A 109,194-nucleotide genomic window follows, 5' to 3' on the forward strand; every position below is an offset into this window, starting at 1 on the left:
ATCTTCAAGCTGCAAAGAAAAGGTTATCACTTCAATTCATTCGTGGGCAAATTGCTCAAACTCAGCTGTCAATCAATGGTCCACTCCAGCATCCATGCCGATTTGTATCTACCATGGGTGTTTACTCGACAGATTCTCACAAGCAAGCTGGAGCAGAGAAAATGTGTTTAATGACAGCATCATGCCGATGACACATTTTCTGCAGATAACATTTGCATTATGTGTTTACTGTTTGCAGAGCATCTGGAAGACATCAAATGAAAAGGAAGACATATTCCTTTTTCCGAGCACACATTCCAACAAAAATGAGAACACGAGTCCATAGGAAAGCACTTCAGATGGGGAAGCCTGGGTGTAACCTTGCCTTTTCTTCTTGCTCCCTTTCTACCTTGTCCATTTCTTTCCATCCTAATCCATTACCTTTCTGTCTCTTGCACTTTTTTTATCCCTGTTTTTCTCTTACTTTGGAAAAAATATATCTAAATGAAGAGAAAAGCAGGTGGGGTCATATCTCACTCCCATAGTTTCAGTGATTTATGAATTTTGAATGTGAATAAAGATTTAAACTAATCAACAGATGGTTGGAAACATGAATATTCATGAATTGTGAATCCTTGTATTACTCTACCAGGTATTGTTTAGATGTAAAGAATAGACGTGTTGTCTAATCACCACTTTTGGAGAAGAAAGCTAGCAGTCTCTTTAACTGTCCCGTGTCTTATGAAGTGCACATTTTGGACAATAAACTGTGGTACATGTGTGTATCCTTTGAAAAAGGGAAGAAGAACTAAAACCTGACAAACGTCTTTATGGATCTCTAATGCCCTCTGCTTGAAAATCAAAGCATCCCAAAATTTCACTTTGATGATAGACAGGAATAAAATATCTTAAGGATTACTATAAACTAAATATTAATTTAGATTTGCAACTCCATCCTAAAGAAAATCGAAGGCACTCATAGCAATGAACCAGTAAAGAAATGCAAAATTAAGTATAAGTATTTACACTCAGGCAGACGTTAACATCCAGCAGCAATCTCTTTTATTGTAGTAAGTAGTAAGTAGTAAGCTGCTGCCACCTTCTGAAAAAAACTCAGCATGACTACAAATGTCATCTTTCTCACAACACCAAAGTAACAAGATAGGCGTTCTGAGCCAAGAGAATTAGCTGACAAGTTCTGCGCCAGCATAAATGCGAAAATAATCCCTGCGCTTGCACGATCTAGCTCAAGAGGCTACACTGAGGGTGGCCTCAACACTTGCAAGCACAAAGGTAAGCATGTCATGCTTATCCCAACTCAGCAAAACGCTCTGACATCTGCTAACCGTCAAACAGGCAAAAGTGCCACTGGAGCAAACCAGCAGGACAGTGACCTCTTTAGCTGTACCCTTCTTTACCTCTCAGTGCCCACCTGCTTGAAGAGGAGTCTACTCTCCTTGGGGACACCTTCCAACCACAGCTTCCCCATTATAAAGCAAGGGAAAGTCAACATTTCTCTCAGTGGTTTCTGCAAGAACAACCTGCCTGTCCAGGGGCACCAATTGCTGACAGCCAGGGGCCACCTTTCTGGTAGAACTGGATACACCAAGGGTTGGGGCATGAGCGACCCTCTAAACCCCATAAATGGGTCCCCGCTAATGAACACTGGCTGTGTGCTGATCCCGAACTGGGAGCTTCTGCTCAAGCAGAGGAGACCCAAATCTTTGGTGACTATGAGAAAGAGATGACCTGGTGCATATGCTCCCCTGCCAACTTCAGCCATCATAGTGGTGGTATGAGCTTTATTTATGGTCTACATTCTGGTGGCACAAGCAGTATCAGCAGGTACAACGGCAGAGCAGTAGCAAACCAGTGTTACTGCTGGCAAATCAGTGCTTCACAGTCAGCACCTTTGATCACCTTTCCAAAAATTTCCTAAAAGATAAAATCATGGCATTTTAGCCTGATTTTCAAAGCAAATGAAGATTATATCATCTTACTGTCTAGCTGCTCCATCCTCCTATAACCTTTGAATGCATTGACCAGTTTTAACTAAATTTGATAGGAAATTGTAAGTCTCAAAAATATAATTTCTAGAAATTTAGAGAACCCATAGAGCACATAGCCTGAGAAAAGCAATCTTCGAAAGCTGCAATGCTGATGGACCAACCTGCTTCAAAGAATCACTGGGCTACAGTCCCATGATTCGGGGGAGGAGGAGAAAAAAAATCATAATCCGAGCCATAAGCTACACATGCATTTCCTGGGCAACAACTAAGGACCCACAATGGCAGAACACTAAACCACATTTGTCTTAGAAGCAATTCTGAGTTTTGCTGGGAACATGGCCTAAACCAACCCCAAAATATGAAGGATATTCAAAATACCCTGCCATAATGATGATTTTTTGGATGCAGCTATTAAGACTTTTCCAGTAACTCAAGAAATGTATGAGTCTATGCTTAAAGATGCTTGCAAGAATGAAACAAACCAACAAGGAAACATGGACTTACCGCTTGACCTCTCATTACTAAAGAAAAAATAGATACACCACCCCTTTGTACGCAGTGCAAAGCCCATCACCATCTCTACGCATTTGCTAGCTCATTTATGTTTCTTACTGCTAGCATAGAGTTCTCAGCGTGCCATTCGAGTGCCTTGAGGCTCCATTCAGCTGGGAAACAACAAAAAAAAAGGCAGCTGTTTCGAGGGTTGCTGATTTTCAGGGAGGTCTTACTGTTATTAATTTGTGTCACAGAATCAGCAAGGCCTTAATGTCATGATAAAATTAAAACAAAAGTCATGACTGATGTAAGACTGATTGGTTTTAATTCGAAGCATTTGTCTAAAACTTGTTTAACTTCTACTTCATAAACTTGCACGAGCAGCTCTTTCCCACCATCTTGGCAGGTTAAGATCCCATCTGGGATTTTTTTTGCTAAAACTGAAGAAGCCACAACCTTGCTCATTACATTTTCGACGACTGGGCTTTTTTTTTTTTTTTCCCCCTAGATTTCTGTGCAGAAATGTCACGCCTGGGATGGAGCCCTCCACGATTTCTTTATTTTTTTTTGGTTTTGTTTCGTTTCCTCGTGTTCACACAACCACCAGCGGTTTCAGCGACCCCAATTATTTGTAGGCGTCGCCTCGCTGCACGGAGTCCCTTCCAAACATTTACGCCCGGCGCCTTGCGCAAGTGGCGAACGACGTGCGCGGAAGTTTCCGTGACGCGTTTGCCAAGGGAGCAACGGGCGTTTTTTAGAGAAACCTGCTTATTTACAGCACGGGGAGCGGCGGCGAAGCCAGTCAGGCCGCCCGCCTGCCCGCCCCTTGCCGAGGGGCTCCGCTCCGGGGCGGGGGCGGGGCCGGGGGCGGGGCCGGGCGCGGGGCGGGGCGGCCCCGCCCGGCGGAGCTGTTCACGGCAGTGGGTGCTGAGCGCCGCCGCGCCGCCTCGTGCAGCCGGGCGGGGCCGGCGCCTCCCCGCGCCGCGCTCGCGGGTGCCGGCGGGGGGAGCCGCTCCCGCCGCACCCGCCCGCCGCCGCCGCTCCCGCCTGCGCGCCGCCGCCGCCGCCGCCTGGGGCCATGGCGGCGCTGGTGCTGGTGCTGCTGGCGACGCTGGGCGGGAGGGCCGTGCTGCCGGGCGGGCGGTGCGCGGCGCCGCTGGCCGACCTGCGCTCGCAGATCTCGGGCGTGGAGTCGCTGCTGGAGGAGTTTCGCCGGCAGCTGCAGCAGGAGGAACCGGGACCCCCGGCGGCGGCGGCGGCGGGCGGCGGCGGGGGGGAGCGGTGCGGCGGCAGCAGCAGCTTCTCCGCCAGGCCCGACTCCATCATCCGCACTAAGGACTCCATCGCGGCCGGCGCCACCTTCCTGCGGGCCCCCGCCGCCGCGGCGGGCTGGCGGCAGTGCTTGGACGCCTGCTGCGCCGAGCCGCGCTGCACGCTGGCCGTGGTGCAGGGGCCCGGCCGGCCGCGGGGAGCGGCGGCGGCGGCGGCGGAGCTGGGCTGCTACCTCTTCAACTGCACGCACCGCGGCCGCCCCGTCTGCCGCTTCGCCCCGCACCGCGGCTACAGCACCTACAGCCGCCGGCCCGCCGGCCTCGCCCCGCCGCCCCCCGCCGCGCCGCCAGGTGAGGGCCGCCGCGGGCGTTGGGGCGCGGGGCCCGGCCCAAGATGGCTTCGCGCGGGGAGGGCGGCGCCGGACGGGGCCGCGGCGGGCCCGGGGAGCGGCGGCCCCACGGCGGGAGGGAAATGGCGGCGGCCGGCCCTCGGCTCGGGAGCGGGCAGGGCCGGCGGCCGGGCCCTTTCGCCGCGGCGCCGCCGCCATTCACCGCCCCGCGCCGTGGGGGCGCTAGCGAGGAGGGGGAATCGTCCGGGAGGTTTCCCCGGTGCCGGGAACGGGCGCCCGGGTCGTGAGGCATCGCCTGCGGGAGGCGGGGACCAGGAGTGCCGGGCAGCGCCGTGCCTTGCGGCGGGGCCCACCGGAGCCGGGACAGACGGCTCAGCCGTGCCCGAGGCTGCGAGGGCTTTGCGGGGTGTGCGAGTTTGGAAAGACCCGGCCCTGACACCTCTGTCCCTGCAGAACCCTTGTGCGTGGCCGTGGGAGGTGGCCGGTAGTTGGGAGCGGCCGTGAGATGAGCATCTTCACGGCCCCGCAGCCCCGGGGGGACCAGGCAGGCCCCGGCCACACGGATGGGGTTCCCCAGGGGAGCTGTAGGTGCTGGGCACCCAGGGGAGCGTGGGGTGCTGGTGCCAGCTACGCCAGAACCTGGTGGAGTTGTGTCAGAGCAAGCACATACCCTTGTTCTTGGGGGTGCTGTCCAAATGGTATCACCTAAGTGGGTTACTTACTTAATTTAGAGTTTTTCCTCCTTAAGAACTTGAGAGATAGACTGAAGAAGAGAAGGATATCTCACAGGTAGTCCAGAAACAGCACGGAGACTCCATATAACCACCTCTGGAGTCTGGGACGCATCAAAAGCAGCAGTTTGTTCAGCCCCAAAGCATATTTAAGAACAACATAATCCAGAGCAAGAGTCTGTTTCCTAGCGTCTGATCCAAAGAACTTACTCACACTCCCCCAGCTCCTGTTGTTAAACAGTTGCATCTTAATTCATTTTGTCTTAATTTCATTACCTTTTGTTGATAGTACTTTCCTAAATGTCCTCTTCTTCATCCTCTTCAGCGATATATCTCAACTTAAGTAAATTAGTCACTCTGTGCAACCTGGAGAAAACTCAGTGCTGGTGTGAATGAAAGTAGTGTGTCCAGATGGCGCCTGCTATTACTGCTCCCTTGGCGGAGGACACCTCAGGCTTCATCCTCCGACCAGTCCTACCTGTTTTACGATAATGCCAATGGGAACCCCCTGGAGACAAGAGAGGACAGGGGCTCAATTTTTAGAGGAGTTATGATACCTAAATATTTTTTGCAAAATGCAAGGGCAGGTAAACTATAGAGAGCTGTAGAGAGGAGCTTGTGGCAGTGAAGATGATCTTAAGATGCCAGAAAAAAAACAGGGTATAGTTTTGAAATTTTGAATGGGGAAAGTATTAGGTCCACAGTACTGTTTATGTAGCAACTTTTGGGTAATTATGTTTTGTAACCCTGTATGCACTTGCAAGATAGTGGCTTAGGACTAGATTTTGCATCAAAGTCACAGGCTTCTTTGGAAACCTTTGAAAATATCTTCAAATGTCCTTCATCATTTTGAACTGCCTTAATTCCATTTAAACCTAGCCCTAATGTAGAGTGCAGTTACAGCACGTTATAAATAATACTATTGTTCAAATGATACTCTAACTATTAGAAACCTTGAATTTCTTTAATTCCTTGAGTTCTTGAATTCATGAATTCTTGAATGCTTTGCCTTTGTGGCAGCTTTCATGACTATTAGCACTGGGCTTGCAAGGCAATTTCAATTCCTAATCTGCAAATTGCTCTGTGTCCTGTTGGGTTTATTTAAAAGTCTGCCTTGTGGGTGATGGTGGTATCGGAAACAGGGGATTATGACTTCTTAATGCAATTACACTGGAGCTGAAGCAGAGTCACAAAGGAGAAAGAACTTTTATTCAAACATCTGTCAGCCGTGACATAGACCAGGAGAGATAAAATTAAGATTTAATTATTTTGCTGTCTGATGTTATGTTACCACTGCATTCTTGAATTACATTGAAAAATTAATCTGGACAACAGTGCATCATCAAAGGACGATGAAGTCACTTCTCTCTTATGTCACCCCATGATTGAATTTAGGAAATTTCATAGAATCATAGAATAGTTTGGGTTGGAAGGGACCTCAAAGACCATCTAGTTCCAACCCCCCTGCTGCCATGGGCAGAGACACCCTCCACTAGACCAGGTTGCCCAAAGCCCCATCCAACCTGGCCTTGAACACTGCCAGGGATGGGGCATCCACAGCCTCTCTGGGCAACCTGTTCCAGTGCCTCACCACCCTCACAGTGAAGAATTTCTTCTTAACATCTAGTCTAAATCGACCCTCCTTCAGCTTAAAGCCATTACCCCTAGTCCTGTCACTGCACGCCCTTGTAAACAGTTCCTCTCCAGCTCTCTTGTAGGCCTCCGTTAGGTACTGGAAGGCTGCTATAAGGTGTCCCCAGAGCCTTCCTTCTCCAGGCTGAACAATCCCAACTCTCTCAGCCTGTCCTCATAGGAGAGGTGCTCCAGCCCTCTGATCAGCTTTGTGGCCCTCCTCTGGACTCGCTCCAACAGGTCCGTGTCTTTCTTGTACTGGGGACCCCAGAGCTGGACGCAGTACTTCGAGTGGGGTCTCATGAGAGCAGAGTAGAGGGGCAGAATCACCTCCCTCAACCTTCATTTGATGCAGCCCAGGACATGGTTGGATTTTTGGGCTGCAAGCACGCATTGCTGGGTCATGTTGAGCCTCTCATCCACCAACACTCCCAAGTCCTTCTCCTCAGGGCTGCTCTCAATCCATTCCCTGCCCAACCTACAGTTGTGCTTGGGACTGCGCCGACCCACGTGCAGGACCTTGCACTTGGCCTTGTTGAACTTCATGCAGTTCACACAGGCCCACCTCTCAAGCCTGTCAAGGTCCCTCTGGATGGCACCCCTTCCCTCCAGCATGTCGACCACACCACACAGCTTGGTGTGATCTGCAAACTTGCTGAGGGTGCGCTTGATCTCACTGTCCATGTTGCCGACAAAGAAAAATCTACCTGCACTCCAGAGGCCCTTACCACCACTCCCAGGGCTCTGTAATCCTTCTTGATACTCCTCAGACTGCTCCTGGCTGTATCACTGGTGCTCACATGAAACACCAGCAGTGGGTAAGTCAGTGGACTGTACGATGCCTGGTAGTGTGTTGGTGACATCCCTGTTAGGAGCCCCTGGTAAGCAGCACACCTCTCTAGAGAGTGCATCAGGTCAGCACATGGGTGCTTCTCTGCCTCTCAGAAGAGAGTCACCTACCGCTATCACCCATCACCTTTTCTTAGTTGTGCTGGTTGTTACACGAGGAGCAGACCAGGATGCCTTGCTCAGCTCCAGCATCTCTCCTGATGTGATGGGTCTTTCCTCTTCAGTCTGCAGAGTGGTGAAGTAGTTCTGCAAGGGCACCTCGAGCTTTGGGGGAAGTCTCTTCCTCCTGCTGGTCCTTGCCATCGCAAGCTTCTGTTCTTCTGCATTATCGGCCCCCTCCCTTCTGTGCATGCAGGTGGGGGAGTTTTTGGCTGTTTGGCCATGGGTGCACTGCAGACTGTGCTTGGAACCAGCTATCTAACTCCTCCTCAGTCTCCCTGATGTTACACAGCCTTCTCACCACCTCCTGCAGCTCAAGCACCTGTTGCAGGAGGTCCTCCACCTGGGCACACCTTTTGCAAGCAGGAAAATTTAGGAAAGAGCTTTTCATTTCAATATTTTCTTTCATGAGGGGATCAGATTTTATCTGTTGGAGTTTTTTTGGGGTTTTTTTGTTTGTTTTTTCCAGAGTACTGTTGTGTTGAGTTTTCTGCTGTTTTCTTTTTGGTAATCCCAAACCAACATTTATCCATAAATGTGATGTGCTTGTAATTCTAAAACATTTCTGCGCATTAGTATACAGTGATCTCTAGGGTGTTGTGGTTTCATTTATGTTAAGGATCTTCAGTGAGCCAAAACCAATTGCTTATTTAATTCTGGGACCAATTAATGACAGATACGTATTCTTCCGATGAAGTGTATCTCTGTGTACTTCCAGAGCAGTCAGTGGTGGGATGAATTTTTGAGACTGAACATTCCAGTGTAAATCCAAGTCCTTCACTTTACCCCCAGTTTTTGCTGGTTTGGCTGTGGATTTACTTTGCACTTCTGGGCGGTTTGTGCTGTGTTAACAATGAAACCCCATATGCCTGTACTGAAAGAAGACAATTGTTTCTGTCTTTGTTAGGCAAATTTTAAAATTTTTGACATAGAAAGAAAGAGGACTTGAGTGCCTCACCAGAAATGTCTGACTTTCCTTCGGTGCTACTCACTAGCAGTGAGCAATGGGAGGATTCAATATTAAGGTAAACTAGTATCAAAGATGTTCCGGAATCAGTAGTGAAATAACCTTTTATAACAAAGCCTTCATTCAGACAACTAGCTGGCAGCTTCAATATTGGCAGGCCAAGTCTGTATAAAGGATGGAGGAGGCAGAATAAATTAAGCCTGGCAATGCCCCTAAGAAAAAAGTGTTGCTCATAAAGTTGCAGCCCCCTTTCTAGAAAGAAGCCAGCTCCAGCATCTCAGAGAGTTGATCTGGTGTATCAGTTTCATATTGCTTACTGATGTTCAACCTAAATAAAAATTAGAAACAGAAGTTAAAAAATGCTTTCTGAGCCTGCTTTTCTGCTAACCTGTGGCCAATACTCTTTTACTTCCATGAGCAGTGGTTGTAAGTGGCTCCTGAGTATGCCTTCTTGCTTTTTTTATGCTGACTTCTTAGAAGCATATATTCCCCATATCTGGAGGTGTTTCACTCACTAAGGATGATGTATTCCATTGCTTAAAATTTTGCCTTGGAAAAAGAGTCTTTAGCTCAGTAGGCTGTCTCCCCCTATGCCAGATGTCTCTCTCAGGCCAGTTTTTTTTCGCTAGAGCAAAAGACGAGCTGATTTGCCATTGATTTACCTTTCTGAAGATGTTCTGATGGCTTACAAGCAAAGGCACGGTGCCTCCGTCCTTTGGGATGAGAGGCCTGAGTGTGGTCCCTCACTCATCTTTAGCAAAGAGCTGGCATGAATTTCTCTGACCTGCCCCAACGTGAAGTTGTCCTGCCATTGCAACTCAGGCTGCTTATGAAGTTAGTCTGGGAAGAGAATATCCTTATTGCTTAGGGCCCAGGGGAAGTGGGGCTTGTCTCTGCCCCTGCAGGGCATTGACCGAGCCATTTAAACCAGGCTGGTGACGTGAAACCACTTTCCAAGGTAGAAGTGGAAGAATGGGCTGTGCTGTTTCAAACCCAGGTCAGTCTCTTTTTGACAGTGATCAGTAAAGTAAATAATTGTGTGAAGACTGTATGTAACATATATACCAAATAAAAGTTGCCCTGGCACCATAATGATGGTGTTTATTAACAATGACTATTTTTTTTTCACCTAAAAAATGTTACTTTTTAAACATAGTTGGTTTTGAGATCTGAGTGTATACAAATTAGGCAAAACTTCCTGTGCCAGCTGGATGAGCAAGAATTGCTTCATACTTTCTATTATAGGTCTGTTTTCAGTTATTTGTACATTTTCCTAACTTACGGCATTTGTCTCGAAATTTTCCATGCCTTACCTACTTCTGAGAAAAACAAGAAATAAAAAGTTTGCTGTTTAGTCAGTGGTAAAAAATTGCCCCACTGCTCCGATGAGCTCCAGTGCCTTTGAGCCAGTTCTTGAAACTGGTGAGGAGCACATGTGAGGGACAATCCCCTCACTGATGGGGAAACGCCTTTTCTTTCCTTCTGCAGCTCTGCCCACACTAAGTGAAGTTACAGCCTTGTGTTCAGTAGATGCTTTTCTGAGCTTAACATCAGTATCCTTTACAGGATATCCTTTGCCGAAGTCAAAGAGCAGAAAGCACCCTGGCAGTTCAGAGTGCGAGACATCTCATGGCCAGAGAAGGAATGAACCTTGAGCAAGGGAACTGCAGAAAGATGCAGTCTTGTGGCTAAAGCAGTCAAATGCTGACTTGTAGAACTAGATTTTGGACTGTTCCTCTTTCTTCCCTGCACTGCCTGAAGGTTGAAGAGCAAATGACTTAAAGCACTTCTCACAGGCCATGTCACTTAATATACCATGGGTTTTGTTAATCTAGCCTGAAAAACTTGTGGTCTGATTGGCAAAAGTACTTAGTACTCACAATTTTAATCAATAAGAATTGTACTTTGGATATAGAAAAATGTTACAAATCCTAAATAGTCTGAAAATCAAGCTTTGAATGTCTCAAATTAGGCACTTGAAATCGGCAGTCATTTCTGATCATTTTTAATCATTATGTTATTGTGCGCTGCTTCACCAGGATGCCAACTTATGTTAAATAAGTCTTTCACTCCTGTAATGACATATTATAAAAAGAGACTAAAAGCATATTAAGTTATGCAGAGTGCTAAAAAGGTGTGCAGTAACTGCCATCTGAATATATATGTAATTCATATTTAAATCAATTTTCCTTAGTTCAGATTGAAAAAACACACTGGTGCTAACAACCTTGTTGTATTAATGAATCATCCGTGTGCACAGAGAGGTTTTCTGTGCAATGCGCTTCTAATGTAGCAGTTATTTCCTGAAGACATCACTGAATATGGAACAGTAAACTAAAATTTGAGTAGATACTACTTTGCTTAACAAAATGTGCACTAATGAACATGCCCTGTCTTTCAGGAAGTTGCATAGTGCTGAATCAGTCCCTTAACCAAGAAAAAATATGTTTTATGTAAACAATCACTCAGCTTCCCCTGATTAATAACTGAGCTTCTCTTCTTTACTGACTAAGAAGAAGAATACGATGAGCCTCCACGGTGCAAGGCGGGACACGATATTGTGCTGCAGTCACCTGTCGACTGGGTGCTTTTGGATGGCCGAGAAAGTTCAGATGACCATGGAATTGTGCAGTACGAGTGGATGTTGCTGCAAGGTGACTCTTCGGTTGAAATGAAGGTACGCGTGCAATCTCACACATGGCCAGTTACTTGCAGATTGTTGTGTTTTAAATGTAGAGCTAAAAATATTAAAGGTATTCAGATGGATGTGGCTACCAGGCACCAAAATTAGGATGACTGTGCAACTTGAGCATTTATTTCATAGAAATATAGAGCAGCCAGGTTGGAAGGGACCTCAAAAGATCATCTGGTCCAACCTTTCGTGGGACAAGGAGCTTAGATGAGATTATCTTACCTGTCTAATCACATCTTGAAAACTTCCAGTGATGAGGACTGTACCATGTCCCTGGGGAGTTTGTTCCAGTGATTATTTCTAGTGGTTTATACAGTTCATCTCTATCCAGGATGGCATGAGACAGCCAACAGCAAACAAGTAGATGCTGACACTCTACTGTATTTCAGCTCTGCTCTCTTTCACCATTGTTTGTACTCACTGCACTTGGGTTTTGGCTTCTGTGATCCAGGTTAGAGACACTTTAATTATTCAGTTACTAAAAAGAATAAGATCTTTTCACCAACAGTCTTCTGTCAATGAAACTGCAAATAAATGTGTGATGTAGACCTTATATCTTGAGATACTCTGCTATTGCAGCTGTACAATTTCTGTGCATCTGTGCAATTTGGTTTCAACTTAAAATTAACTGTCAAGAGATGGATTCTGCATCCTACTCTTCTTTGTGAATGCTTTAGGAGCAGCAGACAAGGAAAGGAAAAATATCTCAAACACATAGAGTCTACTCACAGTCTGTTCACAGCCCACAATATTCAGGGCTCAGCAGGGACTCCACCTGGAGCAGGAGGGGCATGTTAAAGGGGAGAGTGTGTGGACCATAGACCTTGCTGTTGCTGAGATGCTGCTGGTCGATAGGAAGGATTTAAACAGCACGGGATCAGCAATGGGAACAGTCCAAATCCCAAGAGGCCACATGTGCCAGTGCCACCATGAGCAGTACCTGACAGTTGCTGTTTATGTCCACTCAGCTCAGTAATGTCAAAGACAAGTTGGACAAACTACCAATATCCGCAAAGTTACTCAAGATTTGTAATGATGGAGCAAACCAGAGCTTTGCCTAATTTAAAGAGCTAGCTAAACATACTGAAACCTAAAATTGTCATCCATGGAAAAACCCAATGGAGCAATTGGTTATTCCTTAGTCTCCTGGAGGGCAGTGTAGGTAATGTGTAGGTAATTGAAGATCACCATGTCATGGTTAGGAAACATGCTGCTGGATGAACCCTAAGAAAACAGTTGGGTTTCTCTGGTGAATAGTTATGAAATTTATGCACAAGTAATTTTTTTATAACCATACTCCTTGCAGAAAACACAGCAGGGGTATTCAAAAGTATTAGTTAAGCCAGTGCTATGTACTTTTGCAAGTTTTATCTTCTACTGCAAGATCCACACCTGTGGAAGGGTGACTACAGTCAGCCAGTTCTGAATTACTTGAGGCTGTACTGCAATTTGAAACTATGTCAAAGACCACTAGGAGTTTGTTTCTCTTCATTTATTATTTTATTGGCTTGAAAATTAAAAATGTCAAAAGGTTTTCATAAGCAGTGCAAACAGCATAATACATAGAAAAGACCTGAACGAAGCTTTAAGAATAGTTGCTAGATATCATCTGGATAAAATGAACATTTTATTGTCAAGAATTGTTAATCTGACCCTTTGCGGCATTATTTTCTGTAAAGAGAAATCAAATACTCTTTAAATTTATCTATGATGTAGTAAGATATCTAGAGTAACACAAAAATTAGAAGTTAATTAAAAAATTTAAAGTTCATGGTTTTACTTTTACTGAGTCACTCCATAAAATAGAGAGCAGTCTTATATTTATTTAAACCTGCAAAATTAACATTAATCTTGGTAATTTCTTTATATTTGATAAATGAAAACAATCTTGACACAGGTTTATGTTTAGATAGATACTTTTCCATTGTGTTCAAATGGGCAAGCTTTTCTTCCACAGATATGTACCCTGATGATTATCCATGATAATTTGTTGGAGTTGAATTAATAATTGTGATTATTTGTACAATCTTCAGTTGCTATCTTCAGTGCTTTAGTTGCTATCCTGAAGTTACTGGATTTTTTGCCATCTATTCTTAGAAAACAATATATGAATCCATAGCTACGAGGGAGAATGGGACTGTTTAAACAAGATAAAAGGCAGCTGTTGTTGCACTGTAGTTAGGTACCAAAGAATAAATAGAAGGTGCAGGAGGGGGAGGGACTGTTATAAAGAGATCTTATCATATTGTAGAAGGAAGCCAGTGGAAAGGGTTTTTTTTCCTGTTGCAACTGATTATTGCTTTTTAGATAATTTGCTTTTCAGATTGCTACCCAGGTGCTGTAGCTGCTCAGCTCTGTAAAACTTGTGGGCAATTCTTGGGTTTTTTTGAAATGCTGGTTATCTGGAAATTTACTGTCTAGTTTGAGCCAAAGTTTGCAGGAAAGCAGGTACAGTCGGGCATTCGTCAGGGGAGGATGGAGATAAAAAGGAAAGCACAGAGGTCGCCAGGAGGCGTGGCAGCGTATTCAGATGTCAGTGGTGTTTCGCTGGCGCTGCGCTAAGAGAGAACTCACAGCTTGTGAGTTTTTAAATACTCTATTTTCCCTCCCAGCAGTCACGGTGAACAGCAACATATGTTTTTTAGAACACATTTATTTCTGCAATACAATAAAGAATAAAATTCTAAGGTGTCAGGTACTCCATCAGGAGGTAATCAACAGCAAGATCAAATAACTGAGTGCATTCACGTAAATAGAAAAGTAAAGAAATTTCAGTTAGGAAATTCACTTACCAGATGAGAAAAATGAATTTATCAATACACCCTGCTATAAAGCTAGGTCTAGGACTCTATTATCATATTTATTGAAAATTCTTGTTCTCTTTTAGGCATGAAAACCAACTTTAAATAAGCAAAACCAACGGTCTTCACTGAATTTTGGTGTTAATGTACCTTTCAGTTACTTGTAAAGATAGGCCTGTGCCCTTCATTTGTAAAAATGCACTACTTGTCCAAAAAACCTGCAGCACTTCTTTTTTTGTAGTTGCTGGGGTATGTGTTACTGAATTTGCAGACAGCTGGAGTTATTTGTGACTGGTAATTGTCACAAGGTTAAAAAAAGTTCAGCATTTAATACAAATACCATGCTCATTTTATACAAACTTACTTCTAAATGGCTGTTGTACTAGTAATGACAATTCGGCACTTGTTTTAAATTATCATGAAATAAGTTCTTTTAATATTTTTTAATGATCTACTCCAATTTAAATTGTTCAAATATATATCGCATGACTTTCTGAAACCTAACATTTAGGTCACTCGTTATAGATGACCTTATTTCGGGTTCAGAGCAAGGCATGGCAATTCGGTGTGGGGCATGGAAAAATTCAGTCTGGCAATTTGTAAAAGTTGCAAGTGACAACATCACATGTCATACTGGACAGAGGTGGGCAGTCTTATTAATAATGCAATGCTACCAATCACCTTATCATAAGTCAAATAGCAAAAGTAACTTCTGTGAATACATATATATTGTCTACAGACCAACTTGAGAGAGAGCAAAATGTTCTAATATTTTACTGTCTACCCTCTAAAATTACATTTCTAACTACCGAAAAATTGGGTTAAATTTATGGTTCCATTTATTCTCCAGTGCCAAATCCACAGCTCCAGGTAATTGAACGAACCACAAAAACCAGTATGTAAATGTTTCGCATGTTTATTTTTACAAATGGATGCAAAAAAAAAAAAAAAGATCAAAAAGTTACATGTCGACACACATGCTTAAATGGTCTGGCTAGACTTAAGAGACGTATTTAATCTGCATGAAAAGCATTGTACAGAAATGACCTCCCTGTTCCTAGAAGTTTTCGGATGGATCCTTGATACCAACTTTTTTTTTTCCGCTGTGTTTCTTGAATCAGGTACCACAACCAGGAACACTGAAACTATCTCACGTCCAGGAAGGCGGGTATATTTTCCAGCTAACTGTGACAGACACTGCAGGTCAGCGGAGCTCTGACAATGTCTCTGTGACTGTTCTTCCCATGGTTCATTCTGCAGTAGGTGAGTGTCGTGGTTTAACCCCAGCCGGCAACTAAGGTAAAGCAAAAGCCGCGCACACGAGCGAGGGAGAACAAGGGATTAATTCACCACTTCCCATGGGCAGGCAGGTGTTCAGCCATCTTCAGGACAGCAGGGGTCTGTCACGTGTAACAGATACTTGGGAAGACAAACGCCATCACTCCGAACATCCCCCTCTTCTTCCTTCTTCCTCCAGCTTTTTATGCTGAGCATGACGTCATATGTTATGGAATATCCCTTTGGTCAGTTGGGGTCAGCTGTCCTGGCTGTGTCCCCTCCCAACTCCTTGTGCACCCCCAGCCTCCTCGCTGGTGGGGTGGGGTGAGAAGCAGCAAAGGCCTTGGCTCTGTGTGAGCACTGCTCAGCAGTAACGAAAACATCTTTACATTATCAACACTGTTTTCAGCAGAAATCCGAAAGATAGCCTCCTACTAGCTACTATAAAGAACATTAACTCTATCCCAGCCAAGAGCAGCACGTTGAGAAAATGACTGGAGCCGTTGCCTGTGTGGCACCCAGGGTATGTTATTCAGAGCAAGGGTCTTGATGGAAGCAGAAATCTTATTCTCCATTTCTAGTGCGTTATTTTGCCCTTATTCATTACATAATGGCGTCTCTTTCAGCTTTGAATGGCTGTTTCAAATTGAGGAAGCAAGTAAACATCACTTGTTTGTGAGCACAATAATATTTTCAAGCATTTAAATGTTTAAATGTTCATCCTTGTAGTGCTAATAAGCACGCAGGGTTGGAAAAATCAAATACTGCCATATGTATCAGGCACATTGTAACAGTTCATTGTGTAGTCAGTGCGTGCAACATGACAGGGCTTGTGCTATAGGGAAGAGCCAGTTCAAAGCAGTTAGTAGTATGTGTGAGGCACAGACTAATAATAATATTGGCCTGCATCTGCAGGCTAAAAGATGGGATGGTTTCTTGTTTTTGTGCATTTAAGCTTTTCTATGTAATGGTTGTTATTGAAGCCTTATGTTACTGGGGAAGCTGAAACTGGAATTGACCCATCATTTTTAAACTGTGAGCTGAGTAAGCGTGAGAAACGTAAAAAGCATAAAAGGTACAAAGTAAGTTAAATTTCAGTGGCTGGTAATTCTGCAATTTTTAATGTAGTAACTTCTAGTTACATTGTAATTAGTAAGTTGCTAATATAGAGCTGCTGCTTTGGCACAAAGTAAAGGTTAAATAGCATGGTCTCTATGTTCAGCTGAACCAGGGAAAACTTAGCTCTGCACCGGTGCAGTATCTCTATGTGATAGAGTAGTCCCAGTGCCAATAAATTGGTATTGCAAAAAACCAGTTATGAGTCTGTTTAATAACGCCTGTATTCCAGTAATGGAAGATAGAGTTGTATTCATTAATGTTTAATTCAGCTAAAGCAGCCAGAGAGGTTTGCTGATTTATTTATTTGCTACTGTGGGTATCTGCTGTATCTTTTGGGTGGAGCACGTAGAGGATTTGCTGCCTTTTTTCTTCTTCTAATTCCCCAAGTGCTTTTGCAAGTCAAGCGCTACTGCTGTAGTTAAACCAGTCCACGGTGCCTCATGCATGCAAGACCGGTGCTATTGTTAGTGCTGAAGTTTAGGAGATGCATTTTCTAAGTATGATTTTAGGGGTTTAAGCAGGCACCTGTGTTCCTGCCATACTTTCCTTAGCATTGCTCAGCTTTTTGGTACCTAGCAGGATAACAACCAAAGGCTATGACTTGCTTATGTAAATCGATTTGCTGTTACAACATTAACCAAACACTGAATTTGATAGTGCTTTACAAAGCAATGAACTACCACGCTGTTGGAAAGACAAAAGCACGGATGTAAACACTTGATAATTACAAGGTCAGAATGGGTTTCAGGAAAGCTTTGAGTATGCAAAATGAAATGTTGAGGGACACTCTCCATTTCCAGGGGAATCTAAATTTTAAAGCAGGTAGCAATCAGGTTTTTTTGATGAAGGTCATTTGTGACACCTTGTGCGTAGTCCTGTTCTGGCATGTGCTGTATTGGAGTCAATGGATTGCTGATGTAAATAGATGACGAGCATTCTTTTAGTATTTTAACTAGGTTACAGAAAACATGCCATAAAAGATCCCATATAGTCCACACACGTGCATGTAAAATAACACATTGTCAGAAATACAGAATGGGTATGTAGCAGGAATTATGTGTTGGAGAGATGCAGTTACAGCCATAGAGATTTCATTTATTTATTTTCAGGACTGTCCTGGGTCTTTTAAGCCTGGGAAGATCTCCTTTCAGCCTAGGCCAGCAGAGTGCTGTAGGGCTGCTGCACAAGGTGTAAGGTGCAACAGCCTCCAGGTTGAGTATTCCTGTAGTAAAGAGATTGCCAGAATAGTGATGAGGGTGCCAGGAACAGCTGTTAGCTATATTAGCTTCTGTGTCAATGTAGCATCATATAGCTGAGCCTGTCCTTTCTTCAACTTTCCGCCTTTTTCGTGGTCCTTCTTGACGTAGTATGGTTTTGCTTTTTCCTTGGTGCTGCAGATTTTAGTCATTGACTCAGTATCTACTGCTTGGATTTCTCTTTTGGTAATACGGGAATTGTTCCTCAACAGCCTGTGTCGGGGTTTGCTCTCGCTACCAGTTTATCTGCGATGACGGCTGCTGTATTGACATCACATTTGCTTGCGATGGCTTAAGACAGTGCCCTGATGGATCGGATGAAACTTTCTGCCAGAACTGTAAGTGCGCCAGGTCACAGTGTAGATTGTGAAAGTAACCGCAGCCGAATGAGCAAAGGGGAATGATGCCCCTCCTGTGGCCTCTCTCCCCGTGAGCAAGCAGTTTGTTCCCCCCATAGAGCCTTTCATTGGAAATAGCACATGGCAAGGTTTAATGTCCGCATACAGATGCTCAGATATTAACTCCCTTGCCTTCAAAGCATATCAAAACTGTCAAAGGTCCCCAAACGACAGATTTTGTCTTAAGAGTTCTCAACATTTAAAAGATGAGTTCTTTACTTGCATGATGATTCTGGAAACAAGGACCCTAGTCTCGATCTAGAAGGGTGTCTCAGAGGTACGCTTCAAAGTGCAGTTACACACCTTGCAAGAATCTGAAACACTGGAAATGTGAGCAGTAGGGGAACCAGTTGATTCACCATCGCTCTGTTCACTTTCATTAGTCATCCTCAATATGTGCCCATGCTCAGCTAAGTGAACGAGAATCGTCAGAGGATGAATTGGCATGATGGCTGACTACTCTTTCATTGCTATTTCCATCTCTGGATTTCACTGTAGAGTTCATGAGTATGCTTTTGCTTAACAGCTGACATCAGGCAATTGGTACCTTGCTATGTAGCTGGAACTCATATTTCATCATATGTCTGGACCTGAGGAAGTTGTTTAGCCTACCTCAAGGCCCATATCAAAGGGTCTTCCATCAGAACACTCCCATTCCCTTCAATTCGGTACAAAAATAAGGATTTTTGTTTCTGTTAACACAGTCAGCCCAGGTCGGAAGACGGTGACACATGCAGCTGTTGGCACTACCCAGCAAAGGACTGCAGGACTGACAGAAAACACAGGTGAAAACTTCTCTGCAGAAAACACCCTGAAAGCCACTGCCAGAAATCAACCGCTTCTCTCAGTGGATGCAGACATGTCTAACCAATCGCTTTCTCAGGGACCAAAGAAACAAATCAGTGGATTTGTGCCAGGTAAGAATTGAAATGAATCAGTTTCAATAAATCATTCTCTGTAGAGAAAGAAAATGTCTTGCACCTTAAATTTATTCAAATTGTCTTTTCGTGCCTGGCTAAGAGTAAAAATTTGCAGATGTAAAAAATACAGAAGAAGTTTACAATATTTAAGTTACAAGTAGGTATTGCTTTATAATTGTCCAGTCTGGTTCTCACCAGGTGCAAAAAGAAAGTTAAAATGTAGGAATGCTAGGAAAAGAATACAGTCTAAGGAACAAAACATGCAGTGAGCTAAATACAAATTCTGCCACAGGTTCAGCTGTGTGAGTTGATGTATAAGGTTCTTTAAATCTGTAGGGGAATACCTTCAGGAGAACATAACAAAGTACTATTCAACTTGGGTGAGAGTAATTGCTTTTCTCCTGGTGCTGATTACTTCTTTTTCTTTTTCTTTTTTTTCTTTTTCCCTCCAAAGTAATAGCTTGATTATTATGGGCACTTTTTTCTGAAGTGTGTCTCCAAGGCAGGAGAAATCTCTCATCACTATAGAGAAGGCTCAGTCTTTGGTAACAAGCAACCCCAGGTTCCCAGCAGTATTCTCCATAGCGGCTGCAAGCCTGCTGTGAGTCAGCGTGTAGTGATGTTACAACCCTTGCCTTGGGAAAGTTCCAGAAGCTGCAATGAAGTTGGTGTGTCTTTTAAGGATCCTGTTGGTGAATTAAAATGATCTGAAATGGCAATTGAATGAAAGCAAAACTGTGTGCACAGAGCGTAAAATGAGTATGAGACCACCCACTTTTATTTCTTCATGGTTTAGACTGGTTCTTGCTCCCCAGGATGTAGCTATTTATAAACAGCTTTATTTTCTTGTTACAACAGAGCAGTGCTCAGTGCCCTCTGCTGCTAACTCTTGTAAAGGGCACTTCCCTGGTTGGCACTTTGATGTTTCTTCAGACGCTTGTACTTCATCTGCACAGGATGGAAAAAACAACATCTTCAAGAATTTGACTGCCTCGGCGAATGTGTAGGAACTGATAGCAAAATCCTCTCTCAAATGTTTCTCCCTTTTCTAGCAGTGTAGATGACCTCGGTTCTCCTTATTGGAATGACTTAAAATTTCAAAGTCTGCCCCAAACCCTTCTCGCTCACATGGTCCCAAGTGACACCTGATACAGGGGCACCCAGACTAAACATCGAATTGCTGAAGGGCATTACAGGCTCCAGTGGAAAGTCTAAGTAGGTCTCAAAACCCATTGGGCTTGTGAAACCAGAAGTAAAACCAGAATCAAGGTCACCAACTTTGGCAACCTATAATCAGAGGTTATAATTGGAAGTGCATGAAAAAGCATGGCACTTTTGCATAGTCACTTTCCGTTTACCTATTGCACAGTGACTTAACTGGCACCGTTTTTGCTCTCAAGATAGCCTTTTGCACTGCAGCAGATGATAAAAGAAAAAAATTATTATAAAACTGAAAAAATGTGGTGGGGCTTCAGTGATTAGTGTACTACCAGAAGCTGTTGTAATCTTTTTCATTTTAAACAGGCAAAATTTCCAGCTGACCATATCTGGTTTTAATGCTTGTGGTTTTAATATTGCTCTTTTGACAAGGCTCAGTCAGAATTCAGTTTTCCTTGTATGATACTTAAGGATTTCCTTGTAGAATAGAAGGACCCAGTCCTTACTGACCCAGGAGCCCAATACTTTTAACCAAAAAAGCAGCAAACAGCTCAACGAGTTTTTAAATTGCCTACGGAGCAGTTCCAAAGAGGGTGCATGTGGTGGGACATGAAGAGGTGCTAGGTCCCTGGGTCCAAAGGGCAACTGCCAAAATCTGCTCTGAGTTGCTGTCTGCTCATGCAGACACTTAAACTGCATAGGAGTCACATGCTGTATGTTAATGATTCCCAGAGGTCCAGAGAGGTTCAAGTCCTGCACCACAGTCTTTACAGAGTTGAAGAGACAGGCATCTAACCTATTCCTAAAAGTCTACCCAGATCCGTCAATTAGATTTCTCCCCATCACTGCCATCTCAAGGAGGTCACAGACCAAATCTAATGATTAGGTGCTACAAAAATGAGAGACATAGAAACACTGGAGCAGCTCCATGAAGCACATCTGGAAAAGTGTTCAGGCGACCAATAATTGCTAGACGCATTTCTGAGGAGAGGTGAGCTGCAGTGAACAGAAATCATACCAACTGCCTCAAAAATTCAGCAATTCCACTGGCAGAAATCCTGTTCTGGGATGGACTGTCTCCTGAGACAGTGCTGGACCAGCTGCCGGTGCCAAGGCAGAACCTGTGCCTCCAAGTCACACTGTGAAAGTCTTTGTTGGAACAAGACAATAATGTTGTTTGTTGGCCTAGAGTTGACTTTGCAAGCATCCAGGCTCCTGATATACTATTATAAATAAATTTCAAAAATAAGCTTTAATGATTATAATGTCAACATGGTGAAAAGCTGTCTACTTAAGGTACATATTAAGGGATATGGCTTTACAGTGGCAGCACAGGTTCCAGTTTTTCACTTGAGAGTGCTCGGTTCAGGGCTACGTTTGTCTTATTTCTTAGTTGGCATTTGCAGATTGTCATGGAAATACAAGCCAGGAAGGAAAACGTAATGCACTTAGTTCCAGTGACTGCAAGGCAGAGCAAGAGAAAGTGTTAAGGGTAATTTGTCTACTGGAGACAGTATGTGGCACATTCTCGGTGGCTGCTAGACACGATGCTTAATACAGAAGCATTCAGCTGACTTTTAAAGAACACAAGTTTTTCCCAAGAAGATGCAGGACTGGGGAGTTGCTTTGTTTTCTTTTTTCCATTTGTTCTTATTACAGTGGTGGTTACAGTACCAATAAAGACGGGTCCCTTCTGCTACTTACCTCCCCAGAAGTGGCTTTCATCTCTGAGAATCCAATAAAGATGTCCAATAAAGGGATCTTGTCAAGGACCACCATATTTATCTTTTCTCCATTTTAAAAGGAGCTGGGCTAAACTGTGATGTTTTAGTTCCTCACAGCAGAAATATGAACTTTCTGCTTATGAGGGTAATACTAGGGGACATTTGTCCCAGAAGCTATTTTCTCCTAGTAGTTTCTCTGCTCCAAATTTCCCTTGACCCGCTTTCTTTACTCCAGTAGCCCCTCATGTTTGGCTCTGACTTGATACAAGCTTTTTAAGGATTTATGTTTAAATATGAAAGTGTGAAAATATGCAAGTCCAAGGTAAGGACTGTTTAAAACTTCTACCTGACCTAACAGAGGATCTATTCACAGCAAAAGGGAAAAAAAAAAAACCCCAACACAAACAAACAAACCCCCCCCCCAAACCTCAGAGTAACTCATTATTGACAATGGATGAACCTTGTTCTGCACTCCTGCCTTTCCAGTGGGATTCCTCTACCGCAGGGTGACTCCAGGGGAACACCAAGTCCAAGTTAGAGATAACCTCCTCAGGCACTCAGGGCACGGAGTCTTCTGCAACAGACTCATGGTTTACTTTTGCCCAAGCTGGAAGGCCAAACATTTTCTTCCATAGTTGGGAGTGGATGCAGGAAGAGGCATTTAACGTCAATAAAGGAGTCCTTTCCCTTTGCGTACATATCTCCATAGTGAAGTAACCCAGACTGCATCTCCTCCAAAGGCCAGCACAGCATTTCTGCATGGCTTCCTCCAAAGTGCCCCAGCATCCTTTTCCAGGGAAGCTCTCAAGCCCAGCTGTGTATTCTGGCACTGCTACACTTGTAAATGAATATAGCAAAATTTAGTTGTAGCAAAGCACACTGGAGTGAGCAATGGCCCGGTCTCTAAGCAGCAACAGCCAGTCTAGCAAACATGGTCACGCAGACGGGTTGAATTCACAAGCAGCCTGAAGATTTGCACTCCGCAGCATAGCCAAGTCAAGTGTATAAATCACCATTAACGGCTTTGCATTCCCCTGGCACGGGGTCTCTGCCTCTCCCCAGGCTGCCCGCGCCAGCTGTTGTGCAGTACTGTTCAGGGCTGGGATTACAACATTTGACTGACTGCCCAAGTCTTAGTCATGGTTTTGCTGCAGAGGCATCGACAACAGTAGCCATAACCTACCCTCTAATTTAGGGTAACTGGAAAGGGCTATAAATTGCAATTTCCTAGGCACAGACTAGAAAATGAAGAGAAAGTGAAAACAAAACAAAACCCACTTAACATGCTTTATGTCAGGCTCCTAAACCTGTATGGGGAAATCTCTCTTTGATTTCTAGTTGATAACAGATAAGATGTTGAGCAGTATTGACTCTGATAGCCCCTCCAGTCCTGTAAGAACAGCCACAAGTCTTAACAAAATCCTACCAACATTATTGAAAAAAAATTCTACTCTTCCAAAATTTTCCTGTTAAACTTCTCTCCAGATATACTTGCCAAATATCTGTACAAGCAGTTGACATAAATATTCCCTTTACTCAAATGGCAGGGAAACAAATTTATAAAACAGGCATTCACATCTAGCCTTGTCATACAGGCTGGAGCAGCTCTAAGAAGAGCTGATGTCTTTTGGGTATTTCCAAAATAAAGACAAATATTCATTTAATTTCATTTAGGGAAGACAGAAGCAGAAAATAACTGCTGTTTTTGTCTCAATTACATTCAAGTCATTTCAGAATCATAGAATCATTTAGGTTGGAAAAGACCTTTAAGATCAAGTGCAACCATTAACCTAGCACTGCCAAGTCCACCACTAAACCATGTCCCTAAGCACCACATCCACAGGTCTTTAAAATACCTCCAGGGGTGGTGACTCAACCACTTCCTTGGGCAGCCTGTTCCAGTGCTTGACAACCCTTTCAGTGAAGAAGTTTTTCCTAATATCTAATCTAAACCTCCTGTGGTGCAACTTGAGGCCATTTCCTCTCATCCTATGGCTTGTTACTTGGGAGAAGAGACCAACACCCACCTGGCTACAACCTCCTTTCAGGTAGTTGTAGGGAGCAATAAGGTCTCCCCTCAGCCTCCTTTTCTCCAGGCTAAACAGCCTCAGTTCTCTCAGCCGCTCCTCACAAGACTTGTGCTCTAGACCCTTCACCAGCTTTGTTGCCCTTCTCTGGACACACTCCAGCACCTCAGTGTCTGTCTTGTAGAGACGGGCCCAAAACTGAACACAGGACTCAAGGTGCGGCCTCACCAGTGCCGAGTACAGGGGAACAATCACTTCCCTAGTGCTGCTGGCCACACTATTGCTGATACAAGCCAGGATGCTGTTGGCCGCCTTGGCCACCTGGGCACACTGCTGGCTCATATTTAGCCAGCTGTCGACCAACACCCCCAGGTCCTTTTCTGCCAAGCAGCTTTCCAGCCACCCTTCCCCAAGCCTGTAGAGTTGCACGGGGTTGCTGTGACCCAAGTGCAGGACCCGGCACGGAGCCTTGTTGAACCTCTTACAGTTGGCCTCGGCCCATCGATCCACCTTGTCCTGATCGCTCTGTGGAGCCTTCCTACCCTCAAGCAGATCAACACTCCCGCACAACCTGGTGTCATCTGCAAACTTCCTGAAGGTGCACTCAATCCCCTCGTCCAGATCATTGGTGTATATATATATATAAATATATATATATATATATATAAAAGAGAACTGGCCCCAGTACTGAGCCCTGGGGAACACCACTTGTGACCAGGGCTGGATGTAACTCCATTCACCACAACTCTTTGGGCCCGGCCATCCATTTTGCCCAGCTGATACCATACAGGTACCTTAAAGCCATTACAGTTTACACTTAGGATTTCCTTAAGTCCCCTTTACATGCCAGAACAACTTACAGAGCCTGAACAAGAAGGAGGGCCGCCGCTTGTTTCTGAGGCATTTCCTAGCAGGTGAAGTTAGTGTTTATGCATCACTAGCTGTAATGGCAGGGCAATAGAGCAAGAGCCTGGGAGGCTGTGTTGTGCCTTAGAGTGGGGACATTAGCACTAATCTCATGCCTGTATCAATGAAACAATTAAAACTTTAATTAATGGTCCTGTGTATTTGCTGCTGCCACTGACAGGGATGTGTTCTGCAGCACTTTGGAGCGGTTGGTGGTGGGCGGGAATTACATTCATTTTTGTGAATGTTCCAGGCTAATTCACTTAAACACTTCCTTAACACCCACCATTCTATGTAATTCCAATTACAATGTTTCACGTTCGTATTTTACAGATCTTGTAGCATGGTATGTTTCTCTGGCATTGTCACATTTTCGAGGGCTGCCAGCAAATATATCACAGCGCAGTCAAAGTGCCCTTCAATATTTATCAGTAAAAAACAAATACAGACATTACATTTAAAAACATAGGCGTATTTCTGGTTTTTTGCAAGGGTGTGTTGGTGGATTAAGCTGTCGCTCTTGCACGAAGTGTCCCCATAGCTATTGGCATAGGACCCCAGCAGGAGGGCAGGAGGAGGGAGTCCCAGCTGAGTTACCCTTTGCTCCTGCGAAGTGAAACTGCAGCTGCCTGCACTCCCAAGATTAATGCTTCTTGGCAGCAAACTATGCATTGTCTTTTCTTCTGTAGTTACAGTGCACTGCTATGTCTTCTGTAAAGCTTCACAAAGCTGAAGTGACTCAAGTCACCCTCTTTGAAGTGTTTTCCCCACTTACTGTTATGCCTTGCGAGTACGTAAGTTCTGCACCTGTACGCGTCAGGTAACAGGCAAAATTAAGGTAATTTGTGTAGCCAACCTATGCATTTCCCACTTTACAAGTTCCAAGGGTGGAGATCAACATAACCTGAAATGGCCTCATTTTCACCTATATATAACTGCTTTAGTAATGTTTTAGATCAGATTAGTCTGTACCCTGTTACGTAAGTTTGTAAAAGAGAATTTACATCCATCTTTTTTTAAGTGGAAAATGAACCCGCTGGTGTTTGGTTGAGATGCACTATGGTTTGTGATGCAAAATTGAATTTACATTTTAGCTTTAGTTTCACATTATTTCAAAAAGTCAAGTTATACAATAGGAGTCAGAACTTCTTAATCTTTTTTTTTTTTTCTAAATTTCAGTGCTTTCACAGATTTAATTCTAGTGTCCTGTGGATAAAACTTCTTGAGTCACTGAACTGCAATATTCATTTATCTTGCTTGACTTTGTGCAGATAACAGTTCCTCAGGGAAAAGAACAGATGATAAAAATGGGAATGGCATAATTGTGCCAAAGAGAGATCAGTTTGGAGGTGGTCGTCCAGTCCCAGAAACAGGTAAGACTGATCATGTGAATTCATTTTGAATTATGTTGGGTTTTCATTCAGATGCTATAGATCCAGATACTATAGTCAAGAATCAAATAATGTACTTCCTTATTCTGAACAGTGCCCAACTTGTATCATCATACAGTTTAGTTTCTCAGTATGAGTTGCTCCAAATATTAGCACCTGACTGATAGACTACCTGTATTTTTAAAGAAAATTATCAGGTTTTCTCTACCATTTCTCACTGTATTAAATAAAGCATAATTTCTCTTAACCTCGTTGTAGGTGCTGTGTTACCCTTAGCCTTAGGCTTGGCCATCACTGCTTTACTGCTGCTTATGGTTGCTTGCAGACTGCGTTTAGTGAGACAGAAGCTTAAAAAAGCTCGACCCATTACATCTGAAGAGTCTGATTACCTCATCAATGGGATGTATCTCTAAAAATTGGATTTAGGTCAGTTGTTTTCTCCCCTTTCTGCTGTGTCCATGAACCTCTGCCTCTATAAAAGGACCAAAACCTTTAGTTACATTTCAAGTGTAGAAGAAGCCTACAAGATGAGGCACACGTTCTTCCCCTTTGGTGATAAGATAAAAAAGTGGGCAGATGCCCGTGCTCAGAAAATAAGCAGCGTTCAGGCTCCAGAGAGTAGCTCCAGTTGGCTCTTCTGCAGAAGACACTGCAAGGTGGGGGTACCCCAAACCGGATGCAGGGTGCCCTTGCCGTCCCTGCGGCAGTCGGGGTCCCGGCTGTGGCAGCGCGTGCCCCTGAGCCATGGCAGGAGAGCAGCCGAGGCCCAGCAGCCCCAGCCGCACTGGCCAAGGCATGGCGGGGAGCCCACGCCACCCCGCTCTTCTCAGTGCTGCCACCACTGTGCTCCGCTCTGGGGACCGGGATGCTCCAGACCGACGTGTTACTGCACTGTCCAGCAGAGACTGATTTGTGTACTTTCCACCTGATGCACTGGGAGTATTTTCATTAAAGAATTTGTCTTGCTTTGTTAAGGAAAAGCAATCGCTTTCTAAGCACCAGCTTTTGTAAAGAAATTTGGGGTTTAAGGAACAAAGCATCTTTTTTTCATTTGTAGTTCAAAACTCTGTGCAGCTAACAGAGAGTCATGCTTACTAAATGCTAAAATGAAAAAAAATGCAAGTCCTCAGCAGATGAGTTTGGACTTATCAGTGCTTGACAGCAGTCATGTGCAATCCCAGAGCTATGTCTCTCCCCAGCCGGAGCTCAGGGCTTGTTCAGCCTTTTCCACCCCTAGCTCGACACCCTCCAAGGCATGAGAGTGCCGCATGCAGCGGCTTTTACCAGAGATGCCCGAGTGTAGGATTCCTGCTGGTTTTCCCATAGCTCCCTGCAAAGCTTGAAAGCTTTGGCGACCTGCCCTCACCCCGGCAAAATTCTCATAGAATTAGATCAAGTAATTGATATGTGCGAGTGAACTTCAGATGTGTTAACAGTAAAATGTGTACAGTACATGTTATATATACATATATATATACACACCGTGCTGTCTATCTTGTTTGACTGTCCAAGGATGTCACATTCATCACAGGTCCCAATAAAAACAGAGGCAAATGAGGCATGCATCTTTTTGTATGTCGTCTTTTGTACTTCATTCACTTCAAGTCAGCAAGAATATTGCCATGGTATACAAATAGTTCTTCAAGTTGCTTGGTCTTGATTACTTTATGTAAAATAGCTCTAATAAACCTATTTTATTCTTATATTTCTTGCCTTGCCTTTATTTTCAGCTACTGGCTAAATTTAGTGCTACGAGACTGTAGCATGAGAGCAGACAAGTACATTTCTCCTCTCTGTGAAACAGCCTTAAAAGAAGCTGGAACGTGTATGGTGGGGGGAGTTGTTGAGATATTTTGTTGTAGGAAGCCTGAGAACAGAGCGTTTGCCTCCACGACCTGCCTGTCTCTCGAGCAGTACTTGAGCTGAGCAGGACAGCAGTCGCAGAGCTGGCTGTGCCAACCGCTCAGGGAACCCAGTTGCTGGTGCTCCTTGCTCAGAGCCCTCCTGCCACATTAGGCAAAGGCTGGTCGGTTGTGCTTCAGCTTTACATCGGGTCCAGGAGACCTTCTGCTCATGCTGCCCATTTCTAACTTGGGAGCACGGCCTCTCTTCCATCCTGTCCTACAGCAGACATGGCAAATAGCGCAAGAACCAGAAGACCACATTTTAAATACAGCCTTCTAGGAAAGACACACTGCCCATCTGATTGGAGTATTATTTCCCATCATTGACATTTGTTTGGGGTTTTAATTAAGTATCTAATTCTCCTTCACCATCTTACTATAGCAGTGAGAAAAGTAGTCCTTTCTCACTGTGCCCACAGCGCTCCTATTACCAAAACCCATTGCTCCATCACGCAGCCAGCAGGAGAATGAAAAGGTTTGTCTTTGCTCTTCCGGGCAGGACAACAGCGAGATCCCGCATGGAGCGCAAGCCAGCCAGTACCGCTGCGGTGCGAGACACTGCTCAGCTTTCCAGTCACTTTCCCCAAGAGCAGGCTTTGTTGCTGTGCTGCTGCCGGTGGAATTGACCTTCATGGATTTTGCGTATGGCAGACAAGAATAAACACCTCCAAGCAGAGCTGGAGCGAGAGCAGCAGCCAGGAAGCGTAGCATAGGAGTCTAGCTATCGCTATGTTACAGTTGCCACAGTCTTCCCAGGAACTCTTCTTTCTAGGAGGGGAGATGGTAGCGGTTGGGGCTGTGCAAACCACCAGCCTGAGGCCTGTTACTCCACAGCTGGACTGAAATAAAAAAAGTTTGCCCCTTACCAGGAAGCCTGGGCGTTGTCAGCCAGATGAAGAGCAAGACAAAGTTAGCAAAATAACATTGGCTTGGCAGCTCCCACAATTACTGCACACTGGTCTTAATAACATGTGTTTTCATTTAATAGTTTTCATACTATTTGACTTTTAAGTGATACTAAACTACTGAGCCAGAGCACATCTAGCAGAAAAAGCTGTGGCAAGACACCCTTGTCGACATGTCGTGGGTGCTGCCCCTTCTCCCTGGGCTGCTCCCAGCCATTGCCTCCTGCTGACACCACTTCCGTAGCCCTTTCCCAGCCGCTCCGAAGGTTTGGGGCTCACTCGCTCTCCCCAGTCCCAAAGAAGTGCTCAGAGCGGGCGCTGCTTCTACCCCACCTGCATGGCCGCATTGCTAACTGCTTTCACGGCTTCTCACACAAACTTTGGGAGCTGGGGAGCTTTATACTGTAGCACAAGTCAGACAGTCTGTGTGAAAATCATCACTATTTGGGGCCTGTCAGATCTGTTTTTCCTATCCTAAACACTGACAAGCGTCTATCCGCACATCTGGGAATATGCTTAGCCCACCCATTTTTACTACCAGCTTGCTTTAGACAGAGAAGCAGAGAATATTGATTGCGCTGACAGCAGATACCTGTGGATATTACTCCTCTGCGCATTAGGAGAGGTCATTACAATTTGTTTTGTCGGTGTATTTTAATGTTGATCACGATACATATTTCGGTTAGATCACTTTTTATATTTTCAATTGTTTTGCCCTTCAGACCAACTTACATACACTTAAGGGTACAGATTATTTCAAAATAACAAGCAATATTTACCTGAGTTTTATCCATAACTAGAAGTCAGGTTTTTTTCCGTAACGAGGGTTGTTTGCTGCCCACTTTTGCAGGGGATCCTAGCCTGAACATCCCCACTGCAGGATTATAGCAGGGACAGTTCCAAAAGCACATTCGCAAAACAAAAAGGCTGAAATAGGTCAGTGTGATGCTCCATTTGCTTTTAAAATCCGAGATAAAGCATAAGAGTTTCAATCCCAAACTCTACAGAGCGAGTCGGAGGCAGGAACCAATAGCGACACAAACACGCCACCCCGAAACAAAGAGAGCGCCTTTCTAGTAAGCCCCAACAGAATTCAGAGTCATGCATCACTGAGGTTTGTGCTTGCTGCTTTCATGACCGTCAGGAATTGAGATTTTTTTCATTTCTGATGGCAAAAGCTAAAAGAGTAAAAGCAAAGGGAAAAGCTAGAAAAGATTCAGAGAGTGCTGATGGATGTAAAGGCCAAAGTTATTAGCATGAAATAAAAGAGCCCATGAAACAATCAGCTTGACCTGAGTAAAAGGGAAACATGCTGTAAATTGAATATTTAGAGGGAAAAAAATGTGTAGAAGTATAACTTTGCTATATATTTTTCAACTAATAGTTACTTCAAACAAGTCAGAAAGGGAGAACGTAAGGCTACAAATACATTTGTACTAGAACAGAAACGCTGCACGCTGCACTCTGCACTGGAGCTCTGAAACACAGAGACATCTAGGAGGACTGAGTCAGCACAAGAAGCCAGTTCAGAAACATGTTTTTAAAGATACCTGCTAGAATTTTAATTTTTGCATTCATAAGGCTCCTGGCTGACAGTTATAAACCACTCATAAATCATAAAATCATAGAATGGTTTGGGTTGGAAGGGACCTTAAAGACCATCTAGTTCCAACCCCCCTGCCATGGCACCAGGTACCCTCCACTAGACCAGGTTGCCCAAAGCCCCATCCAACTTGGCCTTGAACACTGCCAGGGATGGGGCAGCCACAGCTTCTCTGGGCAACCTGTTCCAGTGCCTCACCACCCTCACAGTGAAGAGTTTCTTTCTAACATCTAATCTAAATCGACCCTCTTTCAGCTTAAACCCATTACCCCTTGTCCTGTCACTACACTCCCTGATAAACAGACCCTGACGAGCTTTCCTGTAGGCCCCCTTCAGAAACTGGTAAGCCACAATTAGATCTCCCCAGAGCCGCCTTTTCTCCAGGCTGAACAACCCCAACTCTCTCAGCCTGTCCTCATAGGAGAGGTGCTCCAGCCCTCTGATCAGCTTCGTGGCCCTCCTCTGGACTCGCTCCAACAGCTCCATGTCTCTCCTGTACTGGGGCCCCCAGAGCTGGACGCAGTACTCCAGGTGGGGTAAATCAATGACAAGTGTATTTTGAGCAGGCTGAGAAAAACCAGACAAGGCAGAAAGGTTCAGTGCTGTGAAGGATTGAGAGTCACAGCTTGCGAGGACGTCGTCAGCTGCTCGGCCAACGGAAATGTTTCATCCTGTTTTAAAGAGGGCAGAGCAAGACATTTCAATGCTGTTCTTCACAGCTACCAGATCCTAATGCACAAGAGGCATGTTTAAGATATCTACATTCAAACCAAATGACTGAACAACATAGCTATAGAGGGAGCTGAAAACTCGAATGGGTGCAGGACTGGAAAGGACTGGAAAGCAGGCAGCACAATGGGAATTTGAGACGATGGGGAAAGCAAGCATCCCTGAAAGCTGATTCCATGCACAAGAGACCACTTTCCTGAGGCTGCCTCTATAGCCAGAGACAAGCTTCTCCAGAGCCCTGACCAGAGCATTAGTCTAAGCAGATGCTCTGAATCACTCATCTCCCTAAGCGGAGGCCTTTGAGAGTGTCCTCCTTGTCCATAAGGCACCTAAAGCAAAAGTTCTCAATTAACCTCAGATGCCCTTTCGCCATTATAGCAAAAAAGAAAGGATTTGGCAGAACATGGTAAACAAGATACTTCATCTGTTCGTCATAAAGACACCTAAGATGCAAACATATGCCTAAACATGGCTGAAAGTAAGACTTGAGCTTCTCAGTAGCTTCAGGGAACGTTTCCAAGAATATGTGGCAGGTCAGTTCCTCAGAAGCATATGATGAAAATGGCTGGACTGCAAAGAATGATGAAGAGATCAAAGTGAGATCTCGGAGAAACTCCATCAACAATCTTTATGAAAATGATCTGTTGTTGCTAAAACACAGTTTTGTTAAAAAGGCACGGGATTAAATCTTTCCAGTTTTCAAGCATGGTGTGATGAGACATGAGGCGACTTCTTTCCATTTCTCCTTCCTGAAGCTTTCAGGCAATTTTCAATGGGCAGCTGGAGCTCCCCCATACCTATTTCAGCAGTGACTACGTCCATTCAATTCAGCATTTAAAGAAAGATGATTATTAGTTCCTGAGCACATTCTGCTGAGCATCTCATTAGCACCCTGCCAAGAGCATGAGAGAACAATAACAGCCTTTCACAGGAAAGTTCCAAAACCATCAGCTGTGTTATGGATTTGTGCTGCGTATAAAACTACTACCTGAAACAGAAAGCAGCCCTGTATGTCAAGGAGGAAATGTGGGAGGTAAACAGGACACAGTTTATAGCATCTCTGCCCGCAGAAGGCCAAGTTTTGGTCCAAGCCGATTTCCTCAGACCTGGCCGAGGGATGGAAACCCAAACCTTGCAGCTGGGTGCTCTGAGCACACAAGTGCACATTGATTATAGGAAAGGCAAAAGGATTCATGATACCTTATGGCGTCTGTGCTCTTCCCACAACTGGGAAGATCTTCAACCTTTCACAGTTATAAGCAGATGGACAAAAAACTCAAATAGAGCCAACATAGGCAAACTGTATGATCCCACAAAACCAACTCAAACCCCATGCTTGAATCCATCTATTGTATACCATGGCATTCAAACTCTAATTTATGCTTCCTGATGTATAAATGCAAAAGACCAATTTCAGACCTCATCGTCTCCTGCACCCCCCTGCATGCATGCTGCCTTCTGGGTTTTTGTTTGGGCATTGTTTTGTTCTGTACAATGTGCTCGCATGACCTCATCGTGCCTTTTTGCTGAACCAGGACCACTGCTCATTCACTTCAGCAGAATACCTCTTCCACATTGTTTGGGACAAAGAACTGTTCCACAACGGTAATTAGTATTATTGACCTTTCTAACTGCATCATAATGTGTTCCACCTCAAAAATCAGCTAAAGGGAACCAAAGATACAAATCGTGACCTTGGTTTGCATTACTCACCCTTTCCAACATGTCAAAATTGGGAAGGAATTGCAATTGTATCCTCTTTCTGTGACCTGCATTTAAATCAAAAGCAGCACGTCCTAGGGCACATTAATGAGTAAGAGGGAGAAAACACTGTGGGGGTAAGAATGGGTTAACACCCATCTTTCTGGCAGGAATGGCAGTACTGGTTCAGAGTTTTCCTCTGGGCATTTTAATTTACCTCTTTGTGCTGACAGTTAATTCCACAGCCCCTCCACACTGGAAAACCCTGGAGCTTGTCACCCTGTCACAAAAACACTGCACAGGCGGAGAAAACTGCTGCCAGCTGGATGCTCCAGAGCCTACCACATAGAGCCCCCTGCTCCAGGCAATAGGGCCCATTTCATGCTCCCCGAATACAAAACATTTCGGGAATCATCTGGGTGGCCTCGACCAGCAGTGCTGGTGCACACCCTCTGTGCGCTAGTTTCTCTCCAAAAAAGATAAAAGATGTCATGCCCTCAAGTTTAAATGGAAATCGTAAATCAACAACTAATTCCTGCTACATAAACAGAAAGCATCCCTACAGCACTCCAAACTGCTCTTCTCTGTGGAGCACCAACAGCTGTTTGGGGGTTTCAAGGTGCAGCTGTGGGCTCCTGGTTCCTCTGCTCAGACTCTGGAGGTCTTCTACTGCCTGTTCCCTGGAGACAACCGGACAAGTGACTGTCACAGGTTCAGCCAATCTGTTCTCCCAAGTTGTTCCGGCTTAGAAGGGACCACAACAATCCAGTGAAACATCAGAGTGCGTCAGTGCGTCAGAGAAGGGCAAACTTTGATCCTTGCAAGAGACAGATCATACACTCCTAGCAAGCCGGAGTCAACCACAGATGGCAGGCAGAATTGACACGCTGCGCACACCGCCTGTTCCCCAACACACACAGGTGTGAACGGAAAGAAATTCTAAACAGCCAAGGAAAACTCCACTTCTGTTCCGTAGGGTATTACCAGGCTTGGTAACTGCTGTGATAGGCTGCACCACATTAATGAAGTGAAAACATATACATAGTTCTGGTCATTTAGTAAACCAGTATTTTTATACACGCTTGCTTTCTTTTTGGACATGTGAAGATTAAAAAAAATCCCAAATGACAAAACACAAAAGCAAACAGACACCTAGATACAGCTTCCTCTCAATTTGTTTTATTTGGCAAAGTAGCAATCCAGACAGTTCACACAGCATTTATTCAAGCTCTTCAAATCTCCTGCATTTCAACTTGTCCTCTTCTCCAAGAAGTTTTTACTTCAGAACCATTGCTCCATCATGGAGGGGTTTTCATTTTCCAATTCCTAAATGCTACTCCTGGATACTCCTTGCTGCCTGAGCAACCCCTTTCCTGTCTATTAGCAACCCCTTCAGCAGCACGGGTGCGCTAATCCCAACAGCCTTGGTCCCTGAAGTCTGACACCTCCTGAAGTGGTTCTCCCCAAAAGAAGTTGTTGCTGGGTCTCAGCTTTATCACCTCTTCCAAGTTAGGCTAGCTTATTACACTGTGTCCAGACACAAGAATTTGGATACAGTTGAGCTCATATCTTTCATTTAACTGATTAAATTAGTAAGAAGATGTAAATAAAGCTGAACTCAAATTGAATGATACAGTGACCAAAAGGTTGAACATTAGCATGCATCATTTAAGATATTTCACTTCAACACCAAGAACTAGATTCACAGTTGATTGTGGGTTAGTACAAATTTGTCAGACGCAAGTGGGTTTTTCTGAATTGTATTTTCTAGAATACACGCTATATTAATTCCTTTGTAAGTTTAATCTTTGTGTATGTGCTCACAGGCTGCAGTCGGATCAGGAGGTGGTACATTAACTTCCAAACACCTACATAAATTGATACATATCTTGTACACAGGAATAGGATGGGGCTGACCTTCAGAAGGAAGGTTATTTAAAATGTTGCTCTTTTATATTCAGAGACCTTTGAATTTTAACCTTTATGCTTTCAGGGATTAATCCCATCACAAAATTATTGCTGTCCCACCACAAAAACTCAAATGTATTTTTGCAGTGATCACTATGGGTAAAATGTTTTACACAAGTTATTTTATTCCATAATCCTTTCTTACCACAAAAAGAAAATAGTGATAACATGCTGTTTAATTTAATTCCCGGCTGCTCAACTCTGAGCAAGAGGACTCAAGACATACTTCCCCCCTTTCCTAAAGCAGTTCACCTTACTGTACTGCTTTGCAACTTGCTGTTGACATTTTACAGTACCAAAACAGAAAACTTGGGGCAGAAAAAAGGTTTATAGCCTTCTGACTACTCATCTATATGAAACAATTGCATCTCTATCTGTACTTAGGAGTCCAGGATTCCTTTTGCATGTATCATGTTTTCCTGGTATAGCAAATAAAAAAAACATAAGCCAGATTTTTTCCTGGGTGCCCACAGTTAGAAAAATGAGAATGTTAATAGAGCAAATTGCTTTGCCAAAAGCAACTTTCTTTCAGAACCAAACTGGATTTTTTAAAATAAAGAATCTAGCAATCCATATCTCAGTGGTCTACTACATACCAATCCTAATCTTCCACACAAGCACACAACTCCCCTTTTGCTTTTAACTTTATTTGGCAAAGCAGCATTGCATAAACTGTTCAGTGATTGGGACACAGCCTACATTGTATTTACGGAGTCAAATCCATGTGCATCACATCAGTAGTGAGCTATAAACCAAAACAGAATTTCAAGACTCCATTAATTAATTTCAGAAGGGAAGGGAAAAACCACATCTGTTATACCCAACTTGAACAGCAATGTTTGATAAGAGCAGCCACCCACCTCTGATGTCTTGAAGTTTAATATATACAAACGCCTGGTTTTAAGGTAATAAAGCAGCTGATTGTATCTACTACATGCTAGTCTATGACACCATGTCAAAAGCTTAAAAAGGAAGTTCATCTCCTTTTAGTAGCATCTAGCAGACATTGGAACACAGAAAACCTGGTATTACCTATGTAGTGTCATAAGGTGCACAGAAGCAGTTTTACCAAGGGACACAGGAGCCGAGAGAAGTGAGTGTTCAAGTACCCCCATCAAAATTAGAGTTCACAAGCTAGAGGTCTTTATCTGCAGTTTTGCAGAAATTCACTTTGAACAGATGAAAGTAAAATAAAGGCATGTTAAATAAAACAGTGCCCACATAAAATTTTCCACCATTTCTTTATCTGATTTGCCTTGAGCATCTAAAAAAATAAAACAAACACCACGCTTTTCCATGCTGATAACAACAGTATAACAAAGTCCAAAACAAGCTGCAATGCTGTTGGTTTTCAAAAAGCTTTTAGAACTGGAGATGAGCAGTCCACTGTAACACTATGTTTGGGTCAAGATGATGTAGCTTTTACAATTCATCCCTGTAGAAAGAAAACACATGCAGTTATGTTTCTCCTCCCCTTGGAAATCATATTTGAAAAGTTTTGATACTGAATCAGATTACATTTAAGTGCTCAGCACTTAATCAGCAAAACCTCAGAAGTCTCTTAAAGCATTTAAGAAAAAAAAACCAAAAGGAAAGGCAACAACGATCCCATATCACCTCATACTGTTATGTGATGTATCATGAAATATGGGTCCTTCTATTTTACATTTAATGGATCATTTGCTTTAATGAATGTCCTCCGCACCACACAGCTAGTTACACAGCTACCTGTCATCCAAACTATTGGCTGCGTGCTGGCAAGAAACTGAGCCAACTTACTAGACAGGGCATTGGCAAAAAATCTTCTCTGTAGCTGCCAAAAAGGCAAGTTTCGCTTTAGCTGCAGCCTCTCAAGAAAGCTAGGAACACAATCTTACATCAAATGTCATGCAGTTTGTACCACCTATTTTGTTTATTTCGCAGAGGAGCTCAATTAGCTCCTGAAGGAGCTATGCTAAATCAGGACCAGGTTATGGAAGGGGTGGGGGCAGAGCAGGGTGTGTGTGCGTGTTGAAAGGAGATTCGGGTAGGAGAAAGGATGCATCAAGAAGTCTCTCTAAATCACTACGAGGAATCTAGAAAATGCAGGCTTTTGTTCCTGCAGGACATTTAAAACACATTGAAACAGGAAATCCATAGAACCCATATTGCAACAGTGAAATATATTAGTGATTTGTTTAAATATTTCTAAAGCATTAACTTTAATGCAAAATGTCCATCAAATCTGAAAGCCATGCACTGCACCATTATGAATGTTGGAAAATTCAAACAGAAGTGTTTGCTTCCCCCACCCCCCCCCAGGCACAAACGATCTATAAACTCACACTGAGTTTGCTGCAATTTTTCTTTTAGTAGGTGCATCACCCTCATTAGCCAAAGCAAACACCGTCTGAATTAAGAAAAACGTCACTAATGTGATTGCTGGCTCAATACACAATAGTATTTCCAGCTATCGTGCAAACTAACCCACAACAATTTAGTGCTACGTGCACACAAGCAAAAGCTTTCAAGTTACAAAGGCATTATCCTTCAGGAATCACGCAGCATGGAATGAGCATGCAAAACATTTTAAAAGCAACTGAAAAGGCTTTTGCAACTAGTGCTTAAATGACTCATGTTCTATCTAATGCAGCTGGGATACAAACCTTGTGATTTGTTAGTGATAAATATTTGCATTCTTTGCACTTTGCACTGCCTTCTAATAGTGAGGTATTAATCATACAACTTCAGAGTGCTGCAGTAATTACAGAAAGCAAAAAAAGCAGAAGGGAGAAGAACATATCTTGGCAGGGCTAAAAAAAATCTGTTTATAGCCACAGGTTTGGAAGTTCTCCATATTTGTCTATTTCACAGAATGGGTATTTGCTTACTTTAAACAGATAAAAATAAATTAACATCTGATACTCAGCTTAAAATGCAGTGCTGGTGAATTTAGGACAAGTACTTCATTCATCCTTAATGCTTCCAGGAGCTGCATCATCAGTTAATATTTACGACTTCAAAAAGCAGATGTAAGTAATAACTACTGCTATTGCTGGTTTAGTCTCACATGCCTAATGGCTGATGTGACTTTCATCCTGATTCCTACCATATACTCTCATAATTTTGTAAAAGCCTGACCTTTTACTGTGACAAATAATTCTTAGTCTTTTAAACCCAAGCAAGATCCTCAAGAAATTGTAAGCCTAAGAAAAATTCTGTATTTACTCTGAAACTATTAAACACGATAATTTTACCCAGCCACAGATGTTAGCAAGGTTTTTGCATAACATTGCTGACGTACTTCATGTATTGAAGTGTGGGGTTTTTTTTTTTCTTTTACAAAATAGTATTTGTATTTAGAATTCAAATAAGTGATACTAATACGTCATTTTAATTGTTGGTATTTTGCATTGCTTTAAGCTAATTCTGACCACATAATAATGTTCCTGTAAGTTATGTATATCCTAGGTGTCACTTTCAAAATAAAGATTTTAATATTCTGTTTATTAGAACATTTACTGTATTAAGGGGATCAGCCTCCCTCAAGAGATTTTTCACTTGCTCTTCACTACTTACTAATCTAACAACAGCATGCCAGCCCAAAACAATCCATGATATGTGTGTGTGAAAATCACGCAGCATTTATTTTCTACTGTTATGAGAAGCTGGGCTTATATGTGCACTATTGTACTATATATATTAGAAAGTTACAGAAAAGTCCTAGATCATCAGGAAGGTAACACTTCTCAGCTTTCCAACTAATGTGAACAGCTCGCAGACTTAAATACACATTGCAAAACAGCATCTGTTGATCTGAACTTCAGTTGGATGGAACAGAAGCTGCCAAGCCATGAAATCTACCAGGTTTCAACTACTGGTGAAAACCAGAATACTTGCCTATCCTCCCAGCAGTAAAAGAGCTATCTTGCTACGAAGTTTAAAAGAAGACTCAAAAGACTGCTATTTCCTTGGTAAAAATACCCTGTTGTCCTCTAGAGCCATAGGAAAGATCTACTAAGTAATTTGTGGTTTTGTCCCTTTTTCTGGCCATGACTATTTGCTGTCATTCTTACACAACTCATGTAATTTCCCTCCACCTTCATATATGCACTCCTTCCAATCTGCTTACTAAGCAGGAGCTAGTAAGTAATATATATATTTGGGTTTTAAGTCATCACAATAGTCCTTCTCAGGCCCTTAGAATTCTAGCAAGGGAATCACTCATCTAATATTGTCAATTGAGGCATCAAAGCAACTTCAGAAGCCCAAATTAAAGCAAATTTCAGAAGTCATTAGCTCAAAATTACTATTCTAAAAATAAATTTAAGAAAGTTTGAAACACTTTGGCCTACTAGTAGGGAAAACATATACAGGAATATTCCACATTTCCCATTGGCAGTATCTGACAACAAACTAAGAAACATTCTCAGAAAAATCTAATAAGTAACATTTCAGGTAAGTGTCAGAGTTCATTATGGAAAGAAAAAAACCCAATCACAAATCTTATTAACAGTAAGAAATAACAGAAGTTTGGGGTACAGGTAAGTCATGAAGTTTTGTGGTCTGTCTCCACCTCTTTGGTGGAAGGCATTCAAATTATATATTTGAACAAGCATTTATAAATTTATCTGAAATCTGTAACTCTTTTTGATCCACTTCAATTTTCTTATCATTAGGCAGCATTTGACTTTCCCTTTTTGATACATCATTCATCTATGAAAAATATGCTGTCATTACTGATACTGTACTTCTCATTCATATTAGGCTACACTCTGACTTGCAGTATCTACTCAGTGTTTCAGCAGCAAATTATTTCTCCCTCTGTAATTTTAAAGGTAACTAGATGCAATATTTGTGCTTGTAGCATTTTAATCTGGAAAGGCACTGCTATAAAGTATTATTATTGTTATAAAGTATTTATTATTTGCTATGATCAATCATCAAATTGAGAGAGTAGGTTAAAGTGACAAAGAAAAGGAATTTTCTCTGCAACCTATCAGTTACATCACATGTATTTTTGCATAATATATTCATTTTAAATTTAACCTAAAATATTTCCTGCAGAGCTGCTTTTTGCCAAGGTAAAATAAAAAACTTTAACCTAATCATTAATCGGCATAGCCATAGGAATTCTGGGCAAACAATTCCTGCTAATTTCAATTGAAATTAGACAACTAGCTTGCTAGGGACATTTGAAACACTGAATAAGAGTTTCTAAGTAGCACCATGTTAAAATATTTCTTAATAAATACATTTTTCCAAAAGGGTGCTTAATCATGTTGTATGTACTGACAAGTAGGATACAGTAACAGACCCAGTCTAGTCACTGCATTTTTTTGCTCAGAAAGGGTATACTGTCATTATAATTTTGTATTTTATTAGCAAATATGAATTTAGCATGACATTTATAAATTTCTACTAAGGTAATATTTCAAGTTAAAAGTAATTTGTTAACTTTTTAAAACAGTTGCCTATTTGGAAATAAAATCCATGATTGCAACAGAGACTCATTGCTAAGCATTCCTTCATTGTTATTCTCTTTAAATTGTTTCTCCATATAAGTAGAAAGTGAACTCTCACAGAGATGTAAAGCCAGCGAGATCCTATTTTACACAAGAACTGCCAATAAGGTACCAATACGCTGTGCTCTCCACTGTGTGGCACAAGAGGTCTTCTCTCCTCCCTACTTAACAGTAAGGAAAAAACCAATTAATAATTGGGAAGTTTTATGTGAAAGGATAAGAGGCATGACCAGCAGGTCGAGGGAGGTGATTCTCCCCTCTATTCTGCTCTCAGGAGACCCCACCTGGAGTACTGCATCCAGCTCTGGGGTCTCCAAAATAAGGACATGGAGCTGTTGGAACAAGTCCAGAGAAGGGCCACAAATATGATCAGAGGGCTGGAGCACCCCTCCTATGAAGACAGGCTGAGAGAGTCGGGCTTCTTCAGCCTGGAGAAGAGAAGGCTCCAGGGAGACTTTATTGTGGTCTTCCAGTACCTAAAGGGGCCTACAAGAGAGCTGGAGAGGGACTGTTTACAAGGGCATGGAATGATAGGACAAGGAATAATGGCTTTAAGCTGAAGGAGAGGAGATTTAGATTAGATGTTAGGAAGAAATTCTGTACTGTGAGGGTGATGAGGCACTGGAACAGGCTGCCCAGAGAGGTTGTGGAGGCCCCATCCCTGGAAGTGTTCAAGGCCAGGTTGGATGGGGCTTTGGGCAATGTGGTCTAGTGGAGGGTGTCCCTGCCCATGGCAGGGGGGTTGGAACTAGATGATCTTTAAGGTCCCTTCCAACCCAAACCATTCCATGATTCTGTGTTAACCACATAAGTGGACACCTACTGCTGGATCTCCGGTACACTAATGGATTTCATTTCATACCAGACATAGGGTTCCTGTGTATATTCTACTTCCAAATGTGTCATGGAGTCACGTTTGAAAAGATTCCCACTAATGCTTGGAGCTTAAAAATACTACTGCAGCTGAACCCAAACTAGAAAATTATGGACTAAATTTAAAGAACTCAAACAATATCCACAAAATAACAGTATTTAGCACCACAACACCAATTTATCAAAATCCAAGGAGTCTTTTCCTTCCAGCTAGTCCAGATTTTCTTGTGCTAGAAATTCCAGTTTTACATAATGAGGAATGATGCAAAGCATTTGAAGGTAGGTTTGACCTCAAACACCACTTAGAGATCAAGTCACTGTTGTGCTGCTTTGTAAAAAGCACCTTGCAGCCCGAGTAAGGAACTTTACTAACCTCTCCAACATGTGAATGGCTGAGCAAAAATTCAAGTGGCTCCTTTCTTGCAAACCGGAAGGTCTGCTAGCCTAGGAAAATGCTGCTGGCCTACCAATTGCATTTTGTGAAGGGACACCAATTCTTAATGTGATAAAACAGTTACCTGCATTAAGAATGAAATTGCATAACAACGTAAACTAAGAGAATGACAAGCTAAACACACAGAATTCTTGAACTACTCTAAAAAAGATGATTGTTCAATGAATTTTAGATTTACAGCAACTAGAGTGTCTCAAACACTACAGCTTCTCTTTCATAGGACCCTCAAATTGATCTCTGCTCACAGGTCTTCAACAATTTGGAAGAGATAAATTGAAATCTAGGAAGTGCAAAAAAAAATACCTCTTTCATCTCTGATGCTAGCATAGATAACAAACAATGATTTATAATTAGGAGTTTCCTTAGCAGCAGCTGGCTGACCATGCACCTTGGACCCATCAATAAGAAAAAACAACAACAGAGATAGATGTGACCTTGAGTAAGGTCAGCAGTGCCCTGGCAGTTATCCTTGAGAAGGGAATGGGAATTTTCTTCAGATCACAAAAAGGACAATTAAAGAAAAAACAAACATTACAAGAAGTGGACTTCTGAGATTTCCTTTAACAGAGATTTCCAAGTCTGAACCAAATTTAAATGTGCATAGCAATAAAAAGCCTCTATGCCACTGTAGTGATCAAGGCAACCCTTCAGGCTAAGCACTTAGCTTTTCTGATAACACTAATGTATATTCTTAACACTTAAAAATAAATACATAAAATCAAGACGTATTTCTGAAAAAGAACCGAAATTGGTAAGAAAATCTGGGGAAAAGAACCCCACAATACTCATAACCAAAGAAAGCCCAAAGACAACCTATTACTTCTTCCTAGGCTAGCAGAGAAAACAGAGTACAATACTGCACAGAAGAGATGCAAAGACCTTAGAATTCTAGTCCTTAATATACACCACCTTCACCACCAGCAAAGGATAACCACTGTCATTCCAGAAAGCCTTCAATAAACACTATTTGTAAGAACACACATTGCTGCTATGAAAAAACACAATTGCTACTGTAATCAGATCAGGTGGAAATGCAGAAAAATCTAGAAAACCTCTTGTAAAAAGGAAGGCTTAAGAAGAATGCTTCTCTTTTCTGGAGTAAGCAGAACATGGACTCCAAACTTGAATAAAAGTCCACCACATTTCCCAGAGGAGGAAACCAACAACAAAGCAAGACATCCAAAGCCTTACAAGAGGCAGGAAACCCCTGAGTACCATGCTGGGGGAATATTGGCAATATTCAAGGACAAAAGTATAAATTTGCATAACAAATACAAAACATCTGAATAGCGAGCATGCTTCACAAGCTTTGAACTACGCAGCGACTCATTAAAGTTGTTCTAGGAGTAATTTGTACGTGGTGGGTATACAGTAATCCAAGAAACACTGAAATGAGGTTTCAGTAAGCGACAGTAATGCAGACTGCTTTATTGGTACTTTTTATGGACATTTTGATAGCTTAAACTCTAAGTATTCCTGTATCTAAATCACAAGCTATATTCCAGAATATCAAGGGAAAACAAAAAAAAAAATCTAAATTTAGGAGTTATAAAGCTCAAAAGTTGTTTTCAGAACTCAATACACATCTATGCACTTCATTAACACAGATAATACATTCACAAGTGTTTTCTGCCAGGAAGCGAAACAGGACTGCTGCTTTGTTCATTCGCATACTAACGCCTAGCATGGTTTAAGCTGACAGCTGTGTTATGTCTATGCTACTGGCCATTCAATTCAGCAAATTGGAAGGTTTACTACCTCTGGAAAGGCCTTTAGAGTTTGCTGTGCTGGCAAACACAAACATGTCCCCATCAGAGACAGATGACAGACTTTTAATAACATGTCTGAGAAAATTTCTGAACACTACTCAGCTACATTTATACTTCAGGGAAGAAGGGATTACCTTCTCCACTTCCTGCTACTTGGAGGCTGAGGGAAAAGTGCTCACAAGATTATCTACAGTTCCCACAAAGGATTTTACAAAGATTTTTCCTCATTGGTGACATTTCAGAAAAATAAAAAATGAACACCCAATTACCACTAACTTACAGAACAAAATAATATTTATTCTTAAATAGTATTTTACACTTTACCCTAATTACTGGGCAAGCTGGTCATAAGTAGTTCATTAGAAGGGAAGTTTAAATTTAGAAAATACTGTGTTCAAAACAACAAATAAGAAACTTCAACACACCAAAGACTAAAGAAAACATGTCCTAAGGAGACAAAGTGCAACCCATGCAATATTTTTCTTCTGCTTTTAAATTAACTCAAACTTAGCATAACCTCCTTTTGGTGATGTAGTAATGCAGATTGAGTCACTTTTCATGGTATGGAGGAGCAGAAAGCAATGACAGCAGCAAAGGCAGGCCTTGCAGTCTATCTGCTTAAAATTCACACCCTTTCACCTTGCATGTGTGTGGAAGAAGTAAGTGGAACAGAAAATCACTTCCACCTGGACCACTGCTTCTCTTTATCTGTTAAAGGCACATATATCACTCCCATCAGAGGCTTCATTTTGACACTGCCATCTTCTAGTTTGTCATATTGTTCGAGCATCTGGTTTCCCCCTGCGGGACCAACTGGTAATATCAATCTTCCGCCAGGTTTTAACTGATCTATAAGCTAGAACACAACACAGAAATTAGAATGTAACCAGCTGCTTCAGAGAAGCTGGATCCAAAGTTTGTTACCTTAGATTAACAGCTTTACCAGAATTTATCTATCTACTATTATGCAGTAGATAACTACTTCAATTAGGAAAAATAAAAAAATGCACTGAAAACGAGAGTATCGCAACAACATGGTACAACAACTGGTATTACAGAAACATTCACAATAATTTCATATAATTCCAAAAGAAAGTAAAATAGTAACTGGATTAACTGGGTTGGTGGCAGTTTTAGTTTCTACACAAGAGGGGGGAAAATACATAAATCACAAATTATTTTTACAGTAGATACAATCTTTTACAGTTTTAACTGTTTGGTACTTATTATGCATCAGTACAGGCTCATTGTCTAACATTTTTGGGGTAACTGATCTCCCCTTAAGCCCTCAAAATAATATTTTTGTGACTTTTTTTTTTTTTAATTTATCTTCCTGGAATAATTTTAAGTTGTCTATAATACACTCACTATCCAACAGCTCCTCTTTCATTCTGTGAATTGAACAGCATTTTATGAAACTAGTCTAAAATATATGAAAGTGAGTAAGATAAGAGACAAGTAACAGAGTATGAGAGAGAAATGGTTGGAATTTTTTTTTGCTTTCATAATTAAAGAAGGAGGCTAATCACAGTAGTCTCAAGGAAAATTCAGTACTTCCCAGACACCATGAAAAAAAAATCTTAATCCTTGTTACTAACAAAAATTGTAATTAAGAACTGTTTCATTCACTAATAAGCTTTACCATTGTAACTCATCTGTCAACACTTTGCTGGGAACAATCCCCAAAAAAAACCAAACAAAACACAACTGCCAATGCCTGGAAATGTCTAATCTGTCTATAGCACGTCAAACCTCCAGTCCTTCACTATCCCTCATTAAAATTCAGATTTAAAAAAACTTAACTGATATCTAGCACATCAAAATCATGCTATATATTCCCATTCACCAGATGAAAGGAAGAGGAAAGAGGAAAAAGGAAAAAAAAATCCTATCTGCAAGAATGGACTTCATGTATGCACACTCTGAAGTCCCTAGTTACTCTTCAGCTTCTCTAGTAAGAACTGCCCTGAATCCACTCTGAAAGCTACAAACACATGGCATTGTCTGTATTTCCAGCTGAGTATGTTACTTTTCCAACAGGCTCAACACCTTGGAATCTGGGAAACACTTTTTGATAAAACCAAATTAATTTATTAAATAAAATGCTCCAGTTTGTTGTAATAGAGGGTTGTACACAAGTTGTTTTAAAATATATTTAGAAGAGAGTTGTTAGAACATACAGCTTTTGCAAACCCAACAGGAAACCCAATTATAATAGAAAAAAACCCCACACCATACAGTAACACCACCCTGCCCACTGATACTCCCAGCAGTGCAAGTCTACCAAGTATTTTACATATATATGTATGTAAAGTGTTCTTTACAGCTAAGAAATTACTGAATCACAGACATAAAACATAATGGCTTACTGCTTGGGGCACAACTGGTGCTGCAGCTCCTACGTGAATCGCATCATAGGGAGCTTCTTCTGCGTATCCCATTCTTCCATCTCCCACTGCAAGAAAACACTTTTTTTTTTTTAACATTTCCAAAAGAAGTGGAGAAAACAGCTGATGGGTAGATAAAAGGCTACGCTCAGATTTCAACTAAAATTCTGCTGAGCAGTAATAATGTGATGAAATCAGTTTAAAAATATTAACAGAGTTGTAAAATAGATGCAACAAAACACCCTCAAACATACTTGCACACACTTATAAAAGATGTGACATATTACTGAAGCACCTGAAATACACTTTGTTTTCCCTTGCCTTCACACATACCATCCCTAAATATAATGCAAATCATGTCTCAAGCATTAAGTCTCATAAGCACGTTATCAGAAGACTCCAAAGGTGAGGAAAAGACAAAGCAAGTATTCATATGGACTATATGCCTATCACTGCACTACCGGTTGGAATGAAGTCCACATGTACACTCATACCTTAATGCAGTACCACACTAATCCCCACGCATCCCCCTTTGCCAGCAGATGGGTCTCACTATCCTTCCTGCAGACAACTGTTGGACTAACACAGATATCCAGGTCAGACCTGTCGCTAAAGATCCCTGGTAGCTGCTTGGAGGATGTTAGGAGTATTTAAGTTATTAAGAGGGCTACCAATGCAGCTTCAGCTTTGGGGGAGAACTCAGGGAGAAGCACCCTCTCACCAGTGTCTCATACCATCCCAGTTATTCAGGATGAAAGGGGAACAGATTGGGTCTTTTTTAAGTCACTGAAATGTAGCAAACTAAACTAGACCCTGAGTTAAGTTCTGAAAGAAGATGATGTGAATGTGGTATCCACAGTATTTACAGGAAACCAACAGGAAATTCAGAGCAAGTTAGGCAAGCTCTCTCTGGAGTTATTTAGGAACAAAAGTAGTAAATGAGGCTAAACCACCCATAAATTCACACTCAGTGAGTGCAGAAGTCCCAGTAATCAGGCAGGAAGAAAAAACAAGGAGGCTTAATGAACATAGTTCTCTGCTCAGCACAAATAGTTGTTTGGGGTTTCCTGTCTTCAGACTGAGCTTTGACTTCTGTGCAATCACTATTATCACAGGTTAATTAAAAGGCTGAACAAGTCAAAAGAAGTTGTAAGCCCCTGCCAGAGCCTGAAAATTTGTGAACTTTTTGCCTTCAAACAACTCACAAGGCAAGAAAAATACATGGTGGCCACAGCAGATTTAATTTTGACCTTAGTGATACAGAGGGCCACCTGGACAATAACAACACCCTTAAGAATGCAAGAGCGTACAGGAAGATCTGGACTGTTCCTTGAAACAATTAAAATTGGGGAGTTCGTCATCTTTGCTATCTGAAACAAGACCCTGCAAGGACCTTCTACACCCAAAACGTAAGGACCATAAGAAGAGAGCATATTTCCCTAGTAACCGAGAAGCCCCTTAAAGCTCAGTGACTTCTTTTCTCATATCATCAATTCTGACCAGCACAAGCTCCAACCAAGGGCCACAGGCAGGAGGTGCCAAGCAAGAATTTCCAATGCTTCAAAAGAAGTCATGCCTATCAATCACCAATTCCACTAAGTCAGCTTTTATTACTGTTGCCAGTAACGAAGATGAAAGTTCCAGTATTTTTAGGGCTTAATCTCTCTGACTCTGCCAAAGTGGGTTCTACTGGAACAACCACTTCAATGTAGTCAAGTATATAGTTTATATTTGCTTAGTAGCACTGTACACCTCTGAAGGGGAAGCAGTGACGTGTTACTGTATCAAGCTGCTGTTCCATCAGAGAAGGCAATGGAGAAAGACTTCTTTAGCTTAAACACAGATACTGCTTTGAATGATGTTGGTTACACAGGGAGACAAACCCTCATTCGCTAAGATGCAGCAGTAGGCATTAGAAGCAGTGATCTCCTGTATTGCTGGCAAAAGAAGAGACTGGTAAGTTGAAGAAACAGCTGTAAAAGAAATTGCTAAGTTGCTTTCTGGAGAACGCATGTATTCTTAAATGCTCCTTCTGCGCTGCACAGAGAAGTCTGAAAGTGACTTCTGCACATCTTATTACCTCACTGACAGTGGTAAAAAGAACCCAAAACATCTAAACCCTCTGCTCTTAGAATCAGTAGTCCAAAACAAAGCTACTACCTTCAGAATCAGCATACACACACACATGAAGAAAAAAGCTCATTTATGTGCATCAAGCACAGCATGGCTCTTCCCTTTTAACATCCACATAAATTCTCCTGGCTACAGCAGTCAGGTATATATCCACCCACAATGGGAACACACTTTTAGATAACCAGAGGATTTAAAAAAAACCCCAAAAAACAACAACACTAACCCCCCCCAGTTAAGTCAGCATTCATAAATTCAATATGATACAAATTACTACATTATTCAATGTCCAAGGGGAAACAGCAACCCAAATTTTGACCTTGTGCTTACATCCTGAATAACATCTTCCATCCTACTGATATCTCCAATTACATGCAGCCTGTTAATGAAGTAATCATGATGGTGGGTGGCAATGAGGGGGGCAAGTAGTGTCAGGACTTTCTGACATGAAGGGGTTTTGCAGCTTGTTTTTGAAGCTAGACCTGATCTGCTGATCATGGTACTCAAGCCTTCAGTGTCTCTATGCAGACCTATTTCACACAGAGTTGTGGCATGAGCACAGAAACAGAAGAAAGCTACTTCACCGTGGTTAGAATACCCTCATCCCCCCGGCTATGTCTGCATCAGCACATAGTGCAGTACAATAGAAGCAGATCTGTACAGCAAACCAGTTTTTGCTGAGAACCTGACGTCCCTGCAACATATGCATTTCAGAATGATTGCTCTGGTCTAGTTCTAGTCTTATTGACTTAATACCATTAAAATATCAAACATATTTGGTTACTTCGCAGAGCACATAATCCAGTCTAGTTTCATTCAAAAGGAATCAAAGTTTGTGCTCTCCAGGAATACTCTCATGTGAGTCAAAGTGTAGTAAGTTGAGAGATTTACCTCAAAGGCAACCTCCTGATTTTAAGGAAAAAAAAAACCAAACCCAAAACCACAAAACCCCCACAAACCACAAAACCAAGCCACACCAAAAAACACCCCCGAAAACAAACAAACAAAACAAACCCACAAAAACCCCAAACCCCACAAGCTAATATAGACATTCTGTAAGTATACCTATTCCTGAGTTCTCAGTGCAGTTCTGTCACTGAGATAACCCAAATAATGTTGATGCTTCTGAAATGCAGTTATGGCATATTTGAGCTGTGATAAAGCAATGGAGAATGTTTGAAGCATACTTGTCAAAAGCCAGCAACTGACTTAACTAGGCTTAATGCATACAGTTCCCATCAACAATCAACCCTGGGTTTTCAGAGGGTATTTTTTATTCGTGTGGTTGGGAGGATAGGATGTGTTTGGGTTTTTTTGGTTTGCTTTAAAAACAGCTTTGTCTGGATTCCAGCTCCAGATTAAAGAACTCCCAGGAATCCAGTACAGTTGAAACATCCTTCTCCACCTAATTCACAGAAGTGCTACTCGTCCATCTATTTTTTTAAATGTACCTCACAACAGAACTACTCAGAAGTCTCTTAGGCACCCTGCTACACAGTCAAACATAATACAGATGATGATGTTTACTTAGAATTCTAGGCTCCCAAGAACATCAGAGTTTGTTTCAGGTACAAACAAAACCATAAGTCCAAATTGCTCTTGTACAGCAACAACAGAAATTATCCCCCCATTCTCCCTCTCCAGCCCCAGTCTCAGTGTAACTTCTTTTCCAGGAAAGTTTAAGGCATAAGTGTCCTCAGTGAGGGACACTGCATTTTATACACATGTACAAGTACTTGTGCTGATTGGCTTATCTAAAAAAAAAAAAAAAATAAAGATTTAGAAAAGTCTCTCATTTAAAAAGACCAAGAATCAAAATAGTAATGAAGAGCCAAATATCTCATAATAATAATTTTTCCAAGTGCTCTGGTAAGAAGCCTCAAAATAATTCAGACCTTCAACTTCTTTCTAAACTTAAACAAACATGAAGGGAATGCTTTCCTCCTGCCACCTTTTCATCTTCTAAAAAAAAAAAAAAAAAAAGTATCTTTTTCTTTTTAGTCAAATCAGTATTATGTAAAACAATTCACTGTCCTTGTATAATTTTAGCATTATTTCCTCTCAGTAACTCTGATTGAATTCGTTTGGTGTCAATTAATCACTTCCCTAACATACAAATACTGTTAATTTTAAAAACAAGTGAAATAAACTTCAGTGATGCATACTACCAATCTAGTACTTTTTCCACTTGACACTGTGTGCAGCTTTCTCAATTACTACATCAGAAGTATGAAGGCTTTGTTAAAACACTCAAATTTAGATGACAGTACATTTATTCAAGAAAAGTTGTGCATTCAAACCCCATTTTAAATAGCAAGTTTAACATGACAGACCTTCAGCATATAAAATATTTTCACCGGAGAACACTGCCATCTTAAGCTTCTCTAATAGAATGATTACATATTCTTTAAGATTACCAGAAGTCGTATTCTCAAAATTGTATGAAGACGATATTTTTCAAAGGCCAAGACGACCTGGATTTTTAAATTTTCATTCTTCTTTCTTTGGTTTAACTTCTTAAATTAGAATTTTTAATCACATCCAATTCCAGTCAGTTTCAACCAGCTGCTAGAAAGAATATCAGTTTAATTAGTAAGTATATCAGTCTGATGCTCACCAATCAGTTTCACTCTTCCTGAAGACAGCAATGTGGGATCATCTTTTTTGACATTATTTATTGAGTCATCTACTAGTTCTTTGATATGATCAATTCCTACAACTTGTCCTTTGGGACCAACCTGGAACAAAAATATACAGTTGAATAATTTCTGCTAGTTGTGATTTAGTTATAGAATGAGTTTTTCTATCTCTGAGCCCATTTCTCTAAAATAAAAACAAAACCAGTAATGTGGTAGCATGTTTTCCCAATGCTATTAAAACTACTGCTTAGAATGACATGTCCTGACTGCTAAAGGCAACTAGCAATTAAAGTTTGTCATTACAGTCTTAAAATGCTTGTTACAGTCATCTTTTTGATATGTGATTCAATTAAGTTACACTATTAGTATAGATTAGAGATTTCTTCTCTGAATTCTTAAAAGTTAAATTTGATTATGAGTGTTTGCATTACCCGCAATAGAAAGTAACAACTTCAAGGACAAAGACTAGGACTAATCTCCTTCCATGTTGAATGAACTACTTAAAGATTAAGTTTATTCTAGAGAAGACCTTACTTCAAGGAAAATATTAAGTCATGCATTTTGTTCTAAGTCATCTCAAGAGTACTATTCTTTCAGAAGCAAATGCAACAATTAACAGTCAGGGACAAACTACTTTTTACCTACCCTTGCATTCATTAATCTAGTTTCAGATTTACAGCGCTCTTCCACAGGAAGAGTGGAACTTTTGAGAGCTCATAACTCACAAAAGGTCACAAAAGATCTGTGTATTCTGTGGGGGAAAAAAGGCCTACTAACAAATACTTCTCCATTACAGGTATTTATTCCGGAATTGTGTCTTTATTCCAGAAATATTATTCCAGTTTTGGAGAGAGCAGAAAGAGAATCCAAATCTTAAAATCTGACCATTTTTAACAGGATCCAGCTTGAAAAACACAATGGCACAGTATGTCCTAGCAGCCCATGTTGTCATAGAACTTTGGATTTGGATACATTTGAATGAATTAGTTATGTTTCTATATCTTACATTTTAATGTTGCTAAGATGTGGAAAATTAATAACTTGTTATTGCTATCATGGGTTGGGCTTTTTTTCTGTTTTGTTATGGACAAATCCTATGTTAAAAACATCCAAAGAGCAGTGTTATCTCTTCTTTTGCAAGTGGAAGACCACCAGCCTAGCCCTTTAAATAGAGCAAGACATATGACAAGTTTTCCCTATGAGAACTGCAGGTTATTATTTGGAGGAATGCCTGGCAGTCGGTTGTAGCAGAAGCTGGCAGAAGATCCAGTGTAGTCCACCAAAGGGTAACGTCACAGAAATTAACATTTAACAAAATGGTCGTAGCATGAAACAGCCTGATAGAAAGTAAGAGAACCTCCTGCTGCATGTCACAGTCCGTTATGCTATTTCTGAGTCCTCATCAATTACCTCCGTCTATTACCCTGGAACTTTAAAGTGCGTGCGATCAAGACAATAGCAAAATGGCACAAGTTTGGGAATCTCCATGGTCTGTTTGGAATAAAAATATACCCCACTCTTTTCATAATTCCAGTGCTTACAGAATGAAACCTAAATTTACTTTTATTTGCCAGCAACTTTTAAAAGTGAATAAACTTAAGTTTGTATGCTGTGTAGATAAATATCATAGCAGTTTAACATGAAAACCTAAACAAAAATCTTAAAGATACTTTATTAGTTTACTAGTAAACATAAAGCTTTCCTAGAAGTACCACAAATTAGATTATCATCATAGGAGTAAAGCTGTCATGACATCAATGTGCACTCAGGTACTTTGCCGCAAACGTGAGCTGTTCATTCTTAGGTCTCAAGTAGACTGAGAAGCAACATCCACATGATCCAGTAAGCATGTCCCTAATTGAATTTTGATAGCAAAACACTTTACCATCATTCCCTATAATACACTTCTTTCAAGCTTTTGTTACTGTTAGAAAGAACTTTACAGAGAAAGTAAGTCAGAGCAGTACATATTGTCTTATCTATATTCATTCAAATGGATGAAGCAAGATCTGTGTTGCACAGTAATAACGCTATCAAACAGAACAAAAGCATTTATTTAATGTTTCACAAACCAATGTCTGTAAGGCATTCCACAGCATACCACCAAGGAGGATTCAGAAGAGGAACATGACATTCATATGGCAATAAAAAGATTGTGTCATTAACTTCAGCAAAAGTGGAAAGAGATTTCCTTTCTGTGGTAATTCCGACTTCTCTGCAGATGTTTTCAGCTATTCTTATATAGCTATTTTAAAAGAAATAGCTATATCACATCTTATCACATCTTATCTAAAATGGCTATTCCTCTATGCATTCATAACTTTTTAATTGAGAAATACACATAACTTTGACAAAAGTTTTAACACTTGTAGGATTGGAGTTCCCATGCATGCTACTAACACTTGATTATTGACTACAAAGTTAGACCAAAAATAATAGGTAGAAAGTTGAATAAGTGACATTTAAGATTTCCTCTAAACTGCAGTTTGGTTAATTAATTTCAACTCTTTTTTTTTTTTTTTTGTTTTGTTAACAGCAGCTAGCACTTAAACCTAAATACTTTTGCTAGTGTATTGCCTAGACCTAAGCTTTCTTATCTAATGCTTAACACAGGAAGCCAGAAGTGTTTGCAGACTTATCAAATCGGTGCTTGAAAACAGAAAACTAAGTAGCAAAAAATCCCATATGAGAACTTATCTTATGCATCACCATATTCCAAATTAATTTATCAGAAATATATATATATATATATATATATAAAAAAATCTAGTTGGCAGCTTAATGAAGATATCTGCTAGTTAGAAAGCAATAATAAAGTCTTGGAATGGAGAAAGAACCACCAATTATATTCCGCTACATAAATTAGTCTAACAGTGCTGTAGTTACAGCCATCATAAAACAAATTTTTTCATCTTTTTTTCCTGATGTAATATAGGGTGGAACAACAGAGAATTCCTTACATATAGGTTGAACAACCCAGAGATTAAGTTATTTGAAAAGGATGTAAAAAGAATATAAATTAATATCTAACTTAGAAAATATTAAATGGATACTTACACTGATGCTCATGCAATATAGTAACAAGAAAAAAAAGAAATTAAATTCAAAGACAATTTATACACATACAATATATTTTCCTATGGAAACAGGATTCTTTTAGGTCTCGCTAAGCTGTCATCATAGTGGGAAGACATGACAATTGATTATGAGAACATTCATAGCCACACAAGAATAATGTAAAAATTGGGCTGGACAAGACAAACATCTCCTTCCTTTAAGCTATAAAGCAAGCACTAAAATGTAATCAAGGAAAAAAAACTTCCCCTCTAGGCAGTTTCTTCACTATCACATGATTTACTGGACCTTTTAACTCAAACATCTAGTATCAGCTATGGTAAGAAATGGGTACTAATCACACCCAGGAGAGTAAATTATTTTCTGTATAATCTACATCAGTCCACTGTACAAAGGATACTTTTTTTTTTTCTCCCCTTTAATTCAGTTGTGCTGCAGTTCAAGCATTTCTGATGGTCAAGTGATTAAACTAAATATCTCACCATTCGTGAAAAGCATGCTGTAAGGATTCCACTTCCAGATCCTACATCAAGTGCTTTGGCTCCTTCATGTAACTGATCAGACAGAAGTTCAAGAGCATATGCATGCTAAGAGAAGACAACAGAGACAGAAAATTCCAAAATATTTTAAGTGTCTATTTTACCCAATATATGTTCTTCAGTGATTTTGAGCAATGCACTGAGGATTCGTTTAAGAAATTTCAGAATTATTTTCTATTACAAAAAGGGGGGGGGCATTAAGTACATGATATAATCATTGCTGTTTCATTGATTTCAACAAATTATGTGTGTGTATATATATAATTTTTTTTAGTATATATAGAAATAAACTCATCTGACTATTCCAGCTTCTAGCATACACTCAATTTAGATATAGTTATTGGGAGAGACACCATAAATCAATTTAACTCTCTTCAGGTCTGGTGGTTCTTACTGTTCCAGCAGTATATAGCCCATAAACAACTTAGCTGATCATTATGCCATATACATTGAAGTATGCTGGAACAGAGGCTAGTTAGGAAGAAGGTAGTTTCGGAGCATCAAGGAAAATGACTATTAAAATTACCCCATGTTACCTGCACACTTGCTGAATCAAAGGATAGGAAAAAGAGGTTGTCTTTAACAAAGGCAGACAGGCTCATATATGAAAGGTAGTAGTCTACAGACACACTTCATGAGCAGTTTTGCTTTGCTACAGGGTGGACCAGTACATAAACTAAACTTAGGTCACACACTGAAAAAAAACAATTCGTTCTTTAATATTTCAGACATAGTTGTTACGACATTCTTACAACTTAATCCATCACACCGGGAAAACAGAAATAATTAGAACATGTATTGTTAACATTTGCTCAGAGGATATATTTTCTTTTTGCTCTAACACTTCATATACTACTAGTGCTAAGCATAGGATAATTCAGGGATAATGACTTAGGTGAGTTAAAATTTTGAAAACATAATTAATACTTATTTTCTCACTTAGCCACAGTACTTCTTTGCATGTCTTTCCTTTAATAAAATCATTAATATTTCTACATGAAATTCCTGATTTTTTTAATATTGATAACTAGGTAAAGTCTAACCCAACTAGGTAGTTTTTAGTCAAGAGGAACAGACTTACTAGGTTTTGACACGTTCCAAACATTGCAAGAACATACACTTCTATTTATCCTTCATCTCAAATAAAGAAACACAGAAAAATTATGTCTGTGCTAGATTTATGTCATGAATACCCTTGTCTCAAACCACTTGGCAAAAACCCCTGCATGTCAGTACAATTTTTTTTCCTGTCCAAAGTATTAAAGGCATTATAGCAATACCATACCATAGAAATCACAGTTATCCACTCCTAAATTCTTGTATTTTTATAAATTACAGAGTCAGAGTAATTTAGTTTGGAAAGCATCTCTGGAAATCCTGTGGTCCAATCCTCTTTCAACACAGGGGCAATTTAAATTAGGCTGTTTAGAGCCCTGTCCAGTCAGCTGCTTTATATATCAAAGAACAGTATTTCCACAATCTGTAAAACCTTAACTATCTTGAATGTGATTTTTTTTCTTTTTCAACCTAGAAACTAATCAGAGTTTCACGTGTTGCATTTTTTTTCCACTACCCCTCATCTTAGCAGTGTGCATCTCCAAGAAAAGTCTGGCTCAATCTTCTCTGTGCCCTCCTACTAGTCAGTTCACAACAGCACCACTGCAATCAACTGTTCATTAACTTTACTAAGATAAATATTTTATTTCAGAAGCATTTGGATGTTTATAAAATCACCTATACTAATCACATAAGTTTAAATCTTACCATATGTGGAGCACTGATTGTTGCTTGGAAACCTGTAAAACAAGAGAATGGAAGAACATGTTGATCGTTGTTCAGAACTTACAAACTTTATCTTGACCATAAAATGTAATACCTTAACTGTTGCTCACATTCAGGGCACTACACCCACCCACCCAAATGGTTACACAGGTACTCTACTTCAGAAGTGAGCTAAGGTACATCATCTGAGAGCTATGCCATGTCAACTCTAGACAGGAAAAAAAGATTCTATCCTTGATCTCAGTTACAATGTCCCTTTTCTCACTATATTGTCTTAGCTTCATCAAGTATGCTGAATTCAGAAGAGTAATGTCTCCCAGAATAATGTAACGCCTTTTTCACTCAGTCCCTGTGTAAAAACCTAATTAGTTAGTTTGAGTTTGATGTGGTGGGGACCACAGAACTTCTGGAGCAATAACCTCATCTATTTTGCAAACAGCACACGCCTATGAGAAAACATGGAGGAACACTCACCTATATTTGTTTCTGTGGAAATATATAAGCTTTTGACTAAGTATATTAAAAGATTTTTGAATTTTCCTATACAACTAATAAAATCCTAATACAATTCATAGTTTTCACCACTCACTATTAACGATGGGCAATCAAGAAAAAAGAAGGTAGTACATTCGCATAATTCATTCTCCTGCCTTGGAAAGGTAAAACTGGGGTCTGGATGGGAAACAACTGTCCTATCAGTAGATCTTCCCATTTAAAGCCTATTTTCATACACACACAAAAAAAATCTCATGTAAAGGTTTAAGAAACTCCGCACTAATCTCAACTGAAGCATTTCCATAAAGAGAGAGACTGTTTTCGACGTAAACTGGATACAAACAATTTCAGTATTTAAACATCAGCTGCACTACCACAAGTTGCTGGTTTAAAAAATAAATACATATTTACACATATCAATATTGAATAAAGAACATCTGTCTACTTGATATATGTGAGTATGACAATTGCATTCCATAACAAATTGAAACTTAGTTGAAAGATATTGAATAAACTGATAAAGAACTAAACAAGCTTCCAAATTTAAATAATTATGTTTGCATTCTTAACATATACATGACAAAGGCAGTCACAATTATGCAAATTAGAACAATCTCAATCATTTACAAGATGCTCTTACCTATAGACTGTGGAGAATCCATATAAGGGTTGTATTTTGCATAGTGGCAACGGTCGGTAGCCAGCATTACTTCAAATACCTTGTCTGATTTGATTATTCCATTTTCTACAAATAAACAAATAAATAAAACTGAAGTCATTGTTTCTCTTCTGCAATGAAAGAGCATGTGAAATACATGGATATATTCCTAATATTGTGAGAAATCATGCTACCTTACCCTCTCTAACACTCTAATCCTCATCATACTAGAATTTAAGCTGAGGTCCATAGATCAAACAATGCTCAAGCCAGTGAACTTTGAACAAGACTTTCCCAGCAGTTACAGGTGTTTTTCTGAAACAGTAGAGACCATTTCCAAAGATCTACCCCCTAGAAAAACTCAAGTTCATGCAGACATTTGCCATTCCTGAAAACACAGTAAAAAATTGATATTACTTTACACACCAAGCATATACTTCATAATTCTAAGAAGCTACGTGAGTAATTATTGAAAAATATACAAAAGCAGGTTAGAAACATGGAGCTGCAGCATCCTTGCTCAGTATATATACACTTTCATATTCAAGATTGGTTTCTCTTTTGTGTTGGCAAAAGAAAAAAAAATCCTTTTGTAAAGAAACTCCTACAGAGTCCCCCATATCAATCATGGGATTTGCTTTTGTTTTTTCTTATCTACTACCTGTGTCCAGGATTTAGTTATCCTATATAACAGAGACTTCAATTCAGAGAACAAAATAACCCCCAAACATTTTTTTGCTTTTTGGACTGAAGACAAAGTATCAAATAGAACTGCAATAGGAAAATACTATCAAATTATAAAGGAAAAGAAAAATTCATTTTTAGAATTATTTCTATAGCTGATAAATCCCTGAAAAAGCATATACTCCCCTCACAGACTACACATATCCTGTGCTTTGACTTAGAACTGTATACTACAGTTCCAGCTAGAGAAAACTCCTCATTTCAATGCAAGTTTTTAAATCTGAGACAGCAGGAATTTGCAGCAGTTCATTAGTTTACTCACTGAGCAAAACTGTACCCCAAAAGAAAACAAACACACTGGCACTAGCAATATAAGATAGTAAGAAAAAAAGTTGTTTTCCCCTGACCACTTGGAATTAGTTGTGTATCAGTTCTGTGAACAAAGCTGTGCTGGTTTTGGCTGGGATAGTTAATTTTCTTCACAGTAGCTAGCATGGGGCTATGCTTGGATTTGTGCTGAAAACAGTGCTGATAACACAGGGATGTTTTTGTTACTGCTGAGCAGTGCTCACACAGAGCCAAGGCCTTTGCTGCTTCTCACCCCACCCCACCAGTGAGCGGGCTGGGGGTGCACAAGGAGTTGGGAGGGGACACAGCTGGGACAGCTGACCCCAAGGGATATCCCAGACCACATGACATCTTGCTCAGCATACAAAGCTGGAGGAAGAAGGAAGAAGAGGGGGATGTTCAGAGTAACAGTGTTTGTCTTCCCCAAGTATCTGTCACGCATGATGGAGCTCTGCTTTCCTGGAGATGGCTGAACACCTGCCTGCCCATGTGAAGTGGTGAATTAATCCCTTGTTTTGCTTTGCTTGTGCATGTGCGGCTTTTGCTTTACCTATTAAACTGTATTTATCTCAACACATGAATTTTCTCACTTTTACTCTTCCGATTCTCTCCTCCATCCCATCAGGGGAGAATGAGCAAGTGGCTGCATGGTGCTCAGTTGCCAGCTAGGGTTAAACCACAACAGAAGCATAGAAATAATAAAAAAAATTTGAAAATATTTTACTGTTAGAGTATCATTAGGTATCACCAAGAAAATAATATCTCTAAAATAAATGTACGTAAAAAATAATGGAGGCAGGAGAATGAACAAAGCTGATTATAACAAGAGTGAAGAGATAAAGGTTCTGGGGGCAGAGGGGAGGCTGAAAATCAGCAACTGAGAAACATTCAGGAAAGATCTAAAATAGTGATTTATTACTTGAGATTGTGTATTGTGCAGATAAATGCATGCATTCTAGAAGCTATAGCTAGCCATCTACTCTTTCCTTTTGTGCCCTGGGGAAAAAAACATTCAAAGAATATACAGGTCAAGCTTCCAGCTTGGAAGAACAACTGCAGGGCCCTATGGTAAGGCTGAGAACCTCCACTAGTTTTCAGGGGGCCTTCTCTGTACTGCTGTGACTGCAGGCTTCTTCCAAACCTCTTCTTTCACACTACCCATAATCCGTTTCACCTTTTTACAAAACTCCATGCCTGCCACCTCTCCCATCTACTCCTGTCAGCTTTCCACTTAGAGAAGTGGAAAGTAAATTCTCCTCTCAGCATTTACAGATTTTATTCTGCCTCCATTCTATTACTTGCATATTTTACCCATTTTTTCCCCAACTTGTTTAATCAGACTATAAGTGCTCTATGGTAGAGATTGTCTGTGGATGTCTGTGCAAAACAAAGCACAAAACTTTATTTCAGCCAAAGTACATATAACTTGATAAAGTACGATGCTTACATTGACAGGCAAATGACCAAAAAAATTGAAAACAGTAGCTACTAATATTCCACAAATTCTGAGCATTCAGGATGCTCTAATTCAGCAAATACTCCTGAGATTTGCCAACTGTTGGACTGCTTTTGATTAGCGTCATCTTTTTTTATCAGTAAATAAGAAGTTAAGCAAGCTACACATACTCAGAATCCCCCGCAGAACTAGGGGGAGAAGCTGGATCTTGCGACTCAGCCCTGTACTTCAATTACTGAATAATGCTCCCTCTTGATAAAAAAATACACCCTCTTAGCTATGAATGTGGAATTACAGAGTATTGCATTATGCCCCATAGATTAAGTCTGCTTTTCAAATTTCCTTATTATACAATGGAGACCACAACAATTTTTAAGTGGGAATTAAGACAAGCAATCAAGTTCTAAACAGTAAAGTCAATATTGACTTTGTAGCATTTTTTTTCTGTGTTGATAACAGAAAGAATTTTCTTAATTTTATGATTGAATATAGAGAAACACAGCAACTGAAAGGTACTGAACTCCAATGAAAGTCCTTTCCTTCCTGCAGCAGTCAATCCCAAGACAACCGTCAGGATCTTTATTCTCTCTGTAACAATCTCTGTCAGATTCTGAATGAAGTCCAGAAAATAAGTATATCCCCTAAAAAAACCCCCAATAATAGATGTTTACATTGCAAAGATGACACTCTCATTTCATGCCATCTCTAAGTGCCAAAAACCCAAGATAATCAACAGTAAATTACTTATTTAAAAAATGCCAATGCAAAACATTTTCTACATCTTAAAAGGAAGCTATATTTTGCAGGAAAATATTTCACAATTAAATATATATAGGTTGATTATCCTTTCCAATGTTAATGTGCACAGAAGACTCCTTGAGGAGACTGCTGGGTTTCAGGACTCTGATTATCAGTACTGCAAACAAATCAGATATTAAACTATAAAGTGTTTACAAGCAAAGGCTAATACACAAACACACTAGCTTAAGGCTTAAAATCAAAAGTAAATTCTGTTTATTAGATCAGCACAACTCCTAAGCTTCAAAGGGCTGAAGTCAAAAAGTAACCACTTAAGAGTGGAGCACGGCCTGCAAAGTTCAAGAATTACTCTGTGCAGCGGCTGTGGCAATGGCAACTTGACATAATTGGAGCATGTTTTGAAAACTCACTCTGTTCTGCTTCTTTTCCACAAATAACACCATGAAAACAGGAAAAGAGCTCACAGAGCAGTCCTTGGATTTGGTGGTGGAAATATACCACTGTCGAATGTAACCTGGGAAACTAGGCAGTTGGCTGTCAGAGAGCTGAGGGGGGGGGGGAGAGCTAAGGTCTGAAAAGACAACATGAACTTGCAACAAGTAAATAATCTATCTTTTTATTTAGCAACAAATGCATTACTGAATTGCTTATCTTTCAAAGAACTGCTTACATCAGTGATAGTATCTTGACTGTTGATCAAACAAGTTTCCAACCAAACCATAAAATAGTAGCAGTCAACATTTACACCAACACTAGCTTCCAGATCAGAAAAAGGATGTCTCATTGCCACATGATAAAATCCATCACACAAGCTAACTATACAAACTATAAACAGCTATTCAAACACCTCCTGTCACTGGCTTTACATAAACAACATGCTCATGCAGATCCCAAAACCATTTACTGTGTGACTATTTCAGCATCCACATAGTTCAGCTTTTCCCCAGATTATTTTGTCCATAACTACTGCAGAGCACTTAAGATGACTTTTCAGCACAACAGTGATATTTTAGAACCATATTGAGGTCTTAAAGCACCATGCAAAGCACATACAGCTCTGTATTACAAAAGATGAAATCAAGTAGATTAAAATGACAAATGAGAGTTTCCAGATGTCTCCATCTGACCCACACAAACAGCCAGCAACTTTCAAGAGGAAAGTGGGCTGGAACAGAACCACATCTTGATTTTCAAGCAATGTGAAGTTAGTTGGTTTTTAAGCAGCTGATCAACTCATGTTTTTAAGGTCAGGGCCTTTTTGTGTGGTGAGAGGAAGGAAAAAGGTGGGAAAGCAAGCAATTCAGTTAATAGCATTTTATTTAAGTAATGAGCATAGGAAGATTTCATTGTAAGCCATGAACACAAAGAAAGCACTTTGAACAAGAAGTGATGGATCAGCATCCCAAGATCCAATAAAGGACACTGACCCTAAACCATACAAAGCTCTTTGTGCTAAGGAAACCGAAAGTAGGTGTTTGCAAACAAGTGGTTTTTAAACTGCTCATACATACAAGCCTCTTGTGCTTTGCTGATAATTTCAGAGTATCTGCCTCAAATGCTAAGCTGCACATCTGTTATCACTATGATTTGGATTCACAGTAACACGTTATTCAAACAGAATGTTGCATACGACTAACTGGAATTAGTTGAGAGTCTGTTGTTCAGATACACAATGACAGAAAGACTGAGGACAGTATGGGTCCATCAGAACTAATCTTAAGAGTCCAGAAATGAAGCACAAAAATCAAATCCCATGAAAATTCCAAAAGGTCAGAAATAATAATAAAAAAATAGTATCTAAATGCTACTCAAAACATGCAGAGATAAAACCACATGGGAACCAAATTTGTTCAACACAACAAACTCATATACAGCCTCAAGACTCAGTTAAATACACTCTTACCCTCCAAAATTTCACTTCTATTTTATGGGAGTACTTCTTCCCTATTTAATAATGATCACCTTCAAAAACAATCTGTCCATTTTGGTATAATGGATAAGAGCTCTCTAGTAATTTTCATGTATCTGAAAGTCTGCAGATGACTAATTTAGGCATATTTAACCACAGCTTTATTGCTCCCTCATACTGCAGACCAATGTTGCAAAGTTATTATTAACCATTTTCTTCTCTGAGGGTGGAAAAAGGAATGCTAGTTCTTTGTTCATAGTCATATAGTGAATATTTTAATCATAAAAGCCATCCATAATGTACTCACATTTATTGAGCTGGCTATGTTGATTTTGTCTAAATCTGTATCAGCAGCTGAGTGAAGAAACTTTTGGGAGTACATGAAAACTTTAAGGTTGGGTTCAGCCTGCAAGAACACAGAACTGCACTTTCCAATGAGCTTTAACGCCTGTGTGCAGATGAGGGAGACTTCACCTCTGAGCACATCTTGATCTCTCTATGCTTGAGAGGGCTGAACTTCACCTACAAATCACATGGAACGTCAAAACTGAAGAGTTGGATACAAAGTGACAACAACCATCAGTAATAAGTAAAAACTGTTGCAGAGGTTAAGATAAATTTAGTTGGATAAGACAGAGAGATAATCAACTCTCCTCACAGTAAGGCCTGCAGCAAGACTGCTTCAATAGCTTTAGCTGATCTTTAAAGAAAGGCAGATGCTGCACATATTACACCTTACTGAGCATATTCCATGCATCAACTTTGCTGATCTGTTTTCAGAAAAGCCAATGCTGTCAAGACCAGCAGCCAGACCACATGAACAGTCAGTTCCACTAAAACAGGCATTAGTACTATGCAAAAGCTGAGGAGGATCAAGAGATCAGCAAAACATGACCCCGACTCTTAGGACAAAATGACATAAAGCTGTCATACTAGCAGAAATAAGGAAGAATTTCTAAAGTTGTATTTGTCTGACCATTTCTTTTAGATTTCAACAGTGCAAGCATTTAAAACTATTTTGTACTCAAGTCCAATGTTGAAGTAATCAGGCTCTGAAGTCTCAAACCATAACTCACAAGTCATCCAGTCCAGGAGAGATGTTATTTCAAAAATTTACTGGTCTCAATTTCTGAAAGAGTTTACTCCATTTTTGCCAAAATTTGGTAATTTAAATCAAAATTAAAAACATGAATAAAATTAACCTCATATTGTAACAGTCTTAAGAAAAAACTTTACTTAAAAAAGTGTTATCATAACACTAACAAACATGACTTCAAGGTATTATAGTCACAGAAACAATCATTCAAAAGAATACAAACATTACGCATTTCATTCCAAGCTTATTAATAGCTCTTAGTACTACATCAGGATGAAATAAACAGTAGCATTAAAAGAAAAACTTGAAGTTATACTGAAACTAAAACATATGAGATTCCCTATTTTTAACATGCCCACAAGCAAGGGTAATCACCTGTAAGGGACAGATTTGCATAATTATTTCCATTTTACTATGGATTATTAGGCAGCTTAAAACTACCAGAAAAAAAAATAGTATTATGCCTTTAAACGCAACCGGCGGGGGGGGGGGGGGAATCAACCAAACAAAAGAACTAAACAACTAAACATTTTTAAATTAAAATGACTGATTATAAAATGTTGTAATATAAATACACAACCAAAAACATGTCCTCTTTTTTTCATAGATGACTGAGGACTTGGACTTTGTTGTACTGAATTTTGGGGTTGTTGTGGGAAAGAATGGGTATGTTTTTAACATTACATCAACACCTTGTCTAACATTAAGGGAAAAAAAATACACCACCACCAAAGAACCAGTTAAGAACACAATTTATTTTGTTCATCTTTAAGCAGCAGCTCCTGGAATACTACCCAATCTTTCTTTTTTGCATCATCTGCCAACAATTCACATAGTTGGTTATGTCTCTTAACCCTAGTGCCTCGCACTGCAGGGCGGTATCCAATAACACAAGAGCAGGTCTCATTCTCTGCCTGACAACGCTGACAAGATTTGAGTTTCTTGTCTGCCCCTTGCCAGAAATTCTCTTGTGGGGTAGCCATGAGCTCTTAGTTGTAATGATGTGATGAGCTTTCTGTGAGGAATGCCTCTGTAATATTCAATCCAGTTGTTACTGATTTTATCCTTCTCAAAGTTGGAAATTCCACAGCCTGGGGATAGAAGTTTAGTCCAATTCACAAATTCCTGTTTTCACCAGTTACAGGGCCACGGAAAAATAACTTTTGGAGTGGGTATCTCCCATTCTGTGACTGGTTCCTCATGGCCTACTTCCTCTGAAATCACCATGACCACTCTAGGGTCCCAAATAGATGGAATTTTATCCTTATCTCCTCCTGCTGCAATCCATAATCTTTCAAATTCTTTCTCAATACCCTCTTGCCAAATGACTGCTCTTATTGTCTCATCCAAAGATCACACAATTCTGTGTAGTCTTTGAGCATGTACACTAGGGATCAGCCCCAAGAGTCTAGCAATACCCAGGCCTCCATCCCAAGTGCTGGAATACAGGATGGCATCACAGGTACATGCTGGTAGATGTAGCCATTCCTTGACAACAGCTCAAATTGCCAAATCAAGGGCTTCCAGGTACATAACTTTTACACCAGCCTGCTCTGTTAAATCAATCACAGAATAGCATATCCTTTCAATATGTCAACTTTCTGAAATGTCTTCAACGAAGCCTTCCTAACCCATTGTAACCACCTCTTCACTTTTTCCAGTAGTTCTGGTTTTGATATTCCAGCCCATGGGTCAATACATAGGCTGAGGTACTTTTCAGAGCTACCAGGTTCAATGATACTGAGGGGCGTGCTGTTAATCGTCCACAGAGGACAGTCATTGGTCGTATGTGAATCTTTCATAGGCTTGATGTAACTTTTGTGACAGTTTAGATTATTAGATGAGGAAGAGAAAAGAGTAGAGCAGGAAACAAACTCCCAGATGGCTAAAAACATTATGCAGCACTTTAGCCAGAGTGAATTCACCTTCATGAAATGTGGATTCAAAAGCATGTATATGTGGTTATAACACCATTGGCACAACATGATCAGAGAAATAAGTAAAGATTGTCATATGACAGTATACCATATTGATTGGAGGAGAGAAAGAGACATGTGATAAGGAAACTTAATTAACTTTGATGGACTGTGAATTGGACAGGGACCAATTTTTCAGTTCTGCAGGTGGGGAAAAAAAGCTGATTTCTAAGATGTTGGCGTGTAAAATAACAGGAGTTGGCAAGAGCTCAAGTATAAAAGACAGAAGGAGATCAAAATGACCCAATAGTGAGATGAGAGAACAGTGGATAACTGAAGATAAAGAGATGGGGGCAGAAAAAAGAGACAGATTTAGCATCCAAAGCTCTTCAATCAAGCAACATAACAGTAAATAAGTCACTAATTACCCAGTCTTTTCCTGCTTTCTCAGCATCCCTATACACTAAGTTATAACAAAAAGAAACTCCAGTCACAGTTATGTATTTAAACACAGGCAATTATTTCTACATTTAGCATGATTTCTAAACCTACAGTAACCTGCATTTAGATAATTTCCTAGAATTGTTATCTGCTAAAAGATCTTCATTTAAGTATTTTTAGGAGGAAAGTTTCCTGAAGTTTGAAGGCACACGTTCAACTATTTTCAGCAAGAAAGAAGCAAAGACTGAAAAAATTACTCTGTAAAGGTGAAAAATATTTTTTTAGATAGCTCTAATGGTGGCAGAATCAAACATTCAGATTTAATTCTCATTTAAAAAAATGCTTTTTTGTTTTGAGAATCACTGGAAAATAAAGTAGCTCTTTCCTCGTGGAAACAGCACATTCAAGGACAGCACTTCTGTTGTGAAGAAAAGAGTGCATTTTAAGCAAGTTTATTTTGCATATGTCATAAATTGCATGTCTATGATGCCTCAAATTAACAGTGCAAGAACATGTTTACAATGCAACAAGCAGCTAAACAACAAAACAAGAAGTCATGCGATGTTCTTCAGTCACTTGTCTCTAAGTACACACTGAAAAATTTGCAGAGTTCCACGGCCCTCTTCATTTGTTTGTCCCTTTTAAGACATGAAACCAAAGAGGAGACTTGTAAAGAATACTTGCCAAAATCTGCATGCAAATACACAAAAGCACTTATCACTGCTCTAACACACGGATTGTTACCTTTCTAGAAAAGTTAATTCTATCGTTAAGGCAAAAGAGCAATGAGCATATGTTAATACAGTTTCGTTAAATCAGAGTGCTTTATTGCCACAAAATAGAAGAGTTAGTAACTGTCAATAACAAATTACAATGAAGAATAATCTTTATAGCTGTTTCAAAGGAAAAGAATATGTAGCCTACAGGAGTTTTCCACTGATGTTTTCATTTGGAAGCAAAAACAGTTTAAGAAGCTCCCATTCTCCCCAGCCCACTCATACCCATAACAAAGTTCGCTGCTTCTCTAACTACAATAGTACGACAGCTTATACACATTGATGAGTTTAAACCTTGATGTTTCGCAAGGGGAGTGTAATGAGAAAGTGACCCAGTCTCACAACACAGCCTCCCTCACAAGCAGTTCTATAAGAACAGTGAAGTGTGGTCTAAGGGCAGGAGCAAGAACCTCTTAACCAGGCCTTGCTACAGAAGAAAACACTGTATCACTACAACATGCATTATTTCCTTTATTTTCCTTTATGCAAATTACACACAAAACAAACACTCAGACAACATCAAATTAACCTCATCTGCCTTATGCTCTTCTAGAATAAAAATGCCAGAACTGCTATGCTACTTAGCTGGTTTTAGAGAGGAAAAAAGTTAAAATACATTGAGGGATCTACTACTCAAAATGATTTCTCTAGAACATTTTAGTCTTTCTGTAACCAATGATTTTTAAGTTTGTTAAAAACATATCCAAGAGAATTATACATCATATGAAATGATACTTTCTTCTAAACTTGTTCCCAAATTCAGCAACAAAGTATCATCTTACCTGGTGAATTCCTATTTAAAAGTTACGGTCTTAATCCTGCAACTGCTCTGCACTGATAAAGCCTGACACCATCACTGGAGTTCCACTGAGGTGACCACCACAATTTTACTGCAAAATTAAAAGCTTCTGTGCCTCTGCAACATTTTATTTCCAATCCACTATTTAACACCCCTCATAATATTTTGACATACACATGCAACATGGGGGGGGGGGAAATTACAGACTGTAATTTTCCAAGTAATTACCATCATTGTATATTTTGAGATTACAGTATTAAACACTTCTAGTTTACTTTCCTCCTCCTATACTACTATTGTTGTGTACTAACTATAATGGTTTTTAGCTTTTTAATTACTATTCTTCCCAAAGCCCTAAAGAGTTTCCATGCATTGAAAAATGCTGCCATTGTTTTAATCAACAAAGAAAGCAGTTTTGCCTTCAGGTTCTCAGAGCCATAGACAATTCTGGCAATAAAAACTTTTTGGATGTATTTTGGAGCTTGACATTCATTTTTACATGAGAAAGTTTTCTGCTGTGTAAGGAAACAGAGTTTCATTAAAACAGTATTTCTAGTCCTTACAGTTCCAAATAAAACAAACAAACAAGTGCACTGCAACTCTGTAACTAGAGAAGTTATTATTTATTTGTTAAATGGGCAGTTTTTACAGTGAAACTGAAAGTCACTTCAGCATATATTGCCCTGCTGGATGGAAGACTTGGCAAAAGAAAATACTGGAAAAGACCACAGCACCAGAGGAACTAACATAACCAGACTGGAGAAAACAACAAGAATGATTCTCCTATGTCTCAAAACTAGCAAGGAGGGCAAACAGGTGAACTTGTCTGTGGTCTTGCAGCATCACTAAAATAGGAGACAAGTACCACAATACAGGCTCCAAAACCACATCCTTTTACGTCTAGGACACAGAGACACAGACTTGGAGGAAAGGAAAGACTAGGAGTAAAGAAAACAGACACTACAAGTGTATCTAATACAGATTAATCTGAGGCTAACATGAAAAATGGAAGCTCTGAACTGAGGTGTTATCACCCCGTCCTCTCAGCCTGGATCACATGTAAGTGACCCTGAAGACCTGCACCGAAGTACATTGGTGAAGAGCACCCGCCCAAAACCTTCCACACGCAGCACGGGGACAGCACAAACCTTCGGTAAGGACAAGAAACGCCACGTCCCGGGCAGTCACCGGAAAGCTCGGCGACAGCATGAATCTCTACCCTCGGCAGCTGCACTCCTCTCCTCTCCCAGCAGACCTAGCCCACCTCTTCGAAAGGAGCAACTCGGGACTGGGGCCAAAAGCGAGCATTCGGACCTCACGAGTGGACTGCTGCCACACGCCACTTTCACCCAACAAAAGCAACCTCGGCCTCTTCGGCGCGGTTCCCAACCCCGGGCAGCTCTCACTGCCTTTAGCTAGGGCCCGAAGGACGGTCGATGCCCGCCCGCCCTGTGAGGGGCCTCGGGGCACCGCCCCCACCTCCCCCCGCCCAGCGGCCGTGCTGACCCGGCAGAGACGGCCGGAGCGAAGCCGGAGGGACGCCGAACCCGGTGCGTGCGGAAGATCACGGGCCCTCCAGAGCTGCCGCCGCGGCCCCGCCTCAGCTCGCACAACAGCGTTGCGGGCAGGCGGGGACAAGGCGGCGGGAACGGGGCCGGGGAAGGGGGGTGGGGGGGGCGACGGGCTGACAACAGCCGCGGCCGCCGCACAGCGCTTCCCCTTCGGGACCGCCACGGGCACCGCCCCTCCCGCCGCATCTCCTCCCGCAACAACAGCCCAGCCCGGCCCGCCCTGCGCCAGCGGCCGCCGCCCTCCGCCCGGCTGCGGGACGGCGGGAGCGCTCGCCGCGCCCTCCCGGGAGGGACCCGGACGGACACCCAGACACACACCCCCCGGCTGGGCGCCGCCTTCGCCTCCTCCCCCCGCCGGCACTGCTCCTTGACAGTTGGCGGCTGGGCGGGCACCGCGGGAATGCGAAGTGCGTGCGGCCGGTAACGGTCACCCCGCAGCTGAGGCGAGACGGGCCCCGCCCGCCGGCGCCCCCCGCCCCGGACTCACTGCGGAGGTTGTGGATGAGCTCGGAGTGGCTGGCGCCTCCCGACTTCCAGGCCATCGCTAGACACACTCTGCGGAGCAGGTACAGAGCCGCCTTCAGCGCCGCGACTGCGCACAGCAGCTTCCCCAGGAAGGACACAACCTCCAGCGCCGACACAGGCGCCGCCTCCTCGCCACCTCCTCCTCCTCCCCCCCCCGCCGCCGCCGCTGCGGCTGCCGCGCGCCCGCCGAGGGGAGGGGCCACGCGCCCACCGCCCCGCGCGCCCGACATTCTCCGGCCGCCGCCGCTGTCGCCGTTCCGCCGGCCCGCGCTGGCCCCCGCGCATGCGCGCCCATTGCCCCCGGGGGCGCGCGTGGGGAGATCCCCGCGCGCGAGGGGGTGGGGTGGGGTTGCTCTGCAGCCGCCCCGTCAGGGGCCGCTCCCCTCCCTCCCGCCGATGTGGGGGGGCTGCGCGCGGAGGGGAGGGCGGTCGGGCCGCCCCTCCGCTGCTCCGGCAGCCCGCGCGGGGGGAACCGGCCTCCCCCCCCCCCAACTCCCCCCGCGGTCGCAGTAGCGCCGTGAACACCCGGTAACACACGAGCGCGTGGCCGTCGCACGGCGCTGGGGGCGCGGAGAACACATTTTGACCAAGCCACGGTGCCGGTAGCGCTATCCTGAGCCCAGCCGCCCGGGCCCGGGACCCAAGCCCGCTCCCTTCCCTCCGCCCCGGCTGCAGCTTGCGGCGCCAGGCGCGCGGGCTCGGCGGCTGCTCCCGGATGGCGGGTTTGGTTGCAGAGGCCGCGGATCCCGCGCTGGCGGCGTCGGGTCGGGCCGGGTCTGTGGGCGCGGGTCTGTGAGCTTACGAGCTCCATTTAATGAATGAGGGAGCGAAACGGCACGTCAGTACTTCTCCCTCCCCCCAGTTTTGGCCGCTTTCGTGAAAGGCGCCGGCACACGCCGCGTACAGAAGCTGGCGGGCAGCTGGAGCTGCGGGGCCCGACCCGGACCCAGCCTGCCGGTCACGCCGGCACCGCCGCCACCCACCACCCCCCCCCCCCCCCCCGTAGCGGCCCGGCGCGCGCCTCGCCACCCTTGCGACGCAGCCAATTACCGCCGTCCCGCGGCGCGGCGTTTTGCATAGGGCGCTCCTATTGGCCACGGCCAGCCCGCGGGGGCCAGGCCTAAGTGTTGGAGGCTGCCATTGGTCAGCTGGCGCGCCCCTGCCCCGGCGGCCCGGGAGGTGCCCCCGAGGCGGCGGTGGGCTGCCGGGGGGGGGGGGGGGGTGTGTGTGTGACCGAGCGCCGGGAAAGGACACAAACAGTCGGGGAGGGATGGAAGAGAATCGGCACCTGCGTGTATGGCTAAAGGCTGCCAGAGTACCAACGATCTGTTACTAGGGCGATGCTGTTGTAAAATAAAGTTACAAATTAAAATTAGTTTTAAAAGGCGTCTAGGTCATGAAATCAGTAGCTCAGAACATAACAAATGGCAAACGGATACATCCGATGCGGCCTTTACTCTGTCCCAGCGTAGGCACACGATGAAGCAGCAATCTTAAGGGAAAAGCAGCAACTCAGGTTCCTCCCGCAGCCTGTAGCATAATGCAGAAAACTATGTAATTAATTTCCTAGTCATGTGGTATCCCTGGGCACTCCCTAAACTCCTTAATGATTAATTTTACCACCAATATTCATTTGCCACCTGTTATTGATATGTGTTTCTATTGTTTTTAAGGGAAAGCAAATTCCATGATTGCAGACGATTTCGGGGAACCTACCGTCAGTGCTGTGACTTTCGCACTTGTGCCCCCTTCTGGTCCCTGTGAAACCAGCTTCCACATGCCCAGGACTGCAATTTTACAGCGTTTCCTCTCTTAACCAGGTGCAACCATGCACGTATGTCATCTACTTGTTACCAGACAGCACGGTTTTCAGTTCTTTTCTTTTGAAACATGAGAATAGCGATACATAACGATGAACAGATAGGCCCTATCACTAGTATGTTGTATAAATATTAGAGAAAACAAGGTATCATCCAGCAGATACAAATTCAAATATTATACTGTTTCTTAAAAGCATTCCTGATATAAGGACACACACAGCCTAACATACCACCATGGCAGACACAGATACCGTCTTCTGTGCAAGAAACCATCCTGGGAGGGATGAACCTGTTCCAGTTCCACACAAGCGCATATACTCCATCCCATCATTGCCAGTTCAAGTGAAGAAAATGAAGTGAAGGTGGGAATCTGCTTTTCTGGCTAGCAGTCAATCCAGGGCAAGTCTGGCAGTTGCCCAATGCATACACCAGGTCCCATCCATAGACTTCCCAGACCTTTCCCATCCGGTTCTTTTAATCCTGGAGACAGATCCACTGCTTCATTCTGTATTCTCCATCTAACTTCTCCTAAGCATGATCTGGCAACCACTCTACAGTCTGTGAGAGACTCCCAGCCTGCCCCAGAATATAAAAGGTCTCCCTGTTATATCTTGTGGGCTGGGAGAGAAGGAAAGAAGCCATGGAGTTAGAGGAATTCCCAAAGGGCAGCAAATACAGAGAACAGACAGACATTGTAAAAATACACACACAAAAATACTTCATTGTTTTAAATGCAAAAGACATTTTCTGTTGTCAGATGCAAGCAAACTGCTTTGCTCTCACATAGAGAGGTCGTTGGCAAGAAACTATCTGGCCCATGTTTAAAAGCATTCCAGGGATACTTACCCCCTTGGGAGACCAGAAACACAAGAGAAACCATTTACATATAAACTGACACTGCTTACCAGGACCAGCTTGAATTAGGGTTAAGCTTGTCATAGAGCACAGAGAAAGAGCCCACCTTTATCTCCTAGGAACGTGCAGACTTGCCCAGGCACTTTCTGACTGAATGCACCTATTGTCCATCTGTTGGCTACATTCTTGGCATGACTATTCAGAGAATGACAGAGAACTAAGTGTAAGCCTTCCTAAGCGATATCTGGGGTGTCTTGGATGGATATCAGGCATGTGTGAAGGAAACTGCATTGGCTCTGCAAGTTTCCAGGAACTTTAAGACAAGCCAAGTTGCCTCAAAGGGCCCTGAGAAACTAACATGCACCCATAGTGGCAGGATGCACCCATTCATGCAGTAAACAAACATGAGAGTCCTTAGCTCTTTCTGCTCTATAGCACCAGGCCATAAGTCCATTTTTTAAACTTAAGAGAATATCCGTTAAGATAAAACTAAAAGGAACATAGACATTCTACACTAGAGTAAAAGACAAGCAGAAATAATAATAAAAAAAATGTTTTCCGGCCATCAGCATTCATGTGGAAACTCTCCATCTGCTCTGATACTCAGCATTCCTGTGTCCTCTTCCCCCTCACTTGTCCAAATCAGCACAAGCACCTTGGTCCCTGGATGCCCACTGTCAGTTGCAGACACCCACATCTTCTACAGGTACAGCCATCTCCCTAGCCCCTCCAGGGAGCTGGTGCATGGACAGCCCTATTAGGGAAGAGGCACGGGAACGCCAGCAGCCAGAGTGGGCCGTCACTTGATTGTTCTGACATGGAGATCCCAACTAATTTTAAGCACATGTCAGATGTCTCTCCTTTTCCGCACATGCACCCACATCTCAATCCCTTAGCAGTACTTACATACATTTATATATAAACCCCTCCATGCTACTATTTCTGTTTCATCCCTTCCCTCCCACCTCAAGAACCCATTAGATTTTTAATTTTTTTGTAATTTAAAAAGCATATGAAAAGTTGATCATCACTGTCTGATCCCATCTGCTTCTCCATATACATACCACAATCAGAAATTTCCTTGTGAAATGTTCCTGCTGAACTTTTCCTCAGTTATGCCCCAAGCCCCACATTAACTGGCTTCTACACCTACAGTCACTCCTGTCCCTGCCTTCATTCTGTTTTTAACTTAATCACTCTCCTTCATCTAATTTCTGTTCCTGTAATCTCAAGCCATTTTGGTGCGTGCCTTCATTTTGTATTTCCACTTCAGAAGTTCACATTATTTTGAACTCGGCATCCCTCTTTTCCCAGCCCTGCACTCAAAGAGGAGGTGAGAAGAACCCAGGCACATCAGTGACTCTGTGTTAGGGAGCCGCAGGACTGGGACCACTCCGTGAGAGAAGGTGAGCCTGGAGCTAGGGATGACAATGCCACACAGCAGGACGCTATCCCACCGTATCCGAGCAAGGCAAGCAGAGCAGGGCTGGGAACAGTAAATGGTTTTGCCATCAAGCAAAGTGACAAGTCAGGCCCCAAGTCAAGCCAGACACCAAGTCAGGGATGTGGCTGGACACAGGCCCTCCTACAACACAGCTCAGGCCAGGAGCCGGTGCCTCAGCCCAGGTAGGAGCCCCAGGTGAGGGCAAGTAAAGGCTTATGAACGCAGCCAGGGCCTGGCACTCTGCTCTTCATTCTGCTCTGCAGTACCCTGCACAGCAACAGCACTTGTTCAAGAGATGGAACTGGGCACAACTCCAGGAGTTATGACCAGCAGTAAATATGGCGTCTCCAAATAACTTAAAATATTGTTGAACGATAATTGGAGGAAAGCAGATTATAAGCAAATAGGGTTCAGAATTAGCTTTATCCTGCCCTAGTACATCCACTGATCTAGTAAGTGCCTTCATTCCCAGGCCCCCTAACCTCTGGCAGAGAGGCAGGCATGCTTTCGGTTTTCTTCCCTCTCATTCACACTCCTAGCTTTAGCCACATTTAAGGATAATCCATAGATGCTCCTCGTTGTCTTAGCTAATAGGCTTGGATGCAATACCCAGGGTCAGTTTCATCTAGACATAACGTCCTTTTTGACAACCTCAGAAATATTTGATGAGGCTTATTTTCTCCCAGTGTTTATTTCCTTCTTTTATTTGTTTATTTAAATCTGCTATTACACTGAAAAAAAATTATTAACACAGTACACATCTTTCATAGTGATCAAACACAGAGAGTATATTTAAAGGTTTACAGAGCAGCCCTAAATCCATCACAGCTCTCTCCTCCATCACATAACATTCTGCCAACATTTTCTTAAAAAAAAAGTGTAAGACAGGGAAGAAAAATTGTGATTCTTCTTTCCCTCTTAATGAAAAGGAAACCATCCAAGAGCACAAGAGGAAAAATACACACAGAAATCACAAAGTAACCAACAAAAATATTTGCCTAATAAAACATTTTGATAATCCCAAAGTGTTATCTCTTTCACTTTTAGGTATCTGCTCTGCAGCTGTATTCCGAGGCTGCCTATTGACCTTTCTCACAAGTGTTATGAGAATTAGCTGAAAATACCCTTGCAGTTGACAGTGACTTGCAGGATTGCTGTTAGCAGCTTAATACAGGGCACCAGAGGTATTGGCTACTGTATAATAATAATGCTACTGCGGCATGCAACGAAGCTGGTTTAAGACTTGCAGTATAGCAGACTACAATGGCATCCAGCTTTTTGACTATGTTCAGTGTTGGATTCTGCTGTATAATTATGAAAAAAAAAAACCCAATCAAAATACCCAAACAACTGTTCCTCACAACTGAAGTTCAAATGATGCACAAAGCATATAAAATATCACTGATTTGGTATCACATCTGAAGGATTACAAAACGGCATAGCAGACTTGAGGAACTCAAGAACGCTGTATAGAAAAACCGTGACAGATGGCTTGGCAGGCGAACTGCAGTGACATGGGTGAAAGTTTGGCCAAGCCACTGCTGCTAATGCTGCTAAGTCCACCTGACAGAACCTCACAGAGCTGGCAGCCGCAGCTTTGAAAAAAATGCAGCAGAAAACCGGGTTGTAGAAGTAGGAAGGTGCTTGTGAAAGTCCCTTACTGCACTGCAGTGACTGGACAGATAGTCCCATCCGAAATGACCACATAGCTATGTCAGCCTTTAGCTCATTTTACAACTAACCTCTGAACTTTCTATTGCGCAGTTGCTTAGGTCTCAAGTGAAACGTGATAAAGGAAGTACATGTGTGCTCGTTTGATTTAATATGCTATTGGGGACACAAAAAAAATATTATTGTACTTCTTTCTGTACAGGTAGCAATCTGACAGAGAGAGGAGTATCACCTGCAGATATTTAAAAGCACATCTAGACCAGAGATGATTACTTGCTGTAAAAGTCACTGATTTTGAGAAAATAAAAGTTGACGACCTTGCAAAGATGAGACATATGGGTGACATTATGAGGGGAAGGCAGCCCAGCAGAGCAGACAGGTAAATACCTGGCAAATTTACTTCTTTCTTTATTCCTTCCTCTCCCGGACCCGGTGCTGCAAACAAGGCCTGGGCGCTGCGCACCCGTTCAGCGGCTGGCTGCCCGTGCCGGCGAGGCCCCAGCTTGCAGCGGCAGGGCAGGGCACCCCCCGGCCCCTGCAGGGCGTCGCGCCGTTACCGCAGGACGGGGACGCGGCCCGCCCCGGTCCGTCCGTCTCGGTAAACGCCGGCAGCTGGCGCCGTGCGGCCGCTACATACGGCGGGGCCGGGCGGGCCGCCGCCCCCCTTCCCCGCCATGGCCAGCCCTCGCCCCTGCCCCAGCGCTAGACTGCCCGGGCGCGCTCACGCTGACCGCCGCGCCCCAAGCCTGTCCCTCCACGCTCGCCGTCGCGCCGCAGCCAATCATCAGGCGCGCCGCGAGACGGGCGGGAGCCGGCGCGTGGTGTGGGCGGCCATGGAGGACGTGTGCGCCAGGTTCGTGTCGCAGAAGATCAGCAAGGCGCGCTGGCGGCCCTTGCCCGTCGCCGCGCTCCAGCCCCCCGACGTCTTCGCCACCGGCTCCTGGGACAACGAGGTAGCGAACGAGCGAGCGGGCGGGCCCGGAGGTGCGGCGCGTCCTTCCTGTCGGGGAGTGGGACCGGCGGCGGCGCGCCCCGCCGCCTCGGTCCCCTAAGCCTCCTCCGTTTCGCGTGGGAGAGCGGGGCCGGAGCTTGCCGTGAGCGCTGCCCGTCCCGGCAATCCCGGCATTCGTTTGACAGTGCTCTGCTCGCGTCCCTGAGGAAGCCGGGGGGCCGCCCCGCTGCTCGGCGGGGTTATCCCGCTGGCTGAGCGCTTTCCTCCGGCCGGCGGCGGCTTCCTCAGGAGCGGTGCGCGGCCTGCAGCCTGTTGCTTTGCCTGGCTGTAGCGGTGTAGGCGTCTCTGGCCGTGACAGCTGAGCTGACTTGCTGTTAGATACTTTCAAAAGCATTTTCGAGTGAAACTGGGGGTGTCATTTCCGTACAGGATAACAGGATCTCCATTTGGTCTGTTGGAGACCTTGGAAGTGTGGGCCTCAGTGGTGAATATCAAGGAGAACCTCAGCTGCTGTGTGACATCAGGCACAATGGTGATGTCATGGACATGCAGGTAAAATAGCTGTGTTGAATAGATGCGTATTTTTTAATGGCTTGTCACTTGGGAGAAATGAAGTCATAGTAAACTGAAAAAAAATGCTGAGATTAACAAAAAAATTCTTATGAAGAAGGGCAAACCCAACCAATATCAGTTTGTAGGTTTGATTTTTTTGTTACTTTCAGATCAAAATGATCATCTTGGTACTGACATCAACTAATAGCATGCTTATTATCTCTCTTTAGTTTTTGGACCAAGAGAGAATTGTGGTTGCCTCATCAACAGGAACTGTAACTGTATTCCGTCATCATCAGAATAACCAGGTAAGTAACTTGTACTGGCTTTAAGCTGCTATTCTGTGTAATACAGGTCTCTTTGATCTTATCTCAAAATCTTATTTGCTCAAAATGCAGGAAAAGTCTGCATACCAAAATCAATTTTTTGAAGTCTGTTAGAAAAAGCTTTGGCTTTATACATAAAAGGAAAGAAAAAAGCATTTTGCACACATACTACATGAATTAGATGCCAGAGCCAGATGGACTGGCATATCTGCTAGTATATATCTGTAACCAAATAGTCTGTTCACTGAAAACATACTTAAAAAGTTTAGATTGTTTTGGGGGAGTGCACTTATTAGTACCTGCCTTATTAGAGTTTTTGCATTCTTGAACTAAATGACTCATGTTGAATTTCTTCTCATGAGTGTCACCTGAGGGAAGACAGGTAAACTCTGTAGTCTTTTGCTTTGATTGTAAATCACTGAAAGTAAATGTGTAATGACTTTTTTATATATTCACAATGACACAATAAAGACCAATATGTTAGTAGTTTGATGTGGTACCTAAATTAAACTAAATTCCTTGCAATCAAAATCTAAACCTGACCTTATATTTTGTAAAGGCCTCAGCTCTTTTCCCTTGTCCTGGGGAAAGATTGAAGGGGTAAGTCTAGTGAAAGACATTTCACGGTTCATAAATAGGTTGTGTTCTTTCTGATTTCTAGCTCAGGTAAAAAAGGTGATTCAGAGAAGAAATAATCAATGATTCGTTGAGGGATTGTGTGCTCAAGGGTTGAGGAAAAATCAGATCTCTGATTCTTACTTGTATAGCAGATTCTTATTCCTGTGAGGTAGTGTGGCTTTCGTGGAGCTTGTTTGTGGTTTTGTGAGTATTCTGGAAGCTTTGGTCTATCAGGATCATTATTTAACAGCAAAATTTCATGTCTTGTTACTACTTAGACTTTATCTGCCAACCAGCGGTGGGAGAAAGCCCATTATCACGTGGATCAAGACACATCTTGTGGTGGAGCAGCATGTACTGGAGTCATCTGCAACAACCCAGAAATTGTCACTGTTGGAGAAGATGGTAGAATAAATCTCTTCAGAGCTGACCAAAAGGATGCAGTAAGAACTATAGGTATGTCAAATAACTGTTCAAATTAGTTTAGTTTGGAGTGGTTTGATTGAGTTTTAACTTCTCAAATGATAACAAACAAAAGAAGTCAGTTTAGAATTGAATTAAATACTCTGAGTTGAATGTGTTTGCTCCAGATTATTCCTGTATTCCTCCAGACCTCATATACTTGAAACATATTTCAGACGTATGTCTATATTCATTCAGGTATTTCCATGTTAATGTTTTAACTGATGGAGACGTTCCAAGCCTAACATTCTGTTTCATCTAGAATTGTTAACTGCTATGATAGTATACATGAAATGTGGTTAGATGTCAAGAATTATTTTGTCCCAAGACCTTCATAACAAGGTTAGTGAAACGGTCGTTTCAATTCACTGTTTGTACTAAGATTAACCCTCATGGTATCCATATACAAACCCATCTATTTCTCTGTGTCTAAAGGAACACCAGAAACCACTGTTTGTACCCTGTTCTTCTGCCAGATATCATGGCTTACAGTGATCATTTCTCCCTTAGTGAAAAAGCTCCATATTTCCTGGAGTAATAGATTATGTGATAGAGTAAGATGTTTGTGAAAGGTGTCAAAACTTGGTTATTCTCAACTCTTTATCATGCTGGTCTCATGGAAATAGAATACAAGTTTGTAGCATCTGTTGGAAATGCAACTTAAAAGCAGAAATAATTTCAAGGACAGTAACACCATGTTTGCTAGTGGCATTATTAAACCAGGACTTTCTCCTTGTAATCTCAGCTTGACATAGCACCTGTGTTTCTCCTCAAGCAAAATCTTTCCTCCAACGGATGAAGGAATTCACACAGTGATAAGCCAATTAAGGAAGGAAGTGCTCTGGGATTTCTAAAGGGGGCGCTTGTGTGCGCATGGCTGTACACGCACATACAAGATAAATCCTATTAATTGCATACAGCCCTTTACTGTAGCTCCTTAGGAATTTCTGTAGGAAACCTTTCTATGCTTTAAAAAAAATAGTAGCAGGACATGAGGCAGATTTTATTAGCACATGCACACAAAACACAGTAACTTCCCCTTTGAGTGGTGCAAACGTTAACTAGTTTAAAAGGATTATTTTATTTTTAAATCTTTACTTATATGCAGATACTAACAGAGTGTTCTAGTGCAAGTTTAATAGAGTAGAATGTTTTGCTGACTCACAGGAAGCAGATGTCCACACCAAAACAAATCTATATTCTTCTCTGGGCAATTGCTCAGATGCTTACATACAGATTTAACAATGTGCAGGATGCAAGTTGTTTGTTTTCTTAGTGCTCACTAGATAGTACTATGTAAAAATGCTTGCTGTGTAGTGGTAGCATCAGTCATTGTTACACTGCAGTAAGACTTTGCATTGAGATTTGCTGGTGCGTAAATATTTAAGAGATCACGTGTGAATTGAGAAATGTCCTTTTGGAAATGGGAAGGGAAACGTTAAAATAACAGGAACGGTCTGTAAATAAGTCAGTGACCTGGTAAGTGAGCCTTACCTGGAGTTATGTAGAAGGGACTAGTGCAAACTTTCAAGTCCTTAGGACAGAGTTTTATAGTGTAAGCAATCCTTTGTACTGGCTCCCAGTACAATGACATCTTCACATTTCCCAGGTGCTGGGCTGAACTTTCAATGTGTTTTAATATGAAGATAGAACTCTTGTACCTTATGAAATACTTGTAAAGGAGTACCTTGCTATTTTTGTTACTGTTTAGTAGATTTAAGAGTATAATACAAAGTCGATATGTTTATAGTCAATCATGGTAGGAAAAAATCTCCAAAGTTAGAGATGATGTAAAAATCTTTTGGACCCATAAAGATGTATCATTGCTAAATCAATGACTATTATTCTGTCACAAAATTTAAAATCCTTTAAAACTTCAGTGTTCAGTACTCTCTCATTTCTTTTTAAAGGTCTTTTGGTGTTGTTTTTTTTTCTTCCCATTGGCTTTCATTTAAATAGCAGGCAGAAAAGAAAGCTCATTCAAATATCTGTAACTAGGCATCAATGTAACTTGTCTGTCTCAATATCAGAAAAGGTTTGCATCTTATGCAGCAAAAAAAATCACCTATATTTCCAGTATAAAGTTACGCAAAGAATTTTAAAATTACCCCATCATAATCAAGACAAGTTTATATACAATAACAGAATGAAAATATAAAAAAATGGTGCCTACGTTCTCTCCTAAAGCCTCCAAAAGTTTCACCTCAATGCTGTGAAGTGTTGTGCATTGTAAATAATTGTGACGAAAAAAAGCACTGGAGAAAAGGACCTGAAAAAAGAGCTTTGCCATTTAATTATGAAGATTAACAAGCACAGCATAATTCTAGTTTGGCTTTAGGGACAGGGATGGATATCGCATTGATGGTTCTTGGAAAAGGTCTAAAGAAAGCTGGTGAATTAAGTGCTTCTGTATACAACTGCTTCATGTTCTCAGCCAGAATTAGTGGTTCTTAGGTTCAAAATAACAACTGCATTATGAAAAGCTCTGTAGCTTGCCTCCTGTCAGTAGATACAGAGCATATGAATAAAACTCTTATGAAAACCATGGACCTGGTTAATTTGGTTCTTCTTCTTAGGAACTATAGGAAGAAATCTATAGTTCAAGAAATATAGTTCAGAGAAATCCACAGATCAACAAGTAATTCTGTAAGCACCAGAGCTAATTAGATATTACTTCTTACAGATTTGTCTCAGTAGTGCTTGATAGAGGAAGCAAGGGCTCCTTTTTAACATGATACCCTTGCAAGACTTAAAATTCACATGCCACTGGTCTGTCTGCCCTGAAAATGCAGAGAGATTGTAACCATGTTTAAGCAGCTGTATTCTGTTTTCTAAAAAGAGTTATTTTGTCATAGATGGAAGCTAGCATTCTGTAAGTTTACCTGAATGCTTTCCTCATCTCTCTTGCAGACAATGCAGACAGCAGTACGCTCCATGCAGTGACTTTTCTTCGCACAACTGAGATCTTGACAGTAAATTCAATTGGACAGTTAAAAATATGGGACCTCAGACAGCAAAGAAATGAGCCATCTCAAATATTTTCTTTGTAAGACCTTCATTTTTTTAACATATTTACTGAGAAGCATGTGCTATTTTATATAATCTGATTTAAATCTTTCCTGATACCTTCTTGACAATGGGATGATAAATGATTGTGGGGGTTTAAAAAGGTTTTTAACTTTTTTGGTATTTAAATAATCAAAAGCAGAGTCTGCTTAATGGCTGAATTACTGTTGTGGCTGAGTATTGTATTTGGGTGATGTGGTATGATTTAACTCTTGAAGGCATCTGCACACTTGCTCTTTTTTAAGAAAAAAAAACCAACAAAAAAAACCCACAAACCAAAGCAATCCTCAACCCAAAACTTTTTCTCTTTCCCTAATTAAATATACTTTACATCTGTTTTTCTCCACAGGCCTAATATAAAGTTTCTGGCATTTGAAATCTATCTGAATAACTTTGTGCCTTATAAGGTATTGTGAGAAAACAAACTGAGCTAGATTCAAATCCCATTGTTGTCTGTGGAGTAATTCCCATTGCTGTTAATAGCCTGTGGTTTAGGTACCTGGTTTTGGTAGTGCCCAGTCTCCCTTTGTAACTCTTAGTATATGTTGAAATTGTAATTATAACATGAATTTCAGAGTAGCTTTCTTATTGTAGGTATACTTAAAGTATTATCTGCATGCAAGGTTTTCTCACTCCTGTAAAGCTGTCAGATACTGTGTAGACAGGACACAGAGCCTGATGCTCATCCAATTGTAGCTTCACATTACTGCCATACCTCTAATTTCCAGTAGATGTCATGCGGCTTCAGCCTGTAGTGACTAGATGCTACAGGAATTGAAGCTGCAGCCATTACCGTTACGTTGTTCATCAACGCTCGTAGGAATTAAGAAGGAGAAAACAGAAGCTGAATAAAGAATTCATGTTTGGGTGGTTTGTTTGTTCTTCTGCTTTGCAGGACAGGTGACAGAGTTCCACTGCACTGTGTGGACAGGCATCCCAATCAGCAGCATATTGTGGCCACGGGGGGCCAGGATGGGATGCTGAGTATTTGGGACATCAGGCAGGGTACTATGCCAGTGTCCCTGCTGAATGCTCATGAAGCAGAAAGTAAGTCTCTGAAATGGATGGGGGAGAAGAAGGTGGCATTTTAGAAAAGTTTCTAATTTCTGTACAAAATTGGGTATTGTAGCTACAATAGAAAACAATCACATAGTGGCTACTTGATGTGTTTTCATCCAGTTGGCTTCAGTTTGTTCCTTCTCTGTATATGAGACTGTTCTTATCTAAAAGCCAACTCTGTCTAAAACTAGACTTAGTAAGCAGTTCTTTAATGAGCCATCAGAATGGCTGTGTTTCCAGAGGTGTAGGTATATAAATAGTCATAGAAATTGATGCTGTGGTATACAAGTACAGTGAAGCAAGAATGCAGTTACTAACAAACTTGAAAACGTGAGGAAGAGGGGAACCAAAGGTAGTACAGATCCATTTGGTGCTTCCACAATGCTGGAACAGCTCACTTTTCCTAGTAACTTTATATGAGCAAGACAGCAATTCATTTTGTGCCAAAAATTTCTTGACTTGATGCCACAATTATATTTAAGGAATAAAAATATTTCTTGATATGTTAAGTTTTACTGACTTAAATATCTTCTCCACGGTTGTGAAATTTAAACACAAAATAATAATGTGTTTGCTGGGAAGGAATGTATGCTGTGTGCAGATTTAAACTTAATAGTACGGAAGATGGCATGAGAAAGTATGCAGAATGCCGGAATTCAGATAAGATTTTAACCTTTAACAATTTTCACAGTACTGAAAATACAACAAAATAGCATCTTCTTGTTGGTTTGTTTTTTGGGTTTTTTTCCCCTCTCTGTCTCCCAGGGGAGGGAATATGGCAGTAAATAACTAAGGATGGGGTTTTGGGTCTCATACCCCACAGACACTTAAGAATGTAAGGTTTTGGTGGGGGCCTGGGTTCTTGTAAGTGCATGTCCATATCATACCAAAGTGCACTAAGCAAAGTACTTGATACTTGGTCTGAAGTGGTTTGTTTGATTTTGGTTTGATACTTCCAGTGTGGGAAGTTCACTTCCATCCCTCCAGCCCTGATCACTTATTTACATGTTCTGAAGATGGATCTCTTTGGCACTGGGATACTTCCACAGACATATCTGAAAAACCATCTTTTCTTCATCAAGGTAAGGATGTTTGAAGTCAATCTGCACTGAATTTGTCAGTTGGCAGTGTAATTAAAGTCGATGTTCTCCCATGATCCAATTAATAACATAGTCCTAATACAGAAAACTAAAACCTGGTTTCTTTTCTTAGAAAGCAAGCCCTTATTGGCACTTCAAGAAAACTACTTATAAAGCTAACAGTTGTGTGAGATTTTTGTGGTCTGTGTTGGTTGTTTTGTTTGGGTTTTTTCTTAAATCTGCTGTACTCTGTCCAGTGTGTGATGGGGCACATCTAGTATTTCAAAGACAGATCGTGTTCACTTAAAAATCATCTGTATATAGAGAAGACTTGAAGGCAGCCTAAATGACACATTACTATCTGAGTCTCTGAGGGACATATACAAAATGTTCTAATACCAAAGTAATTGATACATTAATAACATAATGTAATTATTATTTTACTATTCAAGGTCATAATTGGAACTTTCAATGAATGAAACCGATCCCTTTGTATCGTGGCAGGATTTTAATTGAAGATATGATTCTGGCTTAATATAAGCATTTGTTTTCACATACCAGTCACAAAGACTGCTTAATTGCTTGCCACTTCAGACTGTAAACAATGGGCAAACTTTCAGATGTCATCTGCTGCCTTTGGCCTCAAAGTTGTAATTCAAAGCTCAGTTCTACATAGGGAAACAGTAGAATAACTGATTCAAGTTGCACTCTGCATGTTTTCAGGTATATTAAATATAAACCCTTTAGCACCACTTCATCCCTTTGTTAATTTTATGCTGAATGATAGTTCTCGAACTGCGGGACTTCAGTTTGAATGTAAAATGTTATGTGGAAAAAATTCAAAGTCAAATCCAGGTATATCACTTGCTGCAGAGTAAGTAGGGAGTGTCATTACAGCAAAGCTGATGCCCCAAGTATAGCAAGACACCGTATAAACAGACTTTTGTTCTTAGGTCTGTCCTTGCTTTAGTCTCTGGCTAGAAAATCTTGTAGATGTTTACACTATTTGCTCAGTGAGATGAGTTCATAGCTGTACTGTCTTACTTGTCTTAACTGGGGACAGAGCTGGTAGCAGGTTTCTGTAATCACTTGAAATACTTTTTTTTTTAAAGCTATTTTTTCCTTCATTTATCAAAGGGACAACAACATTTGTCAACTAATCTGAAAACTGACTTAAATGTAAAATGATATTCCTGTTATGTCTGTCCCATATCTACTATGTTTCTCCAAATTCTGAGAATACATGAACTAAATTGGAACTTATTTCCCTCTCCTTCTTGCAGGAGGAAGAAGTACTACCTATCTTTCCCACAATACCATTAACCAGTCTGTAGTAAGTGCCTGGTTAAGCAATGATCCTACCAAAGACCGCATGGAAATCACCAATTTAATTCCAAATCAGACTTTGTCTGTGAATACTTTAGATATTTTAGGACCATGCCTAGTATATGGTACTGATGCAGAGGCTATTTACGTGAACAGACAACTTCTTGCATGAAACAACTCCAGTATCCTTTTGAAGTACTGATCACCTTGAACTACTGGGAAATGTCAAGTTCATACTTAATGATGCTCATTAGTCTGTTATCAGCGTGTGGAGGAGACAGCCTGGTCCTGGTACTGCAGAAGGTACCTCAGATTCTGACAGCCATCTGTAGTTATTGATGCTCCAGGATGGGTAACTGATTTCCTCCCCAGTGCCTGTTTGGTTTTGGGAAGCAGGAAAGTAGTCACTATGGCAAGATAGTTGCTGTAAGCTGATTTCCATAATACACATGTGTGTACAAAGTGAAGAAAGGTAAACTCCCAATTTATTTTTTTATTTCCCCCCCATAAAGATATTTTTCAAGTATTAATTCTAAGGCCAAATTATGGGGTTCTTTGAAATTCTTTTTGTCACCTGAGATGGGGGGTTTTTAAGCTGAGCTTTTTATATATTTAGAGGAACATAACTTTTTATGTTAGTTCATGAGAATTGGAAAGCAAAACTGTTAAATGTGAAAGGTTCTATAGGAATTGTAGCATTTTAGTAACATTTTGTATTTTTACAGCTTCATCATGGATGCTGCATGTTAAAACTTGATAATGTGCCGGTAACTCTCTCAAAAAGAGAAGTGTTTTTTTTATAGTTAAGAGGTCATAATTGACAGATGTGTTGGCTGTGTTTTCAGGTGTGAGACTAAGACTTTCTAAACTTGAGACAGAGTCTTTGTCACAATCAAAACTTCGCATCTGGTCTGTTGCAATCTTTGAAAAGCTAGATGTTATGATTAGCACTGTACCTACCTTTTATTGCAGAGAACGCTTTGTCTTTTTAATAAAAAGTTTTGCACAAGAATACTGGTCTGACTGACTTAGTTCTTACAGATGTAGTTATCTTTGCAGGAAGGTAAATAACCGTAAGTTATTTGGACTGATCCTGGGGATACAATCTGAAGGATGGAGGGAAACCTCAGGGTTTGGGCAGCAGCAGGTTAAGTGATAAGGTTTTGCATGGCTTTTTCCATCAAAACTGCTTTAGAGCATTCTTTACTTCCACGTCATTGAGAGTAGCATTCCTGATGTGTTGTGATAAGCATCCCTTACCTGATCTGAACGTCTGGGGTGTGTGGCTGGAGGAAGTGTTGGTGCGCTGAGGCTGGGGCTGTCCTCCCTCCATGCCACAACGGATGGACTTGCCAAGGGGCTTGTTACAGCCTCTTAATTTTTGCTTCCAAATGTGTCTGAAAGGCAACGCTCTGCCTGAAACGAAATGGGTGAGATGCATCTCTGAGTTATAATTGATGGGGTTTCCTTCCTGGCGACTTACACACGTTGGTCTGTCTGTAACATATCCTTTGTTCATGGCTCAGCAAAACTTTTTTTCTCATTAGAAAATCATTTATCCATCGAGCTCGGTACTGCCACGGAAGAAAAAAAAGCGGTGCCTGAAGCCTGGCAGCGGAGAGGGAGGGTTTTTTTGGTGTTTTTTTTTTGGTGGTTCCCCCCGAGCAGGCTTGCTCAGGCCAGCAGCGCGCTGCCGTACCCGAGACAGGGGGAGGCCGCCAGAGCTTTCCCCCCCTCCCCCGGGGCAGGGGCGGCCGGCGGCCGCCGCAGTCCATCCGGGTCGGGGCTGCGGGGGGAGCGCCGGGCGCGCAAGGCAGGCCGGGAGTGGCCCATATCCGGGAAGCCCTCCGCAGCGGAGACACCGACAAAATGGCGGCGCCGAACTGAGAGGCCTGTGGCGGCGGCAGCAGGCGCTGGCGGAGGGACCGAGGAGCCGCTGCCGGCATCGCGGAGGGCCGTGCGGGCGGGGCCGAGCTCCGTGCGTCCACGCCCGGGCCCGGGGCGCTGCTGCCGCCGCCGCCTTCTCGCCGCAGGTAGATCCGCTGTGCCGCGGTGGCGGAGGGGGGGCGGCGGCGGCGGCGGGTCTGGGGAGCGGCCGCGGGTTGGGGGCGGGCGGCTGAGGCGCGGCGGCAGCGCGGGGGCCATAACGAGCGCTCTCGGCACGGCCGATCCAAGGTGTCCTGGGCTCTTTTCGTCCATCCGGGAGCGGGTGCCTCTGAAGGCGGCTTCTCGCTCGCCGGGGAACGGCTCCTCGGGAAGGGCGGCGGGGCCCGCGCCACCCGCTCCCCCGGCGCGGCCGGTTCGGCCCTCGTGCTGCCGCCGGCGGTGTTGGCCGCGCTCGTCCCGCCGGCTTGCGCGGGGAGAACCGGCGGTGCGGGCGGACCGGCGCTGCGCAAGACGGAGTTCGAGTGGCGGCCTGGGGCTGAGCGGGCGACAGAAGCGCAGGTGTCCCCGTGCTGTGGGACGGAGCCGGGACCCTCGTGGTTGCCGTATGCCCAGCGCTCCTCCCGGCGCCGAGACCCTCCTGGTCTGGGTGGTCCTCGAAAGGCTGGGTCCTGCCGTGCTGAAGGAATTACCTTGGTACCTGCCTGTGCCAACGCAGCTTACACTTTGGTCCTCAGTGACAGCCCTGCTGCTGGCCATAAAGATCTCTTTTGCGTGTGCTGGAAGTTACTACTACTGGTACCGAGAATTACTAAGAGCACATTTGTACCGAAGAAAGGCTGTATGTTGTTAAAGGAGATAACAGAGCGTAAGAATGGAAACAAGCAGAGCAAATGCACAATGTTCCCAGTGTGCAGCTAGCCTCTGGTCATTTCTAGCTCAGTTTTCACTGACTGTATGTAGTTGTGTTTATTTACTAATTTCAGGATCCTGTTTTTTCCTCATCCTGTGGAAATTTTGAGCATTGGAAATACATCCTTTGGCAAATTGCTTTACAGCTCAATGACATGTTATCTGAAGAACAGCTTCCTTGTGTTGAACAAAGTGCCTACAAACTTAATTTTATGTTTCACAAATTCTTGATTATTTTTTTCTCTACTAATAAAGTGGTGTTATTATGGATAAAGTGAGTTATTAGAATAGGTACACGAGGGAACCAAAGTAGATTAATATGTGGCGTTCAATACTTAATTGGAAATATGAGTACTTAAAAGTATGCTCAAAATTTTTGGAGATCAGAAACGTTACAGATCTATTACAAAGCTGTGTATTTTTTCCTTGGAAAAACTTGGAAGTCATTGATGGTTACATGCAACCATTCTGTGTTTTGATTCAAATGCCTATTTTTAAGTCCAGTATTTCATGTGTATACTGTGAAAAGACAAGGTGGTTTGGTTTTTGTTTTTTTTTTCCTTACAGTTTGTCCTGTTTTGAAAAGAAATGAAAAAGTATTGGTTTAACTCCTTTAGGGAAGTGGAGGACTTCATCAGCGGAAACATCTGCATTAACAAACAGGTCTATCATTTTCATTTAATGACACAAAACTACAAGGGGGAGTAGATAACAGTTCTCTTGGATACAGTTAGTGTTTGCTACTTAGAAGTACAAAATTGAGATAGGTTTCTTACTGAGCAGTCAAATCTTTCTTGCTTGAAAATGTGTGCAAGTGTCTGTAAGAGGAGATGACCTCTGAATTTTGAGGTTCATACGTAAAGCAAGGTAAGCTGCAGTAATACTTGCTTTCTTGTACCTCATTAAACTAGAGGACCAATTTAATTTGGTTTCTCAGCAATTAAGACTGTAGTTTCACATGCACATCAAGCTACTTTTTTACCCATCACTGCTGCCAAAAGAAACAACCCACTAAAAAAAAAAGTTACTATTTATCTGGGTAAGTTCCTCAGCTTGATTCACTTTGTGTGGCCTTACAAACAATTATGCTGTCACTAGTAAGTGGTGGGAGATAAGTGGCCTGGCTGGTTTACACTGGTGAAGTTCTGCTTCTGCTAAAAAAAAATATGTGAAAGTGCAGCTTTATTTTCCAAGACTACTTAGTCCATATCCTGTTATGCTGCAGTTGCCAGCAAAATAATAGCTATCAAACACTTTGAGCATCCCTTGTCTTAAAGTTCTCAAAGCACTTTAGAAAGAAATAAAATTATCTCAGTTTTGCACCTGAAGAAATTGGAGCACAAGCTGATTTTTTTTTTTCTTCCCTCTAGGTGGTAGACTCTAAGTCTCTTAATTTAGGATTTAAGTGTCCTGTTAATTTAACCTTGATTTCTCTTAGGGGTGTTAAATTTCTTTATCTCAGCTACTTGTGGTATAACCATAAAGTGAATATTGAAATACGAGATGAAATTACTGTAAAATACATAGGTGCAAAACAACTGTTTTCTGCTGAATTCCAAGCCTTTGGAACGTATTAAAAGGCATAACTCGTGTATGGACATGTTTTCCTTCTGCCATTGGTATCTGTGTGACACGAGATCAATACCAGCTGTTCTACGTGGATTATCCTGCCAATGGAGTCATTACTCCTAATTTTGTCTGAATTTGAACAAGTCATCTAGATTACTAACCCTCTAAGATACTTAGCCTTGTTGTCCTATGTTTTGGGATGAGTTTATGCTAGAGGTTTCACTTTTCTGGAGATGGTGGGTTTTTTCATGTGCTATTAGGATATATCCTCACACTTTGGTATCCAACACCTGTGTTTTTTTGAAGCAGGTCTCTTGGAAGGAAAAGGAACATCCATAGCAAAACTAAATTCTAGTAAAATCATCTAAATATAGTTACTTCCTTTTCTTTGGGAAAAGTGTTTTTAACAAAGTATTTTCAATGTGGTCTGAAATATGGCATGTTTTGAAAATTATTTTGAAAATGGCCAAAATGTAATTTCACTTTAGTTGCTTTCATCATGTACTTTCTGCTGAATCTAGATTTCTCAATGCTTTGAGCAAAACTTCACTGTTTAGTATTAAAATTCACTTACATGTCTGATGATCTTATTCAGTGAGCACTGAAGTATGCTACCAGACTGCAGGAGAAAGCTTTATTATAGCTACCGAATTACATTTATTTAATGTTTCAAACCTGTCATAGGGCAAAGAAAGCTTGTGTATGCAGTTATAGCACCTAAAATTTACATAGTTCCATTAGAGAAATTAAGTGGTTCTCCAAAGAGAATGTGGTTAAGTGGATATCCCTTGGGTTTCTCTTCACAATCCTTATTTATGATTTACTTCAAGCTTTCAGGTTTTATTCCTATATAGTTAGCATGTGTATTTAATTCATGTAATTTGCATGTGTATTAGAGGGTTCTTTTTCCTGTTAATTTCTTGTTGTGTTCTTCCTCAATCACTGAATTATTAATTGGTTTATGACAGTGCAAATATTGTAGAATTGAACCCTGGATGAAGAAGGAGTTACTTCTGTGTAGACTGTGTAAAACTTAGACACCTGTTTAATTCATGTCAAAGATGAGGAACACTTATCTATACACTACTACTTTAAGAGGCAAAAGATGCTTCCAGACATCTGAATCTTCAAAAATAATCCTTCAGAAAACTAGGAATGCAAATTTTTAACAGTTTGAGAAATGGAAACACGAAAATTAGAACATGTCAGTACTGCTACTGTTGGACATTGGATTTTAGTAAAGGAACAGTGTGAGTCAAGCTTTACCATTCTTCTAGTTGCCTGTGAAGAATAGAGTGCCAAAATATGTAATTCTTGTATCTTGTGCTATCCTAGTAACTGATCTGCCTCTGTGGAGCAGTAGAGACTGCAAAAGTTGTATTTCATGATACTCTAGAGAGGCAAATGCTCTGTAACTTCTTCAGTGTTTCACCTTAGTTGCTCTATCCTTTACCTTGCCAGTTACAGTACTAACGAGCGCACAGTGCGAATGCAGAGATTTTAGTTCACTGCAGACACAGGGTTCTTTCCCTCGTGAGTCAGCTTCTTCAAAATGCAAACACTATTTATTTATTTTTGGCAGAAAGTTCTGTTTCCCCTACCAAATATCACAGCTAAGCTCTCAGTGAATTTGATGTTTGAGTTATTAAACAATTTTACAGTAGTTTGATTCAATTTTCTTTGTTTTCTTTTTCCCCCTGCTCTCATCTCCCCTTATGTAAAATAAATTTTAAAGTTACTTAAATATTGACAAAGACTGGTTGAAGGAGACTCAAGCTAAGAGACTGTGACAGCCTTAGAAAACCAAACCCTTAAACAGGATTAAATGGCAGATGGTACAAGAAATCAGAGTGTTGCGTGTGATGAGCTAGGCAAGTGTTTACTTTTTACATATGTGACTGCTAAAGAATGGATAAAATCATGGTAATTATATACTCTCACTGGTGTACTTTGTAATTCTCACTTCCATCTGTTTATGGAACTTGATGTCATAATTGTTGAACAGCTAGGGGATTTGGTCCGTATCCTAGCTAACTGGGTAGTGGGGTTGGCACCTTCAGCTGTACGAGTGTTGATGGAGAGAATGTGGGTGACAAATGGAGACAGCACCCAGCAGAGAGGGAAGGCAAAGAAGCAGTGATGGGGTAGCACACAGAGCACTTCATCTTTGCTCTGCAAAGCTTTGTCCACATCCTTTGTGATTCAGGACTGTTCCAACTTGAGCACCTGAAACATTTTTTGTTAACAGACTGTTAGAAGCCCAACACAGTTTATAATTGATGTTGAGTAAAGATTGCCTGAAGGAGTTGCTTAGCATGCCTTTAATAACTGTGAAGGCAGTGCTGCACGGGAACGCTGTGCTGCCACCAATGCTGCATTGTGAACTTTTTCACTGCTGTATGTATAATAGAGATTTTTTTGTTTTGTTAACAGCATAGCTGGTTTGGGTTGTGACAAACTCCAGGGCTACAGGAACCATGGTTTCACAGTGAAGAGCCGCTGCTTTCACAAGTTCTGAAAATACCAGCCAGTCTTCCTTGAATTTTGGTGTGTGCGAGTCCTTGGTGGAGGTTGCATATATACATGTTTTCATGAAGAGAAGTGAGAAGCCAGAAGGTTATAGACAAATGAGGCCTAAGACTTTTCCTGCCAGTAACTATACTGGCAGCAGCCAGCAGATGCTACAGGAAATAAGAGAGAGCCTCAGGAATTTACCTAAACCCTCAGATGCTGCTAAAGCTGATCACAGCATGGGCAAAATGTTGTCTGAAGATCATAGACAAGGCCGAAATCCCCCCAAATTTGTAACGTATCATAAAGTTTTGCAGGAGATTAGAAACTCACTTCTGCCTTTTGCAAATGAAACGACCTCAGCTGTCAAAGGAACATCAGAAGTTAATCGACAAATGCTGCAAGACTTACAAGCTGCTGGCTTTGATGAGGTGAAATGTTCTATTTTCAAGATTTGGTGTTCTGCTAACTATAAACAATTAGTGCCTGTTGAAGGGGTTGTTGTTCATGGAATGTTTGAACAGTGTATGATAAGCAAAATAGCTTCTTCAAAATCTGGTAGGTTTCTAATTAGGACATGAAACTGGCAATAGTGAGAGATGAAGAAGAGAAATAGAAGAATTTAGAGAGGCTTGGCTTTTGGTTTTGTTTTCTTTTGTAAGTATCTTGTGCAGTTTGTTCTTATGTGGTAGGGGTAGATTATTTTAATTATATATATAATTTTAGGCAGAGAGAACTGGGCTCTCTACAACATGGATTTTGCCTCTGATACTCAACAGAACTTTGCATTATGCTCAATTAAAATATGTTGGTAAAACATGGCCATTCTAAATTGAAAGGCAGTAACAAATATTTCAGAAATTAATTTTAATGAGCTTTTTACATCTTTGGCTAATAGAAACTCAAACTTGTGGAGACAGAAATTTGGCTATCCTTATGTCGTGGTTTAGCCCCAGCCGGCAGCTGAGCACACTGCAGCCACTCACTCACACCCCCTGCCCTCCTTCCCCCCCCCCCCCCCTCAGTGGGATGGGGGGGAGAATGGGAAGGAAAAGGCAAGACCTGGTGGGTTGGTATAAGGACAGTTTACTAGGATAGCAAAGGGAGAGGGGAAGACAAAACAAAATAAAACAGTACTTAACAGAGTATACGAAACTGGTTATACACAATGCAGTTTCTCACCCAAGGCCCGTACAACTCAGACCGCACGCTCAGACCTGTCCTGAAACCGGACTGTCCCTGAGCCACACATCCTGGAGCTGCTGCCGCCCCTCCCCAGCTAGCCCCCCTTTTATGCTGAGCATGATGTCACATGGTATGGAATATCCCTTTGGTCAGTTTGGGTCACCTGTACTGTCTATGTCCCCTCCCAACTCCTTGTGCACCCCCAGCCGTCCTGCTGGCAAGGTGGTGCGAGAAGCAGAAAAGGCCTTGGCTCTGTGTAAGCACTGCTCAACAACAGGTCCATAGAACAAAAACATCTCTATATTATCAACACTGTTTCCAGCACAAATCCAAAGCATAGCCCCATACTAGCTGCTGTGAAGAAAATGAACCCTCTCAGCTGAAACCAGGACACCTTACTTTACGCACTTTGTCAGATACAGATAAAATAACAAGGTACCTTAGAAAACCAGTTGTAGGGTGTTGTCTCTGAGGTGTATTCTCAAGACAAAAATGTCAAGTCTCTTGAAAATGTTGGACATAAGTAACTATTCTGCTGCTATTTTCATTATAAGAACAGGGAACTAAATAATTGTTCAATTATTTTTTTAAATTATTGACTAAACTTCTTTCATTTGTTCATTTTAATAAGTGAAAGGAGTCTGAAATGTGATTTCCAGGAATAAAAAATGAATGCACTTAAAGCTGCTGTGTTTTTACTGGGACTTGCACATCAAAGTAAATTACACCTGTTTTCATGCTGCCTTTGTAAACCTAAGTACAAAAGCAAGTTGTTTTTTTTTTAAAAAAAGAAGCTAGCAAACCACTCATCTTTCCAAAGGAAAAAGGCACAGCACCACAACAGGGATTGCCTTTACAGGAGTGCACTGCTTGCAGTGGTGACTAGCTCACGAGTTCTGCTGGCTGTGATGCTTTGGTATTTACAGAGAGATCTGCTTCTCCAAAACTGTCAGCTGGCTTGTCCTCAACAATGACCCAGTGTCAGGTGCTGATAGTGGTTTTTCATGTTCCTTTCGCTTGCTCAGATACACAGTCCAGGCTGTGTTTTCTGTAAGAATGGGAGGATTTTATAATCATAGAAGATTTTGTGATAATTAGTTCCTGTTCTGTGGTTTGTTGCTGAGGTTGGGTTTTGTGGTGGGGTTTTTTTTGTAGTTTGGGTTTTTTTTTTTTTTAAGTAGATCAGTTCTCAGATCCATTTTTACAGATTGAATCTGCAGTCATTTTTGCAAACTGAAGAATGCTGTGTGGATGGATAATAAACTAGGAGGGTATCTTAAGTTGGTATTTTTGTTGGATCCTTTGTATCTTGAAGCCTTCTGCTCCTACCTTTTGTTCTTGGATACAACTGAGAATTCCCAGGGCGCTTGTGATTATATGGACCTTTTTTCAGGCACAGTGCCATTGTAAGCCGTTTCTGCCATGTGTTAACCCACAGTTGTGTTGCCACAATAGTCCATATGGCATTGGCCCATGAACACCACTGGGAACAGATGCAGCTGAAGTAGGAAAACATTTTTTTTGGTGGGGGGTATTTGAGACAGCAAGTAGGAATGAAATGAGAATGTATTTTGGGCTGGGATTGTTCTATGGAGTGGATTGTAGCTGGAGTTTGTTGGCCAGCTGTAAGTGGCTGGTCTGGACTGTTCCTGACTGCCATTAGGCATGTTTGTAATTTAGCAGATTATGTACAGAACTTCTTAATTTCACAATCTCAGATGCATTACTGGCTTTCTGTAGAGACTAACCCACCTAATATGTCTATAGTATAGACTTAACTAGAACTACTAGGTACCAAGTCCATTTTTTTTGTTTTTAATTTACTCTGATTTGGACCTATCTATATAAGCAGTGTTTCCTCATCTCAGCTTTTAATGAGATTTCATTAAGGTGTTGAAAATGGATTTAAAGTAACTATACATTTGTCTCTCTGCCATATTGTGCCACTTGGTAACTCAGTTACCACTTGGAAGTTTGGAAACATAATGAATTTATTTTTTACTTTTTAAAAAAATATATTGAATGTCACAAACATTCCAGTTATTCCCCCCACCCCTCAAGTAGTAGGTAATATTAAAGGTTAAAGCTGAACAGATAGGTAGATACCTATCAGTATCAGAGGGGAGTGTATGTATATATATGTATATAATGGTATATAAATAAACAGTAATACATATGTAGAGTAATTATGGGAGAATGCAGTTCATTGTGTGTTTTTTAAAAAAAAAAAATCCTAAAAAGCTTACAGGAAATCTCTCTGGTTTATTAAGATTCAAGTTCAGTCCTCATGTGTTCAGTGTAAGGTGATAATCTTCAAGACATTGAATACTTCATGTCACATAGGTGACCAAGTTTTTTGTTCTTCAGCTAGAGGGGAGAGAGATCCTTTGACTCTTACTCAAGTCCTGTGGTTAGCGGAGAGGGAACTAGATTTAATTTCTGAAAATATTGCCAACTCTGTGCTTTGAGATTCTGTGTGTCTCTATGGCTTGGTGATGTGAACTTGTAGATTTAGGTTTCTATATTGTAGAATTACTTGACTAAAAAGACAGTAAATTTGGTTTTGAAATTGATTAAGAAAAAAATTATTAAAAATAATTAAAAAAATTAAAGTCGATACGTAGAAATGAATGATGGGTCCTATAAAAGTGTATTCAAATTGGAAATTAAATACTGTGGACAACTTGACTTTCTGTTTACACAGTGATCAAACAGCATACTGGTGCTGAAAATGTACTTTACAACAGATCAGTGTTGGCTATAATAGTAGATGTGTTGCAGACATAACTGTCTCGTGAAGGAGCTATGAGATCAAAAGTTGTATCTGCTTTTTCCGACAATGTCAGCTCGTTTGTAAAGATTGCAACAAAACCTTATCATATGTATTTTTTTATTTTAAAAGGTTCTGCTTTGTTCACTGCATTTAATGATTGTTTCCGAAGGCTGTATGTAATTTTGTATGTTTGTAGTGTTAAAAATGTACACAGGCATGATGAAGGTATAAATGTGGGTTTGAATTTGAAATTGATACTGACTACTTCCCCTCTGAGCCCTCTTTGATGTCCCATTAACCTTAGTAGAAGGTGAACGCTGTCATACATAGGTAACCTGTTCAAACGTAACATGAACTGAAATGATTGCTTCAGTATGACAAAGTATGGCCATAACAAATCACTGAAGACAGTGTGCTTAATTATAGGGAGTTATGCTGTGGATTTGTTTCAAACTTGTTGAGTCAGCTGCACAAATCCCATTCAATGTAAGTGGGAGAGCAGTGCCTGACTTTTAACCTTATCTCTGGAATTCTGCCTCTGTTGCTGGACCTTGATCTCATTCAAGTCGGTGGAAAAACCACTGGTCCATAATAGACTTTCCATTGACAGAGCTGGGATTGGCCATCAGCTCAAAACTTGGTTTTGGATCTCTAAGAACACAGAGGCTAAATCTACCACAAAAATAATAGGATTTCTGCCAGTAACGTTGTCTTCATCAGGAAGAATTCTTAGGAAGAAGCCAATGGATATTATTTGACAAAAAGTCATGCTGAGTTGAAGGAAAATGAGCAAAAACCAAAGTTCTGAATTTCACATTAGGGTATCTTTCATAGAATAACTTAGGTTGGATGGTCGTCATGTAACTAGCTGTTACCTGGGTAGTGCCTATCAGTAATAAATGCTTATCTAACCAAACAGTTTGTATGAATAACAAGATGACACACAATTTACATCAAACTACGGTGCTTCTGTGTTGTTTTTTTTTTTCCCCCAAAGATCCAGACTGTATTGGTGTTTTGGAGGATCTGTTGTGGAGAAAACATTTTAAAATCAGTTTTAAATCGATTGAGAGAAATCAGTTATATACTTTGGTAAAATTGCTGGAGGATATTTGGCTAAATAACCATGACTTATGGTATTTCAGCCATTTTCTTGTAAATTATTTTTTGTATATAATTTTCTCTTTAGGATATGGTGATACAAGCTCTTAGACAAACTAACAACCGTAGTATAGAAGCTGCCATCGAATTTATAAGTAAAATGAGCTACCAGGATCCTCGTCGGGAACAGATGGTTGCAGCAGCAGCGAGACCAGTAAACGCAGGTATGAAACCACCAGGTAGGTGTATCCATGGTAACTCAGTAGCTCACTCAGTGTATTCTTATCAGTGAAAAATATAAAATAGTAAATTCCTCCTTCATGTGCTCACAGTGGAACAGTGAAGGTGTTGAGATACAGGTTTTTTGCTTTTCAAAATAGCATGTAAAGTATATAATGTAATTTTTCTGAAAGATAGGTGCGTTTGACATGAATTTCTTAAATGTTTCTTTTTAAACTGCGTGGGTTTAGTATTGTATATAAGTGTTTTATATAAGGAATGGCATTCAGATCTCATTTTAGTAATTTTTGTCCCTCATTGGTGTGATGTGATGCCCATATTTTGTTCTCGGTGCCAGGTGCCATTTAGAAGTCAGTGGTGAGCACTGAATTCTTATTTTAATTTTTTGTCTCTTCACACACTTTCCCGCGCAGCAGCAATATGTATGCGTATTTTTGTGCATATATATGTGTGTCTATATATATATTTATTTTTTTATATATATATCATATGGCTACAATATTTGTATTTTAGGATGCCCTGTTTCAAGATCCCTTTCTCTGCTTAATTTTCTGCTTGGTTCCAGATTTTCTTCCTATGGTTTTCAAGGCAGACTTAATGTTTTTATAGATGTTAGATGATGCTTTAGTAGCAAGAGTCAGAATTTTGCCGCTTGCTATTATTGCTCTCTTAACACATGGAAGCACATTTTTAATACATCTTGATGCTTTTCTTTTAGTAGCATGCACCTAAACAAATGGTAACTTTCAAGTGCAGCAGAAATACAGCACTTTTTATTTGACTAAAGTTGAGTCCTGAGCTGCTAGCACTGTAAAGTTACATTTGAAATTGAATGTATAGGTATGAGAAAAAATTATACTGTCAAAAGTAGTAAAGTTCAGCATTATTTTCATTTAGTCTGTGAAGCAGGCTTAGTTGGTGCTTATGTGAAGCTGCTGTCTAAATGCCACCATTTAGCCATGATTGTTACTCGCAAAGATACAGTAACTAACACATTGTTTTACTGGATAGTGACTTTCAGCAGTTACAGTACTGTATGTGTTTACAAGTATCTCAGTAATAACATTGTAAAAAGCACAATAAGACTGCATGCACTATCAGTTCCTTGCATATTATTTTGCTTATATGATGCAGAATATCATCTCTGAAGTAAATACAGAGTTTGGCTCTAAGTTTTACTTTCATACAGTTTTAATACTTGCCTCTATACAACACTTCTACTCATAAAGACATAATTAAAATAATCAGATTTCACATCAAGGAATGTAAGAAGTTTGGATGAACTGCATGCATACAAGGGTGTAAGCAGGCTGTTTGATTTTACAGCATTCAGTTAAATTTTGTTTTAAGAACACTAAGTGTTTTATAAGTGTTAAATTGGAAGGAAGAGCAGCATGAATAAACATTTTTCTGTGCTGTCACTTTTCTGCATTTGTACTGAATGTCTCTTCTGAGAGTTGCTTTATGCATAATTAAAACACATAGTGTGCCTAATAATTTTCCACATTGCAATTTTTTTAGTTAAAAATTGCATCTGTAATTGAAGCAAAATGCATCCTCAGAAAAGTGATTTCTAAAACCTCTGTTAATATAGTTTCGTTGCACTTTTTTGCTCTTATACTGTGTACTGAGCATATTACCAAAACATGTTACATATTACTAGATAGAGATCAATTTTTCATGTGAAGTACAGTGAATTGTGCTATGTCAGAGAATTCCTGTCCTAATTCTGTAATAATTAATGCAGAAGAACAAAATATTCGAAACAGTAAATAGAAATAACTCCTAATAATATAAATGCTGTGTTTCCTTCTTGTAAAAGCAGGGACTGTACAGCAGTCAGTTAACCGCAAGCAGAGCTGGAAGGGTTCTAAGGAGTCTTTGGTTCCTCAGCGGCATGGCCCTTCCCTGGGAGATGCTGTAGTTTATCGCTCAGAAAGTCCCAGCTCGCAGCCTGATGTAGGAAGGCCGTTATCTGGATCTGGCATTGCAGCATTTGCTCAGGCTCATCCCGGCAACGGACAGAGAGTGAATCCCCCGCCTCTACCACAGATAAGGAGTGTCACTCCTCCTCCTCCACCTCCTCGAGGACAAACACCTCCTCCAAGGGGAACTACTCCTCCACCTCCTTCCTGGGAACCCAACTCTCAGACAAAGCGTTACTCTGGAAACATGGAATATGTCATCTCCCGTATTTCTCCGGTGCCACCGGGAGCATGGCAGGATGGTTATCCACCTCCACCTATGAATCCTGCACCCATAAGTTCTTCCACGCCGGGTCAGAGAGGCATGAGCGCTGTTCCCATTGGCAGGCAACCGATAATCATGCAGAGTTCTGCCAACAGCAAATTTAGCTTTCCCTCAGGAAGAGCTGGAATGCAAAATGGCAATTGTCAGACAGAATTCATAGTTCACCAGAATGTGGTGTCTGGGAACTCAGTGAGTCGCCAGCCACCCCCGTACCCCATGAATCCAACTAACAGGCAAAGTCCCACAGCACTACAGATGCAGGCAGGAGGATCTGCTCCTCCGTCAGCTTACACCAATGGGAATCTTCCTCAGGCAATGATGGTGCCAAATAGAAATAGTCACAACATGGAACTTTATAATACAAATGTAGCTGGAATACCTGCATCCTGGTCACAGCCTTCCCCTGTGCAACCACAGGCATCACCTGGCAACGGGCATGACGTGCCTACATGGCAACCCAATGTTCCCGTACGGTCAAATTCTTTCAACAACCATCACGGAAGTAGGCAGAGTCATTCTAGCAGCTCTCAGCCTTCAGCTACAACAGTAACAGCTATAACGCCAGCCCCTATTCAGCAGCCAGTGAAAAGTATGCGTGTGTTAAAACCAGAGCTACAGACTGCCTTAGCACCCACTCACCCTTCCTGGATGCCACAACCAGTGCAAACCGTTCAGACCATTCCCTTTTCTGAGAGTCCATCTGCAAACATGGCAGTTATGTCTTCTGTTGCAGAGGCTCCAAATTACCAGGGTCCCCCACCACCTTACCCAAAACACTTGTTACACCAGAATCCCTCTGTCAATCTGTATGAGACAGGACCCAAGCTCAATAAGGAGGAACCACCTATTTTATCCAAGGAAGATGAAAATGAAAAGAATTATGAATGTGTTGATTCAACAGACAAAGAAAAGAAACAAATTACAACATCACCTGTTCCTGTTAGAAAAAACAAGAAAGATGAAGAAAGAAGAGAGTCTCGCATTCAAAGCTATTCCCCTCAGGCCTTTAAATTCTTCATGGAGCAGCACGTGGAGAATATACTCAAGTCACATCAGCAGCGTTTGCATCGGAAAAAACAACTAGAGAATGAAATGATGAGGGTAAACTCTTTCTTCTTTCTAAATCTATGGCTAGAACTGTTCCCGTATTAATTTTAAGAAATATGTATTAATTGTAGAATGTTTAAATAGTACAGATAAATAGAACATTGTGGTATATCGTGGTATTGAAGTCTATTTTTAGACTGTGTTTAAGACATGGCAAATTCTTCATTGCTTTGTTTACGTACTTCACTGTCGTCTTAGAAATTAATAAGATTTTTGCCTGTCTGAATGTAGTTCATTTGGCTGATCTATGATAAGGCAGCAGAAGCAAAATCATTGTTGCATGAATTGGGATTTAACTACATGGCTCATAGCTCTTTGTTATGGGTTCTATTTAATCCTGATTTTTGAGTTATATGCAATATTTTAATGATTTTTAATATTTTTATTTTTTTAATAATAAACACTGCAGGGAGAAGTGGCAGGCTGCTTAGTGTGTTTGTATAGTCACCCAAACAGCGATAAATTTATGTTCTGCTGTATGTTTCCAGCAGTGATAGAGTTTAAGTTCACATAAAACAATCCCAATATTTAAAAGTTCAATTTTTAGATTGAAAGAGACATGGTGCCTTTTGCCGAAGTATTTTATAATCCAGGCTGAAGAGTATCTGTTTAAACAAGGGGTAATTGAATGGAATAACAAAAAACAGACATCAACAAAGGGCCATGAAGTTGATCAAAGGGCTGGAGCACCTCTCCTATGAGGACAGGCTGAGAGAGTTGGACTTGTTCAGCCTGGAGAAGAGAAGGCTCCAGGGAGACCTTACAGCAGCCTTCCAGTACCTGAAGGGGCCTACAGGAAAGATGGAGAGGGACTGTTTATTAGGGAGTGTAGTGACAGGACAAGGGGTAATGGCTTTAAGCTGAAGGAAGGGAGATTTAGATTAGATATAAGGAAGAAATTCTTCACTGTTAGGGTGGTGAGGCACTGGAACAGGTTGCCCAGAGAGGTTGTGGATGCCCCATCCCTGGCAGTGTTCAAGGCCAGGTTGGATGGGGCTTTGGGCAACGTGGTCTAGTGGAGGGTGTCCCTGTCTGTGGCAGGGGGGTTGGAACTAGATGATCTTTGAGGTCCCTTCCAACCCAAACCATTCTATGATTAAAAATATGTACAATCAACTTCTTTGTGCCTACATGAAGTCGGTGTGTTTCTGGGATTTCAGTGTTCTACTAAACTAAATAAAAACAGTGAAAACTGGAGCTGATGTATACAAAGAAAGTAGTGAGAAGTAGTGAAATTAAGATATGCAGAAATGGAAATTGGAGATGTATTGCTTCTTAACAATTGTTGAAAATTTGACATAAGTATGATGTACCTTTTAATTTATTCTATGAACGAATGTATTTGGCTTATGCCACTTTCTTGAAGTGCTGGTTTTTAAATCCATGTTTTCTTACTCTTTGAAAATTCTTACTGTAAGCTGTAGTGTTTTACAAGTGTTTGCTTAATCACAATATATGTAAATGCTAGCAAGATTTCTTCCTGGAACTCTTTCTAGATCTTTATTCTTAGTCTTCTCTCTTTCCTTTTCACTTCCACTAACAGCTGATTTAGACTGTTAAGGTGTGGGAAGCTTTCCTGAACTCTGTAGCCTTCATCCCTGTGTAGACAAGTAAGATTTTGGAGCAACAGTATTTATTAAGAATAGCATGATCCCTTTTTAGAGGGCTTTGCATGCAATCCTGCATCAAAATTAAGCATGAATTTGTTTTGACTATTTTTGAGTACTTAAATGTAAGATTATAATTAATGTTGATTTGCAAACTTCCCTTCCTACTGTGTTGTGTTCCATAGTATTGCAAGCATAAGTATTACTTATATGAAAGCACTGATAAAACTTCTTGATATTTTTCTTGTGCATTTAAAGGAGCCTAGTAAATGTCTTTTCTTATATTGAATGCAACTTATGTATACTAGATTTAAAACTGGGATGTTTAATTACAGGCTGAAGGGTGGAAAATGGGTATTATGCTGCAGCAGACCTCTCTTTTTTTTCATCAGCATATAGGAGGGGAATCTCACAATAATGACGTATGTTTTGTGTCTTCATGAGAAGGAAAAAGGGAAACTAGCTCATTACGTATGGTAATCAGGTCTTCAAATGTCTTCTTGACAGTTGTTAATCTTCAAAAATCCCTCCTCCTGCATTGACGTGTGCCTTAAGCATGTTCATTCACAGAAAACTCGAGATGTTTCTGTTCTGGAAGACAGTGCCTGGGTATTCCTGCAGTAACTTGTTGAGAAAGACAATTTCTTGATGCAGAGTAGGGAGTTGAACTTGTTTCCCACATCCAGTCTTGAATGACTGCTACTCAGTCCTAGCTACTGCCTGTCTGATGTAGACAAAAAAATTTGTCTCAAATTTGAGACAGCCTTTCCCATTTAAATCTTACTGAGTTGATACTCCTTGTGAAGTTTGTTTGGGTAGACAAGCATTTTGTATGCATCTTCCTAATTGCATCTCCTTTGGATCCATTTTTGTTATGATGCCTGTAAGAAATTTTCCGTGTTCTAACAGTATTTTCTTTAATAGGTGACATACAGTATCCTGAAAGCCTTTTTAAGTTACTGAATGATATCTAATCTTTTATCTCGCCTTTTTTCTCAGTCACATCTATTTTATTTTGTTTCAAGTTTTGTAAGTTAGGCAAAATAGGAGTCATCTGTTGACGTGCAGTTTATACAGGCCTAGACTAGTGGTTACCTAGTCCTGATTATGGTCCTGACTGCTGTTATGCAGACAGTATCTTAAGCATTTGAAACATTAAGGAGGTGGTATCAAGATTTTGGTATCAAGAATCGATAAGATGTGACAATAAGAAATTGAAAACTTCTAGAATAGTGCTTGAGTAACTGTGGTGATGTTTGCAGGGATTCAATTTGGCCATGGTCAATTTTATGATATCCATGAAATGTACTGTAGGTTGAACTTGGAAGTCATTGCTGTAGGATGGTGATTTCAAGCCAGGCAGGCAGATAAAATAATTGAGATGCTATGAAAAAGAGAACATGTAAGATTTTGAAAATGCTGACAAAAAAAAAAGTAGGAATTAATGTAAAGCTTTGTCAGGGTTGTGTCACAGAGCAAAGAGTATAAAAAAATGAAGAAAAATTCTGTTCACATTAAAACCAAAAAGAAGGGTTATTGTGATTCCAGGGCCTAAAATTTGCCAAGAAAGATGGCCTTGGAATTGAATGGCACTTGAAAGGAATTGAAGCCAGCAAAAGTACACTAAGAGGAACCCAGGTTGGAATACGATAAGAATGCTCAGTGTGGTTCTTGTGATAAGAGTTTCCACGCTGTAGGTGAGGAGTTACATGTGGCCTGTGAGTGTTTCAGGTGTCAGAATGTTAGTGGTGTTGGGCAGAACACCAGGGATGTTCATTCAAGATAGGGATATGTACGCAGATGGGAGCCAAGAACTGATACCACAGGGAGGGGCGAGCCGCTTCAAAGAAATTGCTCTGCTCAACTTGTTGGTATGCAGAGTGGAGAGCGGTAGAGAGGGTGTGACTGAAGTTCTGTTAGAAAGAGGTGGGTTATGTGGTAACAGGGAAGATCAGGTCTTGGCTTGTGGCAGAGGCACGTGCTTGGTGTGGGTGAACAGGAGGAAACGGTGCCATGTGGATCTGGTTTGTGTATATAGGCCGGAAAGCATCAGAGAGTTGCATGCTCCCTCCCGCAACTGAAATTCTACTGTCATGGTCAAGAAGTTTAGTGACTTGTGCTCTAGCTAGTCTAAAGAGTGGAAGCCTTTCCCACTGCAGCTCCTTAGTTAGCCCTCAGCGACTTACTGCTCCTAGGCATGTCTTGGCTTCCTTTAGCTCTGCAAAGAGAATCAGGGAAGCAGTTGATGCACACTGTTACTCAGATGAGTATTATTTGCAGTGGTTTTTATCAGCAGTTTGTAAATTACCCTTTCTCTCCTTGAGAACATATTCCCTTCTCAAGAACCTTCTGGTGCATGGCATCTCATGCATTTTGCTGTTGGAAGTAATCACGTTTTGTTTGGTATCACTCTTATGCTTTCATAGAATCCTAATGTGTGAATTAAAAACAAAAAAAAAAAAAGGAAAACAAAACCCCTTAAAGTATTATTTCCCATGCGGTATATAAGTATTTGGTTTGCTTTGCCTAAGCCTTGTAATTGTAAGATCAGCAAGAATTGAGAGTACTGTTCACTCTTCAGATTTAATTCTGTTTGCACAGGTTGGATTGTCACCAGAAGCCCGAGATCAAATGAGGAAAATGTTGTGCCAGAAAGAGTCTAATTATATTCGGCTAAGAAGAGCTAAAATGGACAAGTCGATGTTTGTAAAAATTAAAACTCTGGGAGTTGGTGCATTTGGAGAAGTTTGCCTAGCAAGAAAAGTGGATACTAATGCTTTATATGCAACAAAAACTCTGAGGAAAAAAGATGTGTTGCTTAGAAATCAAGTTGCTCATGTTAAAGCTGAGCGGGATATCCTTGCAGAAGCTGATAATGAGTGGGTGGTTCGGCTGTACTATTCATTCCAAGATAAGGACAATTTGTACTTTGTAATGGACTACATTCCAGGAGGTGATATGATGAGTCTCCTAATTAGAATGGGTGTATTTCCAGAAAATCTGGCACGGTTCTACACAGCAGAACTGACCTGCGCAGTTGAAAGTGTTCATAAAATGGGCTTCATCCACAGAGATATCAAACCTGATAATATCTTGATAGACCGCGATGGTCATATTAAATTGACTGACTTTGGGCTCTGTACAGGTTTTCGATGGACCCACGACTCAAAATACTACCAGAGCGGTAAGAGAAATATGAAAGGTTTCTTTGTTATTTTGTTGACGTGTCATTCTTTGCAAGGAATTAAATAACGAGTAGAAAGATGACAATGCTGTTTCCTTTATGAATAATAACGTATCTAACAGTATGTCTGCACACCACTCATTATAGAAAGCAATGTTTAGTTAGAGTGAGTTTGTAAGTGTGAGCATTGATTCCTTGAGGGAGAAGCAACGAGCTATGCTGCTGTAAGTTTGTCCCATTAGCGGCTTCTGAAATTTGGAGAGAAAATCACCACGGTGGCAAGATAATTATGTAGACAACAGCCCTAACTCTGTTTAGAAGATAGGACTGATGTTTTAAAGTTAATTGTTCTTGAAAACCTTGCACCAAGTTTTGAGTGTCTCATGTACTTCCTTTTAGTATAACCTATTGATTTCCAAGGAAGGAAATCTTTTAAAAATCCTACTTGATTACTTAAAACAACAGCTAAAAAAAGGTAGAGCAAAAAAATTTTCACAGTTCTGAGAGTGATAAAATACAAATTTTCTAATAACCTATTTTTAATTTTCAAAAATAAGAACATACCTTCAAAACCAGCTTTTAAAGTACTTTTGACTTGTTTTATTAAAATATCATGTATCTTAGGCCAGACTGTTACACAGTCTCTGGAGAGAAGTTGAAGATCTAAAATCTGATTGTATTTTTGATGGTTTAAATATTGGGTGTTTTCTGTTTATGTAAGAGCAAGTACAATATATACCCTGTACCCCCTAATGTGGTTATGGTAAGGCAAAACTGAGAAAAGTTCAAACTTAATTGTTGAGATAATTATGAGAAAGTATCAACTTAAAAAAAACAGTGTCCTCAAAAGTTGGCATTTTATACCATAAGCAAAAAGTCAAAATCCTGATGTTGATGACCTTTTTAGCTCTCAAATTGAGCGTTGAACTTGAAACAGATTTTACCTTACCACAAGAAATGTTTACAGATAAAGAAAATTTTGTACTAGTTAAGTTCTAAAGTAATCTTCCTCAATTTTGGCATCTTTCTCACTTGATTATAGGTGATCACGCACGTCAAGACAGTATGGATTTCAGCAATGAGTGGGGTGACCCGGCAAATTGCAGGTGTGGAGATCGGCTGAAGCCACTTGAACGTAGGGCTGCACGTCAGCATCAGCGCTGTCTGGCCCATTCTCTTGTCGGCACGCCCAATTATATTGCGCCAGAAGTATTGTTACGAACAGGTAATGCATTTTTGTACTGTAATCTCACAGCAAAGTAATTGATACTCAGGTAGCTTGCTTCACCTTTCTTACAGTGCTACTTTTCCCAAGTATGTAATATTTTGACAAAAAATAAATATGGAATAAATATGTTAATATGGAAGTCTTAAACAAGTATTGAATATAATTCTCTTGTGAACCTTTTTTATTCTTATTATAATTTTCCTCTTGTATTTCTAAGGCTTTGACTACTTCTGTTTTAACTTCATTTCAGGTTACACGCAGTTGTGTGACTGGTGGAGTGTTGGAGTAATTCTCTTTGAAATGTTAGTGGGGCAGCCTCCGTTCCTGGCACAAACACCACTGGAAACACAAATGAAGGTAACTTTAAAAGTCTGGTATTAACAGTCTAAGAAAGGCTTGAAATTTACATAGTCTTTCTAATTTGTAATGGAATTAAAGGTGACTTTTGAGAGTAGTGCCTATCCAAGAATGTTACAAACTAACAAGATTTTAAACTTTACATTACTGTGGCAGTGCACATAATTTGTAAAGGGTCTTCAAGGATCACGTTGATGTCTTTTATCTGGTCATGCAGTAAACGTGCCAACTAAAAATCACATTTCAGATCTCAGCTGTTCCCTTTCACTTCTTGCCCCTGTTCAGTTATTATTTTGACTTTCTTTTCTTCTCCTCTTCCAGCATCTGGGTGTTCTTTTCCCACTACTTGGCTTCGGTGTGCGCTCACCTGCAGAGGTTTTCCTTTGGTGATGTATCTGTAGGTGCTCAGGATGCAAAGGTGGAGGAGCAGCAGATGGCCGTGGCTGCTCAGGGTTACTGGTGGCTCAGAACCGCTGGACCTTTCCTTCCTGAGCCTCAACCATTTCAGAGAAACCACCAGGGCAGTCTTCTGCAGGTGCCGTTTTTGCAAAACTGCATTCAGTTTGCAAAATCTTCGTTGGCTCAAATTATTTTTTTTTAAACTTTAAATCTATCAGTCTTTCCAGTGCGTCAAATAAAATTCATTTGCCTCACCTTCTTTTTAAGATTGTAAGCCATGTGCCTAATCTTAGGGTCCAGGTCCTGGATTTTATGGTATCTTTGTTGGTTTATATAGCAGGGGTATTCTGTGCCAGACTCTAGATTTGGAACGTGAATAAACTTTACTTGGATTTTGCCAGATTTCCAGACAAAATATTCCTTGTGTTTCTGAAAGAGCAGCTTCACGTTTTCCCCTCTCTAATGTGAAAACACTTAGACGTGTTGAATGATTGCTTTGTGGCTGTTTGGGGTTTTTGTTTTGTTGTTTTAATTTTTACTGGGGTTTTTTTCCTTTTTATGAAATTGTAAATAGAATAACACCTCTTTTTGCTTTAAAGGTTATCAACTGGCAAACTGCACTTCATATTCCACCTCAAGCTAAATTGACTCCAGAGGCCTCCGACCTTATTATTAAACTCTGCCGAGGGCCAGAAGATCGTTTAGGCAAAAATGGTGCTGATGAAATAAAAGCCCATCCATTTTTTAAAACAATTGATTTTTCAAGCGATCTACGGCGGCAGTCTGCTTTCTACATTCCCAAAATTGCTCATCCTACAGACACGTCAAACTTTGATCCAGTTGATCCAGATAAATTGTGGAGTGATGATGATAAGGAAGGGAATAGAAATGATACGCTTAATGGGTGGTACAAAAATGGAAAACATCCTGAACATGCTTTTTATGAATTCACCTTCCGAAGGTTTTTTGATGACAATGGCTACCCATACAACAATCCAAAGCCCATTGAGTATGAGTATGGTAGTTCCCAAAACTCAGAACAGCAGTCAGATGACGATGATGATGATGAACAGGCAGGTAGAGGAGTTAAAAATCGTGACCTGGTTTATGTTTAGTAGAGGAATAAAAATTAAAAACTAAATAAACTTATTTTGCAGTTGCAATTTTTGAAAAATCTCCTAAGAGAATTGAGAGAAGATTGCTAGGGTAAATACATGCACGCTTTTTTTTTTCTTTAAAAACACTAAGAAAATTATGTCTTCTGTTTCCTTCTCTGTACATTTTGTTTCCCCAGAATACAGGGAAATCCTTCTCAAATATTAATTTATTCCAATATTGTTGTTTAATTTAGAAGAGATTTGATGCTAGGTGGAAAAAAAAAAAAGTCACTTGAATTTTATTATTGGTTCTCTGTACTCTAAGTACTCAAAAGAGGAAATAGTGATGATTTTTTTTTTTTTCTCCCTAAGATGATGCCTGGTATCTATTTGTACATATACTGAGTAATTTTAGAAAACAAATCTCTGTTTCAGAATTTTTAATGACAGTTTTTCCTTGCAGTGACCAAATATAAAACCTACTTTACACTAATAAAACTCTCTGATACATTTCTGAAGAGGAGGAAAAAAAAAAAAGGCTGCTGTACTCTCACTTCTCACTGTATTTAGCCTAATTATTCACAGTGTTGGAGAAACTGAGCCATCTATCTGGTGAAATGTTTCCAGCTGCTGTGGTAGTGACATAGTTCTCAGCTTTGGAACAAGAAAGTGCCAGTCTTGGCTACAGTGTGACAGTAAAGTGATAAAGCATTAGGATTAGTATTTTATTAAATAGTAATTGAATTTGACATTAGTAATGCTGTAGCATGTGAGCGGTACTCTCCAAGCAGAAGGACTGCTTACTCAGAAACAACTTTATTGTCTCCTGTCGTCAGTTCTCAAATAGTTAGGCAAAGAGCTTTAGGAAAAACACTTTCTGAACTCTAGGTTAATTGTCTGACTACAACCAAACTGTAAAGTGTGCACAGTTCTGCTTTAGTTGGAATTTTTAGGTTGAAAAATAAGTTTTAGAACAGCTTCTTTATTATATGTTTGAGATAGTAATGGGAAAAGATTATAAATTAAGGCTTTTGAGACTGTTGTTGTGGAGAC

At 41.2% G+C, this 109,194-nt stretch overlaps 4 protein-coding genes and 1 long non-coding RNA gene across 11 annotated transcripts; 4 read left to right on the forward strand and 1 right to left on the reverse strand.

The window, feature by feature from the left end:
* The first annotated feature begins 3,425 nt into the window (after window positions 1-3,425).
* On the forward strand, window positions 3,426-27,815 carry LRP11 (LDL receptor related protein 11). 2 transcript variants are annotated; one of them, XM_075748421.1, is made up of 7 exons: window positions 3,426-4,105; window positions 10,959-11,119; window positions 15,057-15,198; window positions 17,801-17,926; window positions 18,691-18,903; window positions 25,993-26,094; window positions 26,371-27,815. In XM_075748421.1, the coding sequence occupies exons 1-7, from the start codon at window positions 3,562-3,564 to the stop codon at window positions 26,523-26,525; spliced, it is 1,443 nt and encodes a 480-aa protein (XP_075604536.1). In that variant the 5' UTR covers window positions 3,426-3,561; the 3' UTR covers window positions 26,526-27,815. The 2 variants fall into 2 exon arrangements, with proteins under 2 accessions (XP_075604536.1, XP_075604535.1); XM_075748420.1 differs by having other exon boundaries at window positions 3,427-4,105; window positions 10,956-11,119.
* Window positions 27,816-34,111: 6,296 nt separating this feature from the next.
* On the reverse strand, window positions 34,112-69,752 carry PCMT1 (protein-L-isoaspartate (D-aspartate) O-methyltransferase). 3 transcript variants are annotated; one of them, XM_075748423.1, is made up of 8 exons: window positions 69,470-69,752; window positions 57,210-57,314; window positions 56,057-56,088; window positions 54,236-54,340; window positions 50,657-50,777; window positions 45,892-45,977; window positions 44,209-44,378; window positions 34,112-36,357 (listed from the first exon to the last, which is right to left on the reverse strand). In XM_075748423.1, exons 1-8 carry the CDS (start codon window positions 69,735-69,737, stop codon window positions 36,345-36,347), a joined length of 900 nt encoding a protein of 299 aa, XP_075604538.1. In that variant the 5' UTR covers window positions 69,738-69,752; the 3' UTR covers window positions 34,112-36,344. The 3 variants fall into 3 exon arrangements, with proteins under 3 accessions (XP_075604538.1, XP_075604539.1, XP_075604541.1); XM_075748424.1 differs by having other exon boundaries at window positions 44,162-44,378; XM_075748426.1 differs by lacking the exon at window positions 44,209-44,378 and having other exon boundaries at window positions 69,470-69,603.
* On the forward strand, window positions 69,411-75,671 carry LOC142601017 (uncharacterized). The gene is made up of 4 exons (XR_012834568.1): window positions 69,411-69,548; window positions 71,181-71,341; window positions 71,522-73,588; window positions 75,500-75,671. It is a non-coding gene; the product is annotated as an uncharacterized LOC142601017 (long non-coding RNA).
* Window positions 75,672-76,083: 412 nt separating this feature from the next.
* On the forward strand, window positions 76,084-85,749 carry NUP43 (nucleoporin 43). Its single transcript, XM_075748422.1, has 8 exons — window positions 76,084-76,250; window positions 76,679-76,801; window positions 77,032-77,109; window positions 78,024-78,201; window positions 81,118-81,253; window positions 82,169-82,320; window positions 83,292-83,414; window positions 84,695-85,749. The coding sequence occupies exons 1-8, from the start codon at window positions 76,131-76,133 to the stop codon at window positions 84,907-84,909; spliced, it is 1,125 nt and encodes a 374-aa protein (XP_075604537.1). The 5' UTR covers window positions 76,084-76,130; the 3' UTR covers window positions 84,910-85,749.
* Window positions 85,750-86,536: 787 nt separating this feature from the next.
* LATS1 (large tumor suppressor kinase 1) lies at window positions 86,537-108,276 on the forward strand. 4 transcript variants are annotated; one of them, XM_075748430.1, is made up of 8 exons: window positions 86,537-86,770; window positions 91,536-92,044; window positions 96,761-96,896; window positions 98,738-100,263; window positions 104,478-105,060; window positions 106,103-106,285; window positions 106,539-106,645; window positions 107,644-108,276. In XM_075748430.1, the coding sequence occupies exons 2-8, from the start codon at window positions 91,694-91,696 to the stop codon at window positions 108,157-108,159; spliced, it is 3,402 nt and encodes a 1,133-aa protein (XP_075604545.1). In that variant the 5' UTR covers window positions 86,537-86,770; window positions 91,536-91,693; the 3' UTR covers window positions 108,160-108,276. The 4 variants fall into 4 exon arrangements, with proteins under 4 accessions (XP_075604545.1, XP_075604543.1, XP_075604544.1 ...); XM_075748428.1 differs by having other exon boundaries at window positions 86,569-86,770; window positions 96,761-96,911; XM_075748429.1 differs by having other exon boundaries at window positions 86,571-86,770; window positions 98,735-100,263.
* The last annotated feature ends 918 nt before the right edge of the window (window positions 108,277-109,194 follow it).

This window comes from Balearica regulorum, chromosome 3, assembly GCF_011004875.1.
Source record: "Balearica regulorum gibbericeps isolate bBalReg1 chromosome 3, bBalReg1.pri, whole genome shotgun sequence".
NCBI classification, from domain to species: Eukaryota; Metazoa; Chordata; class Aves; order Gruiformes; family Gruidae; genus Balearica; species Balearica regulorum.

Excerpts from the sequence above, each read along its gene's own strand:
- NUP43 (XM_075748422.1), top strand. The coding sequence starts at position 76,131 with ATGGAGGACGTGTGCGCCAGGTTCGTGTCGCAGAAGATCAGCAAGGCG. Across the intron at positions 77,110-78,023 it reads GTCATCATCAGAATAACCAG|ACTTTATCTGCCAACCAGCG; the intron begins GTAAGTAACTTG and ends GTTACTACTTAG. Across the intron at positions 83,415-84,694 it reads ACCATCTTTTCTTCATCAAG|GAGGAAGAAGTACTACCTAT; the intron begins GTAAGGATGTTT and ends TCCTTCTTGCAG.
- PCMT1 (XM_075748423.1), bottom strand. The coding sequence starts at position 69,737 with ATGTCGGGCGCGCGGGGCGGTGGGCGCGTGGCCCCTCCCCTCGGCGGG. Across the intron at positions 50,778-54,235 it reads CAGCATGCTTTTCACGAATG|GTTGGTCCCAAAGGACAAGT; the intron begins GTGAGATATTTA and ends TTTTTGTTCCAG. Across the intron at positions 44,379-45,891 it reads CACCAGTTGTGCCCCAAGCA|CTTATAGATCAGTTAAAACC; the intron begins GTAAGCCATTAT and ends GTTGTGTTCTAG.
- LATS1 (XM_075748427.1), top strand. The coding sequence starts at position 91,694 with ATGAAGAGAAGTGAGAAGCCAGAAGGTTATAGACAAATGAGGCCTAAG. Across the intron at positions 92,045-96,760 it reads AAGCTGCTGGCTTTGATGAG|GATATGGTGATACAAGCTCT; the intron begins GTGAAATGTTCT and ends TTTTCTCTTTAG. Across the intron at positions 106,286-106,538 it reads AGAAGTATTGTTACGAACAG|GTTACACGCAGTTGTGTGAC; the intron begins GTAATGCATTTT and ends ACTTCATTTCAG.
- LRP11 (XM_075748420.1), top strand. The coding sequence starts at position 3,562 with ATGGCGGCGCTGGTGCTGGTGCTGCTGGCGACGCTGGGCGGGAGGGCC. Across the intron at positions 4,106-10,955 it reads GCCCCCCGCCGCGCCGCCAG|AAGAAGAATACGATGAGCCT; the intron begins GTGAGGGCCGCC and ends TTACTGACTAAG. Across the intron at positions 17,927-18,690 it reads TGAAACTTTCTGCCAGAACT|TCAGCCCAGGTCGGAAGACG; the intron begins GTAAGTGCGCCA and ends CTGTTAACACAG.